Source organism: Pagrus pagrus, assembly GCF_965226575.1.
Source record: "Pagrus pagrus genome assembly, chromosome: 6".
Taxonomy (NCBI): Eukaryota; Metazoa; Chordata; class Actinopteri; order Spariformes; family Sparidae; genus Pagrus; species Pagrus pagrus.
This window is the reverse complement of record NC_140190.1, coordinates 15,343,466-15,487,644: the sequence shown is the minus strand read 5'-3', so window position 1 is coordinate 15,487,644 and position 144,179 is coordinate 15,343,466. Positions and strand designations below refer to the sequence as shown.

The window sequence follows — 144,179 nt, the reverse complement described above, 5'->3', positions numbered from 1 at the left end:
AAGAGTTTTCCCATAACAATTTGACTTTAAAGTCTCTGTACTCAACCCATTAGTCCTCCTCAGACTTTCAGATCAGACCTCCAGTGTCCGTGCACACATCCTCCTCTCACCATCATGAGATCCATTCTTATGTTCTCTCTAAGTTGACCTTTGGCTTCTTCACAGGGATGCCGTACAGGCACAAGATGTACATGACAGCCCGGACTCCCCAAGCCGGTAGGTTCACATTGTGTTCGCAGTCATGTGTTCTCACAGTCAGGAACAATTAGCAGAGTCACAAAGGAAACAAACCCTGTGCTGCTCAGAGTAACAATAACAAATGTAATAGCAGTGTGATGATAGTTGCTCTTGCGTCTCTTTCCCAGGTTGTCGGTCATAAACAGTCCAGAATTGGATCCTATCATCAAAGACTTCAGGTGAGTGTCTGTAAACTGACACATATTTAAGTCAATGAAACACTAATTCAGACAGAAGCATATTCTGGTTCAAAATGTTACCCTACTGTGAGTTAATCACTTATACTTTCCCAAGATCTGCCCTGATATCAGACCAATTTCCCACATATTTCCCCAAAACTCTTACATTCATTTCAAGAGAGGTCCTCATAGACGTAAGTAGCCTGGGAGTGTCTGCGTGTATCGGTGTCTGCACTTCTATGGCTGTCACGATCAAGTTCCCCAAACAAAAGCTTGCCTTTCAGCTGGTTTCAGTCCCTTGAGATTTCTTTCTTTTCTCTGAACAGCCTCAATTTTGTTCCTCTGTTTCAGGTTACAGCTACCTGGAGACAAAGATGGTCTGGAATCAACAAATCCGTCAAACGGGTAAGACCGCGCAGTGAACTCATCACAAAGAAAAACTCTGAGGAACCCACTGGTGTCCCTTAATATGCAAGAATGATTCTTGTTTTTCACTTTCCTATATGACAGTGAGCCGCTGTGAATAGATTACGTAAAGGACATGACATATTAGCGACATATTCAGATAAAGGTCATCAGAAAGTCACTGGCATTAAGGCAGCTCCTCCCTGCTGTTCAACATATCAATAATTCAGACGGAGTGAACCCGAGCGTCATTTCTCTTCTCTATCTGTCAAGTTATGACCTGATGAGTGTGAACATGAACCAGCTGCTCATTGAAGAGTTTTAATCCTGCCATCTCTGTCTTGGCATGTGAAGGATTTAACAGGAGCCTGAGGAGGAGGAGGAGGAGGAGGAGGAGGAGGAGGATAGCTGAGGGAGGGAACTAAAGGGAAAGAGCATGAAGGATCAGAAAAGTTAATTATACTTTGAACAAAAGTTAAAGGTGCTAAAACTAGCACATTTTCACTAAGCCCTTTTCACACTGAATGAAAAACCCAAACATCTTTTGTCTTCAGTGGAAAAGGAACAATAGAGCATGTTCACATGGCGGCCATTTTCCTCTGATAAGTGGGTGAAGCTCAGATGTTGTACTGCCGTGTTCTGGGCTACATGTCCTATAAACGTAGGCAATCTGACGAATTGCTATCATTTCACTGTTTTCGCATTGATGAGCAACTGAAAAGACCACGGAGAGTTTAATCTGGAGGGACATCAGGCCATATTTCCCGATAAAACCACAGGTTTGATGCCTAAAGGCAGCTGAACCGTGTTTGATTCAGTACGATTAGGAAAGGTGTCAATTAATTCAGAAACATCAGCACACATCTTGTAGACATTTGTCTAAACCCGGAAGTGATGTAATCAAACAGTAATGTTAGCTAGGAAGATGCTGAATGCTAACATCAGCTAACGTGTTATCAAATGTGTTGTTTTACCTTGAAATATGCACAGATGTGCCCTCAGATGCTCACTCTCCATCATCTTTTCAGTTGCTGATCAATCAGGAAGCTGTAAGATGATTTGTCAGATCACCTGCGTTTATACGATAGCAACCTGTAAAACAGCAGCATTACATCAGCCCAGCATTCAAGTTTCCCCACCCTGTGCTTGACGTTGGAGTAAAATGGCCGCCGTATGAATATGGTCCTTTGGCATTAATTTCCACATTAATACCATTGTTCAGTTAGTGTTGAGTTTGAAAGACTAAAGTAAAAGATTATTTTTTTTTTGAGTAACCATCGTAACATTGTCGCTGATGTTCGTGACGTCAACACACCTTAAAAAAACACAAAGGCAATCATTTTTAGCAGGTTTGCTCGTGTTTAAAATCTGACTTTAAGCGCTAATTTTGGTGTAAAAACATACTGCACTTAAAGCAATAGTTTGCCTTCTTAGGAAATACTCTTATTTGCTGTTGTGCTGAGAGTTAGATGAGAAGAGCGATACCACTTTCATATCTGTATGCTGAATATGAAGCTAAAGCTAGAAGACAGTTAGCTTAGCCTAGCTTAGCTTTAAGACTGGAAACAAGGGGAATCAGCGAGCCTGAGGGTGGTCCTTGTTTTTGTGCCATTAAACAAAAACATCAAATCCTTTTCAACTGAGGGTTGTTTAAGTAAACATCCACCCTCAGTGTTTATATGAATGTTTAGGTTGATTTACTTTTGTGTGATGCATAAAGTAAAGCAGTAGATTTGCGAATTATTATATGAAGCTAAAAGCCTACAGAGTTTGAAATGACAGCAATCCTTGTTTTTCTTGTTGCCACAAATCCAATTGTCCACCATGAGGACAGCTTCGGATCAAATCAAATTATCTCCACCTTAAACCCATGACTCTGTGCTCCTCACTGCACACGTGAGAGATGGATCTTTTTTTTTTTATTATAGTCTATGAAGATAAATGGATTTTCCTCTCATGTTTTTGTGTTGACCAAAGTGCTTTGCGCTTGTGTTTGTGTTGTTCTGGGGAAGAAAAATATGTCAAATATGATGAGCACTTAGTCACAGTCACATGAGTGAGATCTTTATGCTTTCCTCTTGATGTTAGCAGTGTTACTAATAGACTGTGTATGATTGTGGCCGTGTATGTATGTGTGCTATAGAGTCATGCTACTGTACAGTTAATATTTTCCTCTGTCGTGATGGAGTGAAATATTTTCTATAAAGGATTTCTAGTTATTGTTTTGCAAGTGACTTCACTTTTAAGTGTCTGCCTAGATAACCCAAACACACCAGAGCTGAAAGAACTCATTAATTAATAAGTCACCTGACAAAAAATTAGACAGAAATACAATTTTATGTATTGGTTAACCATTAAAGTCATCTTTCAGGCAAAAATACAAAACATTTCCTTGTCTCAGCTTCTCAGATGAGATGATTTTCTGCTTTTCTTTGTCGTATCTGATAGTAAACCTTAATATCCTTGGGTTTTGAACTAGACAAAAAGTCATCTTGAATCATCACCTTGGGCTTTTTCTGACATTTTGAAGACCTAACAATTGATTGAGTCATGATAAGTTGAGAAAATAGACATTAGTTGGGGCGCTAATGCAGTTACAAACATTCTTTTGAGAAGAGTAAACGCTATTTAACTACTCCAAAAGTTTAAATGCCTTCAGCAGAGACTCAATTAAAAGATATAATTGACAAATTTGGCCCTAAAGGTGCAATGCGTAAGAATTTAAGTTAAAACATTAAAAAATTTACATTTCAAGAACGTGAAGAAGTACCAGTTTTGACGTTATGTCAAGTTGGCATGCTAACCAGCTGATCCTGGCCTGTCTTGTAAATCCTCTTTGCACATTAGTAGTCCTGATAGTAAAGCTCAGGGTCTGGAAGTGAGCTGCACAGCAAACGGAGCTAACTAAAGGCAACTACAGTTACCAGCAGTTAGCTGTTACACTGATGATATGCTGTCCCCTACTTGTTTGGAGTATGAACTCAACAGGTGGTTAATTCTTACATATTGCACCTTTAATATCGACACATGCTATGGCAGTAAAAGTACTTTTCTGACCTTTTTCCACAGCAGACATTTTGATCATTTAAAGCAGGAATGTGTCAGTCATATCTTTAACAATGGCTCCGTTCCATTTCCTTTGTCATTGAACTAGCATGCAAAGTGGCAAAGCCCTGATACTAGTTAAGCTAAATGGAGTGTAACCCCTACTGATATTATTAATCAACACCTCTGCGGTTTACACCTTATTTCTGTGTTAAAAAGGGGCCTATTTGCGAAATATAGAACATCTTTAATTACCGATCTGGATCTGATTGACTCTCCTCTGCTTTCAAGTGCACACACACGCACACACAGACTTATATGCACTGAATGGTAGAGTGGCAGCTGCAGGTTATAGTGATCAAACACCATTACTCCTGGCTCTGTGCCTGTTTTCATTCACGATTTCACATCGAGTCTCTGCTCTACTGCGATCTATGTCTTCTATTTCTGGACCCTGATCGCTGCAGTGGCAGAGACTGAACACTGCAGCAGACTGGACCGGCTGAGAGTCTCATCACTACGCACTAGCACTTTCTTGCTCCTTTTTTTTTTTTTTTTTTTTTCACTCTTTCAAGCCTCATTTTCTCTCTTTCACATAAAGCAGCAGAAAGTTTTGTCGGGTATGAATGAAGGAGTTGTAACTTATTTCTTCTCAGCTGTCACTCTGTCCTTACTCTTTGTAAACAATTTTTTTTTGTTTCTTATCATTTATTAAAATCTTCCGTGACCATGAGTCTTGGGTATTTTAAGCCCGCCCCTGACTTTGCGTTAACCAATCGGAGCAGAGACTGCAGTTTGTAGCATGAGGTTGATGGTCTGAAGAGGCGGGACGAGCGTTTTGCATGTCAGTGTGTGTGTTTGTGTGTCCGAGGCAGCACAGTGAGGCTGTGTTTTCTCCCCTCATGTGTAATAGTCATCCCAATCTTATTAACGTCTGCTGTTGCTGCTGTGTCCTTCCTCCTTCTCCTCCTCCTCTTTTCCTCCCTCCCTCCCTCATTCATTCTTCCCCCTCTCTCTCTCTCTTTCTCTTTCACCCGCCTGCCCTTCTGCTGCTGCTTCTGCTCTTGTTGCTGCTGCTGCCGCTGCTGAGACACACACCATTACACTGCACCGCTGGAAAAGGCCCCAGGCTCACATTCACTTCTGCAATTTTTTTCTTGAGCTCTGTCCTCTTTCTCTTTTCTTCATCTCTTTCACACACTGAGCCAGATGAAAATGTCAGCAGAGGAAGAGACTCTGTCAAACGGGTAAGGTACTCGCTGAACGTTTGGATGGTGTTTGTCATTCAGCCGGCCTCTGTAAGATGCTCTGTGAGTGTGCGTGTTTCCTCGCCGCGAGACTCAGGCATGTGGACAAACTCGCTGGGTTTATTATAAGGAGCAGCTCGGTTCTTTTGTGTCAAGGCTGCGAGGCCTCCAAAGATTTTATACCAGCTTGAACGAACGTGGCGAAAGCTCTGGCGATAAAGTAATGCTTTGTCACTCCTGGAGGGGTGTGCATGTGTTTGTGTGTGTGTGTAGGGGTGTGTATATGATGAATAGTGATTGTGTGCTAAGTGGTTTTATCTGTATCTGTGTGTGTGTGTGTGTGTGTGTGTGTGTGCCTCACAGATAATGATCATTGTGCAAGTTGCTCCCTGGAGAAATCAAGCTAGATTTTCAGCTGACTTGAAGTCTAATTAGATTATTGGGACGATGTGTGGTATGCACATCCTCAACCTCACAGCCTCTCTTCATTGTCCTGGTCATCATGGCTTTTCTTTCTTTCATACAATTGTCAACTATTCCCTCGTTTTAAAGGACAGTGTCCTGTACTGTGTGATAATCTTTGCTCAGAGCTGCTTTCTTTCCCCACTCAGTTAGGACCAGTTGAGTTAGTTTCCAGCTATGAGGGAATGATAAAGCCACTGATTGTTTGCTATCAGTGTAACTCAGATTAGTTAGCTGATTAGATTTTTTGCCCCTGCATAGTACTAAACAATTTGAACAGTGGGAAGTTGATTTGTCAGATAAAGAAGTAAACAAGCTCTCCAAGGCAGCGTGGTCCCTTGACAATTATTGTATCATTGAATCTAACAGGTGATTAAACTCCAGCCAAGTAATTAACTTTTTAAGAGGAATTGGCATGTATTTTTCATAGTAAAAGGTTAAAGGATACGTTCACCATTTTATTGTCTTTTGTTTGTCTATTTTTCTACGTTTCCAAACAAGTCCCCATCTACTTCAGTTGTTTACGAGAATGCTGTTTTACTGTGAAGCTCCAGAAACCTCCAGATACAAAACTTCACCTGACCTTCCACTGGCATGAGGGTGAGAAGACAATGAGGGAATTATCATTTTTGAAATTGTCCATATAGGTGAAGCTCCAGGGAATGGATGCTTAGTCAGCACAAGAGCAGTGAGACTCAGTTTGGTTTTGGTGTCCGAAACAAAAGTGGTGCTCTAAATGGCAGTGTCAGACAGGGACAGACATTCATCTGACTGCTTCTAGTTTCTCTGTACACGTGCTGTTTTAGTAAAAGTGACTGCACCTCTTCTCATACAGAGAGAAAACGGTTTCAACACAGTAGAGAAAGCTCTGATTGTTTTCAGTCAGTGGTAACTATGAGTAGACATGGGACTCTGCAGCATTACCCTTGAAATCAATGACATAAACACAGACGCAGTACACTACCTTGCTTGAATATCCTCCTGGCGCTATTAATGTCTGTATTATTGACCGTCCTGTGTTTCATGGTTTTATTGTTGGTAGGCAATAACACAAGGCATCTTCAGCTGTATTATCCGATAGAGGAATCCCCACACAAACTAAAGTTCTCTAGATAAATGCATACTAAAGGATTTATTAACCTTTGGATGTAGTAGCTGCAAAAAGCATAGTTAACTGTTAATAAACGCATACAAAGTATGTATTAATCTTAATAAAACAACAAAAAAGCTCAGTAAAAGTTTAACAATGACATAACACTGTGGGTAAGGTTGTTAACACACTTATAATAAGTGTGTTTGTAATGTTATTATAAACAATTATAAGACAGAGGTTTGTGGCTCCAGAGGAAGCTGCATGTAATCTAGTAAATTACCTCCAGCCATGTCATTCAGTGGTGAAGTTGCATTGTGGGTAATGTAGGCCTTCACGTTTTAAAAGAATGTAGAGTTTATAAACACTGTTCACTGTTTAGGATGCTGTTATTAACACTTCCTTAGTCTTATTAACACATAATAATGTTTAAAAAAGGCTGTTTTCCCTATTAACAAGCATTTGAAAAACATAAAAACTTTCACTCCAGTGCCAGAATTATTTTCAAGACAGCAGTCATCATTGTGTGTCTCCCTCTGTTATCAGGAGGCTCAGCTTGCTGCTGGTCATATGGTGAACACAGCAGTCACCCGCATGTCATTAGCCAGAGCTGCACCAGCGTGTGTGCTCCTTTATGGTGGTGTGTGATGAGTTCCTCTGTGTTTCTAATGGCCAGGAATGTAAAGTCAATGCTGTCTATTAGTCACTGCTGTTATACATATTGGTCGTAGTTGTTATGGCTCAGTTTCTGCTCTCCTATTCTTCTACATCTGTCTAATGTTTGCTGCCGACATCTGAACTCTGAGGTAAAAGGGCGACTGACTGACTGACTGACTCACTAACCCTGACTACAGCTGTTTCATGTGAATGGGGAACGATGTCACACTCGTGATCAATACAGCCTGAAAGTTTAGAGAACTATCATACGCTTTCAAGATGAAACGAAATAGAAATCAAGTTCCTCTTTCACAAAAAACACATCAATAACACAACAAACAAAAGAGAATCATTCTCAAAACAAACAGGCCATAATCTAAATGGCAGAAATGAATCATCTTAATGTTGAGTGACATTAGTGTTTCATGTTTGCTATCAGCTTAATAGACACGGCTCATTGTGCTCAGTGTTACTGTGTCTCTCACATGCTGTGAGCTGTTGGGGAAGAAATGAAACACACATTAAACAGATCCATTATCAGCACAGTGAGTGAAATGAAAGAGGAGGGAGCCTTGTGAGTGCTGTGCGATTCATGACTTGTGCCCAGTTTGGCCACACTGTGCACTCGTCATGCGAGGGTCATGTGCACCGTGTAATGAAAACATAATCGGCCATCAAAAAGAGTCGTTCATCACTTTCGCAAACACAGCTCGCAAACAGTGAGTTGTATTTACAAGTGGAAACATGAATAATCGTATTCAAACTGGTCGCTGAGCTTGTTTCGATGGCTGTACGTGTTCTCTGATTGAAGCTAATGTGCAGTGTAATGCAAACAGCAAAGCTCTGTCTCTCTCTTTCGAGCCAGTTTGCTTGTCCGGCTCACTCTTCCTGTGTGTCTGTTTCTCTTGTGGAAGCGTTAGAGGAATACAGTGTGTTGAAAAAAGGAGGAATATGTAACTGAGACGATCTCAAGATCTCAATCTCTATTATAGGTCAGTGTTTGGAAACCGCCTTTGTTGCTGTGATGAGAACAGGGTCACTGCAGTAGTGAGAGAGACGGAGATAATGGTGGCGCGGTGTCGTAGATCTAATTCGGGTCTTTAAATATGAATCAGCTTAGAGCTTCTTTTAAAGGAACATTATATAACTGTGTTAACTTAAAATAACCTTCAACATCAGCCTGATGGTACAGTGACTTGTAAAAGGGAGAATGGTCCCTGAATGCCTGTTCTTGCTCTATATCACACTCCGCCATCTATAGGTCTCGAGCTATCTTTCAGAAGAAGCCAGCTCAGTGTAACGTGAGGGTTCAGTGTGTGGTCATTGGATCGCTCTTGATGAAAAGAGACAGCAGCATGGAGATGGATAACTTTCTTATGCAGCACTTATTTTACTTCTCTCCACAGTAGATCAGGCTCACAACAACAACACTTCCTTGTTCTGACTCACATGTGACCGAACTAACCAATCAGACAACTAGCAGGACTTAGACTGAGGTAAAGGTGAGAGAATCAGTGAGGCAGATTCAACAGATAATCACATATTTACCTCAACATAAATATGTAAATGTAAATATATTTTTAGCAAATCAGCTGAAAGGTATCAGTTCATCAGAGCAAACTAATGCAGGGTTACAAGCTGTTTATACTGCCACGACATTATCTGTGAGGTGTCTCACGGCTCACGGGAAAACGACAACCCATCAGCAGCATAAAAATCCCAGCCAATGTATTCATGAATGACCTTATCGTGTCGTTCTTGTCACATGGAGTTTTGTAGCGTTTCCAGAAAGTCCAAAAGTCATCTAACCTCAGGCTGGTATGCAAATAAATGAGTTCCTCTTATGCCAAAATGTTTGGTGGGTCAACTTGGCTCAGCTAGCTTGTAATAAATCACACTGTGTTACATATTAGGTGCAACTTAGCCTATATCATGCCACCAACAACATTTTATTGAATTAACCACAAAGTCCACATTCAAACACTCAGCAAACAATGTATATAGGAAGAAATGCTGGCAGTATTTCAGCAAATCTAAAACTTTTTGTCTATCTTTTTTATTTGTGGTTTTCTTATGTTAGTGTTTATCTCCAATGTCACGGTAAATTTAAGTATGCAGAGTCATATTTATGCAGAATCCCTTAATATTAATGTACCCAGTCAGTTGACACGGTTCTGTGGCTTCGGGTCAGTAGGTGGTGAAACAGTGGTGTGAAAGTAAATTGCTTTTCCAAAACGTTCACAAAAAATGCAAATTCATTAATGTTTGTATTCCCAGACCCTGACTACAGAAACATATAACTACAGTATAATATCATTTCAATGAAGCTGATATTTCAAATGTAAAACACTGTTCTACTTGAATTCTGCTCAGTATTGATATTTTAAGAGACCAGAACTGCTCAAACCTGACTGCTTATTTATTAGACGATTATGTATTGTCAGGTCTCTTTTTCTTTTCTAATGCAGATTCTGTTTATTTTTGTTCTGCAGGTGCTCGCGGTCAGACCTGTCGCTGGCTCTGGAGGACTGCATGGCTGCCCTGGATCTGTTCCTCAAGAACCACTTTGAGGAGGCGCAGACCCGGCTCCGATGCAGGTAGGAGAACAATTTAGCACGCACTACCCACTACCCTAATCCCTGAGCTCCATGTCTGAACTGCTATCTGCAAGGCTAACTGAGCTAACTAGCTTTGAGCAGGTACAGTTAGCAGCAGTGAGCGGTGACTTGATGTGATATAGCTGCCTTCTATTTTTGATTTTGACAGGTGGCCAATTCCGACATATTGCACCATTCACATTTCCTGATGAGTCTGCCTCCATAAAAGATCAATTTCTTTGCTCTGCAAAAATGCCTGTTCTTGTTCTGCGATGGTGGTTTGATGATCTGACGCTGCTTTGTGTCACAATCACAATCACAAACTCCCTCTCTGGCCTCACACCCTGCCTCTCGTTTTTGTATTCCAACTCTGTCATCAAGTTACTTCATTCTTCCCCGCTCATCCTCTCCTCTATTATCACAGCCTTCATCACACTGCTGTTATTATCTACCATCCTTTATTTCCTCTCCGGGGCTGTGGGCCACTCCTTAGCCCCAATTTCTTCTTTTCAGTGCTGACACCGAGACCGAGGAACAGCTTTTTTTCAGCCTGTGCTTTCTTGTAGTAATGTTGTGCTACCATTGTCAGTTTGGTGTATTTGGTGGTATTGTTTGGAGCCATTTTGGTGTGTTTAACACCATTAGTGTCAATAGAGTGATGTCATTTGTTTGGTTTCTCAGACCAAACCATATTATGAAGACAACATTACATTAATACGTGTAATACACCAAGTGACTGCCCTGTAGCCGTAATCATAATATGCTTTGGTATTTAAATCTGGATTTTCTGCCACCTGAGGTTTCGCTATCTCAGCTCAGCGGGCGCCATCTTTTCTGTCTCAGTATTCTTCACACAGCTCTGTGTGTGCTGTCTCTGCCTCTTCCAGTCACTAGAGTGCCCCTGAACAAACAGGAGTTTCAAATATGTATGTGACTGTAGCAGTTTTTAGCCGCGACAGGTGGATTTGACACATCCGCTAGAACAGTGAGTGCAGACTGAAACTTAGGAAATAAGACAGGTCTATCCTTTAATAATGGTGATCTGGACAGGTGTTAGTGCGGTGGCTTTTCCTTCCCTCGCACCTCGGCGTAGTTGTAACAGGATAGCTCAGCTGACAGTGAGGGTGCAGTCAGATTAAAGTGTTGTTTTACATTTGAATGCAGCACATAAATCCAATTGAAATAGGGCTTTATTTTGTTTGGTTTGTACAAAACCTAATCACACCCACAAACTTTTTCCTATTTGCTGCTCTGAAAAGGATTTTCTTGAGGAAGCCTATAGCTTGAGGCATGAGACTTATGTAATATTGTGTAAGGTGCGATGACATTTGCTGCATTGTGAGAATGAGATGCTGAAAGACTTCGGGAACAAGCAGCCCTGAGGACATGAACAACGAGAAGTTTTCCTCGTTGTCCTCAGTGTCGGTCTTCTCTTTTATTCCATGTGTGTTTCCAGTTCTTTACTTCTCTCGATCTGTGTCTCCTCTCCCCGTCCTGCAGCTGTGTGCTGACGCAGTCAGGTGGGACACGGGTGTATCTCTGCAGCACACACACACACACGCAGTGAAACTAAAATACCATACGTCCTCTACTTTTACCCGTACATTCCTGTTTATGGTCAATGGCAGCTGAAGCTCATCCCAGCATGCTTTGGGAGGAAGTTTAGTGTATTAATCCACTCATACTCATACCTATGTGCAGTTTAGAGTCTCAAATCCACCTGGCTGTCACAGTCGTGAAGGTGACTGTGGATGTAAACTGGGACATGCACCATGTGAATTTCTCATTACCCAATAGAGGACTAGGAATCAAACGTTGTTATGTAGTCGTATATAATGCAAGGTGTGAATTAGATATTTCAGAATATTGAGAGATGTAGAATCTTTTTGATCGTCTTAGTCTTAAAGATATTAAAATATGTAATATTCCTGCGCTAAGTTGTTTACTTAAAATATCCCACATTTTTCCTTGTTCAAACCCCGAGAAATCCCTGATTTTATTCAGGATAACGATGCGTTTCCGTTTTTACTTCCAGGAGAGAGTCTGAGAGCAAGCAGGGAAGTCGGCAAACGTGACAAAATGTAACATGAATACATTTTTGAAGCGTTATCTAAACATTTCTGCCTCAGTCATGTAGATTTTAATAGGCAGCTGCTTTGTGTCATTCATTTAAGGCACAGTTGGTAGTTAGATGCATGCAGAAGTGTTGTTGAGCAGGAGACTGGTGTATGTACTGTATATGTGGAGATCAGTACCTTTTGGACTTGATGACATTGATGGATTGACAGAAGCTGAGGTCTTTTGAACTGTTTCATTCAACTATTGACCAAACAAAACAGTCGAACAGAAGTTCGCTGGGGTGACTATACATTTTTGAGTTCTGCGTTGTGGATTAAAATGTTCTTTTTTTTTTAATCAGCTGTTCCTATTTACTGTGGTTATTTTCAGCCGTCCAGGAAGTCCGCTTGCTTTTATATGTCTGAGGTTGTGAAGTCTGAGCTGTATCAGTATCCCCACCAGTGAGGATACTCATACTGCATTTAATAAGTCTGGTGCTGCTATCACTTTAAATTGCTACTCTCTACAGGGTTCGGATATTTGAGGCCTGTTAAGCATAGTCAACCGCAGGCTCATCTACAACACTGTAGAAACACGCCTGCGAAGGGTTTTCTTTTTCTTAATCAGCCTTCAAATCTCAGAGTTATCCAACAGCAGGCTCGGTTGTATTTGCCAGCTCTCTGTTAAAACATGCCAGCAGACAAAACACACAACATCTTACTGTCCTGCCCCATTCCTCAGGGCTGTAGCAGGGAGTGGGTGCAGGAGGCTGTGAGGTAGAAGTTGTGACGTTCTTGATATGTTTTGCTTGTGTCACAGTTTCATTTCATTATTTAAACTGCTTCTTATCTAATTGTGAACCGCGCAGCTCAATTCTGTTACTTGCACACTGATAAGAGTCATGCATTTTGACACAAATAAAAGGTTTTGCATGCAGGGACGCTCTAGCCACTTCCTGATTGTTACCAACACGTGCAGAACTGAATACAAGGCCTGCTTGCACACGTGCCATTATCGAGAAAGTACAACACAACTCTTCCCTCGCATCGCGGACACATTGTGGTGAAAATATGCGGGAGACCCGGCTTCATCGCTGTCAGGAGGGTGTAGATGTTGGTATCCCTGATTGGGAAATATCCGAGTGCTCCTGTGAAATACTTGGCATTCCCAGCCCCTTCCAGCGGCGCTGCAAGTTATTCAATTTACATCACAGCTCCGTCTTTTAAGGCTTTGTTAGCTTGAGTTTGGGCTGTCGGCTTACATAAGCCTGACGCAATGGAAATGTCAGCCAGGTAATTCTCTCTGCTTCTCTTCGCCTTCTCTGAATCTCTGCTGTTGCTTCCTGGTTGTGACTACTGTAAGTTGAGTCACTTCACCGATTAGAGTGATAATAATCTTTTAGATTCCTTTGAGAGTTTAAGATCAGAAAACTCAATTTTATGTCCCCGGCTGGCTTAAATTCACATGAATGTTACCGCTTTCATCCCTGTCTGCTTTTCCTTCTCTGCAATGTATCTATTAGTCTTCTCTTCATAGAATATATCAAGGTAAACAACATTAGTCTTTGTGCTCCATGGGTTGACAAATGCAAATTCAGCCTCCAGTATCCATAAAAGATCTCAGGCGGGTCACGTGAGTCAGTCAGAGCAGGTGAAATGTCAGTAATGCAGGCTGACAGCATTCTTCTTTACACACCTCTGTCTTTTATATTAACATACAATACACAGGCCCCGATTATTTAAAGCCTTTTAAATGATGTCTTTCTACTGGAACAACAAGTAAATCTACTGGAAAAATGTGTTTGTGTGACGTGAGACTGAAACTCCTCCTTCATCACATCAAACCCTGCAGGGACTCTTGTTAAACACAGCGTGTGATATGACACACCAACAACCGCAGGTATAAATAGACGCTGTTTTTTTAACTTTTCTTTGTATTGTTTGTGTTTGAGTCTTCCAAGTATTCAGTCACTTCCTCCTGTAGTCAGCAGAAATGGATTATCTGACTACAGCTCCTCAAGTCATGTTCTCACGCTGAGTGCATCTCTTACTTGTTGTGACTGATTAAGTGACTTCTGTGTGAATCTTCCCTTTTCAAACAAAAGATTTGGTAACAATTCATATCAGAGAACTCATATTAATCATTAACTAGATGCTTTTTAGCATGTATATTACAGTATAGCATATGTAGTATAGCATAGTAGTAGAACATTTATAAGTCATTATAAAGCTCTTATCAACCCTCAAAGACCTAGAACAATTATTGGGGTGCCTGGCTTTCTTGTATTTATTTATTTTTTTTACCCTATTCTTGCATCAAGTGCCAAAAATAATTTGATTCAAGAGAAAATTTCAGTTTGGCTCATTTATAGTCCCAATTTCACATGTAGCTTGTCTGAGACCAGATTAACTTATCAGGATTTTGCTGAAGTACCAGTGAAAATTGTTTTGTTTTTTTTACTATGAACTTAAACAGAACCTCACAAAGTGTGTTTGTTTTATTTAAAAAGATGTACTCTAATGTTTTAGTCTTCCATATGAATTTTTGTCCACATTGGACCTTTACTAAACAAGCTCCAGCCATTTATTATAATATTTCCCTTGATATATTTCCAGTGAAAAAAACAGGTGTAATCCTATATTTCATTTACTGACCATGTAGATGTGTCCGAAACAGAGAGTACAATTGTAAGTTTATTAAATCATATCAGATGACATTCAGACAAAAGTGACACTTAAAAAATATTTTATCCATTCAACACGAACTACAAAAGTAGCTTGGCTCCAACCATTTCCTGTTGGCCCAGTGGACGAAACTACACTGGTTTCCTTGATGAATCAATGCTACTGAGTGTGATGGCGTTCACCACAGAGCCCCTGAAGGCCCAGACAAGACAGCGGATACTGCTTATTGACATTTCAGAACAATAGCTATTGTGACCAGTTTCTACAAGTTTTTATTATGACCAGTTTCTACAACTACTCAGCCATTAACTATATGTTTTACCTGACTGACCTCCTAATGAGTACCTTAATTAATTATATATAATAATAATTGATAGTAAGTAAGGAAGTTATTGTTTATAATTTACTATCTTAATATGCTTTGTTCATTATGGCCGCTAGTACCACAAGATAAGTCATTCTCCATTAATTACACCTCATAAATTTGGTTACAAAATGCTAAATGTGTGTGAATAGTTTAATAATAACTCTCAATGAAGTCTTTCTAACTCACACACAAACACAAAACTAATTCACTAGTAGAACCTGTGTGTGTCAATAAGTGTCAAACCACCAGTGAATTAGTTATGAGCAACACCTCACTTTAGAGCGGGAACATAGTCTGAGTTAGACTAAATTTAGAGTTAATAAAAAACTATTAACACTTGTAGTTTGATATTTTAAAGGTGCAATATGTCAGAATTTTAGTTGGAAACATTCAAAAAGTAATTTTGATGGTATGAAATCTATGTATTGTGTTGCAGAGCTATCTCCTGGAGTTAGCATGCTAAGCTAGCCCTGGCCCATGTAAACACCCACAGTCCTCTGGTCCCCAAGCTCCAGGTCCACACCGCTAGCTGCATGGCTAACTGAGCTAACTAGCTAATGGCAGCTACAGTTAGCAGCATTTAGCAGTTACTCCAGTAAAATGCTGCCCCCAGTTGGAGTATGAATTCAACAGGTGGCCAATTCTTACCTTATTTATCAAGTGTTATTGAGGGAGACTAATTTATGCCATGTCCTAATATAAAGCATGACAAAAGGTTTTTCCCACCTCATCATCACAACAGAAACAGCCTGTGATCTATCAGAATCAATATGTCGTTTGATATCTGTAACCCCCTCCCCTCCAAGGCTACAGCAATATACCGGAAAACAACAGTCTTGTGTCGTCTTTTATTACAGAACCAAAGACAGCATGTATCACGCTCTGACCTACGCCACCATCCTGGAGATGCAGGCCATGATGACGTTTGATCCCCATCACATCCTGGCTGCAGGGAACACCATGAAAGAGGCCCAGGCCATCTGTCAGCGGTGAGACAACACAACACCAGGGTGAAAAAGCACCCCGATGACCAGTTGATAAACTGTGACGGGATATATATTTTTTTGTAGTTCCTCTCTTGTCAGCTGCAGAAGTGAATTTTTTTTGTTGCTGGGGGTTTTCTTTTTACATATTATTTCATAGAAGGGACATTAGGTATATAACACATACAGTCACAATGCAGCTAGCCACTACAGCCAACGACAGCTACAGCAAAGAGAAAACTGAGCAGCAGGCTGCTGCTCACAAATTCCACCTTTAATCTTAGGAAAGTATTATAAATCAGTCAGAATAAGATAAAAAGGGCCTCCTTGTCATGCCTCTATTGAAGATGATGACAAAGGGTGTGCAAAGGAATCAGAAGTGATGTATCTCTTAAAAGCCAGACAGTCTACATTTAGACAAATTAAACTCTAGTTTTTGGACACTGGTTCCCATTAGCAACATCTAACCAAAACCACAGAACATCATGAGATCATCCAGACGCACTGGCTGGGAGGAATGTCTCAGCTGTCTGTCAAAATGAGTCCTGGAGCCACTGTGAGAATCTATCATGACTGGACTAACAGCAGATCTCATTAGCCCACCCAGATATAAACAAACACTCTCCAGAATTGAGGTCAGAGCTGCGGTTTTCTTTTTCAGTGTCTGTCTGCGAGGTGGGCCGTAAAATGCACGGTCAGCACCTTGTGGTAACTTCAGCTCAGCATCCTGTCTTCACTGGAAAGAGGCTGAGTCACTGATTTGCGTAGAAACAAGATAAGCAGAGAAATGCGGGACAGTGCAGCGCTGATGAAAAACAATCCGGTAGATTTTCAGACCGGTGGTGACTGATGATGGTTTTGTGTTTTGTGCTCTCTCGATCAGGCACCGCAAGAAGTCAAGCTTCTCCAAAAGCTCCACAGAAGGTCAGTGAAGGTCACTGCGTTGACAGGTTGAGTAAAACGTATCAGCATGGTAACGTGTGGTTGAGCCTGAGTCTGACCTTACACATCAGATTTGTCCCCTCTGCCGAGTCGTTCAAAGCTCAGCTCAAGACCCACTTTTCTTTTTGCTACTGCTAAATGGGCTTCCATAATGGTTATTTCACTAGTGTTTACATTGCTCAGGGGTTTTTATCTTGAACTCTGTGTAATTACATGATCTTTATTTTCTTTCGCCTTCAATTGTAAGGCACTTTGGTCAACTTGTGTTGTTTTATGTGCTTTAGAAATAAATTTGACTTGATTCGAGTGAGTAAAGTGAGTTAAAAGTAGCACTAGTTTGAATTGTTGCTTCGCTTGTGTGTTTGCATTTTCAGAGGAGCTCCACGCCGAAGTCTGCTACGCCGAGTGTCTCCTGCAGAGGGCAGCGCTCACCTTCCTTCAGGTCAGGGCCTGATACCCAGATAATCAGTGAATCTGCTACGAGTGTCCTTAAAACTCATCCTCTGTTTCTTTTCCTTCTCTTACCTCTGCTGCTCGCTCGCTCGCTCGCTCTCTGTGTAGGATGAAAACATGATCAGTTTCATCAAAGGGGGAATCAAAGTGAGGAACAGCTACCAGACGTACAAGTGAGCATCCTAAAGCCCAGAATATCCTTGTTCTCATCTCAAAATGCTCGTGTTGTTTCAAGTTTTCTCAAACGCGACCTGCTTCTTTCAACTTTACCTCACAGAGAGCTTCACACAGTCCTCCAGTCCCCTGGATACACTCATGGAGACAACCACGGCCATTTTGAGGGTGGTGTTAAACTGGGAATAGGAGCCTTTAATCTTGTAAGTAGAAGGCTGGATGTAATCAAACATGGTTCAAAAAATTGTTGTTCACATCATGACTTTTAGGGAACAGGACTTCCAGAAAATATAAAACCTGAACCAGTATAAGAATAAAAGACTGATACCTGCTTTACATTACTTAAGATGCTTAAAGGGGCAGTTCTCTGCAAAATCAAAAATACGTATTTTCCTCTTACCTCTAGTTCTATTTATTCGTCTAAATTGTTTTGGTATGTGTCTTTGAGTTTTGGAGATATTGGAGCTGTAAAGATGTCTGCCTTCTCTTACATCTACTGGAACTAGATGACACTCGGCTATTGGTCTTTAAAAATGCATTTGAAAAACTAAACAGCAATATCTTTCTATAAATCCTGACCTGGTATCCGGGTTGTCTGGAAAAAGACATTGCTGCTGAGTTCAAATTCCTTTTTTTTTTGGCGCTTCGAGCACCGTAAGCTGAGTGTCATACCTCACACCAAAACAATCTAGATGGACAAAGAGCTCTACAGGTAAGAGGAAAGATATGTATTAGGGATTTTGGGGTGAACTGTCCCTTTAAACTCATAATTAAACAGAGGCACATTAGAGAGGCTACACATGCAGACAAGCCGTGTGTTTTGATCTTAGTGCTCGTCATGCAGCAGTTATTGATCACTGTCAGATTATAGCCAATCACATGTTGGTTGCATGTCTTCTTTTTATTCATGAGCATCTAAAACATTGCAGTCCAATCTTATTCTCTTTCAAAATAATTGTTGCAAAAGAATAAAAATATTGCAAACTCATTTTCGTACTTCAAAGTTCAAAGTTTACAGTAAGATAAGAATATGTATTATATTAAATAAGTACTTTGGGCTACTAGACTGTACATGTTCCTGTTAATGCTCACCCGTTTCATTCACTCTCAGTGTAAACTTTACACTTGTACAGTATTTTTATGAGTCAAGATAATTTCCTTGGAAACCCCTGGTATTGTATTCATAATGAAAGGTTGCTGTGATTCTGCTGCTAGCGCTTCATTCCACCGCTTGTCTACTTCCTGCAGATGATTTCCATGTTGCCCACGCGGACGCTCAAGCTGCTGGAGTTTGTCGGATTCTCTGGTAATAAGGTGAGCTCTGCTGGCAAGTGAGAGCCGGTCATGGCTGACAGGACTGAGGGCGTGATGTTAGAGATGTTATGGATGTTCTGTGCTATGTGTGAAGTACTGTGTCTCTGCTGTTATCAATGAGAAATACATATGGATAACTTGTGAACTGTATCTGTGACCACAGTTTCACTGGTTCGTTGATTCACAGTGAATCGTGCCTGTGATTTGTGGTGAAACTGATGACTACTTCTGAGTTGACACGTTTTAGCCAAAGCAGGAGACGAGACTCATACGACTCTACAACTTGATGGATGAATGACTCAGAAATTGCTTTGATCATGAAAACTAATGACTGTACTTTCTTCGTATTTGTCGTGATTAGAGAATTTGATTCTTTCTTTTTTCATTCATTCAAATTTTAAACTTCTCAACTTCTCATAAAGTAAACAACGATGCGTTCTAAAGCCATCACCTGTTATAAACCTAAGAGTGTATTGATGGACTGCATGGTGCACTTAGAGGTTTGAAGCAGGACATTGCACATAAATTAAATCAGCAGCAAGGGTTGACTGAACAGTCTTCTTTCTACAGTTTTGACTCATGCATGCCTTATTTCTGTAAAAACAAAATTGCCGGTTTTGCCATGAATGTGTTTCTGAAACACAGCTTGTCATCTAACCAGAAACCAAGGTATTTATATGAGGATACTCTTTCAATGTGTGTCCCATAAGGAGTAGTAATATTAATTTCAGTGGAATCGGTTGTTCAGTTTTCTAGAACAGCGTGTATTTTGTTTTATCTGAGTTTTACATACATTTAAGATTAATTTAGTTTGCTGTTGATTTATTTTAATTGCAGCATAAAATGTCTCCCACATTAAGACATAAAAAGTACAATTGAGGATAAAAACACAAGAAAGTCCAGGACCTATTTCCATTGTGGTCCTCTGCTGTATGAATGTATGTAGCCACTATACAGACATAATGTGAAAAGTGTTTTTACATCATCATCAAACGACCTCTTATCTAGACATCTGGAGTCCCAAGAGTAATGCAGACATGATCTCAACTCAGTGAACATGCATATCCTGTGTATCTTGCACTATGTGCTTGCATATTTTGCACACAAACCTATCTGTGACCTATCTCTGTTCTGATTGGATGCCTTAAAGTACTCTGGTAGACAAACAGACACTGCTCCATCAGCACAAACTGAATTTAAAAAGTATATTATGTATTTCCGGCCTCTGTGGTTTCCCTGTACACAATATTTTTCTCCAAAATACATTAGTGTGTTCTGAGCTCGTGTGTGTGTCTGTGTGTGTGTGTTCATGCAGGAGTTTGGCCTTCAGCAGCTTCAGGAGGGCTCTGCAGAAAGCACTTTCAGGTCTTTCCTATGTAACATGTTGCTGCTCTGTTATCACACCTTCATGAGTTTCATACTGGGTAAGCAAAAACACACACACACGTGCAGCTCCAACCAACCTCAAAGACAGACAAAGTCAGCTGGTTTTGCTGCGTTTTGTTTTCCCAGGCACCGGAGAGGGGGACGTCGCAGATGCAGAGAAACTGCTGCAGCCATATCTCAAAAAATATCCTAAGGTTTGCCAGAATTCAGCTCAGTGTTTTTCAGAAATCGTCTGCATAATTAGAAGTGTTCTTAAACATCCTTTGTGTTGTGTTTCTTCCAGGGATCCATCTTCTTGTTCTTCGCTGGTCGAATAGAGGAGATCAAAGGCAACTTGGATGCTGTGAGTGCCCATCGTTTCTCTACACCTGACAACAAAATAAGACAAAAACACAAAATTACAAATTTCTTATGTTTCTGTCAGCCTCTACTTCAAGTTGAGAGTCTGTTCAAAGATACGGCCATCTTTCTATTGAGAGCTCTTGACACTTTCAGTTGTTAATATATGACTGGGTGACTACTAATGTATTTTGATCTGTGTTGGTTGGGATGATTGTTATCAAATGCTTATTAAATGGCACATATTACAAGGACCTTACTATAAAGCATTACCAAACTGTGTCGATGCCTAAACATATTTAAGATAGGATCAAATGTTTTTATTCTGCTAAACAAACAACAATTGTAATTGATGTGAAAATTCATCTGTGTTGCCAAGATCTAGACACATAATAAACAACAACAGATTTGAATTCTTTAAGTGGTTAGAGAGGAATAATGCAACAACCAAACTGAAAAGAAACACCTCCCACATACTGTTACTGTATTGCTCACATTATTTCTAAAATATGGCAGTACACCGTAAATTACAAAAATAAATGTAACTTTAAAAAAGTCAGGAAACCGATTATGTCAGAATTAAGTAGACTGTGAGACTTAAAATTATTAGTCTACTTTACTTGGACATGTCATGACAGGTCAGGTCTCTTCTTCCAATTTGAATGCCCATAGATCAGGTTTATCCTCACTTATTGATTAAGTATAAAAAAGGTTTTGAATTGAGCCTTCCTCTACACATAATGCTTAACTCTCATTAATCATAATTAAAGTATACAAACCACAAAACGAAAACTCTGCCTTCATCTTTACAGTCTCCATGAATCGTTGACCCATTCAAACATCCTTTGTGTTGCACTGCTCGCTGCGTACTGTATTAACATTCACACCGAGTATGTTTAAGAAGGTGAGATCCTCTGTGGTTTGTGTGTTCTCCAGGCTATCACCCGTTTCGAGGAGTGCTGTGAGGCTCAGCAGCAGTGGAAGCAGTTCCACCACATGTGTTACTGGGAGCTGATGTGGTGCTTCACATACAAGAGGCACTGGAAGATGGCCTACTTCTACGCTGACCTGCTCAGCAAGGAGAACTCCTGGTCCAAGGTGGGCCACCGTAGTGCAGGATTTATTCATGTTCGGGCTAGGAAAATAATAAGGATGACAAAAAGACGGGCAGAAGAAATGGGTTGAAGTACTTTAGCCCCCTCATTTTAAACAAGCGGAAATTCCTTTGAAAGCAAAGATGATTAAAGACCAAAGCAACTTCTGTTGTGCGGTAGCAAAAAAAGAAAATGACATTTTATGCTATTTAGGGAGACAGAAAGCTTACCCAGCAGCTTGTCTTGAAACCAAGCTGAAGACTAAAAATGGACGCGAGGTCTGCAGCCCTTCTCTGACTCTCTCCACTCCACACAGTTGTAGTTTTTTCTCTCCTCATCTCATTTAAAAAGGAAAGATGGGATTTCAGCAGTAACCACTTTTTCCTTCCCTCAGGCTACCTATGCGTATATGAAAGGAGCCTACCTCAGCATGCTGACTGCAGATGATTGCCTAACCTTCGGGGAAACTGCGTTCACTCTGTTCAGGTAAGAACTGTGAGCTCAGGCTCCAATGAATCTACTCGCAGCACCCACAGTGAAACAGAGATGAGTCACTGTGACAGTTACACATGATGTCATAATCTCTTCCGAGAAGAGATTGTCTTTGGGAGGGAATATGAATGAAAATGAAGTCACGCTATTACTATCAGAGAGCTAATATAGCTAGCATTGGCTCTGCGTTACTCAAATCTACTGCATGTGTTATATTTTTTCTCCATACTACCGATGTGTATGCTTTATCATATTTCAGGCAGGTCCCAGGACTGAAGCAGAAGATAGCAGGAAAATCCTTACCAACAGAGAAGTTTGCTATCAGGAAAGCCCGCCGCTACCTTTCAGAAAGCCCCATTCCTCTTCCTGCTCCTCCACTGGTCAGTACTATTAGCCATGTCGCACTGCTTTACTTGCAGTATGACAGGATTTTTACTGCAGTGTTGCATTGTTACTTTGGCCTTTAACAAGCTCTGTTGGCCTCCCCATTAAGCGCACAGATATTTGCATGTACTGTGCGACCAGTCAGGATGGACCTGCCAAATCCTCCTGGTTCAGGCTGTTATAAATAGCTCCTGTATTATGTCCTGCTATAGATAAAAGCAGCAGGGTGGTGAGTTAAAGAGGTAACTCACTGCTGCTCACTGAAGTATATGATTTCCTCTTTTTCAAGGAGATTTTGGAGTTAAAAGTTGACAGAAAACTATGCTGAAATTAAAAGTGCTCTGGGGACCTCATTTTCCTGTGAGAACAGCTTGTTTATTCAGTTACAGAAAAAAGATAAATATTTCTATTTCTATTTCTGAATATTTGTATTATTACCTGAATATTACAGTAAATATTAAAATTCTGACTTTGAATTTCTTCTCCAAAACGACATAAACTACATTCCCCTTTACGACATTATTACAAGCATTCTCACACACACAGGGCTTGGTTCGTCTGTCTTGATTGGCTGAACCAGTCAGGCTTAATAGCAGCACTATTTGTGCTTTTAGAAATAGTGTTATAAGAATAACCATTTTTTTAAAGGTGTCCTATGGAGGTTTTTGTAAATACACAAAAGTTGCGTATATCCTTAAGGTCATACAAACATGTTGAACACATTTCCTGCATTAAAAAACTGTTGAAAAATCATTTTAAAAAGATTTTTAATGAGCTATTGTTTGTTTGCTGGGAGTCTTCTTCTTCACTTCCTTTGTTGGCTCCTTGCTCAATTTGTATGATTTTTACTGCCACTGATTGTTGATCAGTGGAATAGCATCAGATGTATTTATGATGACCTGTAAGAATTAAATGTTGCTGTTCTTGTTTTACAATCTGTGTATTTTTTGGTGTCTAGGAGATGATGTACATCTGGAACGGCTACACGGTCATTGGCAAACACAAAGACCTGACTGAAGGCATGCTGAAAACACTGGATGAGGCTCAGGCTAAACTCGATAGCAGCCCAAGTATGCACAATTATTTACAAGAGCCAAGAGGATCATTTTAATGGATTTAAATTCTCATTTTAATATATTTAGATAACTCCTAACTGTCCTGTTGTGTGTTTTTTCAGGGACTGAGTTCTCCATAGATGATCAGTGTCTGCTGAGCCTCATGAAGGGACTGTGTCTCAAACACCTGGGGCATCAAGAGGAGGCCGAACACTACTTTACCCTCGTCCTCTGCAAGTAAGCCTCGCTCCCTAATGCGCAAAGACATGCACTACCCAGAAAACCAGATATGCTCTAGTTTCTTGCAGTGTGTCATCAGTAATTAGCCTGATCATATCCATTGTGCAGTTCTGTTTTGAAGCACAAACAGCACAACAGTTGAAAGAAATCTTTGTTCATACTGACTTCCTCTCCACACATACTGTAACCGCTGTGTTTTGACACTTTCTGCAGTGAGACGCAGATCAAGTATGACCACTACCTGGTTCCTAATGCCCTGCTGGAGCACGGCCTGTTGTGTTTGGAACAAGGCAGACATGATGAAGCTATCAAACTCCTAGAAACAGCAAAGTAAGTCTTTGAACCAGATTATTAAAATCCATATTAAAAGCAAAAAGTCATTTGTTCTTATAGCGATTTTTTTTTTTACCAAAGATGCTGTACATGCTTGCAGCAGTTTAATTAACAAGCAACAATGTTTGCTTTGACTTGATTGTGAATCATCATAATTTACAGATTCATTACAATGGGTGAAAAAGCATTTAGGTTTGAGATTTATTGTAAATGAGAGTTTTTATTCTGTTTCAGGCAAAATTACAAGAACTACTCGATGGAATCACGGACACACTTCCGTATTCAGGCTGCTCTGCACAAGGCCAAGGGCATAGGGGAGAATGGCACCCATGTTCCCTCCAGCCCATAACAGACAGAGGAGGGCACAGTAGAGCTGAGACAGCTATGTCTCTCTGCAATCCCACAATCCAACACTCAGCCCCGCCCAGCCCCACCTATTCGGGTGGATGATGTGTTTTTTTTTTTTCAACAGGAGGGTAGAGGAAGATGGATGCCTATTTTTCCTCATTTGTGCCTCCCTGCCGGGCAACTGCAGCTCTATGTGGCCCTCACTGTCTTAGACAGGTTTTCTGCTCCCTCTTCAAGAGTTATACTATAACGAACTTTACCTCCTTGTGTGATTTGAAATAGAGACAAGTTGAGAAATGTGCCTATATTTATGAAACATTGCTTCTAGCAGGCTTGTTTGTCTAGCACTGTGGCCACCCATAAGGGGCGCACTAGGGTAGAAAACAAGGTCACATTTATGTAGTATATACATATGCAGCTTACCTCCACTACGACCCCAGAATGAAAATGTGCCCAGTTCAGGGTAGTAGGGCTGGATCTGATGGAGCCAGAGTGCCAAACAGCCCCCATTAATTCCTGACACTCACCCCACCCGGCCAGCAGCACCATGTGACCTGGTTACTACAAAGCTCCCCCACTTGTTTTAATAAAATGTAAATGTAACATTATTGATAAAAAATGTCTTGAGTAGATGGGGGGTGACACATATTTATGTGTTGACATAGTTTGACATCAGGTATATATCACACAATTCAACACTTGGTCCATGAGCACTATGAGACTGTTTTGTTCTGTGTCATTTGATATACTGTATATCAGGTTTAACCTTTGTTTAGCTTTCTGTTCAAAACCAATATGACCTAATCAGAGATCAATTCTTTGTGATTGGATTCAATTTTACACTACATAATATTTGGTTAATTGTGTTTTCAGAGTGAGTGAACGTTTTACTGTTTATTTTAATTTTTGTTCCTTTCCTTGAAACTTACTGAAACATTTAAAGACACGAATTTATACATGTGGATTTCTTTTTTCTGTCACATTCTGAAGAAATGATCATTGATGTTTATAGTTACATGTTATGGCTTTTGCACAGAGCTACTGTATTTAAATCAGCCAGCCATGCAGACTCTCCAGAGTCAAGAAAATGAGAGTTGCTGTGAGAGTTGTTCTTTAGATTATATAATGTAAATGGCACCTTTTTACACATATTGTCCCGTTTTAAGGGGACAGATGAATGTGTCTTTTAGAAAGGCAGACTCCCTTCTTTTCTCCTCCTGGTGTGTGGGACAGGCTCCAACAGTACTTGAGCTTGAACAAACAGGCCATTCACCCCGGGCAGCGAAGGACTGCGTGCTTGTCCGCCTGTTGCATCTTTAGTGAGTGAGGAAGCTCTGAACGGGAACCACCGCAGTCTACTTGCTCCTTGCATATCAGCCATGCTTGACTAGAACCACCTATAGAAGGACTTGAACATCATAACCACGATCCTGTGTCAAAAAAGAATCTGTATATGAACAAATGCTTGCAATGACTTTAAATGATAAGGCAGGACAGGTCCACCTCTAACTATATTTGTGGTGAGGTTATTTGAAGGGCTGTGTCCCAGCAACAGTGTCCAAAACCTAGAAACTCAGATGGTGTCTCAAGTGTTGGAATTGAGCACTGCTGATTTATTCATGATTAGAGTAAGGTTTGGGATTCAAGATGATGACTAGGGGTCAGTTTCAATGTTTTTTAATGGTGGAGGAAATGTACTTTCAATATTAGTTAGTTTAACAGAAGTCGCTCCCTGGAATATTCCAGTAACAAATCATATTTTATTTTCTAACAATTAATTAAGCTTATTTTGCTTTTTTTCCCCTTTGTTTTTTTCCTCTCCAATATATCTGACAGAAACTCTAACCAAATATAGTGGCATTGTGATGTTTACAATCAGCATATTTCACCGGCACGGCTACCACTCAGAAGAATGACATTCCTGTACGTACTGAATGTTTCTATTGTAATTTAAGTTGAAATGATACGAAACTAAAAAGCACATCCAATTTTGTGTTGTCTTTTTTTTTTTTTTTTTGTCATTTGTGCATCACTAAAGGACTCATAAAATGTAGTGTTGACAGTACAAAGTGGCAGTATTTACAGAACAAGGAGACAATGCATGCATGCAGATGTTTGCACCTGTAGTCATACGTGTGATCTAATCCACTAGACAGTCATCTCATCTTGTTGACATGCAAAGCAATGGCAGCCACGGGTAGGAAGACAAGAGGTGTTGGAGTAGTATTCATCATATTCAGTTGAAAATATAGGGAGCGAGGCTTAAAATGAAAAGTAATGAGCCATGAACGAGTGGGTGATCATTATATATTTTTAGGACAATACTGGTCTGAGCAAAGCTGCCGTAAAATTTCAAAAACAAATACTAATTTCTCGATTTCAACTCTGTGTTTACGTTTTTAGCGAAGGGAACGTGATCACGAATTTGATTGGCTGTGGGTAAGCGCTTCCTGGATGTGGGTGGCAGCTCATTGGTCCAATTTTATGACGGGGCGGTGCTTCGTGTTGCTACATTACCAGCTTTTGTCGCTATTCGGCAGCTGCACACTGGAAAGTCCCTGACAGCCAGGGAGGTTTCAGTCAGTCAACTGCGGTTAGCTTTGTCATTTTAAATGAGGGATATTAATATTTTCTTCGCTCGATTGTGCCTGCGAACATAAAACTCTGCAAGGTTGTTTCATTCGTGAATTTCCAGCCAACCGAGTAGATGCTCCCCTGCGAGTGCTAGCTGGTGTTAGCAAGGCTTGCTCTTTGTGTGGCTAGCTGCTAGCTGAGATGTTTTGTTGTTGTTGAGCTGAGCAGCCCTCCCGTCGTCTGGGAGAGGAGATTCATCAGCTGTGTATGGAAAAACGCCCTCTCGCCACCTTCTCATCCGCTGACATTTTTGTGTGAAAGTGGCCCGTGAACTCTGACAGTTTAACGTTTGTAAAGCGACGCCGAGACAGGGGGAGAGTTTGACCGAAGAGGAAGGAGATGGGAAACTGTCTGAAATCTCCGACCTCGGATGATATCTCTCTGCTACATGAGTCTCAGTCGGACCGGGCCAGCTACGGCGACGGCGCTGACCCCGACCAGGAGCCACCGCCCCCCTATCAGGTAACTTTGACCAGGTTGTATGAACCAAACCGTGAATACGTGCCATTGTGTTTTTGTCATGTAAGGTTAACCACATTCATTAAACACCTGAAGTTTAAATGTCATGGCGATGTGTGGCAGGTCTGGCCCAGTTTGCTAATTTTTCTGACAGGAGAAGACATTAAGAAACTGGTGTTAGATTAAAAAATATGTGAGGCTAGATCAGCTGTTTGCAGGTCCACAACATCACCCTTGGCCAGCAGCACACCCCACTGACCCCGTCCCTCCGTGGCTTTGGCACTAATCCGCTTTGTTATCCGAAGGTCTCCTGTGTCTGTCTCTGTCTACCATTTCCCTGAAGTCACTTTATGATTCATCCTTCACGGATATGATATATCTTGCGATCTTCTTGATCAAACACACTCAACCATGTACTATTGGCTCATATGAAGTGGGGATAAAGTAAGACACACATATGTCTATAATTTCCTGTAGCCCACTTTAACAGCATAAACTGTAAATTAATGGACTTGAAGGCAACCCCAGTTCTCCATTAAAGGGCAACTCTCATAACTTTCTCAGCTTCGTCTTTCACTGACCTCCTCCAGGGCAGCAACTTTGTTTGTCTGCTGTCCTTATTTCCTGAATTAGATCATCTACAAACAGACCAGGTCATGCTGTAGCTGTAAATATGATTCATGGTGTAACCCTTCTCTTGTGTGTTTCTCTATGTTGAGAGGCAGCTGGTATGCGTTATGTAAGGCATTGGCAGAGAGTTTGCCTGTTACTGGGTTAAGCTCAGCCTTATCTGTAGATTTAAGATAAGTGTTTTTTAAAGCATGGGAAACTGAAGGCGATCTCAGGTCAGAATGGCATGAGAGCGCTTATTGTAGGAGGTTACTTAATTCTATATTTTAGATTAAATGTTCTGTAACCAAGTGCACAGTCTTCTTATTAACCATTTACAGCAGAGTTACAGTCTTTGTCTATTGTTGTCTGTCATTCGAAAAGCAATATTTGACATTGATTATCTTTAAACTTAATGCTAGATTTTATTAAATATATGAAAATAGGTGTAAAAAATGAATGTTGAACAACACAAAAATAATAATTGGTTTCCCCTTTCAAGATCCAAGACACATTCACGCCATATAAAGGAAATGACCCAGAAATCGAAAATACTTTTACTAACCGTTGGGCACGTTGTTGACAAGTTATTTGTTGGCACCATGGTATTTTTTGGTTATTTATAGACCACTCATCACCATTATTAGGTGAAGTCAGTGTGGTGCTTATTTTTTGTGTAATCATCAATATGTCAAACTATTAAGAAATCAAACATGTTGGATAGTATCAGGGCGGCCCTGATGAGCCTGTAAACGGACACTGCACTAGTTTCTTTATAAGACCAAAAACCAACAATGAATATCTGCTACTAACAATTTTAAAATATATAGCAGAGTTATGTTGTTGCCATTGGGTGACATATTCCCTCACAACAAGTGTGGGTAGCCTAATAATATTGAAAGCATTGTTGATCCTTGGAAAGTACAGTAATTATGTGTTGGGTCGGTTTCACTGCACATGCTCCGAGAGACTGGTAAGAGCTGCACGGTAATATTGGTACGTGACCGGTATCAGCCCATAGAGGCATAGACATTTCTGTTGATAAGAAAGGCCAATAAGATAATGCTTGATGGGAATGATGCAAAAATACAATAGTGTGAAAAAAATAATGGCCCTGCACATGTCCAATTACTAGTCTGTCAGTATGTTAAATCTTTCAATTTGTATTATTTGTGGCGCACCTGGGCATCATATACTAGTTTGCTATGTCCTTCCGGTTGAACACTCACAGTTTGGACCATCAGAGAAGGGTCAGTTCTCTCCCCAGTTTGTCCCTCTCATGTATTAGCAGACATCAGGCTCACAGGGGTTTCTCTAAAAGATAATTAACCAGCGATGTTTGAACAAAACAGAGGGTTGTTTTAAACACGTCCTGAAAGACTCCTCTAACCATCTGGATGAAAAAATATTCCAATCATCCGCTCCATTAAAAAAATGTTTTCACCCAAATGTATTCTTATACACGAGAGGCACAAACCGGGCTAGGTCTGTTCATGCAAACATGAAACTTCCTGGTTGCACCACAGAGACGAGACAGTTACAAATTTTGATTCATAATCTCTGTCATGTATTATCAGTGGAATGTCAGTCACACGCGGCCTGCATCGGAGTCAGTCACAGATAACATCTGAATAGGGCTGGGTGTCCTTGTTATGCATCCTTGTCCAGGTTGCTACAAGTATGTCATGTCTGGCATACAACAGTGTGTAATTAGGCCAAAGCAGCCGGCTCTGGTATGATAGAGGAGCTTTAGTGAAAAAAATGACACACACATTGCGCAGTTTCCATGGAAGTGGTCTGACTAATCTTTCAGTTGTGTTGAGAAAGTCTCCACGTAGTTTGTTTGTACCGACAGAGTTTCACAAGAGGGTTAACTAACTAGTTAAAACCTACTTATAAAGGGCTCTTTCAGACCTGCCAGCTCTTTTCTCCCTGGTGACCACAGTAATCAGCACCTTCACCATCTGAACCCTCGCTGAGAACACAGCACACATTTTTGTGCGCTTTCAGTTCAGCTTAACACACTTTGGAAGTGCTGTGTGTGTTAGAAGAGGGACTGAAGGCTCTGCTATACTCAATTTGAAATTGAATTTGGCATTTTCTTAAAGTCTGCAAAGTACGGGCCTGAGTGCAAATGCAAGTTTACTCACTGCGCTGGAGGTCTGAGAAGCGTGATGCCGGAAATCCCAACATTGAAATCCAAAACAAAGATAACATTAGCTTCGGCTGGGCTTAAATTGCAGAAAATGAATTCAGAAGAAAGACAAAGATGGATGGAAGCCAGTATTGTTTATACAGCCCAAAAAAACAAGACGGAAAGGGAGTTGGGATGGGTACATCATTTTTGTCTTGTGACAAACGAAAGGGGATTTTTCTTTTGAAATCCCCCTTTCATTTCATTTGAAATACCATAAATTCGTAGAAGAATTAACTTGATGTAATTTATTTAATTGAACATGGTAAGGATTTTTCGTGAAAATTAAAACTTTTGTGTATTTTATATGTAGGCTATGATTCAGGCCTGAACATATTATAATGGCTGGTTTCTGTTGTAATCTGAACTGAAGCTGTCAACTGAAAGAGACAACACTAAGGTAGCTCCCAGGGCATTTGGGGAACGGGTATAGAGGATTTCTGTCCAAGTTGCCTCGACTCACTTTGCCGTAACAATCATTCCTGGGTGGAATTATATCAACGTCAGGTGTAAAGCATTGAACTAATTACATTGTTGAACAATCGTTGGAGACAGTGCGTTACATAATATTGAATGTCACTGAGCATTTCTGTTGACTGGAGGCTTGCACACACTGATGCCATGTTCTTCTTGCACATGGAAAGTTTAGCCGCATGCCAATCTTCAGATGCTCGCCCTGAGGTTTGTCGACGTCTGCCAAACTTAAGTTCTCTGTCACATTGACACCAATCAGACTGTGTTTCTTGGGGATCCACAGTCAGCGATGAATCAGAGTAGGGTGAATTCCAGCATCTGGAGTCTGTCCACCACCCAGCCAGAGGCTGCTTCGGTGCTATTTGAGTAATTTCCTGGCCGAAAAGAGGCAATGCCGAGAATGGCATCTGCCGGGCTGAAGGCCAACTTAAGTCATGGGTCGAACAAATCAAGGGCTACTATTCACATAAATGTTAATAGACATTTTACATAGACTGCCACAATCTGGATGTTGACCTTACTCTTAGTTAGACATTTTTTATGATTTACACACCTTTTTTTTTAATGCTATTCTTTTTGTCACTTCCATGGTGTTTGAATCATACATGAGAGTCAGTAGGGAAGGGGAAAATACTTGTTATGCCATCACAATAACTGTCTATTGCATTTAGTGGCTATAGGCACAAAGGAAGGCACCTTTTACTGTTTGCACTCTTTCTACGTAGCATAGCTCCTCCATTAAAGCAGGCGTAAAAAGAAATGTTATACTGTCACACTGTGTCATTGGCCAAGATTTAATATGTAATGTGGTGTGTTGCAGCTACGTAAAATGTATCTAACTGACTGTAAGGCTGTCTTTTTTTCTTCATTAGTGTGTTAGCCACTGTCTGAAACGTGGACGGTATAAAATACGAACAGAGCTACCAGATCTGAAAAGGGAAGCCAATGCAGAAGGGCTTTAAACCTGCATTCTTTCTAACGGCGAGTGGGGGGCTGCTCCAGTGGTTACAAAAAGAAGTCAGATTGTATGTAAGCTTATGAGAAATTACCCGATTTCTCACATGATCTATCGCCTCAGTGAACAATTTCTTAATGAGTTTATGCTCTCAATCGCTAGTTTCAAGTCTTCTTCAATGCAGCACCATTATTTTGTGTTTAGTGGTCCTATGTAGAGTTAAATAGACTGCCTTGTGATTGACAAGTCGCTACCACGGTATGTCCTTGGTTTCTCAGTCAGCCGTGACCTAGCTTGAGTTAATTTGAGCAGAAATAATAGTGATATGGACTTCTGACACTGTTGATTCAGCAGTCTTAATTAGATTATTATCAGAATATTGCAGTCCATATTAATATGGTCCGCGTAGACATAGGATAAATGGACGGGTGGATGTTGAAAGCTAAGTGGATGAGATCAGCCCTCTGAGCCAACCACTTAGGCTAGCGGGCCATTAAATGTCTTGTCATAATGTTTTCAAAGTGACTGAGTGTGTGTGTGAGTTATGCTCATGTTTGTTTCGTATCAATTGTGGAGGCTAAAAGGCAGAGGGAGGTGCAGTAATGTTTTAGGCTCTGTGTGTGTGTGTGTTGCATCTAACACGCTGTGTGTTGAGTGTGGTGATTTGGAAAGCAGCTGGTGAGACGAGTGCTGACTCATTGCTGTGGGACTGGGCAACCAGAGATAAGGCACCCCTGTGTGTTTGCCTTTGAGAGAGAGTGTGTGTGTGCGCGTGTGTGCAGGCATTTCAACTCCTGGTATGGCTTGTAATGCCCCTGTTTCCCTTGAAAGCCTCAGAGATGGGAGCAGTTGTACAGAAGTTTTTCATGATCATGTTCAGCTTTCACAAAGGCCTTTATGCTGCTGTCAGCTAGCTTTATAGTCAGACCCTCTTGGCTGGGACACCTAGCCCACTTAAAAGAAATGGTTCACTGTTTTTTGTGTGTTTGCATGAAGCTGAACTTAATAATACGCTTCAGTTTTCAGCCTGTTTCTTTCACTTTTGTGTGAACATGAGGCCCAGAGGGTGAAAAAGGATCTAAAACATGTCAAACAAGCGCCTGCAGCTCTGCTCATGGGCCAAGTCTCCTTTCAGATGGTTCAGTAGAGTAGGGGGTAAACACCCTTGACTGTAGTAGATAAACTTACAATTGAAGAGCACAGAGTCTGTCAAGCCACTGTAATGCTGTCAGGATGAGAGGGCTTGCAGTCAGCAGTTTGCTTTTGGCTCAACTAGCTTGGTCAGAGGAAGAAACAGGGAGAAAAAGTTTACTTTAGAGTTGGTTTGTAATTAGCTGTCAAATCTGGAGTGGAGAGGAGGGAGAGCGGAGGAGATTTGAGGGAACCGCCTGAAAAGGAGGCTCTGAGTCTGCGTCTGAGCATCAACTCAAAAGTTCATCTACTATTAAATCTGTCTTATGGCTGTGACAGAAGCGATAAGCATTCGGTATAAGCTAAACATTCTGTGTATTTCAATTATTTGGTAACCATGGTAACACCTATGGGCATCAGCATGTAGCATATAACATAGTGACCACAGAGTATGTAAATTACTCTCAACATTACGGTAAAATATGCCTCTTTTTCTTGTTTTTAACTGTTAGTTTCCTTATACTGAGGATGACATGAAGTTACCTTGCCAGGCAGTCGGACTTGTGAGATCATGCAAGAATCTTATCTTGTCTAATCTTTCAGATTATAGGTTGTGTCTGAACCACAGCGGTACAATTTATGAGCTTCCTATGAGTAACTACTGGCAGCTACAGTGGTAGTTTAGGTGTTGAGAGCAAGAACGGTCTGCGTCGATGCTGCTATTGGTCTGTTTTAGCAGAGTCCTTATTGAAAGAACAGCAAAGGACATCAATGAAGGCTTTTCTCTATGGAAAAGATGTTTTCGCTCTTGTGGCTTCAGCAAGAGTTTGATTTACCATGTGACACAGCTGGTGACAGCGCACACCCTACTGTTGATGCTTGAAGTTAGTTGACGATAGATGTTGATAGACAGGTGGTCCAGTCACCTGCCAGGTATTTTTCTGCCCTTTTCCAAACAGTTTCCAAGGATCACTTCTCTGTGTAACAAACCATCTGATGTGTTAGATTAGGTGTGTGCAGTATCAGTTGATATATTGCTGAGTTATTTAGCCATAAGGATGAATAATACTTAATAATTCAATTACATTTTTGACCGTCACCGGCATTTGATTTTCCTATGTTGTTCCATGAGGTGCCAGAGCTGAACCAGAACTTAAAGTGAATTACAAGTGTGAAGTGCTTTCACTAGGTTATTAAGAGCATGTCTGTGAGGGACAAGAAATTTTACTTCTCATTAAAAAAAAAAAAAATTTCATGAAAGAAATGCGTGGTGGGCAAGTTTTTCAATTCAGTCTGAGAAGGCAGGAAAAGAGTGGGACTTCCTCAAGTGTTCAGATCAGTAACATGTCGGGGAGATATGTGAATCTGACTTCACCACAGGTTAAAGCAGACGTGGTGTTGATTTTTAGCCTTCTAAGGCAGCCCCTTGTGACGGATTACCATGCGTCTAGTCCTAATATGGTAGCAGAAGCATTATGGAGGCAGTGCTGACAAACAAGCCATTGTGCTGCAGGTCAGTGACACAGTCTGTGGGCTTTGCCAGACACACAGTCGCATAGAGGTTGCTGTTCCTTAGTACTCTGCACAAGGACCAGGACTCGATTAACTCTTTTGTCTCTCCATGACCCCTCACAGAGACAGTTGGCAGCACTAGCTCATACAATCAGTGGGGTCCCAGTGGTTTTGGTCATTATGTTATTATTTACTCATGCCTAAGTGATAGGCTAAGGGCTTATATAAAGTGTTACAGGCTGTCATAACTTATGGCTGTTGTTTAGATTGTAAATAAATCAAATATTTTAACTTTACTAAACTTTTATTTAACTACAGTTAATACTTCAACGCCCCAACTTCCTGCTTTACCAGGCTGATGAAGTAATGCGATAAACACATACTATTATCAACACACGATCAGCCTGCCCTGTTATCGCATCAACAAACGCATCCTGTGATGCTTATGTCCATCCTTCTCCCATTGTTGCATGTGCATGTTGGAGTGATCAGCTGAGTGCATGCTGGCCTGTATTGTTTGCAGGTGTCCGCAGGTCTTGTTCAAAGATATTGTTACTTTGCCATCCCCAGGCAAAGGGCTAAGATTTCAGAGCCTGCTAACGCTTCATGTTTCTGGTGTGTATTCCTCTAAAGTGCACATGACGCTGCTTAGGTTTCACAAAAGATAACATGACGTTTGGCAAGTAGAAATTTCCTGTTCTGGATAAAATTGAGATTTGGAAGATTTGCAGACCCAACGGACCATATAAAGGGAACCATGACAATACAAATGCATTTTTTGAATTGCTGTATTTGAAGCATGTGTTCAAAACAGGAATTTTGCCCAGTCATCATGCTGCCTGTCTGAAGCCCCTTTCCCACATTCACAAAAGCTCTGGCTGCTCTGGTATGTCGGCATTATGTGGGCACAGCCGGCAGCGATGGTTTGAAATTGTTTTCTGACAGTGGCAGTCTGCCAGCTCAGGACCAATTTTGTAAATGTTACATCATGACTTGAGTGGGAATAAAGCAGTAATATTCCCAGAATACAAAAACATGCAAGAGGTTGCATCTTGCAGTTTTTATTACAGTTCAAAGTGACCCTATCTCTGGAAAGCACATAAGGAAAGCTGTTGGTTCAAAGCACTGTATTTACCCTGTGAAAGCATACTTGTGAAGCATTTCGTGATATTCTACCCAAAATATTTTCCTTTTAGCCTCATATGCTTACAATCTGCAGGCTTTAAAAGTGGCTGTTAACTGTTTAGTCATTCACAGAGAACAGAGGCTGTGGTCAGCTTGAATTTTGACAGCATCAAGTTCCTAAACCATCAAGATGACGAAAGGAATTACAAAATTACAAACAGTGGGGCAGACACAGACGGTTGTTTAACTGTCAAGAAAGATTCAGTTAGGCAGCCATGCGTATATTCGGCACTGTGCAGCTGTTGTGTTATTTTCCAACATGTTATCGTTCTCCAGCGAGTAGAAAAAGTTGCCAAATCTGACTGGATCAATCATTTAATGTGGTGACATTGTTAATTATATCAATACAGGAAATCAGTCTTTGTGAATTCCAAAAAACAGAACCTTGCCTGGATAGTGGATTTAACTGGTGATGTTTCAAGTGAAAGGGGCTTGCGTGGTTCAACTCAAACTATCTGTATCGTGTGTGTTACCTCCTCTCCCCTCTCTACCTTCTTTTGCTTTAACTCTGTGCGTCTGCCATACCTGCCAACTATCCTGATTTTCGTGAGAGTCTTCCCTTCTCCCACTTTTTTCCTGATTGGTAAATTCTCCCATTAATCTTACAATTTTATAGTGATAAAAGTGTGCGTGTGTCGTTGCACCTGGCGACCCAACTCGGAAGCAGAAATGAGCGTGCGTGCGGAGTCCATCCCTGCGGTCGCTCAAGCCCTCAGCCTCACTCAGTTTGCTGCTGTTAATGGACGAAACATGTCCGAAATTTCACTCAACTCGGCATGAGACTTTCCTCCTCATTGACATTCACCTCCTGCCTCACTTGTTTGTTCTCTTTCTTCCAATCTGCAGACTGGAGTCATTTTATCCTTCCTCTTCTTATTGAAGGTCTACCTGGCAATGATGGCTCCTCAACACACACACTCTCTCACAGTGTTTGCAATTAAAGATAACTTTCATGATGTAAAATGTAGATGCTGACTTTTAAATGCTTGAAAAACATATGAATTTAATATATTTATATATCTACAGTATATATTAATATCAATCTATAAAATTATGGTATAGGGTTATATGGTGGACTATTCACAGCCTAAAGTTGGCAGGTATGGCGTCTGCTCTCATTTGTCCTGCATTCTACACCTTCCTTCCCGCTCACCATTAGCAGTCTGGACCTGGCAGGCGGACAGTTTCGGCAGCCTGCAGCGTGCTTGGCAGAGCAAACCAGGCTCTGCACTTTGCTACCTCCCCCCCAGTCCCTCGTTCACCTCGCCTACTCCCTCTGTCTCCCTCTCCATCTCTATGACCGTTGTCCTTCTGGTCAACCTGAGGTCACACAATGAACAGTTGTCACAGCCCAGCTGACACGCTATGTATGAAGGAAGGGCAAGGCATATGACAACAATTACACTGCTGACCACTGCACAGTTAAACACTCACACAGAGCACAGCTGCTGCCCCCCTGTGAGGCCCTGTCCATAGCTTTTATTCCTGCTGCTGTCTGTTTTTGAGATGAGCGAAAGGAGAGGCTGTCAGAGGAGCAGCAGACAGCCTCATCTACTGAAGTTTTGCTGACTCATAGCTTAAAATGCTGTGTTGCTGAGAGGCTGACTGCTACGTAGCACAGACATCTTTCTGTTTTTCTTTTCAAGAATTAAAATGGGAATATGTTTTAAGTTTTTAAAAGTGTTTTGTGCCCATCATGCTTGCTAAAGTTACAATAATGTGTTGTTATGTAGAGCTGTGCGATATGTTGCAGTATTTTGAAATCTCCTCAAAAGCACTTCTTAATCTTAATCACATATTCCAGTATTTGTTACCTAATGCCTCGATAGTGATATTGAGACAATATTTTAGGGATGAAATATTACAAAATATTAACACAATAAGACTTTTGATAAATAATCATCAATAATGTGGATATGATGACTACAACTATTGCCCTTGGCCATTTTGCAAGTTTTGTTAACATTTGGATTAATTGTGCAGCCCTAATTGCAAGCTAATCAATAGAAATAGTCTGTGCTCATTACAAAGTAATTCACCAGGAGTGTGCACTGTATTTGACTGGCCAGGTTGTGGGATAAGTTGCAGGAAAGTTGTTCCAGGGTAAACTTAATTACCAGACGACCCTGACCCAGACTCTTTGTTCAAAACAATGGCAGGGATCTGCTTTTGGTCGGCAATTCAGTCGCATATTCCCTGAATAGCTGGGACAGAATACGAGAGACAGAATGATCCAAATTGAAGCAGCAGATGCAGAGATATCTCGACTCTTCGACCCTAGAATGGGACAAGCTCCAAATACACTGGATCATCCATTTCCTGCAATGCAACCTGCATCTCAATAGTGTCTTTTATTAGACATATCATGTCTGGTTGTTGACTTCATCAGGGTTCTTTTTCAGGCTTTCGAAAGCTTCCTCAGTGTCACAGAAGATGACATACAACAGAGGTGCTTCTCATGATAAGTAATTGAGTGCCCACGACTCAAATTTAACTTTTAAATAAAATTAAATTTCCTCTACGGAGGCTGCTAAAAACACACAACATGGAGAGGTCCTCAATAGAGCCAGTGTTTGGTTTGTGGCAACATGGCAGACCCTCTCCCTCTGTAGAATAGCAGTTTTGTTCAGGTGATGACCCACTTATGAAAAAGATAATTATGAAAATTATATAGCCTTATTCCTACACGCTAGACCTGCCTACTACTGTTCAGCTATAAAGAGAGACAGAAAATGGAGGGTGACTTGAGAATTGTGCCTACCTCACGACAACATCAAGCTGTAGTCATTATTTTAGCCCCATTTTTGTGCAGGTACATCAATAATGGCGGTTAGTAAACATAGTGTTTATTAGAGGGTACAGATGTGTTGCTATACTGCTATGGCCTGTCTGATCTCCAGCAGCAGTCTTTCAAGTGCCTGGTGCTTTGTGTCAAAAGGTTATCTCTGGAGTGTGGATATACAGGTGGTTAATGAAGGAGCTCACTTAATGGCATTAGAGTGGACTTAGCCTAATCCATGACCTGGCTGTTGGATCCTACCAGTTGCCTGACATGAAGGACAGGCTTGTATAGGAGGAAATGGGCTGAAAAGTATGTGCTCAGTGAGGGAGAGGAGGAACTGGTAGTCACACCACAAGAGATCGTAATTGGTGCGAGAATGCACCAGGACAGAGGGAGGAAGTCTTAGACCGCAAAGTGAGAGAGTAAAGTGAATAGAAAGTTTAAGATACTTAGGTGGTATTACACAAGACAGAGAAGAGAAATGGATGCATACTCATTGTCCTCCAAATGTATGAAATCTACTTGCTATTGTATGTCAACAGATGATCAGAACAGACAACAGTAAGTCCATCGATCTGTCTTATCACAGCCATTTCTAGGAAAACTTCATCATCCTGTTCTTGCAGGAAATGAAAGCACGTTGGCTCTGCTTTGATGCTCTTGCTGTTCATCATTTTCTTGATCTCCACCTAAATGTTTCAGCTCTGTTTTTATTATATCAGTTTTCTTTTTATGTTTGTTATATTTCAGTTTTTCTGTTTGTGCAATTGTTTAAGAATGGTAAAGTTTTAGGCATACACATGGCTAATGAGTCATTGTTTTAGAGAAAATATCTCAGGGTAAATACTTCTAGTGTAATATACAGTATGGATTTGAGCCGTGGTAATATTATTACTCTTTCTGTTCATTCTCAGTATGATCTAATATGGAAACCTACATACTTTCACTACAGTCTAACTTCGACTTATGTGGTTTTGTGCACCAATATGTAAACATCACTTACAGACATAATGGAGATCCCCGACATGCCACTTTACATAGCCAGTTTCAGTTGGTTCATTCCTGTCGAACAAAGTGTAGAGACACAGAGGTTTTTGCTGCTTCAAAGTCTGCTGCAGGAGACCATCAACTTTCCATGTGGAGTTATGGCTGGACCATTTAAATTGAAGAGGAAAGTTGAAAGACTGCTTGTTTCCTGCTATGAGTCTGTAGTGACTTCATAGTTACAGTAGTTGATGGTTCACTCCCAAGAGCCCGGCTCTCTCTGAATGTTTTCAACAAAATTCTTTCATTACTTGAATCAAAGTCAAGTGAAATAATTTAATTAATCCCGTTTCATAAATCAGGCCTGTATGACACCAACAATGAAAGTACAGCAGCTCTCTGCTGCAGCGGCTGTTTGGACAAGACTTAGGGAAACACTACCACCTACTGACTGTGATCATAATCCCACAACATTGCACATAGAAGTACTGTTGGCTTGAAATGAATCATTGATTACATCAGTTATTGACAATAGTTAGTGTGAGTGTTTCAGTCCTCTGGGTCTTCTGTATGAGAGGGATGATAACATTAAAACAAAGAATGTGTGCGAAATTATGAGTGCTTTCATTATGTAGTGAGAGAATTACATACTAATGCTTACCAGTATTATATTGACGGGTGCTGATTAATCCATCACAGTGTTCAAATAAATGCTTAAGACCCACTTCATTCAACATGTTTGGGCCCTCGTCAAATTAATGATTCATAAGCTACTAGACCCAGCTTCACTTCCACTGAAAGTGATAACAATAACAATAACTTCTGCTTTTGTCAACATATCTCACAATGGTAGAATTTAGATTGGAGAGGGATTCACTAAGCCGGTCTCAGGCAACAAGAATACTAGTCTGCAGTGTATCTTCAAAGTCCTCTTGCCCTTTTAGCCACAAACCAGACATCCAACCTCCAGCCAGCTCTTTTTTATAAGTCTGCGTCGGCCATAGCCATGGTCGGATTGTTCTTCCATCCCATTCGTGTGAATGCAATATCTCAGGAATGCCCTGAAGGAATTTCTTCTAATTTGATAGAAATGTCGAACTGATTAGATTTTGGTGCTCAAAGGTCAAGGTTTAAGTCAGTCGCTTGTTTCTTTTATGTGAAAATGTTTATGCTGCTGTCTTGGCACGGTCTCCCTTGTAAAAGTGATTCTCAAGCTCAATGGGAATTTTCCTGGTAAAATAAAGGTTAAATGAAAATAAAATAAAAAGGTCAGTAGCTTAGGAACGGAAGGGGAGATAGTGACTATGTTTCACAATTGTTCGAATTGGTCACGCTAATCTTGGGGGCCAACCTATGTATGCTGTAACTAAGCTGCTGCGTGGAGGCATATAACCACAAGGCGGTAATTGTAAGTTAGGAGTATTTCTGTGTAAACACCTACATACTAATTTTATGTTACAGGCTAAATTCACAAGACATTCTTTTTTATGTCGTCTCCTCTGTGTCCTTCAGGAGCAGATCCATGTGCCTGTCTACCACCCGACACCCAGCCAAGCCCGACTGGCCACTCAGCTGACAGAGGAGGAGCAGATCCGCATTGCCCAGCGCATCGGACTCATCCAGCACCTCCCGAAGGGCGTGTACGACCCAGGGCGGGATGGCTCTGAGAAGAAGATCAGAGAGTGAGTAGAAACTCTGGGTGGTCAGACCCTGCAGTGAAGGTTAATCTTTTTTTAGAGCAGTATTCTGGATATAAGTAAGTTGTTCATAGTAAAAATACTTTAACTAGAATTCTCTAAATACACTGTCTGAAAGCAGGATGAAAATGTAATCAATGACATAGTTTCTGAGCTCGCCAGCTGAAGTTAGCAGCAGTTAGTAGTTAATTTAGCAACAAGTAAGGCTATCTGTCCGACAGGAAACTCAGTAAATCACTGACAGTTGAGGCAGAGCAGCTGGAGGATACTAGACCAATAACTAGAAAACAGTTTCTTCATGAAATCTAATCCAGTTTCACCAACATAGTCGGTAGAGTGTGACGTTGTGCTTCAAAGCATTACTCACCTCTTGTGGGAGATTGTACCCGCTTACACAAGTTACATAGTGCACTCACAGGTGTTCAGGGCACAGAGTGGACAAAGGCACCATTCACCCTTTTCAGTTCTCTTAAGGATAAAAAAAAGGGGGTTTCCACTGGCGCCTTTTGGCCAGGGCCCTGCCCAGGAGGGACCTTCTTTGGAGTAGGGTCAATTTATAGGAAATTAAACGTGTGGTTCCCGAATTAATCGAGCTTTGTTAGCGTCTGTTTTTTGATAGTTATGTGGGGAGGAAGAGTATTTACAACTGCTCCTTTGACAGCTACACAAGACAAGGACATCACTTGTCAAAGACACACCTTCAAGCAGGTAGCCCTGTTGTAGTGGAAATGTAAATCCCTGCCACGCTGGGCTGACGTGCTAACTGAGCCAAGTCGAACCAGCACACGAGTATGGAAAAGCACCAATAGTTACATAATTCTGCTTTAAGTCTATGTAAACACTAGAAAATCATGTCTGTACCTTAAATGTAACGTCCAACATTTTCTGCCTTTTCAGGCTGTCTATATCCATTCTAAGAACAAAGTTTGGTATTAAGTTGATGGAGATAGTGAGTGTCTGTGTTCACCTTCACAGGTGTGTCATCTGTATGATGGACTTTGTGTACGGCGACCCGATCCGGTTCCTGCCCTGCATGCACATCTACCACATGGACTGTATAGACGACTGGCTGATGAGATCCTTCACCTGCCCCTCCTGCATGGAGCCTGTGGACGCCGCGCTGCTTTCCTCCTACGAGACCAACTGACATACAAACACACATGCCCACAGACACCTGTGGACCAGACTGAACACACACACACACTCACACAAACACACACAATATGCACACAACTTCCATCTTTCTAACCTGTAACCTGGAGTAGTAAAGGGGTGATACAAAGCCGTGACGATGTAACTCTGTGTGTGTGTGTGTGTGTGTGTGTGTGTGTGTGTGAGTGTGAGTGAGCTTATATGTGTGTATGTGCGTGCTACACAAGTTCCTCATTTGGCCTGCTGGACAGGATTGGAGGAATGAACACAGTGTTGGTGTTAAGGACGAGCAGGAAGGAGCCGCATTGAGGAAAGGAGGATACAGATGAGAGGATACAAGCGTAAAGGGAAGTCAAGGGGAATGGATGACGGTTAACTGGTATGATTAAGAAACCTTTCCAAGATCCGCTTTTATACACGCTTATACACACACTTTGTTTATTTAATCGCTGTCACTGAAATGAACGGCAACAGAATGCAGAAGGATGGACACGTGACCACCGTCATTAGGCTGCAGACTGTGTTTGTTGGACTGCTGAAGCCTAATTACTATAATGTCATACTGCAAGACAAAGGGAAAGAAACGCCCTTCAGATGGTGTGTCTGCTGCTTTGATGTGTCTCCACACAGACAGTCACATCTGCTGCAAAAACCACCACACGTGCAGATGATGTGATCTAAAGACTGCTAAAGATGGACATCGGACTCATGACTGCGAACATCAGATGTATTCTGCAGACACACCACAGGCCTGCACTTGGCCTCCAGCTGTCTGTCTGTACAGATCTTTTAGGAGAAAAAATTAGTTTGGTCGGTGGATCGATTGATTGTCCAGTGGCTTCGTGAAATCTGTTCTGTGTTTATTTTGTCAGTCAGTACAAGGGCTCGGTCCAACCAGTGTTAACCAATAACACAAATGTGGCAAATGGAAATACAGTGAGTGCTTTAGTCACTAATGTGATGGATTGCTGGTAGACTGTTGCTGTCAAGCCTCATGACAGTGAGGTCTAGGATTATTGGCTCAAGCACAAGATCAGTTGACAAACCATTGATACAAATCAGAGACATTTGCACTTATTAATCAGACTTGTGACAAGAGTTGACCATATGCATTCAGTAATAGTATGTGATCTGCGTTATCTACATTCTCATTACCATTGCAGTGATGTGTAATGAAAGCCGCTGTCTCTGTGGAACAGGAGTGGAATATAATTTATTACCGGTGACATTAACCAAACTACTGAATTAATCTCAAGTTTGGTGTCCCTGTTATTGTCCAAGTCAAGGACCGAAACAAAAACAACATGCACAAAGCTTGGCTCATTAATGTTTTTGCATTATAAAGTGATACTTTACATATTTATGCACTTGCAACAGTCACTTCATTCAGCATCCTGTTTTGTTGCAAAACCGGATCTTAAGCAAATATCGCAGTTAAAAGCTGTTAACATTGGCAGGTGCCAGCATCAAGAGGACACTGGAGGTGGAGAATGAATCTGTTTATGAATTGTCTGGAAGTGATTATGACTAAGGACACTTATCTGATGTAGTCAGAATCAGCTGTTTCTGACTTACGTGTCCTCAGATTAGAAAGCCTATCTTTCTATCCATTTTTATTAGAGGCCGACCGATACTGAATTTTTGGGGCTGATACCGATATTGGGGAGTAAAAAGATTCTGATATTGATATATTGGCTGAAATTCTTTTTTACACAGAATATATACAGGAACACATGTTTTGCAATGATCCCTCAAATGTGTTTATCAAACACTTGTGACAAAGATACGTACGTAATGTAGTATGGATATTTAATAGTTTAACAACAAACTTTATTGTCCAAAATGAGAGTTATGAGACAGTAAACTTTGATGGGAATTTAAGGATTATAAATTACCCAGAGCATCTTTTCTTGTGTTATGTTCTGTAAAAATAAAGAAAAAGTTTTTACATATACACAATATTGATATATCTGTGATCGGCCAATAATAGCAGCCAAGCATTATATCAGTCGGCCTTTTTATTTTCCTGACAACAAGTTGAGGCCACAATCCAAACAATCTCCTCACCACAATCACCCACGTAACCCTGTTTACTATTAAAGCACAAAGAAATACAACTGTTCAGTTATCTTTTCCACCTCTCTGCTAACTTTGGCCTGTAGGTGAGTCGGTAACACTTTGAATTATGCAGGAAATTATAAATCATTTGAGCTCCCCCTGCATATAAAGCGGGCATGATACATGCCTTTTATTGATCTGTGTGTATACCTGTATGTGTGTTTGTATTAGGCTTTATAGCCTTTTCTGTGTGTGTGTGTGTGTGTGTGTGTGTGTGTGTGTGTGTGTGTGTGTGTGTGTGTGTTTGAGAAAGGTTGGGGGGGTGGGGAGGGTGTCAGCACCTTAGTCTTTGCACAGTGCTTTAATCGCCGTAACTCTTTATGTTGTACATTGTCCTCCATCAGCAAGGTGGAGCCTCATGGCCTTAGGTTACACATGAGCGAGGGTTGGTATCAGCTGCTAAAAATATGAAGCAGAGTCCAGTCGATGACAAGTAACAAGAAGACGGGTTGATTATACGCAGACAGTGCTGCTGCCGAGCCGTCATTGTACATGTCATGCCATCAAGAATACAAAAGGTTTGTCAAGAGCATTATCACAAAGCTAATAAATGAATTATTAGTTCAGTGTGGTGTTTGGATTTCACTCACATCACCTGGCTCTCTTCCCAAGAAGTCCTGGACGACTGCACAGCCACTCTCCCACCGCTAAAATCAGCACTCTCCAGCAGGGGGGCAGGTTTGGACACAAAGGCATTTTTTGCAGAGTTTTGATCTCAGTCTGGAGCCAATTAAGGTCGGGTGGGGACTGGTTAAAAAATGTTAAACCAACCGTTGTGTATGTGTGTTTGTGTCTGCCAAGATTCCTCAGAAGAGTTTAGTTATAAAGAATGGAATCCACAAAGCTATGTAAACATTGATCAGTGTGGCAGTTTGTGGGCGGCTAACATTGTGCTGACACTTCTGGTTTTAAATGTGCTCACATCCCAGGAAAATGACTCATGGGTGTCACGGCTGATGGTCTGACATTCACTAACAATGAAACAGCTGCACAAACCCTTACTTCATCACAGGCCAGATAGAGCTCTCTCTGGGTCTCTCTTTGAATCCTGGCAGAGACTTATTTATTGAAAATGTTCGGACTCACAGGAGTGAGGAAGTGAATGCTGCTTTGGGGTGGGCTTTCTGCTTTCAGTTCAGGATTGAACATCAAGGTTTGCTCATATGTGAATGGGGTATGTGTGTTGTATGTATGTGTCTGGATGCTTGTTAGACCTTTCCTTGTTTGTAAGTATAAATATGCATATGCTATGTACTATGGGCAAATAATAAATAGACATTGCAACAGAACTTAACTGCCAGTGGGTGTGATTTATTTCCTGTGTGCACACTAGAAAGGGAAGGATGTAGTTTTGGGCTTTCTTATTTCGGAAATAGACATGGCTTACAACCGACAGGACTTCAGCACTCTGAAAATACATCATGTAGATGTTAATGTAATCTTAGATATTACATCCAAATCAGATTAATTACATATAATAAATATCCATGACCATTTTCCTTCTGCTCTTCCTTAAATGTGCCCAAGAGCTTGTAATGTGTATGAGCTCTGGGTTTTTCACAGGTTGCATATTTATAGAAGCTCCATAACAATAGCCTAAAGGCATTTTTTAACAACAAAACGCATTTATGTCTGGTTTGACATATTTCGAAATTGCAAAAAACTCCTTATAAAAATAAGATAACATGGTGAAGTTAGTTTTCAGTTGGATATTCGACACAGATATAGATATACATACGTATATTCTGATTTTATCTATAATTTGACACGGAGGCCTTTAATATCTTTGATTGGACAGGATCAGGAGGACGTTGAGCGCCTCCCTGTCCTCGCTTCCTATTAATTGCAGAGGGATGGAATGTAACTAAGTACATTTACTCAAGTACTGCACTTAAATACAATTTTGAGGTACTTTATTGGAGTATTTCCATGTTGTGCCACTAGTTACTTTGCAGAGCGCATGCTGCATCAGAGCCAAAGTAGCACATTTATAAATTATGATTTTTTTCTTCGCATTGACGATCAGATTAAAAGAAATCAGTCGACCTAAAGAAACCTTCACAACATATATGTAAATATTTGCATATGTAGCCTACGTTTAATATCAGATACTTTAAGAATTTTACTCAAGTACTATTTGTATGGGTGACTTTTACCAAAGTAATATTTTAATACGATATCTGAACTTTTACTCAAGTGTGACTTTTAGGTACTTTTTGCAACACTGCTTAGGGCGCATCAGTAAATGACACGATAATTTATTTTACATATATTTTTAAAAAGCTTCCATGTGACCCAATGACTCCAAATCCATAGTCAGCCAAATATTATTTGACTACTACCCTGATCAAATCTTTATGTTGGATTTTTTTTTTTTTTTTTTTTTTTTTTAGTGATTCTTCTATTTTATGTTTATAACAAATTCTTGATTTATTTCTAATGGTGACTCCATCACAACCAACATGTATTTCCAAGAGGTGTGTCCTGTTTTTCCAATGTAACAATAGGTTTCGGTATTGATTTTGTGTCACGGGGTCCATTACAATAAAGCAATTGAAGAAACTGACATAATTTTCTAGTTCCGCCTTTTCAGTGACTCAATAAAAAATATGTGTTATCCCATATGCCTACTCGCCCAAAGTAGCGAGAACTTTTCATAAAAAAATTCAGCTCAAATGTTTTCATGTATCAGGATCGCTAATGTGTAATTCGTTTATTTGACATACATATCTTAATGGAAAATAGTGGAAGTAATAGCGTCCATCTCACGTGACCCACTGGCCAAATATGACACACATATATAATATTTTTATAGCACTGTTAGATGTTATTTTAAAAGCTTCCATGTCAGTACTAAATGTATGACTACTGGAGATTAAAAAATAGAAAGACTCACTCAAATCCAATGTGAAGAGATGTGTCTATTTGGCCAGTGTGGTGATATATTAAGTAGGCCTGTTCATTTGGAGTCAGTGGGTCAAGTTGCTTGGAGGTTAAGGCAAAGGTCACTCTCCAGTTCCACATTTTGCCATGATGACACAGACTCACAAGGGAGACAACACAATCAGGTGGTGGCTGTAATTAGATGGCACTGCAAAGTCATGATGACTGACAAAATGTTGTCAAGCTATTCATTTGGACTCACTGGGTCAGTGTGCAAGTTACGTTCAAAATGCAATGTATTACATATTATTAGTTACCTTCAAGTAATAACTTACGTTACAATATTACTGTCTGCGTAGTAATGTAGCCTATTACTTATTACACTACGTTTTAGTTACTCTCAACAAAATAACATATAGGTTAAATAGCCTATCTTTTGAAATAAATGAATGGCCCTGGACGCAGGGATGAGCAGGCAGACAAAGCATCAAAGTCTAATATATTATGAGATGGGAATAAATGTTTAATTGTAGGCTTAGTCATATGAAACACAATAGACCTATACCTTCTATAATGTAGCTTATAATGTAATGATAAGACAAAAATCTCTTTTTCTATGCCTTTTTATTATATAATAACACAGAACAAGGAATGCACGGGCATGTGTGATTCAAGAGTACATTGTGCGCTCGGAGGATTAGGCTTCATCATCAGGCCTACGAAATACACAGAGACTTAAAGAAGTGACAGGCTCGGTTGTATTAAACACACACACACCCATATTAATATGGTCATGTTGGTGTGGATGGGTTCTTAAAAAAACAACAACAATAAACGCTTCACGTGGGCCGGATTGTAACGCGTTACATGACAGCACTGTAGTAATGCATTACTGAAATATTATTAGTAACGTCTTATTTTACTCCGTTACCGCTAAAAGAATTATATTACCCGTCACGTTGCATGGAGGCTATTGAAAGAAACCTCGTTGTGGCTTCAAATCTGTGAGGTAAAATAGGGTCAATGAATTATTCATCATCAAAGTAAGTGCACGTTTGTTCAATCGAAATGTCCACGTGTGTGATTCAGCATGAAATAAACTTCAGTAGTGTGGCATTCAAGGAATCAGCTACATCCCAAGGACAGACCGCAGCGTCGGTGAGCTCCTCCCTGTCGTCGCTTCCTGCAGACCGCAGTGTCTGACTTATGAGGAATCAAAGACATGACATACTGTGTGGGCCTGCAGCTTCCTGTGTGACACACACACACGTTTTGTGTTTTTTCAAAGAAAAAACGGAAGTGATGACCTGGACCTCACCTCTCTCTCTCTCTCTCTCTCTCTCTCTCACACACACACACACACACACACACACACACACACACACACACACAATGATAAACATGTGAACAAGCATGGATTTTAAATGCTGCCTTTTATTATGTCACATGATCTATATAGGACTGCTGATGCTTTGGCAATATTATATTATGCTTTCATTTTTACCTTTACATTAATGAGAGACAGAGAGAGGGGAGAGAGGGATGTATATAGCATCATACTGCCATTAAAAACTTCCTGTATTTGATACCACAATCTGCTCTCCAGACGCTCTGCCAGCTTGGTCTGTCTATGCTCACAAACAAACAAACAAACCAAACATTAACACATCGAGGGGTGAAAATGCTGCAACATTTCGGAAATGAGTAACGAAAGCTCGTGATGAGCTGTTCCTGTCAGCACTGCACACAAAAACCCAACACTAAACACTCAAATAAGTTAATAAAAAAAAAGTAAATATGAGTTTAACATTATTCATAAATGTCACAAAACAACATATTGTCATCCAGATGTTTATAAAGTTAATATGTAAGACTGAATTTAATAAACAAAGTCAGGACAAAGTATGATCACTTATTGTTTTGGCTCTCCTATAAAGTCAAATGTCACTTCCACCTCTCTCCCCCCTCCATATGTCAATCAATATTACTGTATTTATTGTATTCTGGTATCCCATAATGCAACTTATAAACATGAAGCATTCACAGTATGTCTAACTGCAGCTGACTTATTAAGCAATTTTTTTTTTTTTCACAAAAGACAGGCAGAAAGGCGGAAGCATAAGAGGGCTCCATCTTCACCCGCCTCCTCTTCTAGTCTGTAAAAGAGAGATAAAAACAGATGGGTTGATCTGAAACGTATCCTCATGCTAACACAGACACTAATGATGCCATAATAAATAAGTGCAAGAATATATGCAGACAACATGAGAAATATGCAATATATTATTTTAGTGTGTGTATTTATATGGCACATAGCTCTATGCAACTAAAATAAGAAATACACCTAATATGATTTCACTTAGCATAAATTAAGACCAACATGTGATTTTAAAAATAAAATCAGTTTTTCTTAAAATAACTCTCCCACAAGCTTTAATAGTATTGCTTACAGTACCATATTACTGTTACTTTGCTGTTTTTGTTCTACTAATTAAACCACTGCTTTCTCTTTGCTTGAGATGGTATTGCAATATTAGTTCAAGTGCAACACTAGTTGTTATGCTGTGTGTGCTATTGTCTGTAATTATGTGTTCTTTTTTGGTCTCATCTGGAATAGTTTCTTTTTATTCTATTCTTATTTGATATCCATTTAATTAGTATTCTCTTTAAGTTTCCCTCTTTTCTCTTGTTTTCCTGCTGCAACACCTGAATTTCCCCTCTGGTGCATCAATAAATAATTATTTTATAATAAGCCATGCAAAGCCACACCTCTGCTATCAAACAGAGAGTAGAAAGTCTGTAATTTTCTCATGGATTACAGGTCTGACCAGCTTCAGACGCAGACGGGCTCGTTGCTACATGTCCCTGAAGGTCAGCCTCCTCCTCACTCCTTCCAGCCAATCCAAACTCTATACAGCTGAGTCGTCGTCATTTGACGCACGCACAAAAGCCCTTATATGGTTAACTCCGCCTCCTCCGTTTTTATTTTTTGTCGTGTTCAACTGTATCCCACAGCCTTGCGCACAGGCCTTCGTGGCATGGCTTCACACACGACAACCCACACAAGGAACTTTTACATTTTTTCAAACATGGCTTCAGCTCTTAAAAAAGAGGCCTCCACAGTCTGAGGTCACCTGGCCACACCTGCGCAAAGCCTACAAGAAGATTGTAGATGACAGGGACTTGATGATAGGGACACGAGAATAAGCCAAAGCGTCTGTGAAATTTTAATTAATCGTTACTTAACGTGTCATTACATTAAAACCAATCAGCATCAATCAATCATCAGAACGAAAAAAATGTTAAGACGCTCGTGGAAACATTTGAGGACAGACCTGAAAACGAAATCGCGGGACTTTAACCAGCTCAAACGGCACAAAGCGCACACTGTCAGTCTGCAGTGTATACACTTGCATTCATGTCACACATTAACAGTGTGCGGCCGTTGAGGCCGTTGGACCGTTTCAATACACACACGCTCCTGGAGCGGACAGGTTACAGACACCACACTGAAACAGATACTATCATCACCATCTGCTGTTCCTGTGTCTTTGCACTGTATAGTTTTATAGCCGTCAAACACTGAATCCTAACGGCTTACAACGGGCCAGGAGCTGGGCAACATGGCTGAGACTGTGTCGTTTTGGGGATGACATTATAATCAGAAGAATAAACTTAATAAACAAACTGACCGTAAAAGGACAACACAGTTTCATACCGTTTAGCTTCAAGCAGTGTTCTGGGGACCTTATTTTCCTCTGAGAACAGTTTCTTTATTCACTTATGGAAAAAATAAATATTTCTGAGTTTGTGTTATCACCTCATTAATATCGCAAATATTACAATTCTGAGTTGGAATTTTCTTCTCCAAAACTTCATAGTGCCCCTTTAGACCATGGTGTGAGCACCGGCCCTGACCTTTGTCAAAAAGTTCCCGTGAGTACTCAGCAGCCATTACTACATTTGTAGGCCGACAGGCAAGCTGCTTATAGTTCCCACTAACAGGTCACTCTCCAGTTCCACATTTTGCCATGATGACACAGACTCACAAGGGGAAAACATAATCGGGTGGTTGCTGTAGTTGTATGGCACTGCAAAGTCATCATGACTGACAAAATGTTGTCAATTGTAGCTACATGAGCTCACTGATGATTCTGCTTCCTATTACAACAACAAACAACACTACATGGATTAGGCCTATATTTTCATAAACCATATGATTTAGTAGCAATGCAGAAGGACATTGCTTTACCACAGTTTCCTGAGGTTTTGCTTTAAGTCCCGGGCGGACCACGATCTGACTGTAAAAAGAAGTCCCCGTTTACTACACGCACACACACGCACACGCACACACACACACACACACACACTGACAGAGACAACAAAGCCACAGAAAGAGCAGAGGAGCAGCGTCAGGAAGAGTGGCTTTCACTTTCGATATCATTAATGGCGAGCTGATGTGCAGCCTGCACAACACTGTTTTAGACAGTGCAGGTCTTGTCGTGCACGCTGAAGTCGGAGTATATTGTAAGACTAGGCTTCATCTGAGTGTTGTGACAGCAGGACTACTCATATCGCAAACCTTATTTAACAGAAACGAAAGCATGAAAGCACAGCCAGGGCCAAACTTTCAAATGGAAAAGATTCAAATCATTATTACTCCTCCATCATGACACCGCAACCTGTGCTGTTATTACAGGGTATTTGAGTCCAAATTAGTCAACAGGGCGTCAAAAAGCTCCTGTGAACGTTAGTTTGAGTCAAAACAAAAGAAATGTGTGGTTATGTGGCTACTGGCTGTCGAATACCATCTTTAAGTTTGCCGGAGATGGTGAATTATAGGGTTCACATATGCAGACTGTCGTCAGAGGATATAGAAATTGTGAAAAATCAACTTTGTGTTAACCAACATCAACTGAATCTTTATCATCAAGCCTGCAAGTAAAATGAACGGGCAGCACACAGTGCTCACTATCAGCTCTCTGCACAGCAACCCTCATTTCACAGCACCTTTCAGGTCCCATCACACACACGCACATGCAAACGCAGACGCGCGCGCGCACGCACACACACACACACACACACACACACACACACACACACACACACACACACTAAAAAGTCAGCTCCCATTAAATAATAAACAAGCGATAAAGGAATGAGCGCTGTAACACCCGCACATGTTTGCGCTTTGCGGCCAAACAGCTCTGAACTGTGTGGAGGCAGATGGTTAAATTAATTTCTTTTAACGCTATGTAAACACGCAGTGGTCACTTTATTAGGTTTATTTTATAAAGCTTACTTTTATGATGCCCAACCGTTCATATTTTTGGACACTATCATATAGGTAGGCTGTTAGTTCAGTTAGGATTGAAGTCATAGTTAGTGGCGCTATACTGGCTGCTGCGACCTACAATAATAATCTATATACATCTATTATAAACATAAAGGCTAATTACATCTGTAATTAACATAGGCCGAGGCTAATTAGATTTATACATTTCCGACAATGCGGACAAAAACGAAGCAATATAATTGTCGTAAAGGTATGCAGTATGCAGTAGTACATGTGTACCTAATAAAGCGGCCACTAAATGTATTCCTGCTGTGAATACTCTGTGCACCTTCTTCAGCGGCGCCAAAGGCGAGTTTCCTTCGTTTTGCGACGCACAATAACATTTTTCTGACTTCGATTCGTTTCATTTCATCCCGGTGCGTAGATAGTTTTATATCTGCTCTGCAGCTTCAGGCTTAAAATCAAAAGCAGCATAAAGGCCTAATGGAGCTAGCTCAGTTCACACGCCCTTATTATCTGTTACACTCAAATGTGCTGTTTTCTTCCCCTGATTTAAACGTACATGCTGCTCTTAATAGCACACTACTAATAGACCTGATGCAATGGCCAACCTGGCTACCAACACAGAGTGACAAAAATGTCAATAAAATCTCGGCCACTAGTCTCTTCGTTTTCAATTACATTGAGCAACAAACTAATTAATTATTTATTCTATATTTCAATGGTTTTCTCATTTTAAGGCAAATTATATCACTGGTACAGACAATATAATATAAAAACTAGAGCCTGACTGATATTTCAGTTAGCTGATATTATGAGCTGATATTAGCCTTTCACATATATCGGCTTATATGTTGTCCGATATGAAACCGTAATTTAAAAAAAAGATTATACCGCAGAAATAGATGCTTGTGGTAATTTATGATTATTAAATTCACATTGACGTTTGTTGTTTCCCTGCACTGATGTCATTTTAGAAAATACTGTCTATTGTTAAAACCGTAAAATACACTGCTTGATAACCACATTTGATGGATAACTGCAAAAAATGTGTGAAGCCGATCTATTGATGTATCGCCATCGGCCCCAAAAATTGAGTATCGGTCTGTTCTATGGTAAAAACTTTTCAGCAGCCTAAAATGTTTTTCTTTTTATTTATTTATTTTAATTTCCATAACCATGGCAACCTCTGGATAAACGATCCTCTTGGGGGTCCTGACTCAGGTTGAGAATAAATGCTCTGTGCAGCCAACAGAGGCTAATATCGGCAGCTCTACGGGTCTTTAACCCTTATCACATTGGTTTATTAACTCTCTTACAGAGACAATGTGTTTTGTTCTAACTGAGTAAGATAAATATTATTTATTCGTATAATGTCCACAAAAAGGTCAATAGGCCTACTACAGCAATTTTGCTAGGTTTAAAGATGCCAGGTGAATTTTCTTGTATGTGGAGATAGAAGTACTCACGTGAGCTCAAATACTCGTCCATGTATTGGACAACGTCCATCTTCCCGTGTTGGAGCGCGAGCTGCCTGGCGGTGTCTCCCGCACCGTTGTATGTTTGGGGGTCATCGGTGTGTTCAGTCAGCAGCCGGACCACCTCCAGGTGACCCTCCCTGGCAGCCAGGTGCAGCGGCAGGTTTCCTTTCACATCCACGAGGTTCACATTTGCCCCGTGTTCCACCAGCACGCGCACAGAATATATGAATCCATCGCGTGCGGCGTCGTGCGTCACGGTGAGACCGCAGGCCGGGTCAGGTTTGTCGGGGTCTGCTCCCGCCGCGAGAAGAGCTCCGACCAGAGCGCTGTGCCCCAACATCACCACCTGCTCCCGGACAGGAGGAGGGCGGAGACAGACACATGAGTGAGAATGGCGACACGCAGGTGTGACAGGCAGACACATGCAGCCTAACTATACTAAGGCTATTAGCCTTGATATCATGCTTCTACAGACAATTACCACTTATTGATTGTAATATAGGCTAATAATGGCTATTTAACAATCTGGCTTAAAGAGAGCAGGGAGTGGTGTAGGTTTATTCCAACACTGAAACAAAATGAGAGCTGCATATGAAATGCAATTAGACTAAGATGATTCTGCAGTGGCCATTTTAAGAAAGTATTATTATTGTCATTAAAAATATGATTAATAGTAGTAATAATGGGTTAATGTTAACCATACTAACTTAGTATTATTGACTTTTGCCTGTATTTATTGTGCAATCTGTAGAAAAAAGAAAGAAAGAATAATCTAGCCGTGTATAAAGCAAGCAGGAACAGGTTGTGTAACTAACACAGGCTCTCACCCGCCATGTCCTCATGATGAGGACCTCACAACCGACATTTTGTGAGGCACACTCCACTAGATCAAATTACCCTTATATGGCTATAGTAGCTTTTCAGGCTAGCATATATCATGCATCACCAGACAAACAAAGAATGCTGATAAACTAGTGCTAATAATGCCCAGTTAACAATCTGTCTTAAAGAGACCGGTCTGTGCATCTTTTTTAACATTAAAACAAAATGAGAGCTGCATATGCAATATGGTTAGACTAGAATGACTCTGCAGTTTTAAGCAATTATTATAATTGTCATTAAAATTATGATTAGTAGGAGTACTAATGGGTTAGTGTTAATCATACTAACTTAGTATTATTTACTTTTGCCTAAATAGATGTAAACTGTAGGAAAAGAGAGAAAACATAATTTTGGCCTACATACAGCAAGCAGGAACAAGCCCTCATCCACCATTTCCTTAAGATAGAGGCCTCATGTCAACTCTTTTGTTCCTCCTCTAGTAACCCTCAAAATTAACTTTGCTTTGTTGCATGCCTCTATTTTTTTCCAATAAAACTAAAAAGAGACGATTCCTGGGTATATATCTCAATAACTTCTTTCTCAGGATCAAAAAGCTACAAAATCTTAGCTGGAGCTACTTTGATGGATAAAAGATAGTCTTATTGCTCCATCAAACAAGGCACATTATTCACATTAATCTATATATGAATGGTAATCTGACTTGAAATAATTAACAGCAAAAATATGAATTTCAGATTGATTTGGATTAGCTTTGCAGCTAATGTAGTGTGTAGTGTATCTGTATCAGACATTTTGTCCAAACTCCCCTCTGCCATCTTTCCACAGATACACACACAGTGATACATTTGAAAACAATGTACATCTATTTTCACTGTTTTATTTAATATAATCATGAACAAAATCGACTGGATATTTCAAGATGAAATATGATTATCTATCCTTTACAGCAGCACAGTCAAATGAGGAAGTCAAACATGTGGCTCCTCAAACTAAATTCTGTTAAAAATAAAAAAAATTACAACCCACGAAAAGATTAACTAATAAGTTCACTCGACAGTACTACTTTTAAGCTACTTTAAAAGTGGTTTCTACTAACCTGCAGTGCAGTTCTGTTGTATTTATTTAATCCATTAACATCTGCTCCATCTTGCAGCAAAAGCAAAACCTCAGATAGATTTCCCTTGGCAGATGCCTTGCAGAGCCTGTCAACTAACTCATCAGGCATTCTGGTAAAAAAAAAAAAAAAGGATGTATGAACAAACAGAAGTAAAGTTTTTTGACGGTCCGCGTAGGGATATAAAAATCCAGTAGACAGTACCACCCAAGTATATAGTCACCATCCCCCCTTCCCTACATCACACATGGGCTGGACTTACCAAAACCAAAAAAATAAAGGAATGTGTACAGCCACATCTCACCAGACCTGCTAGCAATGTTTTATATTTTCAAGAATATACAACAAAGGTTTTAAGAAGTAAAACAGATTTCCTTTGATTTATTTTTTTGCAGTATCTGGATGTTTAGATGAACTAAGTGTTTTTGATTACCTGTAAATTATATAAATGGTCCTGTTTCACTTCATTTCAACTATTTATGTTATAATGGTTAATAAGGAACTAGTAACTACTTTATAGCCTATGTATAGCCTGATATATGCTATTATGGATTACTTTTACTTTACCATGCTCTGTCCAAGAATTTGCAGATATGCATATTACACATTGATGACAATAATAGGCAATGTTGTTTTACTTTCACAGCTTATATTCTACTCTCTCTACACACACACACACACATATATATACATTACATTTTACTGCTATTTATATATTTTGTGCTCAGTCAGTATTCAAACGAGCAATAAATCCCACTAGCTTTATGATCTGCACAGTTATTCCCAAATTCAGTCCCCAAACTCAAATTTAAACTACTTGCTGCACCTGGGTGACTGTCACACGCATTTTTTATTCTGTCTGTGGCGATTTTAGGTCACAATCATATGGAAACAATGTAAAAAACTATTATTTGTCCATGTGTTGTTGAAGCACGAACTGTCTTGTGACCAGAGGTTTGGCGATTGATCTGGGGCAGATGCATGTAATGTAATCGATTGCAATAACAGCTATATGCGACTATGTGTGCACAGTAGGAGCAGCACGTGTTTACAACAAGCTTACACATTTTTGCACCCACATGATATAAACTACGCGAGGCTATAATAAGTGTTATTATGAGTAATAATATTTAGCGATCGAAGCTTAAATTTACAGGAGTGATAATCGAGTGAAAAACAAACTTACTTTCAATGTGATTAAAACCATAACACGAGCCTTCCGTCGTGTAACCCGTCATTGGATGCCATCCCACCGAGCCGAGCGCTGAAAAAGCAACAGGAAAATAACACCACGACATCAAAAGCAATGAATTAACATAAACTGCTGACATCTACTCATGTAAACATAAGGTGTGATGTCATTAACAGTCACTTCCCGCTCATTTTCAAATGATTTTGTCCAAATATATATATTTAAATATATATTTATATAAATATAAAAAAGTGTGTTTCGGTATTCTTCTCATTATAGCCTGGTGCCAGCATGCACGGGGCGCTGAGTGATAAGAGAAGAGAGCCGAGCTGCCCACGGATCGCACGAGTCACACGAGATTCACTTCGTTTTTCAAATATAAACACACCGATGATCCTCCATGAGCCGCACTGTCACAGCGATGTCCAATCGGATTCACTTTCAAACGTTGGCACAGACTCCACCGCGAGGCTCCTGATAAAAGATCGCCAGTGACATAACAAAATTATGGTTAAACTGAAGCGTAGATTATCTGTTGGAAGGAGGGATGTTTGCCCTTACAGCTTAACTGAGTAAACAGTTTTTTAAGATTCAAAATTCTTACCCAAAGCGATGTGATGGCGTGATTGGATAAACGCTAAATGATAGGCGGGACACGGAGCACTGGAGGAGAAAGCATGATGCTGTGCAACGGTGACAGAGATGCCCGCGTTCACTGCTGCGATAGAGAGACTGTGTTCAGGAGACACACTGGCACATTGTAACACGCTGGTATAGTCAGTGTGTCATTCTTCATCGTTGTTATACTTCCCAGTGGAAGAGCAAGACAGGCTTTTATTATTATTATGTTTTTTGTGTGTTGGGCTCGGCGACATCTTTCACTTTCCTTTCATCATGCCGCCCTCTAGTGATGGGACTCCATCAAGCTCCAACGCCTGCTTCTGTTTGGTCCAGAGCACAGCTGAGGTCAGGTATGTAGTTATTCATAACCAATTCTCTCCCTCCACCCCCCTGTCCAATACTGACCCTCTCTTTCCTATCTGGGTAGATTGTTTATATGTTTATTTTTTTGCAACTACTGAGTGGCACAGCCTCTGTGGATCAAGTAGAGCTTCAATGATAGGTTGATTCATTGATAGTAAATTAATTCAAGTCATTTTTCAAGCAAATATGTCAAAAATCTCAGCTCGACACTATATTGCCAATAGAGCAAGGCATTAGCAAACAAACATTTTTGTATTAATGACCTTATCAGTGAACTACATCTGTCTTTTTCTTACCATGACTCGGAAATAAGTGGGGGCAAGGACACAATATACAGAGAGATACTGTAGGTCAGGAATGTGGACTCTGGACTTTGAATATAATACAACTTTCAGAAATTCTCCGCCCTGCTTCCTTGCAGTGACTGTATATAGAACTCTTGTAACGGGCCGTGTTAGGACCCAATTGCAGCACGCAGGATACCAGGAGTAGTTGGTAATGATATTTAATGACTACTCAGCAGGAACAGAACAAAATGAGTCATAATACAGGAAAGTCTCTGATGGACTAGCTGATATGGCAGGCTGAATCATGCTGGGAGTGAGCAGTGAAATAGCCCAAACACACAGTTCAGTACAACTTCAGGATAATGTACCAGTCAGGACTAGGCTGGCAATGTGGTCTTGAAGGTGGAGGGTCAGAAAGCCAGCAGATGGATATTCACACGGTGCACACATGATAGCAAATGTGGCAACACAGTGAGAGTCTCTGAGCCACAGGGAAGCTGACTGGAAAACTCACGCTGTAGCGTTGTGGTGGAAAGGTCACGCCAGGCAGCAGCAGGCAAAAGAGTAACCAAGGATGCAGCAGATAATCTCAAAGCTGGGGACAGAAGGCAGGTGTGTTTACTGGGAATCAGGCGAAACGAGTTGGTCAGAGGCAGGCAGTGTTGGCATCAGAACAGTCCAAAGAAAACTGCTGGAGAGTTTTGCATGAATGACAAAGAACAATCTGGCAAAGAGCGTCTGTGAGGCTGGGGTAGATATACTGGGTTGATTGGTGATGAGGAGCAGCTGTGAGAACAGGTGAGCGGAGTTGACTGATGTTGTGGAAATTTGAGTTACTTGTGAGATATCTGAAATAAACTTGTAAGAAACACCAGTTGTCTTTTGAGGATTTTTTTCTTTATAAAGAAGGTTCAACAATCATACAGAGTGGCATGCAGTCTGCAGAAAGAAGAGCAATGAGAGATAGCTGAGAGCCCTTTTTGATAGGAAGAAAGGAATGCCCTGTGTCCTTCTCACGTCTGTGACAGGCTCCGTTATCTGTGGCTGGACAACAAGAAGGCCAGAGACGAGAGTCTTCAGTGAGCAACCTTCTTGCATTCCGTACATAATAATAACAGTCTGTCATTGTGCAGATAGTACAAATACAACATTCAAGGATGTGGGAAGAACATATGAAGAGTAATCATCCAAGAGTCATTTCTCATACAAGAGTCTAGTAATATAATTTTCCATTACACTGATTAGGTGAGAATGGCTGGTGACAGGGCAGGCAGAAATGAGCAGGTGACCAGTGATGCCAAACTGTGACGATGCCTAAATTATCTGTCCCCTCTTCTACTATCGGTCATTCACACAAGGTATAATAGCTGTGTTGTAATTGGTGATTAACACGTTGATCATCTCAAACATACCAGTGCAAAAAAAAAAAAGGTTTTACAGCGTTGTAATGTTTAACTTTTTAACAGCATGTTGATACACTGATCCACAACCATGGTCACACCCTGGATTTGGATATTTGTATGTAGGAAGAAATCTGGCAGAGAAATGAAATGTTGTTTATTTTGACCAAAATACACCTCCAACTGTTTGGATTGCCCTTTAAGCTACCTCACTAATTGTGTGCATGACTTCGATGACTCACTCATGGTACAAAAATGTCCTTTATGACAACAATAATTGTAATCTATAAAACATGTTGTAGAATTTGAGTGATAAACAGCAACACTAATTACTGCATAACAGGTAACATTTGTGATGATTTTTATGACACTTAAACACAGTTTGGGTAGCTCGGGTAGTCTAGTAATTGCAAGGTCGCTGGTCGAAGTGTCCATTTACCATTTTCAGTTTACTTTGGCTTATGGCCTTAAACACATTGTCTCAAAGCATACTGCGAAACTTTTCCCACCTAATCCCAACACTCTACACAGCCCTTTTATACCAACAGTCTACATCGGGTAAATCAGACTCAGCCTCCATCTAGCTGGTTAGCTGTCCCCAGCTTCCCATATGTATATAACAAAGTCCTTGCAGTGTTGGTGGAGCTGATGCTGAGGTTTTTGGAAGTAGGGTGTAGCAATGGGGCTGGTTCTTGGCCCCTGACTCGACCTCAGATGGAACACAAAGAGTGTTCGTGATGATATTCTCATCTTCTACCCGGATCTTGACACCCAATAAACAGCACGTCCGTCAACTTTTTGTTAAGGTTGAGAAATATGACTTCCATGCTTCCACTGTCTTTCTTGGGATGAGTCATCGGCTCACCAAAGTGAAAGCCATAACTGAGTGGCCAGCACCCACCAGTCTGATGCAGCTACAGCTGTTATTGGGGTTTGCCAATTTCTACCAACATTTTATCCATAACTACAGACACATGGCAGCTCCTCTCACCGCCCTCACATCCAACTCCACTCCATTCCATTGGAGCCCTGCGGCTGAAACTGCATTTCAAGAACTCAAGCCACTTTGCCTTTTCTCATCCAAGTGGATCCAGACCTTCAGGCCATTGTGGAGGTTGACGCCTCTGACACCGGCGTAGGTGCCATTCTCTCACAACTATATCCTACTGACCAAAATCTCCACCCATGTGCTTTCTTTTCTCACAAGCTTTCTCCAGAAGAGAGCAACTACAATACTGACAACCCTGAACTTACGGCAGTTAAACTGGCCCTTGAGGAATGGCTTCATTTGCTGGAAGGTAACACCCCTTTGTTGTAAGGACAGACCTGGCCTACATCCAACAGTGAGGTTAGTTGAATTCTCATCAAGCCAGGTGGGCCTTATTCTTTGGTTTAGCTTTAACTTAACTTATTGTCCTGGCTCCAGGAATGTCAAGCCAGACGCCCTCTCCTGTCTTTTTTCAGCCAAGGCCACTTCTGAGCCTGATCCCATCCTGCCTCTGTCCTGCATCATTGCCCCAGTTACCTGGGAGGTCAAGTCCAGCGTTTGCCAGGCCCAGAAGAAGCAAACTGATTCAGTTAGGGCCCCTCTAACTCTCTGTTTGTTCCAAACTCAGTCTGCACAGATGTCCTCCATCGCGCCCACTCAACCAGGCTGAGCGGTCACCCTGGAATGAATTGAACTCCCGCCTTTCTCTGTCAGTGTTATTCGTCGCCCTCTATGGAAAGAGGGATTTTGTCACAGTCTGCTCAGTCTGTGCCCAGAAAAAGATGTCTACTAAACCCAACTGCGGTCTGCACTTCCCCCTACCAGTTCCTCGCTGTCCGTGGTCAAACATCAACCTGGATTTTGTCACTGGCCTGCCCCCTTCAAACGGTAACACAGTCATCCTCACTATTATTGACGTTTTTTCAAAATCAGTTGATTTCATTCCTCTGCCAAAAGCTTCCATCCTCCAGTGAAACTGCTGACCCCCTGGTAACCCATGAGTTTGGTTGACATGGCATTCCCTCTGATTTTGTGTCTGACTAAGGATCCCAGTTGCTCTCCAGATGTGGAAAGCTTTTGCTCTGCTCTCGGGTCCGCTGTTATGCTCTCATCTGGAGTTCATCCACTGACCAATGGCCAGACTGAGAGGACCAACCTGGAAGTGGAGACAGCACTGGGTTGTGTGGCTTCTGTAAACCCATCTCTTTGGAGTTCCCAGTTGTCATGGGTGGAGTACGCCCATAACTCCCTCTCTAATGCCTCAACAGGTTTGTCAATCTTGAATGTTGCCCTTGATATCAACCCCCCCCCCATTTTCCACCCAGAAAGAGAAAGTTGCTGTGCCCTCAGTTCGAGACCATCTGAGACATTGCCACCACATGTGGAGGAATGCAACCCTTCTACTTGTCAACACCAGAGCCTAGACTCAGGCGCACTGTCGCCATACTGCAGCTCCTGTCTACGACCCCCGGCCAACAGGTATGGCCTTCTCCTCAGGACATTCCCTGAAAAGGTGGAGTCCTGGAAACTTTTTCTGCGCTCCATTGGACAGTTTGTTATCGACTATGTTATTAACCCCTCTGCTCTCCTGCCTCCCACTGTGTCCATGCTACCTTTAAAATCAAAACTGTCCACTCTAGTGCCTTGCCGTAACAGGAACCATCTAAAAAATGCAGGTCAGGATCCCTGAGGACCAGAATTGAAGAACACTGCGCTGGACTATTGTAACACTCTCCTTTCTACCAAATATACAATAAATCAGCAACAATTAATTCAAAATTCTGCTGCACAAGTGCTGACTAAGACCAAAAGGAGAGCACTGGTTACCTTAGTTTTCGTATTGATTTCAAAATTCTTTTATTAGTTTATCAACAAACTATATCTCACACATGCTTTTGATTTATGGACCAGGAAGGCCTCTCAGATCATACAGCTCTTCTCTTTTAGCTGCTACACAATACAGAACAGGAACATTTGGTAATGCTGCTTTCAGGCGTTACCCTGCAAGCCGTTTGAACAGCCTTCCAGAGAATCTGAGAGGGGCTGGAAATATTAATATGTTTACACTTTTAAGTAGTGTTTTATAATTGTATGGTTTTAGTTGATACTTTTAATTTTTTTTATCATTACCATTTATTCTGTTTAATCAACATTTTACTGTTTATCATATAATTATTATATTATATTATTGCTTTTATTAGGATAATACATATGCATATGCAGAGTGTTTGATATCTTTTTTTTCATCATTATCTGTATTGCTTGTTTTATCTTTTATTCTTTATATTTTATTATTTTAACAATGCTTATTTTATTGCTGTCTTGGTGTGTATTGGTCTTTAGGTCTATTTCTGTTTTTGAATATCCCAAGTTTTGTTTTCATTCACATGTAAAGCACTTTGAATTGCATTGTGATTTGTTTGAAAGGTTCTATATGAATAGAGGTTGACTGATTGATTGGTTGAGTGATTTATTTCACTGTTTATAAATATGAACCAGTGGTCCTTGTGGTCCACATCAGTTGCTCAGTGGTCTGTGGTGTGGTCCTGTGGTCCCTGCTGTGGTCCCTAGAGAGATTGGATGGATGGATGGATAGCTAGCATATCCATTTAGCTAGCTAGCTAGCTGGCTTGCTAAATGGATAGATGATCGACTAGGGTCCTATAGGCCATCGATCGACTAGGGTCATAGGCCATAGTGTAGGCCGAGGTAAGTAGAGAGACATATAAGCATACATTTTTAATTCAGTTAAATTCAAATATCTTTATTGGCATGAAAAAAATACCAAAGCAGTTTAGATTTACATTCATAAATTGAATGTTTGGTAACATACAAATCATACATTATCTCACAGAGGATATATACAAATAATATTTATGAACCAAAGGAGGGCTTACAATTTCTCCATTTATTACAGTGGATATGATACTTAACCATGAGTAAAATATAAAATTAATCATGTCAGAGACAGATGAGAGTAAAAAGATGTCATATCATGAAATTTCTGCAGTGGCAGTATATCATGCAGTCCATTCTTCTTTGGTGGCCATATACTATAATTGTACCGGTTTTAAAGCTTTAGTTAATACCATACCATATCCCTAATTTCTAGGACCTTGCGAAGTGTTTCTGCGGCGTGTTTGCATGTGTTTTTGAACTGATGAAGACGTCTTCTCTTGGTTTGTGTATTTGCATGTTTTCTTAAGTTGCAGCGCGTTCGCCCCTGTCGGCCACCGTAACTTTACGTCAGCAGCCGTAAAGCAATGGACTAGATGACAATAATGATATGAGATAACTGAACACTGTAACGTTAGTTCACAGAATTGTGTCTATCTGAAGCCGTTAAATCCAGATAAAGTTTGACATTATCAATTTGCCAACCTCTCCCTCGTCGCCACGTCCAAGCAGAGTATTTTAGTAATTCTCTGTGTCCCTCTTGTGAGGCGAGAAAGCGACGAGAGCCAGTGGAAGAAGAATTGCTTTTAGCCAGTCATTGCCATGGCCTCCGAAAGCGGCGATAGCAACATGGATAGAGAAATGATTCTGGCCGACTTTCAGGTGTGTCTCGTTTGTATGTCCTAGATATTTTATTCAGTATTTAGTAATGTTATTTCCGCTGTTGAATTTCCTTGGGCTGCTGTCAACAAGAGGACACACGACCTGACTGGCTGCGTAAACAGCAGACCTGAGCTCAGCTTTGGTTTATGTGACTAGCATATCAAGCTAACAAACTGACAGCTTGCTAACTGATTCTGAGGGGAATTATTAGCTGTAAGCTCGCGAACTAAATGACGGCTGCCCAAAGCTGCCAGTCGAAATAGCGGAACGGTTTCTGTTTTGTGCTGGTTTCAAGTTGGCTCGCTTGACAGATAACGACGATGTAGTTAGCTAAAGGGAGAGCTACGCTGCTCACGTTAACTGTCAACTTGTTTACAGATTGCCAGTTGTCCTGTCAGGTTTTTGAATCCTCATCAGAAACCGTTTGTCCGTTGAAGACACCGGCCTTTTAGCCCGTTTTGCACGTAGGAAGGTATATTTTAACGGTGCGAAAATGCAGGCCATCATAAAATGCTTCCCCTGCAAACTGTCATTAATTTAGCATTCTGTTGTTTTGATTACCGAGGGTAATGACCTCAACATCAAAATAATTGACGTCCTTCCTCTAAAATGTACACATTGAAAACTAAGTATAGCCCTTTTCTTCGGTGGTGTCCTTCTCATGGCTTTGTTACAGTAATCTTGTGTTTTGAATTGTTTAATTAGGTCACCTTATCACATTTTGCCAAACCGGTTCATAGCTCAAACTCTTATCAGATTCAGCATTGATTTCTGTCTGTTTATGTTTTATTTGGATCTATTTCTGTTTCTGTTATGTTTTATTTATTTTTATTTTTTTTAATGCTACATTGAGGTAATACTTGTAACTTCCTCATCATTGAGCTAATCATTCTCTCTACCTTTGCAATGAGTGTTGCACCAGATGTGTCAGATGTGGGGTAAAATGTTGCGAGATTACTTGGGAGTCTGATTTTAGCATTGTGTCTGATTTTAGCATTGTGCATAAGACAGATGCTGTGCATACAACAAAAACAGAGAAAACAGTGTTAATAATAACAGCAGTGATGGTTAAAGTAGCATTACATGGTCTTAAAACAGGCAAAAGAGCCATTTGATATATAAAATATCCTTCTTTCTGGTCTTTACAGCTGTAATTAATATACACAAGGAAACATGCACTACATAATAGTTATATCAAAAGTATAAATGCTGATAGACACCATAAGCAATTGAGCCAAAGAAATCTAGACCAACCAACAACAATATAAAACATATATTGTAACAACAAACATGCATGTACATGCAATGCATATAGAACAAAAGGAGCATTTATCACTGTGTTTAAAAACATAATATTTGGATAATAGTAAAGGCCTTTTTTGCATGTTTCTTTTTGTTGGCAGCTGAAGCTAGCATAACTTTAAAATTAAAACTGAAACTCTTTCTTGGGTTATTTTATGTGGGCATAATGTTCCAGGGGTTTTGTGGAGCACTTGTTGCCATAAACAATTCACTCAATTTTACTGTCTACAGTTAGAATTTAAATTTAGCATTTGCATGAAATAAAGTCTAATGTTTCAGTTTTGGCATACATTTCTCAGTTTGCTATCAACACTGCTGTTTAAATATTTGCATGTGTCCACTGTATCTGTCTTTTGACCTTTATTTATGTTACATCAGAAGGCTTATATAGCACTCTGACCTAAATAAAATGGTCTGTTTAGATTTAGGTAATGGTTGTTCCACGAGTTAGTAAACTCATCCTTAATAAGTCAATAGTCATGATCCTTGCCCTGAAAGTGAATCCAGATCAACAGCGTCATCTGCATACTTTTGGATATGCCTGTGTCTCTGCTGACTTCTACTGTCATTAGTGATTACACAAAAGTGGTTATAAAACTAAACCTGAGAAAACTAGTGGAACAGGAGGAGCAAGTTTGCACAGCCACCCTGTGATCTCCCTGATAAAATATACACAACAGATAATAAAAATGATTTAAAATGCTTTTCTGTGAAAACAAAATCAGCCAGGAAGAAATTGTACAAATTAAAGCATAACTTGTTTTCCAGATGTTTTGAAACTTCTAGTTGTTTATTAATGTTGGTAAGCAGAGTAGAAGTGATATCATTTACTCCTAAACCTCCTTTTTTTTAAGTTACACTGACCAAAATATATAGAAACAACTTTTGCTCTGCGTGTCTGCCTTGTTTTACACTAAAAAAAAGAATACAAAGAAATAAGGTTAAAGCTGTTATTGGAGTAGCTGTACCTTGACCCATATTGCAGTATTGTAATAACTTTATACTATGAAGAACATATTTTTTTTGGTTCGCTTTGCAAGGGTAAGGAGTCCAAGGTATCAAACAGAAATCAGAGGTAATGTATTTGTGTCCTCCTTTTGATCAAGACATCACTGAGTGGCTCTCGTTCTTGTGAAGACTGCCACCACTTTATATTGCTGTTATGGGTTGTAGCTTAAAAGTTGAAATGGTTCTGATGATTTCATCTTTTCCATTCTGTTTTATTGTAAAATGTATTTTTTATGTGCAGGAAGATGAGAACGTTTCATCAGAAAGACTGCAGCAGAATCGAACAAAATGCATTTCCCACTTGTAATTCCCTTTTCTTTGTTTTTTCCTCTCACAGGCTTGCACTGGAATTGACAACATTGCAGAGGCAATCACTCTGTTAGAGCTTAATAACTGGGATTTAGTGGTAAGTTCATTATCTGCAGGCTTTGGGCCTTGCTCTTTGACAGACAGGCTTAGTCCATCTAGAGTGCAAGTTCAAGAGGCCATTTAACATCCAATAACAAACACACTCTCTGTTTTATTTTATGACCAAATCCTTTCTTCATTTTACCCGGTATGCTTTACGAAGCAGGTGGCCGGACTGCCACCCTCAGTGTGGTGACTGTTAGAGAGAGGGTGTCCTGTGAGGTGTGAATGTTGAATTGAGAGACTCTGTGAGAAAGAATGTGCTATGTTAAGTTTGTATGAATTCATGATAAGTATGAAAAACAAGGAGCCCTTTACTGTGCTGTTCATATTGGAAGGGGTCAGTCTATATTTAGGCTGATGCTGGTAGAAGTCCAAAGCAGGCAGCAGCAGCAGTCCAAGTAGTGGCAGAAAAGACAGTGGGGCCTGGGCTCACTGCACCTGTAAATCTGATGACTTGCACTTCCTCTGCAGTAGCTGGTAGTTTTTGTAAACATCGATGACAACAAATCTGCTTGTGTGTGTTGGTACACTGCGTTTGGCTGAGGAGTGCGGTGGTTAGAAAGCAGTGTTTCCCCCAGGATGTTGTTTAGCAGAGCAAGAATTTGTTTAATTCACCCAGATCCAGATGCACCTCATCTGGTGATCAGTTTAATTAGTAAATGACCAACATTTCAAAGGCATACATTGGGGTCAAAAAGTCTGAGACCACTAGTCAAAATATCAGCTACAGTTTGAGTGAAAAATTGAATCTTTGAAAAATGTCCATGAATTTCAGAATATCTTGGTATTTATTCGTCCCACTTTTGCTTTAATGTCGGCATGCACTCGAGCTGGCATGAACTCCACAAGTTTGTGTAAAACCTGCTGACTCGCGTTATCCCAGCATGGTTTGACAGTGTTCCACAAAGCTTTGTGTGATGTCACAGAATGGTTGGCTTTCTCAATCTTCATGTGCCCCATAAACGTTCAGTGGTGTTGAGGTGACTGTGAAGTGTAGTCAGTGACGGTCAGGACTCCTTGGTCTTCTTTTCTTTGGTCTTCAAGTAGTTCTTGCAAAGCTTTGAGGTGTGTTTGGGATCTACACAAACAAATCAGGTTTTGCACAAACTTGTATGCTGTAATCAAAGCAAAAGGGGGTACATATAAAATATTTTTAAAATCTCAAAAACATTTTCAAAAGATTCCACATTCCACTTTCCACTCAGTTGTAATGAAACAATGGTATTAGATTCAAAACAAATGCAAAACAGAAGTATTTTGACTAGTGGCCTCAGACTTTTTGACACTACTGTATGACATTTGCTCTGTGTAATAGTCTTTTCCTTTGCTTCCTTTCTTTTTACTCGCAGCATTGGACATTGATAATCCATAGGATAGAATCAAAGGACCACAGACTATGATAAAACAATGATATTCTTACCTTTATAATAAACAAAAAGCAAAAGGCTAGGCACAGCTAAATTGAAAAGCAGAGTCTTCGGTGACCTAATACTCCTGATTAGCAATGCTGTGGTGTGTGTTTAGTCATGATAACTGCCACCACAGTTTGTGGCACTTTACCAACAAAGGCTGTGTGGCTTCCTGCTAAACTGATCATGCAACCATTAGTGCTTTACATAAGATGACCATAGATGATTATTAGATGCTACATTAGAGGTCAGCCGTAAGGTGTTAAGAGTAACTGAGAGGATTGTGGTGTCCATGTCATGAATGTAATTGAAGCTAAATGGTGGTCTGTGGAGTTTTTGACCTTTAGTTGCACTATAGAGCTTTTATGAGCAACACCCCATTTTGTTGATCTCGTGTTTGTTTGTTTGTTTGATTACGGTTTCACACAAATCAACAGGTGGCAATAATGCGCCAAGATATACAGCAACACGTCAACAGAGGCAGGGATAGAAGAAGACTGCTAACATGCTAACATGTAAACATGGATGTAAACAAAGCAGGATTTAGAATGCTTACAAATGGACTATGCAAATGTTTTATGAGGCAGGAAATGCAGTCTACATGATGTTAGACCTCAAGAATGTAAAGAATGCATTTTAGTGAGAAGCACTTCATATAAACAACTTTTGTTTGTTAACAAGAAAAACCTACAGGGCTCCTTTTAATGTTTTCTGTCATACATCTCCTTCATTCAGTACAACAAGAGTAGGGGACATGGTTATACCAGCTCATAACAGCTAACTTAACTTTGCTTGTTTTGCAGTGAAGAATAGTGAGTGTTCGAGAGAAATCCAATCAATTGTGCATTCAGACAAAAGCTCCCTGCAAAGCTGACAGTGGTTACTGTCGTGTTTGTCCTCTCAGCTCTCTTTGTTCTCATCAGCCACCCTATTTGAATATTTCATCCTTCTCTGTCGCACTTTGATTCTGCCAGCAAACAAACATGATGTTACAGAATCGACTAAAATATAACTGGTAGCTGGTTTGGACTGACTTGGTTCAACCAGTCACCTTAGCAGGCAGCCTTGTTGTAGGTTCCTTCCTCCTTTTTTTATGATTGTTTGAAAATAAAGCACTATTCTTTTTGACAAAGTGTGTAACCGTTTTAGAGCATATAGTGCTCCTAGTCTTGTCATGGGGTGTTAGAAATAATTGTCTTTGAATATACGAAAGATTTTCATGACAAAATGTATTGAAAGTTTGGAAATGGACTGCCTGTCTCTTAGTCACTGTCAAATTATCTTTACATATATGCTACAGTATCTGCTAGTCTTGTTCAAACATGCCCTTTAATGTTTCGGCTATTATTCAATGTTTTGTCATGGTGTAGATTCCTTATATGTATTTTGTTTATTTTGGATAGTTTAAACTTTACGAATCCCAGAACAGTCTATCTGTTCTCATTATCAACAACACAACTATTCTCATTAGCAACAATACAATATAGTAACTAAACCAAGAAAATGGCCTTATTGTGTTGTATAATGTATTTCTGCTTTCATTACAGGCAGCCATAAATGGAGTCATACCACAGGAGAATGGAATCTTACAAAGGTAATAACCATGCTGCCACACATTTAATGTAAATGAAAGAAAATTAATTGGCTTACAGCACTAAACAAATGCTGCCTGAGATCATCATATGATGTATGACTTTTCGACACACTGTTGTTCTTTCTGCTGCCACACTAGAATGATCATGTTCACAAAGCCAAGGAAATATGAGTAGTAATATGGGAGTAATATCTCTATACTATATTAAGAAAAATAGGAAATATGGGAGTAGGGATATACGTCACTGAGGAATATTTGCCTGTAACACGAGTATATATCTCCAGTGTTGTACATGAAGCAACTTTAAAACAATGCAGGACAGAAAGCCTGATTAGCCCATAATTGAACTCCTCACTTCAATGTTGACCAGGCAATGTGAACTTACAGATTCAGTGTCTATCCTAAATTTTTCCATGAACTTGGCATTTATCATAATTATTGTTGGTATAGTTTGTACTCTGCTTGAATAGTGCAGTTAACATTTGGACTGTTTAGTGGATATATTTCCATATACATATCCAGCAAATAATGCTAACATAAATTCTTCTGAGTTGGAGATCACTGCTCCTGCTATGGTTTCTATTCTGTTTTTTAATGGAGGAATAATATAAAAGACACTGCAACTGCAAGGAAACTTTCTGCCAAGAGTGGAGTTGTACACAGTTTCTGAATAGAAAAGGTTTTCTTTAAGAGGCTTTGAGCCCTTCACTTTCCTTCAACGGTTAGTTTACACTCATGAATGCACTGAGCTGATCTGAACCCTCTCAAACGGGAGATGTTCTGTTTAACCGTTGTATTTTGTGTACACACTTGTGTGCATGTGTGCGCATGCATGCATGTACTTCAGTGTGGTTCAGGCCCTTGGGCCATGAGAATATTGCCGGTCTTTCTCAAGGGCACACATTGCTATGAATGGAGGCTGGCAGGCAGCGTGACCAGCAGCCAACACATTTACTAAGTGGCTGGCACTGGTATGAGTAGGCTGGCGTTGCCCAGTAAACAGACTCTGGTGACGTGACCTGAGCCAGAGCCAGTTGGAGGCTACGCCAACGCTTCTGTCTAAAATGCATCTCCCTTGTGTCCTCTTTAGTAAGCAGGCTGGGAATTATAAAAAGCTTGCTTTGTTGATCATTATCCACAGCTCACCAGGTCATCAGTGTGTACATTTTTTGTCCTCAGACATGATAAAAATGCTGATTCTTCTCTTGCACTCTGTCACTGATCAGACAGTTTGTCTGTGGGTGAGGGGCTCAGCAGTCCTGTCTGCTTTGGGACACCTTTTGGACTGCACATGAGAACAGTGCCATCTAAGTGTAAGGCAGCGAGGAACTACACCCAAACAGCAACAACGGACAATTTAACGACCTCTGGTGCTGGTGTGCCAAGTTTAGGAGGAAGCACTTGTTCTGAGTGCTCCCGCTATAAACTAGTATTTTCTTTCCCTCAGATGCTTTCAAGAATTGTAAGAATCCTCTTTGCAAGCTCTCTTGTGTTTATCCTTTGGTTTTTGGAGTAAAATCTGCTGCTTTATCTGTCTCATTTGTATATCCTCTAGCCACAATACATTTCTGAGATGATAGTAGATGTCAGTCTGTTTCATGTTGGTAGCACTTACATTTTATGCTGAATGTTATCTCAATAGCCCTACACAAATACTACCATGTCCATTAAATGTTCCACATCTTTAGATGCTCTTGTACTCATGCAGTGATGTTGCTAGGTATGCGTCCTGTGCTTTTTTTTGCCTCAGACTTCGTTTTAACACCTTTCTTTGTCATCTGTGATGTGAAAACAACAACAACAACAAACAAACAATAGACTTTCGCAAAAAAGTGTGCATTCTGGTCACTGTTCATTTCTAAAATCCTGGTGCACCATGAAGTGTCTCTCCTGTCGGGCTGCTGACAAGAGTCCAGGGCCAACTCTAGCCATTTGGTGAAATTTAGATTTGAAACTTGAAACTTGTTTACCAACCACTTTACCTCATGTTTAGGAGTTTAATTCTACAACTTGTCAGAAATTACAAATTTTATGGGGGACCCACTTAGATGACCAACTGTGGGTCCCACAGACTCACTAAATGGAAAATGTATCAACATCACTGCTCATGGCATGACTTACTTAAGTGGGATTGTTTTTGTCTTTTCACATCCATTAACTTGTATGCAGAGTTTAAAACAAGTTAATGTTTGTGTGACCAACCTCTTGGGAAACAGTCAATTTTTTGTGAAATGATCTCAGTATGTAGTAGAGGTTGACCGATTAATCGGTGTGGCCGATAGGACCTTTTATTGACTAAAATATAAAACTAGTGTTATCGGCTGAACTGGCTCCGATAGTTGCCGATGGCTGCGCAGTCTTCACCTACCACGCGGGGGAGTATGTCACCATTTTGCAAGGAGGTTCGATGAGTCAACATCTCTTAAGTTACTCTATCTTACTAACATTACAAAGCCCGAGTTTTTAATATCGACCGATTCATTGGCTATCTGCTTTTTCCTTCTCCCAACTATCGTTATTTTATCGGCCTTTAAAATCCACTATCGGTCAGCCTCTAGTATGTAGTTGATAAATATAAGCATATTTTTTCCTTGGTCACAGTAACTATTCTACTGGTCCAATTATGATTTTTAGGAATCGTTTGAATCTTTAAATAACTGTTTTGTTACTAGGTTTGTTTTGTAACTGAAGTGGTGGGTGAAGGAGACAGTTGCAACGTGATACCATTCTGTTGGGTTAATCTCCCACCCTATTGGTCCAGCCTGTTTGTGGAGGTTTTGCGGCTGTTGACCGCTAAACCTACGCCTCAGGACAGTGGCCTCTTTAATGTGGCGGGCCAAATAAAATACAGCTTTTGTTAGAAAGCCTTAAGTCTGGCACTGTGTTCCTGCAAGACAGTTGCTGCTTACACTTCAAGTAACAAAGAGGACACTCTGTTCATGAGCTGGAGAAAAAAAACATTATTTACTGTGTTGTGTGAAACATGGGTCACACACTGAGCAAGCAGCAAAGAGAAAAGCATGTAGGACAATAAGCCATTTGTTGTTGTTGTTGGTGTATTTTTCTGTCTTGCAGTAACCTCTATTTACAGATATTTGTTTCTTATAGCACCTGTTACACCCTGAGATTTTTAAGATTCTATATCAAGACTGAGCGATCAGTCTCCCACACCATCAGTAACCTTGTCACCTCTGTACAGTAACTTTTCCAGCGAGGCGAGCCAGTCCAGCATGTACGGACCTCCAAGCCAATCAGAAGCAGCCGATGCAGCAGCGGGAGGTGCAGTTCCCCCCACCTCCTCTTCCTCTTCGTCCTCCTCTCCTCCGTCATCCTCGACTTCGGCATTTTGCCCAAGCATCTCCTCCTCCCGACACATTGTAGAACGTCAGCCTCGCATGCTCGACTTCAGGGTGGAGTACCGACAGCGCACTGTAGAGCTGGTAGTGGAGGAAGGCAGCACAGTCGGTGAGCACCACACACACTGATATACATACAATGATACATACAATGCTCAACATATCACAATATCTTTTCGTGCAGAATGTAAGACTTTCATATGCATTGATCTGTATAAATCTAATTTACAGGAGAAATCAAACAAATCCTTGAGACAGAGCTTGCTGTTCCAGTGTCCAAAATGCAGCTGAAGGGATGGAAGAGTGGAGATGTGTCTGACAGTGTGAGTTGATAGACCTTGAAATAAGTGTTTGTCACAAACATGTATGTGTAAAAACAGAATGGAGCAACAAGAAAAGAAAAAAAACTAAAATTGTAGTATTTTATATTCTGTTTCTCTTGTGTTTTTACTTCAGTTTGACTGTCTGCTCTGTGTCTTAACCTGAATGTGATCATTTTAAATGTAACATTTTAGCTGCATGTATCCTAATATTTACATTGTTCAGTGTGTATTAATTTTCTGCCTGTGTATGGTTAGGTGATTTATTTTATTCATTTATTTTTACATTTTGTTTGTAATCTTTCAATCTTATTGTTTTTGTAATACTCATTTTGGCCACAAGAGGCTGAAGTACACCACAACCCCATGTTATAAATAGGAAATTTCCAAGAATTGATGTCTTTCAAGTTTTAGTTTTCTGCATGCTCTTAACAAATATAAATATATATTGTGTTAGCAAGCTTTTTAGCTTTACTGTCATGCCTTGTTTTAAGAGTGCTTGATCCTGGCAAAACTTTTATGTCACCTGTTTACACATTCAAAATGAATCACAATATTTATTTTTCTTATTCGCAAAGATTAATCTGTAAATTCCTGGCAACTATTTTGATGACCGATTTATCGGTTTACGTCATTTTTTTAAGAAAAACATTTTAAATTCTCAGATTACAACTTCTTAAATGTGAATATTTTGTTTACTTTGTTTGTTTACTCCTCTATGACAGTAAACAGACTATCTTTGGGTTGTGGACAAAACAAGATATTTGAGGACTTCATTTGGCATTTTGGGGAACAATGATTGCCATTTTTCACCATGTTCTGACATTTTATAAACAAACAACTAATCAATTAATCAAGGCAATACTTGACAGATTAATTGAAAGTGAAAATGATTGTTAAAATTCAAATTCAGTCCTTGTTTATTCTCTTACCTCCCGTTTGTGTGTGTTAAACCAGACGGTGCTCAGAAGTTTACACCTGCCCAAAAACAACAGCCTGTATGTCCTGACCCCAGACATCGCCCCTACTGCCAGCACCAGCAAAAACAGGTATTCAGCCCTGCGTCCAGCACACACTCCCTCTTCTTTCTGTATGTGATCTCACAATCAATCCACCCTTCTACTTCCCATCCTGGTACACATGCACTATAAAATATTATACGTGGTATGAGTGTAGTATCTAATAGCAAACACCAGGTGGCGGTGTATGTCCAGTTATGGAGAAGATGTTCCAGAATCCAGCAGCAAATACCATTTTCATTGGTATATTAAGAGACATTTGACCTGCCAGTGCACATTCATTTTCTCACGTGCATTGTGACATTTTGAGCGGAACATCCATCACCGCAATCTCTGTATGTTGTGTAAATAATAATTTTCTCTCCCGCCTTCGTTTTAAGCCTGACATTGTTGCTTGCTGAACGCTGTTTTGCATCTTGCTCGTCAAAGACTGTGTATATCTGATATCCACACTCCATATCTATCATTTATTCCTTTTTCGATTTTTTTTTTTTTATAAAAACACACCAGTCTATCACAATCGTGACAGTACCCAGGGACAATGGAGATTTGTTCAGAAAGCTTCATTAAGCCAGTGTTCTCCATCCAGAGCGTGTTCTGTTCATTTCCGTGGATCCGTGGCAGTATTAGCAACCTTTGCTTTTGAAATGTCAGGCTGCTCAGATGTGAAGTCAAAGCAGTAATACAATCACCGGTGGCAGCTGAGTGTGTGATTGTCCTTTCATCAGCGTCAGGTAAACATTGTCCAAAGAAGTCATATTTCTCCCTTCATTTCATCTGTGTAGTAAAGAGTGACCAAGACCCTTTTTATTTTTAATTTGGGCGTAAGAGGACTGGTATAAATGGATATATGAGAGGGTACATTCATGTCTATGTGTAAGCTATTGTGTGCGTGGACATGTTTTTGATTGAATTTGCCTTGCGTTTGCATGTGTGTTTGCTTGATGCCGTTGTCCCTGTGTTGTATGTGTGGATGGCAGACAATTCTAGGCCAAGTGAGGGAGGTGAGGACATGCACTGTTGTTCCTGTGATTATTAAAAGGATTGCTCGTATTTTTAGAAGCCTGTGTTACTCATCATTAATCAGCCTCACTGTGTTCATTAGTCAGAGTGATGGACTAAAGATCTGAGTGAGGACTACATATCACAGTGTCTAGGAGCACCAGAAAATCAAATTAACAGCAAATTAAACCTAGTTTTTCATTCAAAAGCAAATGTTGAACAGTTGACTTATGAACGCGCAATATTGTGAAATTAATGATTTTTTTGAGGGATGTTGTTATTGCTATTTTCCCAAACAAGTAATTACCATCATCACCAACCCTTAACATTTAAACATCAGAGGGAAGTCTTTTAAAGAGGGCTTACCAAACTATTTTTGTAAGAGGTACCCCGACATCCCAGTCTGATGAGTTCAGGTACTCTTTCATCAACACCACTATTTAAGTTCCAAATGTGTTAATTTGAATAAATTTAACTGATAGTTATTTAATAGAGGTGAACAATATTGGAACATTTTTATTGTACACTATTTATCGGTATCAGTGAAACTATAGTGGATAAATTCAGATGTTAATACAAAGTCAAATTGCTTTCATGGGCTTAACAACCACGACATCTACACACTCTGATACAATAGGTAGCGGTATGCAACATTACAGTTTTGGTTGCAATATGCCAATTAACACAGAGAAGGACAAGAAGAACAAGCACAGCACGTGTACACATCCATGCTGTAGGAAAAAGTTTTTATTTTAAAACAACAACTCTTATTCAAGCTATGGAATATTAAACCACCCATCTGTGCTGCCTACAGCTTAATCTTTCAGACCCTCAGGTGTGCATAAAGTACTGGTTGTGAACTCATTTTTTAAAATCCAAAAATGTGAAATTGTTGGTTATCTTATCAGAGCGACTGTGAGCATCGTTATCGGTATCAGCTGAAAAAAACAAACATATTTTGCATCCCCATTATTATCCAAGTATTAATAATTTATAAATGGATATAAAATTCAATGTTAATATATATATATATATATATATATATATATATATGTATATATTTACATAATTTGACTTTCAGTGTTAGTGCGGTCTGTTTTCATTCATACTACAACCACGTAGAGTGGCAAAAGCTGTATGCTCCAGTTCTCTAGCTAACTGCTTCAACACTATGTCATCTCCTCTTCTTGCTAGCTAGCTAGTTTTCATGCACTCTTAATTGTAATAGCACCTAATTTATTTGTCAAAGGTGACTCAATATGTTGATGTATTTTTTGTCCAATCATTAATGTTTTTAAATAAATTGGGCTACTCTACAAGCTCTCCATGTTACCCCCCTGGCAACAGCAGAAGTATACGTACCCCTGGTTGGGAATCAGTGTTTTCAAGCATCTCTGGGGTCCCCTTACTATACTAGTAGCATGTTGTTTTTAATATGTTGTTTGTTAAAAAGACAGCTGTCAATTTAAATGATGAATTAAAACATTTTTAAATTCTACTCCTGATTCGGAGAGTTGTGAAAGGGCGCGAGGACACCCTGGGACACTGTTTTGTACAACAGTCTTACTGTATCTGTCTGAATTGTTAACATTTAATGAAATTGGCCTTGTTATCAAAATGATGCCTGTGTTGGCCAGAGTTGTTTATAGCCTCTCACATAACGGCCCGAGTTTGTTTGTTGACAGTGGATTCAAAATTAAAATTGTACTGTAACTCTCCCCACACTTCCTCATGTTAGCAGCCAAGCAAGCATCCACATGTCACCAGAACACTTGTAAAAGAAGTCATTTGGCAGTTTGCCGCATTGCCTGCTAGTTAGGCTAAGTGGTAGCTATATTGTGTTGGCAGCTAATGGCCCTCATCTCCCCAGTCTTCCCTCCCTCGCTCTCGTCTCTGCCTCTCCTCGTCTTCTCACTCCCCCACCAACTGCTGTGTCTTTTTAGCAGCACCGTTGCCATTTCTCCAAGTGTTATCGATATCATTTTGGGTGTCAGGAGCTCATTATTCTGTGTCAGCTATTTTGGTGGAGGACATATGGGGCTGAATTGAATGGGTGGTCTCCTGTGTGTATGCACATGCATTTGTGTTTAAATGTGTGTGTGTGTGTGTGTGTGTGTGTGTGTCTGCGTGTGTGTGTGCGCACGGTGACCCTGTTGTCATACTGGGAGAGGATAGGTGACAGATCACAGAGTAGTGGGGGGAGCAGTCCCCTGTAGCGGGACCAGACAAGCTGTTAGTTTGCAGTAAAATTAGTGTGGTCACACTGTAAATCCGCAGTTTGTGCAATTTGTGTGTAGTTTGTGTAGATTGTTGCAGTAGACAGAGCTCAGTGCCAGTAAAGGCCTTAACCTGATGTTTGTAGGAATGGAAGCACACATTTTCACCACCATATCATATCAAAGTACTAATGTGTCTTGATAAAGTGAACTTGTCTGATCTGGTACCACACTATCAGAAATAATCTTTGCTCTAATTATTAATCACAGATGTGTGTCTCTTCAAAACAATTACTTTGTTGTACTTTAACATATTATAATTACAGTAGCCTATTTTAAGTTTTCCCTCTCTCACTATTGGTCTAAGTGGAGTATATTACAAACATTGTTTCTATAGTCTCATTATTAATTTAAGAAACAAAATCAATAATTGCTTTTCTGTTGTTGTGGTGGAACTGCTCCTAATATATGAAAAACTGCAAAAACAAAACACTACTATACAATTGAAGTCATAGCTATAGTGCCCATAACAATGAAACAGATTAAACTGGATCAGTCCAATTTATAAAATAGCTGTAGATACTTTCTTTATCCATGGTATAAAATTTGTTTTCACTTTAATGAAAACACACTGCAGCACCGCAAAGGCTAACATGAGGTCAAGGACTGTACCTTTGTCCCTGTTTTACTCAGCCTTCCTTCAAGTTTCATGCCTCATCCAATTAAACCTGCCTCCTCACTTGACCCCACAGTAGGTGATTATCATCACCTTATTAACAAAGATGAATCAAAAACTCTAAATAAATAAATAAATAGAAGACGTAACATATTTCATTTTAAAGTGGCTCTGTAGAACTTCTTTGTTGTGCTGGAAGCTGGTCATTAGGTGATGTTGGCGGACTCCATTTCTAAACTAACGTTAGCTACTGTTGCTTTCTGTTAGCAGAGCAGAAAGAAGCACTGAGACTGTGAATGTGCATAAAGTCACATCCTTTGGACCTGACATTAGTCCTTCACAAAGAAATCCACAGTCCAGCAACCGGGAGACACAGAGGTCTAATTTTTTCATGTCACCTTGCAATCCATTCACATATGGCCCTTAAAAAAATGATTAATACTTGTAAATTGCTACACATATTACAGAGAGCCCCTTTGAGTGGTCTGTTTTTGCTTTCACAGCTGCTGTTTTTGAAAATAGTGACACCAAAGAAGAAGAACATTTAATTGTCACACAGGTTTCCATAATTATGTCTGGGCAGTCATTTCATTTTCTGGAGGGTGGCACAAGACTGACCAAATTACAGCCAGCCTGCCTGAGAAATTCACTCACTTTCAGAAAGCTTCATTATGAGGAGCTATAAAGAGCTGTTTTTTTTTTTTAACATAGTAATTGCACTAAAATAAACATTATACCAGGTTTGTTTTGCTTGTTTGGGTTTGTGCATTTCCAATATTGGTCATTCTTAGTCAAGTTTTCTAGAAGAAACTGGAAGATACAGAAATATCATGACTATGACTCACAGAGATATATAGTTGCTATATGACAGTTTCTGATTAATTGTGCACGTTCTTCTTCCTAGTGCACAGGTTATAAAGAACCACATTTGCCTACCGTGGTTTAGCAGTGAAATGCAGATGTATGTAATTCTGTGTTATGTTTTGGAACCAGGATAAATATCACAAAGCATTTGAAAACATGTATCCACTCTTATTCCTCTCAGTATCAGTGGCCATTGAATCACTTCTATTGTCCCAGAACTTGACCAAAACCCTCAGTTAAAATGGTTATCTTTAGTTATGTGTTTTCAGTAGGGTCAATGAAACTGCCACCGTCACCTAAGCTATACTTGTTTGTATTTGTAGTCTGAAAAGACAGTTATCCACCCGAATTTAATTTCACAATGTTTATTTGCTTCAAATTGTTGCTGAGTAAAAAATGCAAATGTCCCATAAATGGTAATATCCCTGGCAATTACTTTGTAGAGCTTGGCTCATGCAGCACACACACCTAAACCAATCGGACTGATTAAATAGTGCAGCACTGTCATTATGATCCTGCTGAGTAAACTCCTCTTAGTTGTCTTGTTTGATTAGAAATAAATCTTGAGGCTTTGGGAGATTTTCCTTTGAGCACCAATCCATCTCAGGTAGTTATTTAGTTAGTGATGTGACGTGCAGTGAGTACTGCAGTGTTAAACCTGGTCTGAAGAAGGTTTTTCTCTGTGGCCATGTTGATGACTGCCTGTGAATACAAGAGGGTGTTGAGGAGGAGCTAATCTCTTGCATAAATGATGAAGGCCTGATGAATATTTCAATGGAGCCTGTTTCCTTCCTCGTCGATTCTCCGCTCTGCTCTCAGGAAGCGTATTTGCCAAGGAAAGGTTATTTTAATTTGAACCCTTGGAGAAATTTGAAATTGCAAAAAATGATTCATTAGGTTTTGTGTGGTTTTTTTTTACTGCGGATTCCTGCCCCCCCTCCTCCCACCTTTCTCCCTTTCTGTGTCAGCTATCCAGCAGCAGATTCACGGCTTGCTTTAGGTAGATAGCTAGCCAGTTAGCTAAAGCAGCTCTTATTGGAAGTATCTAACAGTTAGCATGCTGATTAACTTTGCGACAAGATGGCAGACCAAAACAGAGCAGAGCCCCAACGGTTTCGCATCCTTCTGCTTTGTTGTGGATGCAAATTGTGGAGGAGGTAAGAAGACCTTGTGTGTACTTCATGACCTCCTCTGTACGTGTTGGAGGCAAAATGGTCAGTCGGCATGTACTATCCTGGTCAGCGCATTATTACGTGTTTGTGTGTCTCTAAGCAGTTGAAACACACGCATGATGGTTATGAATGTGTGTGTGTGTATGGGTATTTGTGTTTTGCAGGCACATGCCACATTGTGTGTGCGTGTGTGTGTCTGGCAGTGCTAGTTTAATAAGGTCTAGAGTCTGCTCTGTGCCGCAGGGACTCACAGCTTAGGCGATGGGCTTACCTCAGAATGAAACCAATCTGTTTAGCCTGCTCTCCTCCCCTGCAAAACGCTCCATTTTCTCTGTCCATAAAGTTAAATGACATTTTCCTCCCGGCACCCTTATGCCATGTCAAGTACCTCCAGAGATGTTGCAGGCCGACCTGGATGTCACGAGTGTGTGTGTGTTGAGTGAGAAAGAGACCTCTGAAGGTAGAAGCAAACAGTGGGACATCCACATTTCAACCCCGCTCTGCTTGAGGGGCCTGCTTCTGTGAGGAGACAGCTGCTTTGAAAACGTCAGTGGTGAAAGCCAAAGGGATATTAGACTTGAAACATGGGTGTTTTGTTTATATATGAACCAGCAGGCCTCTTCAGACAGATGGGAAATGACAAGGAAATTACTCATTATGAATAGCAGTTTTTTTCTCCCTCTGAATGATATTTTGAGTTGCTATATTTGTACTGTGCAGCACAATGAGTGATCTGATTTTTCAAAGTAAATCTTGAACAGAACTCCACCCACACACTCACCAAATGGCTCGTCGGCCTGCCATAAATGACTGATAAGATGTTCCTTCTTTGCTTGGAAGGACAGAGTAACACTTCCACTCAGTTTACCCTCTATCTCTGTCTATTTAGGAGTCTAGCTGCCTGCCAGCAGAAGCTCGGGACTGTGTCCAAACATAATCATGATATTAGCTAGATCCTTATTTATGTGTCCCTACCCCTTCCATTTCTCCTCTTCTCCTCTTTCTCTCTCTCTCTTTCTTTCTCTCGCTCTTTCTCACTCACTCATTCTCTCTCACACACACATCTCTCTCTCTCTCATCCTTCTGCTCAGCCCTATTACGTATGCATCCATCCTTCCCACTCCACACATTTCCAATCTTCCCCAGTTAGCTACAACAAACATTACATTTACATATTGATTTCGTAGTTTTAGTCAATGTAAATATGCTGTCATTACAGTAAATTTGAGCTTCTGTTAACATAAGCTCGTCCAGATCTGCGCAGATTAAGGGTGTGATTGCATAATTAATGTGTGCGCTACATATTAATTCCCCCATCCCTCTCTTTCTCTCAACTCTTCCTCCTCTCCTTGGGTTCTGAGCCCTGATTAAGTGCCTGCTTCGGCCCTTAAGCCTCCCATTGATATTCAGCCTCACAGACCCAGCGTTTGCTCAAAACGCTACTTAACCTCGCAGCTTATTGTAAATGAAGCTTCCAAAAGTTGATTCCCCCACCTCCTCCTCACTACGTGAAGCACACAAAGTGTCTGCGTTTGCACCGTTCACAGCGTCTCTGTCACAGCCGTAAGCCTTTACTATATGGTGCCAGTCCAGAAAAGTCTGACCCTTCAAGGCCTCTCGGACAGGCCCCCGTCTGCACTGCCAGGTCTCCGCTTGCTTATAATCAGTACATGACGTCCACTGTGAGAGTGTGAACATCTCAGAGCAATTGTTAATTGTAAATAGCTTGTATCTGTCCGTCTGTGAGGATTCTTTTTAATTTAGATTATTTGAATTGTGAGATATAGAGGCATATCACATCAGCTTTATTGGTTTTACTATACTCCTGAGTTTCTATTCTAGAATATATATTTTGTTTAATTATCAGAGTTTCTCATTGTTGTCATTTTTGTCATTTTACATCCATGTTGTAATACTATGAATTTCAATTGCAATTGAAGAATGTTTCACCCTGTTATAACCAATGCAGATAGAAATACTAGCATAGTTTAGGAGCATTAAATTCAGTACATATACAGTCATCAATCATAGATTCATCTTCTGGTCTCTGGCACAGCTTACAGTAGCCTATTATTGATATGAATGGTAATTGGTATGGCTTTAATCTCTATACAGGCATGTTTCAGTAAATAGATAGAGACTTAAGTAGTCAAATACAGCAGTAATCCAGCAGCAACTGCTGAAGAGGTAGTGTAATGCACAATAATGGCTCTTTTATCATTCACTTTTTTGGCCTGAGAACGACATTAGCTGCAGTGCTGGTTCCTTATGGCAGCATTGTTCAAAATGTTTTCTGGGTTCCTGCAGGTCACAGAAATCCTAGAATGTTTGTGAATTTGAGGGAAGAAAATCAAGGCCGTGATTGTTTTTGAAAATAGACATGGGTCATTGAAAGTGCTTGAATTTATTTAGATATTTTATGCAAGAATCAAAATTGATTTTCTTTTATTTTAACTTCAATAGGCTGCGTTCTGCTGTCTTTTTTATATTGTTGTCTTTGAGTTTCTGTAAAGCGTACTACTTTTCATTATAAAAATTCTCAATGTTGTCACAGTAATTAACCTTGACATGTGAACCGTGTCGGGTTCCTGAATTGAATTTGGAATTGTGGCTGGAAAGTCCTTTTAAAAGTTTTTTAAATTTTTGAGTTGTTGCTGTTGGTCAAACACCTTTCCAAACCCTGCAGATATAGTAGTGCAGTTTGTGTGATTGCAAGTTACAGTAAAATCCTGCTTTTAAGCCATCTTTAGGCTTTGCAATTAAGAAGATGCTTAAGGCTCTCCTGGGTTTATTTCATAATAGCTGCCAGGTTTGTTAGCAATAAGGTAGATTGATAGGCTCCATGCTGCTTCTGTGCAGGTGGTCATAGCTGTGGTAGCCCGCTGTGCTGTGCGCAGCTCCGGCCAGGCTTGTTAAGACACAACCAGTGAAGTGGGCGACTAGCCCCCAGAGGAGGTGCCCTCCCTGTGGGCCAGCAGGCTACCACTAGTTGACAAGTTTCAGCTTGCCCTTCACTTGACTGAGCTACTCTTAGTGATAATGTTTGTTTTGCTGTGCCCCCTTCTTTTATTCCTCTTGAGTCATTATTCTGCCTCTTTTACATGTTCCTTTTCTGCATCAGTTTCTTTTTTTTTTTTAATTTCCTTTACTGTGTTTATCTGTATGTCTTACTTTTTGAATCCTTTCCCTCCTCTTTTAGTGCTCTCCAAGAGTCGATAAACCAGAACTTCCTGCTGATCATCAGCCACCGCGAGGCCCAGAGGGACTACAATCTCAACTTCCCCGGCACCAGAACCATACAGGAGGTATGACGCAGACCATTCAGGACATCAGAAAGTCACTTTTATATGCCCAGACATACACAAAAAGCTCTCGGTAACTCACCCACAGCCTCACATACATAATATTATTGTACCTGATTCTAGTTTCCCATAACACAGCTTTCATTCCATTGGCCAAACATTGCTAGTCTATCTCAGCCATCGATTCATTATTCATCACAAATGATCACATTTCCGAGCACATAATTACTCTCACAGCTGCGGTCTGGTACAACCCCCTCTTTTTCTCCCCACTCCCCCTTCGCTGCGTCTTTCTCCGTCTCCCTCTCTTTCTCTGTCAGCAGTCTCGGAGGCGGTTTAAATACTGAACATTGTTTGATCTAGGCATACGGGAGTGATGGAAAGAGACAGAGTCCATTCATTTTCTTCATCTGAAACTAAACAGTAGATTTGGCAGCCTATGAAATATTTAAAGCAATTCATACTGGACCCAGTGTGAAGGCAGTACAACGCTCTGTCCATCGGTTATTACTATCACAGCTGCAAATGGATTAAAAGGAAGAGCATGAGAATATATGTGTGTGCCTGTGTGCCCATGTAGATTTGTATGTGTGCGAGTGTGTCAATGTTTGGGCCCCATTAGCTCAGACACACACTCACACACACACACTCACACACCCATACATACATACATATTACTGCCATGTACTGTCCTACTCTAACCCCCTATGCAAAGCGAGACCTGAGCAGGCTTCATTTGTTATTCACAGTTGATAACCTGCAGTCACAGGTGAGGAGAAATAAGCTCCAGACTGGTCAGGTAGGACAGAAAAGTCCCACTATTGATCTTACCTGCCATGTTACTGTTTGTGAAGTAATTAGTTAAGTCATTTTTTGGACTAAATATATTTGAAATATCAGTCTAGTTTGAAGCTTCATTCATAACATTGACATTCAAATACTTTGGTGTGGACTGAGCCACCGACCCAAAGCGTCTCTCTCCAGAATTGCTTACCTTTAACAGGCAGTCTACTGGCACCATTATTACATTCATATAACCATAACAAAAAATCCATTTCGGCTGGAACACAATTATACTAAATCACTTAAGTCGTTACCAAAAAAAGATCATATTATGAATCTGCATTCACTTGGCGCGCCATTGGATCCGATGAATCACTTCATTCAAATTCAGGTTTAGAAGACCTAAATAGAAGCTGTAAAAAAAAAAAAAAAAAGTGAAATTCAGTACAGCGCAGTTTTTCTTTCATGTGGTAGCTTTACATAGCACTGACTTCCTGTTCTTCAGTTTTCTCTTTATGGTCTCCATGTTTTCCATCCAGCTAGTAATTCACTCTTGAGTAACAGTGAAAGGTGTTCCTCATAAGTTCTTTGCTCACTGCAGCTAAGGCTGGCTGTACAGTGCGGGTCAAGATTACACTAATAATAATCAGTCTGCTAGCAGGGCTTGTAATGGTGCTAATGGAACAGATTAGTACAACCAACATCTCAACTGGAGGAGGCAGCTCGCCTCCCTGGTTCTCTCCCTCTCCTCCCTCGCTCCTTCTTTTTTCTCCTCCCTCCGTCATCCCTCTCCTTTCTCTCTCACCCTCTTCTTAGGCAGATGGTTTTGATGAGCACCCACTGTGAACCTTAAGTGTTTCTGCTGGGATTACAAACACTGGGGAGGGGTCCCTGTGGCGTGGGAGGGGGGAACCATGGACACAGAAAGGAGGCAAAGGACTGTTGGCTTGGTGGGGGTGCTGTAAGAGGCCATAGGGGAAAGAGAAGGGACAATGTGGGCTTAAACAGGCCTCCATGTCGCGGTCTTTTCCTTACGCATGCTTGTCTTTAGGCATCTCAAGGCCCCCTGCAGTGAAAATGAGGCCCAGAACGTTAACCTGCATAGATCTGGACTGTGTTTGCCCCATGTTGACCATGCTCTTTATATATTTACTCTTGAGCCAGGGAACAGGCGTCTTTCCCTTACTAATTTATTACTGTAATGCTATGTAGGGGATGATTCAAAAGGTTTAGTAGCTGAGAGCTACAGGTGCAGCTACAGACGGTCAGATAGTAGTTGTGAATGACCTCAGCTAAGTTGCTTTAGAGTAATATGTGATGCTCATGGTAAAAATAAGGAGTTAGGTTGTGAGATTTTTAATTAAAACAGTAATAGAAGACAAAGTTTTTTTCTGTCATCGTAAGAAGAATTGAGAATGCAACAAAGAAGTAACACCATATTCAGCCTGCCTGACTCCCCCTTCTGCTCATACTGTGTCCACTCACAGACACATATGGACTCCACCACAGAGCACCTTTCTCTCTCCACTCTCTCTTTTGTCTTAGCTGAAGACTAGCCGATGGTCCCTGCTTGTGCATATCAATAGGGATAGAGTCCTATCTTCTTGTTTGTCTTTGCCAAAGGCTCTGGCTTTGCCTTGTGGCTCTCAGGGAACTGCCCTTGCCCCTCCCTTTCTATCCCTTCATTCTCCATCTCTCTCCCCCAGTGTCCCTTCTCTACCTTCTTTCTTCTCCATCTCTAGAGCGCAGGGCTGTGTAGACTCTGATTGGCATTACCAGACAAGAGTGTGGGGGTAAGTTGCTGGCTAGCTTCTGAGCTAAGCTGGTGAGCAAATGTTTGCCAGGGACGTAGAGGGTAGAATAGGGATGGCTGCTGGTTTCGGGGTGTCCGTGACCAGACCAGTTGTCCTGGGGATTTCCCTCCTCCGCTGCCCCCCGGGGCTGTGCCTGGGCCCCATCCCGACTCCGCAGCTGGGAGACATATAGGAATCAAATGCAGTCAGGGCTACAGAGCTGAGAAAAGGAAGGTTGGATCGAAAAAGGAATGAAAGAAAGGCATCTGGTGCCTAGGGGAGACGAAGAAAGAGAGCGAGAGAGAGAGAGCTTGTGACTGTTTAACGGAAACCTTTCCTTCTCTTTGATTCGCTTCCAGCCAGGGATTACAGGCAATTGGCATTTACAATGATTGGATCATTAATTTTGCCATATTGCCGCAGCAGCTCAGCACTGCAGCCAGTTTAACTAGTGTAGTGTGGCTCGTACAAACGTCCCGCATCTGAACATGAACAACACACAAATTAGTAGCACTGTATTTATTATTAAGGCTTTAATTTAATTCAAGTTGAGCTCTGTTTAAGACATATCCTTTACATTTTATTGTCTTTATGTACAAGTCAGGTTGATGGATACCTTTCATGAGACGCTGGGGTCTCACACAGCCTGGTGTTGTATAAAGACTTTCTAAGAATACTCGATCATTGTAGGTAAAAGTACGTTTTAGCTGCTGATTATAAGTAAAATTGACTGCTTAAAATTAATTACTCAGAGTCACATAAATATAAGTGTTTTAATTTGTTGCAGTCTAACTTATCAGTGAGGTGGCAGACAGGGGGCAGCATTAGACAGTATTGCTCCCTGTATGATGGCTGCTGTGGGCGACACATGCAATGCTCTGTAACTGAGGGCTGCAGCAAAAACTTCAATTACCTGGAGAAGCTACGGGCAGCCGCTATAATTTCTAAATTACTTTGACTTTGATGTGGTTGCATTAGATTCTCATAATAGCGCGGTACTTTTCTTATGGTCAGAGAAAGCCTGTGTGAATGGCTGCCTTCACATTCTGGTGGTGTGGTTTCAGGTGGGCAGGCCTGGTGTGTAGCTGTGTTTTCTCTCTGTGGTGAGATTAGGTTGTCCTCTGCCAGGTGCCTTTCACTGTCTGTCTCCACTCTCCTCCACCACCACCTCTCACCTTCATTCTCTCTGTGGTGGGCGTTAGTTTGTTGTTTCTCTGATGCTGCTTTAACCTCTGACTGCAGCCTCTTCATTACTAGTGTTTATGCCTCTCCTTTCCTCCCTTTTCCCCCCTATTCATCGGCTGGCCAGCCGGTCAGTCAAATCCCTGTAGTCCGGCTGGTCAAACATAGATATTACACTCTGTAATAACACTGGCCACCCGCTCTGACCCCAGCCCGCTATCCTGGCCATTGCTTCTCTTCATAAGGATAGGCGCCGAGCAGTGTGGTGTGGGATTTACGATAGAAAGACAAAGGATGGACTGTGCCACTCATTTATTATTGTTCTTTTATTTTTTTCTCAACTTGTTTGTACTGTGAATTGCTTTGCTCTGCCAGGCCCAGCACAAATAAAATCTAATTTCTTTGAGAGACTGATGACTTAGATAGAATTTTTATTGTTGCCTTCATAGAAAGATAAATTCAGCTTTAAACATAATCACTTCTGCAAGCAGCCCTTTGTGTGTTTTGCTCTCAGAGACCCACACAAATACATACACAGATGCAAAGTGTAGTGATATGGGAGTATTAAGGTGAAAGTGAGCAGGCAAAGTCTTCCCCCGCTTTTTTCTTAGTCCAGTGTTTTGCAGCTGCTTTCCTGCTTCGCTTGACGTTGGCTTTGACTTTGTGTTTGTAGCGTTCTTTAAGTTTCCACCTCCATGACCAGCATCCCTGCATATGCCCAAGGATCCATCTCTCTTCAGTGCTCTTTACAAAGACAGGATTTGACCCGTGTGCGGAGGGATCTTTGCTCTACAATTGACAGTTTTCTCAGCATCAGTGTCCAGCCCTGTGGGCCCGAAGGGCAGGATTCTGTTGAACAAATGCACCAGAATCCACGGCCGCCAGCGCTCAGACGCCGACGGGGCTTTGATCAGCTTCGGCTGGCGCACATCAGGCTGGCGTTAGGGCTTTAAACCAACAACCCACTGGACGGTGTAACACAGCACTCGGTGGGACAGGCGCTGCTGGCTGCTAACTGTTTAAAAGCACGGAATGTTATTAAGTGATGCAGATACAGCGTCCGCGCATGAATGGGAAAAGAGAAATACTGTTCATTTCAGAGCGTGGGGCTGTTGTTGCTGGGCATTAGCTGTGGCATCTGAAGAATGCTGATAACACTGGCTGTCTTTTTTATTTTTTTTTCCTAACTCCTATTGACTCATCTCCACCTTAATTCTCTGCCTCCATCCTATTTTTTCTTCATGCTGCTGAATGGAGGATACTTTGATGTAGCCCTCTCATGATTTATTACACTGTATTTACTATTAAATTATTCACAGACATTTTCCACTTTTTCCACTTTTAATATTACTTAATAATGACTGGATGGTAAAGAGAAATATAAACATTCTTAATGAATATTTACAGTTAAGCTTTCTGTAATAGTTTTTCAATTTTACCTTTCGGTATCACCAGTGTTGAGCGGGTCTGATTTTTGTGCATTGAGCTATTCATTTTATCTTCCCTTTATGTTTGCAGGTGAAGAGGAACATTTCAGACTTGACAAACATCCCAGTCCGGCATCAACAGTGGGAAGGATGGCCTGCGTCAGCTTCTGATGACTCTGTAAGAGACACAGGCACACAAAAACACAATAAAACATCAAACACTTGGTACTATAACAGTTCTACAGGACAGATCTGTGTCCACTTTTCTCTGTGCTGTCCATGTATACGTTGCGCTCAAAGATTCTTGGATCCGAGACATTCGTTTTAAAGATAATTAAAAGCCAAGCACAAATTGATTGATTTACATTATCTGACTACTTGCAATTTGCAGTAGAAACTGTTCCACGCTCTGTAATCCAACCCCAAAACCATCTGTCAGAGGCATGAGAGTAAGATGTTGAAGCTAATTAAGATGTCAAAGACTGTTCCCATCCCGTGTCCTCTATCTGTGGACATTAAATCTCACATCATTGAGTCCCGCTGACCTCTCCCGTCCCAGGGTCGCTCTTCCCAGCCATTCACTCTGCACACAGTCAAGCTGATCAGAAGCGGCCCTCATACAGAACCTTGAGGAACCTCTGACCCCTTTTGTCTCACCCCTTCTTTGACAGCATACGTGTTCCCATGCTAATTGTATGGGATGGTTTATCATGCTACATTGAGGAGCTGTTGTGCACACATTCTTGTGTTAACCCCAAGCTAACGTTTTCCTTTTGGATCTTTGTGATTGTTGTTTGGTTTGGAGTATTGGTATTGACTTTGTTTCATTTCTTTTCCAAGTGTTATTGAATCTGCCCCTATGCCAGGACTGACTCTACTGTAGCAACTAACAGATTTCTATTTATTTTTTAAATATTAGTGCCCATTTATGATAAGTAAGGACAATTTGTTTTCCATATGCAGTGTTTTCTAGGATACAGTCTCTTCTATGTCACTCATTGTTCATGTTTCAAATGACCAATAACTGCACCTGTTTTTATGTAAGATTAACAGAGAAACGAATACATTGCACTATTAATGTGCCTAAAAGGGAAAAGGACAAAAGGTTATGCATCCTTTCACTCCAGAAGATTGTTTGCTTTATTTTGTTCCATAACAGCTCAGAGCAGGCAATTGTAAAGCCGGTAACCACCAAGCAAACCATACTGCTATGATACAGATTTGTCATTGTTTGCATTATCTTTGTAGACATCCAGTATGTGATCAGTTAACCACCCTGGATTGCAACAGAAATACAAATCTTAGTTCTAATCTGAAAGCACATTGTGGGCATGTTGTGCCATGACCGACCTCAGTATTGTGCTCATGTATCATGGCACCAAATGATTTACTTTTACAGTTTGCAACCACAACATTCAGATTTATGACTGTTCGCATTAACAGAGGAAGAGCGATAACCACAGACATATTTTAAAACTGTGTTCAGGATGTTGATGTGTCCAGATGCAGTAGACTTAACAAGGAATATGTGAGTCTTCTGTGAAAATAGAACAAGAATGGGAACAAGTCTTAGTTAGTTTTTGTGAATTTTGACCTGAATACCATTTGACTTTTTTAATCATTTAGTCATTTTCTTTGCCCACTGATCACTGAAAACATTATTACATCACAATTAAATATAAAATATTTCATTCAGCTTTCAATTATTTTTATTTAATTAATATTTCAAAAATCTTTGATATATAAAAGAATTGCTTAATCTTAAATAAATTCACTAGCAGTGTCTCTGGGAATCAGTCATTTCAAAAGACATTTTGCATATTTTACCCCTTTAAAAAAAAGTGGTTTAAGTGTTATTAGACCATTTTAATGCATGTAATTTGCACAAATATGCGACCTAACGAGCACTAGCATCACTCTAGTTTGTGAACTTTTTTATTAAAAGCGAGCCCAGCCAATCTCAATGTAATGTTTAGATAAGTAAGGATAAATTAAAATAAGTCCATTTTTGTCCTTATATTTTTATGTCCTGTATCTGTGAACCTCAGCTCAGCTGCCTACCCCCTAGGTAGCTGTGAATATGATGGCTAGGGATCATGAAGAGATTGCAGCTCATTGTGGCATCATGGGCCCCGTTGGCACCTGGCTAACACACATCTGCAGCGTCTGTGTTTCCTGCATGAGGAGATATTAAAAAGCACAGAGACAGAAGTGTAATAATGGCCTCTACTCTCGCCGCAGCCCTCTTATTGAAACGTCTGAAGGTATTAACAGAGAAAGCCCAGGGCTTGGCGGGCCTAGCGGGCGGGTAGGAAGCCAGTGTTAGTGTCTAGCTCATTAGCCCAGTCTCATCTCCCGGGGTTTGGGCCAATAAACATGGCAGCCAGAGGCCCCAGATTACTTTTAGCTCTGCAAACTAGCCCGCTTGCAGTGGAATCGATTACTACTTAACTCTGCTTTGCCTTTAAGTGTTTGATATAACTGTTTTTGCATTTACGTTTGTGTGTGTTGTGTGTGCGTGTTTGCATTTGTGTGTTTGCAAATGTGCCTGTCTTATTGTACACACTGTGTTTAGGGCTGGATATTGAACCTTAAGTCTTATTGAGTACCACTTGAGCTGTGTCTGGAGCACCAAATTTTGTCCCATTCAAAATAGTCATTGAATTCTTGGTCAAATTGTTTGTCTTGTTTACTTATTTTTTTTTTTAGGTATTTCCTGATTTTTATATTTTCTTTAAGTTCACAACATTAAACACTGACATAGCTGATGTTAGATTTAAATAGAAAGAAAATTGTTTTTTGTGGAAAAACTTGTTTTTCAAAGTAAAAGTGTCATTTTGGTATTGCTGTGGAAACTGCGATATGGTGTTGGCAACAGTAATGAAACATTTTTTTAAATAATGCCCAACACTAACTGTGACAGCACCAGTTTAGTTCCCAATAGCATGGATGCTGTAGTAGTTGAGTTGGTAGTTCCCATAGAGACTCTGTTCTCAGTCAGATCGGTTGCTGCAGTTGCTGCACTGTACAGTCATAAATTAAGTTTGAGACCCACAATGTATATATATATTTTTAAACTTTAAACTTGTTCATCTAATTGATCAAACTGTTCAGAGTATCAGTTTCAGCTGTCTGTTGTTCTTGTCCTCTGAGAAAGATATTTGAGTGGTTGCATTGTTTGTTTATGTATTGTTGGAGCGTAGGAAATCACTTTTGTTAGAAAGAAATTCTCACCTTTCAGGGGAAAACCAGTAGTTATGTGTTGCGTCACCCTCCCGGATACTGTCCACTCAACGTGTTTCATTGTTTATTGTCCTCTGAATTATTCAAAGCCTTATGGAGAGTTGAAATTGGATCACAATGGATAATGCTCATGTAGCACTGAACAACAGATCAGTATATTCATTGCGCTTGTGTTATTGTATTTGGTGTTAGACCAAGGAAGGTGAATGTAAAAGGAAGTGGCACTAAATGTAGTTAAAGCAGTAGCAATGTGAGGTGATGTTCATTTTTAGCAGACAGATTGTTTTGACCTGAATCAAGAACTGGTCTGAAATATTTCTCAGTCATTTCGGTCTTCCTCATAGATTAATTAGAAGTCAGTGTGTAGTATGTTCCACAGTAGCCCAGTAGAGGATCATGTGGTGAAGCACACTGTCAGTCTTTTTTGTGTGTGTTTTGTTCTAGCATTTCTTTAATTTGTCTTTGCGTCCAGTGCATGACAGCAATCTTGATAGAACTGGAAACGTCCTCTGTCAGGAAAAAAGTACACTTGTTGGACTTTGCTATAGTTAAAACTTGAAGGAATTCAGTTTATTCCAAACAGATTAAAACAAATACTCCAGCATTATTTTTCAAATACCATGATCTAGCTCTGCCTTCAAATTCCTACTGATACTTTCGGCTTTGACAAAGCTGTTCTGAACAGTGCTGAGGATGATGACAGAGGTCTTGGCAACAGTTGACTGATTTCCTATGCTGTTTGAAATACGCTGCTTGAGCCTCTTCCCCTGCTTCCTCCATCTCTCCTCTATTCCTTCGCCTGAGCAATCCAGCATGGAGAGTTTCCAGACAGGCCTCATCTCACTGGAGCTGTTTTGACTGGCAGTCTTTCCTCAACACCTGTTGGAGTGATTGACAGCCAGTGGGACATCCTTATTACATCCCCTCATCTCTTCAGCCCCCACCACCACCCAGCCTTCCTCCTAGCCAGTAATTGCTGACATTTATGCAGTGTTTCATGCTGTTTGCTAATGTATTAATGCCGTGGAGCCTTGGAGGTGCCTTGCCTTCTAGGCCAGCACTACCCTGCATTTCCCAGCTGGCATTAATGGAATCCTCCTCTACCTGATAGGCGCCTATGAAACCAAGGTTTTATGTAGAGGGGGGGTGGTGGTTTCCATAGCAACAGGGCTCAGCCATAAGCTCAGGCCGAGTCCCCCCTCCCTTGTGAGATTGGCTGCGTTCAGGTGACATTTGGCATCAAGTTAGTCTGTCTCATTTTCTATCTCTTCTTACTGTTTTTATGTGTTCTGTTAAGCTCACATTTAACGGAAACGATGATCTCTTCATTTTTGCAGGGGAAGTTCCTTCTTATTAGCTTGGACACCTTCAGCAGTCGGAAATTGCTAAACGTAAATTAACTTAGATGCTATTTGGCTTAACACAAAGTAAACTAGCCTTGTTATATTTATCTTTTAATGGAAATCAGAAATGTTATGCCCTCAATGTTGTAGCAGTTTTTCCATGTGGTATCAAAAATCAGTATTTTTTTCAAGGTATGGTTTCGTAGTTAGAAATTCCGTTATTGTGACAACACTATTGGCCGATAATAAAATTATAGCTGATAAATAGAGCCAATAATATGAAGTCAAATTGCTTTCATTTCAAGTGCAGCAACTACACACTATGCACCAATAAAGTTGGCCAATAAACTCAAAAACTGCTTTTCTACAGTGTTTGAGGAACACAATTTACAATTTACAGTTCATGTTCCAAAAGGGTTCAGAGAGGAGGGAAAAATCTACGCAATTTACCACAAGAAAGACTTAGAAGAGCTGTGAATTGTTAAATCATCCATCATTACTCACTACATCTTAGCCATTCTCAACTGTATCAGCTGAAAAATCCATATTGCACATCTCCAAGTATGAGATTCTCTAGTTCTGTATTTGTATGTCTGTGTATGCACATCGTACACACTGTGCAGACACTAATCAAGGGAGGCTCAAAGGAGCCTGAAACAAGGAAACCAACAGGTGTTATGGGTGGGGCTCACTTGGTTTGTCTGTCTTTTTCTGCTGTCCTTCTCCCTGTCAAATATCACTTTTTTCTCCTGATGGCACTGTTTCTCACCTGTTCGTTTCTCTATCCATCTCCTTTCTCTTCACTGTTTCCGTACTCCACTTCTGACACTGTTTTAAAAACAGTATAAAATGTACAGTAAATTGAAGAGAAGCCCAGTATTAAAATGATCCCAGGGCAGAGGACTGTTAGCTTTTAGGTCAGTTGTTTTCCCCCTGCTGAAATCGGCCAGTGTTTTCAACAACTGTGTCACAGGTGATCATTGATTGTTCATTGATGTAATGGATCTTGTTTTCCAGATGTGACTATCAATGACACACGTTGCCAGCCAGAACAGTGGTCTAAGTCTGTGAGAGTGTCTTTGAAAAGACCGTGCATGACTGATTTTTTATTTGATTGGATGTTCAAACACACACTGACCAGTTCTTTCCTCGCTCCATCAAAGAGAAAGTGGTGTAAGGTGGTACTGTGGTTGCTGTCAGTGCAGCTGTCAGTAGTAATTATCTCACACTCACAGCCAGACACCTAATCCAAACACTGCCTACACTAGAAAAGAAAAACTGAAACACAGGAAGAATGAAGGGAGAGAAAGGAAGAGAAAGAAGGATAGAGAAGGGAAGAAAGAGTTGAAGAGGGGAGGGAAAGGAGGGAGGGGGCTGAGGGAGAGAGAAAATTCTTTCCCTGTATCGGCCCCTGAATGCTTCGAGCCTCAATGCAAGTGTTAATTAAAAGAATCCAAAAAAGAGGAGCCAGTTCCTTTGTGCAGAGATGTGGGAGAGGGTCATTTGGGGGGGTTAACCTCACCCCCCCAGCCCCCGTGCCCTGCGGCGCTTCAGCCTTGTTTCCACATTTACCACTGAGCTGCCTAGCTGCACTTGTGTACCTCAACATCAGGAGAAGCCATCGGGTCAAAGCGAGGAAGAGGATTGAGAGGCACTCAACTCGGTTTTTTTTTTTTCCCCTTTTCACCTCCCCTCCTTGCATCCATGTCAGCCCAAACCCTCCAGGCTGTCTTTGACAGGGGAAGTGATCAACTTTATTTATACACTTATTAGGCCCTCAGACGAAAGCCTCTCATTGTGAGTAGCGGGGGTAAAGGGTTTATGGGGATCCTCTCGGCAGCCGCTGTTAAAGATTCTCACGTTTGATTGCCACTCGATTGGGGAATAGACAGAATAGACTTGGGGCCACGCCATCACATCCTTAAGGCTCAGACCCTGTATGTCTTTGTCTGATTCAATACCTACAACTCTCTCTCGGTGCTAATTCAACTCTCAGGCCTCGCACCCATCATGTCTCAAATGGCTTTTCTTTAAGTCACTGTTGGTGTTTTTTTCTTTCGTTTAACAAAAAGTATCGCTAACTTCCTTTACTTCTACTGTCGGGGATTTTTGTACCATTCCTTTGTTAAGTTCTCTGGAAAAAATATGAATAACAGAAAGATCTAATAAACAGGACCAGAGTACTAAATCAGTTAGAGTTAAGTTACGCGAGCAAAGACGAGGCAATTCGGTTAAGTGTTCTTCGTAGGTGTTCCAGGGATACTCAGCTGTCCTTGCTGTGACATTACACACTTGTTATTGTCAAGAGTATGCTCGCTACTAATTGGTAATAGACAAGAAATACAATCTGCATGTACTCCTCTGTTACTGTGTCAGGGGTGACTGACTGTCTGAGGCCTCATAGCAAAGGTTTTAATTCATTGAGAAGTCGTGGTTTTCATATATATATTTGTCATATGTTTCACTGTTGGCTTTAGCGGTGATGTCATTCTTGGTTTGTGTAGTTTCAGCATTGCATGGCAGTCTAGTCGCTGTTTCTTTTGAGCAGTTTTCTTTGCTTAAGACAACACAGAGAAGGAATACTCATCAGGATATTATTCATTCTCGAACTCTCAGGGGAGATATTGCGTTTTTCATATCTTCTCTTTGGTTACTGAGCTGGTGGGAATTTAAGACACAGCGGTCAGTATTATAATCAGTATTTCCAGAGTCAACTTTATTTTCAGGCTGCAATAAATTGTAAAACGGTTGTTCCTCTCCGGGGGACCAGTGAGATGGAGTTCATTATCTAAGGTTAGGACAAAAACTGTATGTACAGACTTATACTTTAAATATGAAGTATATGTAGGAACAACCACATCAAAGGAAGAAAGAGTATGGTTGCACCCAGGGATTAATAAAATCCTCCATCATGGTACATGTAATTTTATATCACAACAATGATAGACATCATGATACTGTATGTTAACTGGAAAATCAATTAAGAATTACGAATTAACCACCTGACAAATAAAGGTCATAAAGAAATGTAAATATTATCGTAAAGCACTCCTGCTCATTGATTTATACCATCACTGGAAATGGTCTAAAGCTGCATTTCCAGTGCAGGAACTTTTCCCCAGAAACTAGGAACCTTTGGACCTTTGTGTTACCACTGCTGGGACAAGGGTCTAGTTCACATTAGGCATTATTTTACCCCCCAAATAGTCCCTGCTCGAGGGATAGTACAGCCCTGAACATTTTTAAATGGTCGAGGACTTGCAGCATTTTATTTCAGACATGATTTTTCAAAATGTGCAGCGGTAACCAGTTTGTTTTCAGTTAATTGTGCTTTGATAGATTAGCATGGCGTTACAGAAGAAAGCATACGACTGATAGCCCAACGAGGAAGTGGTATAGTCGCAAGCAAAAAAAGTATGTGTGAAAAAAGCTCTTGCTTTTTCATACGTCAGCTGAGTAATAAGGCTAATCTTTGCGGGTATTTAGATTGGTGTAAGAAACGTAGACAACAACAGGCTGAAGGAAAATTTTCGTTGTTTGAAAATTAGTTCCTGCGACTAAAAGTTCTGGGTGGGTGGCTAGATAGACCCAAATGTGATAATACATTAAGACTGAATGCAACTTTCGCATGTTTCTCTCTTTAGAGCCTAATTCATTAATGAACTTTAGAGCAAAGGCAATCATTTCCAATTGAAGCCAAAGTCTTAAGCTCATTAATGTTTTTTCATTTCAAGTTTCTATTCGCTCTTGAATCTGAGAAATAAAAGATTTTAGTGAACGTTGACAATTCTGTCAAGTTTTTCAGAAAACCACAGGTTTTAGGTGGAGTTTTCAAACAACGCCTTTGGGTTTTAGAATGGATTTTTAATGTACCCCCTAGGTTGTAATGGGTTAAGGGTATATATGTATATGTGTATATATATATATATATGTATGTATGTATGTATGTATGTATGTATGTATGTACAGTATGTAACTTAAAATTTTAAAATCTCTAACCGTAGAGAAAATGTATGTCACCATGGTATGTATCATCATATAGCCGTAGGTGCACCTAGTCATGCATGTAGCTCAGCCACAACTGTCCAAATGAGTTTTGTGCAAACATGTTGGTCTTTGGTCCAGCAGACTCACTTTCTCACATTGAAAAAGATAAGGTACTGTGAAAAGACGGAAAATAATAGCCACCAGACACTTTAGTTCTTATCAGTGCTAGGTACACAGCAGTACTCACTCGTAAGTCCATGTTGCTGACAAGGTCTAGTGGTTACACTGTTCTCTCCTGCTATAGAAGCTGAGGCCAGCATGAGGAACCTCTCTACTTTAAAAGAAACACAGCGAGAGAAACTCCCTGCGGTCTGTGTCGCCCCTTTTCAGACTCAATTGGCGTAGCATGTAATCGTCTCCTGATTCAACCATGTCCAGCTGCTCTTTGTGTTTCTTAGCACCTGACAATGGAGCAGATCACAGGACCTCTGCAGGGGACGAGCAGCTTCTCTGCCTCTTATCACACCCAGCCTGCCTCAGACCTGTTGTTTAGAAGTTCACTCTCCCAGAAAAGTTTCTGCATGAGTTTTCTGCTTTGCTCTCAACAATTAGTTTCTCGGTGAATATAATGTTGCATTATTGTGACAAGCGGCAGTACATTCAGGCTGGGAGTCAGGGTTTGATTGTTTGATTGCGCACCACTTTTTATAAGCTAGGTGTCTTCAGTTTCACACTACATCCTGCAACTGCCTTGCCTGTATTGTTGATGTCCCTCTGGGTCTAAGCCAGGAGACACCAGCTGTAATGAGTCCCTGCTGAACGCTGACATTTTCAGTCCTGGCTTTGGATTTGGCAGCTCATTAGTCAGGTGTTCTCTTACTGTAAACCACCATCACATTATCGGCTACTACAGGTGTACAGAAACCTCATCAAGGTTTTTTCCCTGATAGGTGAGATGAGCAGGGCTGTGTTTGAAAAGTGAAGACGTATGTCAATCTCGTATTCCAATAAAGGAAATTCTATATAAGATATCAGCTTTTGTGGCTCTCATTCATAGACTCTCAGTGCTGTTTCACATGATTTTTGCATCGGTGACAAAAGAAGTTAGTGGTGTATGAGTCAGTTGTGGAGACCTTGTAATATGCAGTTTAAGATGCGATTCTTTTTGGGTCCCTGTCAGACTTTTTGTCCCAAAGTCGGTGCAACACAAGTAGCCCCTCATGTAGTTACGAGCTCTTCGTGTTGAGCTTGATTGGTCGGAGTCCTTCTCCTGTTTGGAATGACCCCTTTCTCTATCACATTCATTCTTCTGCATTTTGTGTTGCATTCATGCAAGTTCCTGCCTGCATGAAGAAGAATGTGCAGAAGAATGCAAAACGTCGTCCAAGTAACAAAAATATTGCTGTAAAAAGTGTTATTTGTGTCACACGAGCCCAATATGACATAATGGATGTTATGCTATCATCACAGAAACTGTGAAAAACATTTATTTAAAATCAACTTAAATGGCTGAAAGACAATCAAGTTACATAGTATGTGACCATACCATACCATACTGTTTGATGTACAGTATTGCTGTTCCTGTTTTAACGTTTCTTATGTGTTTAGTGTTACTTTTAGTACACCTGTCCGACTGCAGTTGAAAATGAACCAGGATGACTAAACTGGCACATTTATAGAGATGTAACTAATATGCAGTGTCCCTGTAACTTTAGACTGTATAAATAAAATAAATAAAAACATTATATATATATATTGTCTTACCGTACAGCCCCAGTACAGGCCAGAGTCCTAAATTTGAGAAGGTGCTATGAAGAGAGAGTCTGTTTGTAAAGTTTAGAGCTAGTCAAAGGAGTAGTATTGAATGACATTTCCCACCATTCGCTTCCCTTGATTTTTAACTTGAAGGTAACTTTATGTGGACTAAGACTGGGCAAGTAATCAAATATAGTAGTAGATCTCACACAACTGGTTGGGCTTGCTCATTACACCTGACGTAATCACTCTTTCATTATATTTTGTGTTTTTTAGATGACGCTAGCTGTCTCTGGGATCACCTATCCTTGCCATCGCCTAAGTGTTTGTCGAAGGTCTTCACCAGCCAATTCCCAGGAGCCCACAGAAGAGGTACACATGCACACACACACACACACACACACACACACACACGCACACATGCACAGGCACACACACTTTCTCTAAGGATCTGTGTGGTAGATTAATTCCTCCCCGGATGTTGAGTATGCATGCCAACTCATAAAGCATGGTAACAAAAATGATTCTTTTAATTCCATCTGTCGAAATAAGTCCAGCAATTAATGCAGCATTTATGTTTACAGTGTGCAGATGTCCATATGGTCAGCGACAGCGAGGGGGATGATTTTGAGGATGCGTCAGAGTTCGGTGTGGACGATTCAGAGATGTTTGGAATGGGTGCCTCTACCTGTCGGAAAGCACCTATGAGTATGTACAGTGGAACATCTTAATAATGTCGGATAAGGGTTGTAGCTCCAGGTACTGTATTAGTGATACGCCTCCAAATCTTCACATTAAAATTACTTTTATCCCTTTACAGTGCCAGAGAATAGTGACAATGAAGCTGATGCCTTACTGCACTTTACTGCCGAATTTTCTTCAAGGTGAGCTAAGTGTCAAGTGCCTCGAACTGATTCACACTTTGGAATCAAAGAAGGCTGGTGTGTAACAGTGTGCTCTGTTTGTCCTGTAGGTATGGGGAGACCCACCCGATGTTCTACATTGGGTCTTTGGAGGCAGCGTCTCAAGAAGCCTTCTATGGCAAAGCCAGAGATGTAAGTAAGATGATCGACTGCTTGGGGCCTCAGTGGAAGGTTTTTTTTTTTTTAATTTACTGAGATACTGTAACGGGTAACAAAATCCTTTTTTTTTTTTTTACTTTTAATTTTGACTATGTGTAAGCTTTGAGTTACTGATGTTAACAGTGTTGGCTTGTCCTTTAGAACTGATGTCATTTCTGATTGGTGTAGTCTAGTTTTTTAGCAATTTTCTTAGCTTAAGACAACACGGAGGAGGAACACAGACTGAGCAGGATTCATTTTTTATCTGTCAAGGGAGATACTGTGTTTCTCATATCTTCTTCTGCATTCCTGAGCTGGTGGGAATTTAAGTCTCAGTGGTCAGTATTATAATCAGTTTATGCCTTTATGCCTCTACTCTTTTTAGCGGCTCTAATTAATAGTAGAATGGATGAGGACCTGTGCAACAGAGTTCATCATGTAACAGTAGTTTAGCAAAATCTACATGTAAACGCATACAAAAAAGATGGAATATAATAGAGAGTGGAGTTAGGGATTTTGGTTATCAGTACTCACTAGTCAGTCTTTATGATTCCCTCCCACTATAGAAGGTGAGACCACATTTCTACTGAGATTTTACAGGTTAAACTTTGCCTCCAAACATCACTTTTATTTATTTATTTTTGCTGGAAGCCTTACCATTGGCACCCCTGCTGTCCCACAAGATGCTGCTAGAAGCTGTCATTAGGGCGACACGGATGATGGCTTCTATCTGAAGCGTGTTTGTTTTTTAAATGAATAAGAAGACTAGTTATCGGTGAGAGCCGATATATTGTTCAAGTTTTGGAGCATTATGTGCTGTTGTTTTTCACTGTGTTTTTTTTTTTTTTTTGACACAGAGCTTTGGTTGGTCTGAACTCAGTGAACTCATGTCGCAAAGCCAGAGATGCATGAACATTAAGTGTAAACAACTCTGCAGAAACTTCATAATGATTATAAACACTACCTAAAATGCAGGACATATTAGCATATTAGCAGTATTTATAACCACTAAAAGGAAAACTCTGAAAATTCATAACAACACACACTGAACTGACAAAGAGTAACACATTAATTTAGATAATAGTCAAAGTTGATGTCCTTGTTCATACAATATTCTGTCTTTTGTCTGCTCCCTGTGTCATTTTTGTGGAGAAGGCTTTATAGCCACATTGATATCATTTCATCAAAACCCTCATCAAATTTTCACCCTGACAGCTGAAGCTTTATTTTTAGCTGTCCACTTTCCCCCCTTGTTTTCTGGCTTTTGTCCTTTTAAGGATGCTTGTATCAACTGACAGCTTGTGTGGATTACAGCCTTATTAGACTGTGAGGACACAGCAAGATGTTAGGGGGGTTCAGATCACCAGGCACGGAGAGGGAGGGAGGGTGGAATAAATGATGGTAGGGGCACAAAATGGAGAATGTGGTCTGAAAGGAGAGAAGGGTGCAAAAAGTGAAAGTCAGAAGAAGAGACCGAGATAGAGGAAAGAAGGAATAAAAGCACAAGAGGTTGCAGGGTAAGTTTAAGGGATGGAAGGAGTGTGAAATAAACAGAGATGGAAAAAACCTAAAGAGAAGCTTGGCGTCTCGCCTGCTTCCCAGCTGATCTCCTCTCCTAAGCCAGCACAATATGGCCGATGTCTCCCTGGTGTTCACACGCTCCGTGCTGTACCATTGTGCTCTACACAGCGCAGGGGCGAAATAGTATTCATTTTCACTGTATTATGTTTTATTCTGGGTGAGCTTGATTTAGTCTGCCAACTGTGCCGTGGTTAGAATGGCTTTAAGGGAAGCTGGGTGTGTGCGAAGAATTCTGCATGAAAACAGAAGCTATTTGATCTGTTGCGTGTTTGTCCTGTTTTGTCACAAGCGTCCTAGACGACAGGCCAAAACATGCTGCTTTTGACGGTTTCATTACACAGTAGCATATGTGCAAGATTACACCGTCCCTTCTCCCATCCATCCAGCCATCCTTTGCTCTTTGCTTCCATTCGGAAAGGAATCTAGTTTTTGTGTCTTCGGTGTAGAAAAAGCCTACTTCATTAAGGGGATATTGGAAAAGGGCAGATTTGACTGAAGGGGGACAACTCAGTGGGTTTATAAACAGAGGAATCAGTCTCACTCTCTGAAAGCCTGGGAGAGGCTAATCACTAAGCAAAACACTACATTTGATGAAGTGTTTCTGAAGGTGTGTGTTGGGGGAGTGTTGAGATAGACTCAATCCATCCTTAATGAAAATGCTTTGGGCTGCAGAGCTGAGCTGAGCTGAGCTGAACCCTCTTGGGGATCAGTGGTTAGTCAGAGCGTACAGAGAGATAGGCCACCCATCACTAGCCACGATCCTCGCTAAATCCCCATCAACGCAGTGGTTAATCACTCTAACCCCGCTCTCCGCTCCTCTCTCCTGTCCGCCACACACAAAGACACATCAAAATTCATAGCCTCGCTGGAGAGGAGAGTTCAGGGATTTATCACTGCCAAGTATCCGCTTTAAAGCCCGGCAATAGCCCCGCCGAGTCAAGAGGAAAGAGCAGTGCTGAAGCAGAATGGCATATGGCATATAGATGTATGTATATCTGTCAGATCTACAGCTGGAAATCCGAGGCGACACTCAGTCATGGCTTATTGACTACACCTGAAACTCTCATGCATAAATACATGGATTAAGAGTTAAATCAATGTAGAGTGCGAGTGAAAATGCAGGGAACTAAGCTATGAATATACCCATATGTGAATATATATTTAATCTACCAGGGCTCTACACTAACTTTTCAAAGTAGATGCCAGGCTGGCAACCAGGCAGCTTTTGGTCGCCAAAACACTTTCTTGTATTTTGAGTAAATAAGATACTACGCAGTTTCACTTTGCTAAATTCAAGAAGTGTTACATTAAAGAGTATTTAAAAGCTTTATTACAGTAACTAACAGATTTCTTTGTACCTTGTCTAGCCATATGGCCCTGTAGGGTGTGTGCTACCTTGAACTTGGTGTATGTTGGCGTTGTACATACTTTGCAGTATAGTTTTCTGTCCAGATGCCGGGAAACTAAGCCTGCCAAGACTTTGTTCAGGTTCAGGTTCTTCTGGATCTTAGGTAGGTAGTTAGTTAGTTAGTTGAATCAAAGTTTAAATTGCAAATTTGTTTGTCAAACAACTTAATTTGCTATGCCTTTGTCTCTGCCTGTAAATAGAGGCAGCATTGTGATATGCAGTGTTGTCTGGCTCCGGTTCGGACTGTGACGGCAATATTTAAAAATTGCTAATGCAACAAATATTAGAAAAGTATTTATTTTGGAGTGCACATCTTGATGTTGGCTGCCTTTATTTTTATCGATATTAAAGTGGTTACCATTGATCACAACCAAAGGTCAAGAATTGTTTGCCAACTTCTCAAAATGGTTGCCAAAGGCAGTCCTGCAACCGTTTCTATTGAGCCCTGTCTATATTTTATCCACCTAACCACAAGTAAATGATCAGGGGCTTGCATAGCATAAAGTCTGCTTAGCTTTGAGCTTTAAATTCAAATCTGGCAATTAATCTGATTAGTTCAGTCACACTTAGGAAAGAGTGTAAAATGTGATGCTGTTTCTGTTATAAAGAGGTATTTCGGCAGAGTGCGGAGAGCTTCCTGTGTGGTTGGTCATCGATCTGAGTGTGTTTTCCCACTGTGTGTTCATGGTCATTAGATCAGTCATTTGAGCTCTTCATTTTGAAGTGTTTGCTTTTCCAGACTGAGCCTGCCATCTGTACAGCAATCACTATCTGCACTTCTCTGTCCTTCTTTCCGCTGAAGCTTTCTGTGCAGGGCTGTATCTCATTCACTGGCCAGGTTAAACATCACGTATCTGTGATTAAAAGCCTCTTCTCAATGTGATACAAATATCACTCTGAGAGAAAACTGGCCAATGATTAAACCGTTAGCTGTCTGTCAGGAAAAACATGCCACTTAAGCCTTGGAGTTCCCCTTTGAGTTCTCACAAAGAAGCTTCAAATTAAAGAGTTATTCCAGACTGCTTGAGAATGCCACATATTTTCATGTTTATCCGTTTGTGGCAACGCTTTAAATGCCTGCTGGGTGAGAGTGACAAGAAAAATGAATGAAAGATGAGGTGCAACACAGTATACTGAGACAAGATAGGATTTTGGAATGTGAAAACATTATAGAAAGATAAATATATTTTTCCTTCATGACCATGTCAAATACTTCATCATTACTGGTTGAACATTGCTGAAAGCTTATTTTAACTCTCGAAATCTGATTATTGTAGGAATAATTGCTAATAATGAGTAACTTTAAATAACTACATTAACTGTTCAACTACAATTAAGTTTTATATACGAAAGTTCTTCCTCTGCTCATATTGTACATTGATATTTAGTGAAAGTGTAATACTTCACTCTCAGCAGCACAGTTGAAATGTAGCCTCTCTGTCCTGCTGTATCTTTCAGGCTCGTTATGGATTATCCTTTGAAATATATCTAGTATTGTAAAATTGTGTGTGTTTTATCTGTTAATGTTAATGTTTCAATTCATACTTGAAGTGTTCTGAACTGTTAGCAGGAAACTCTACCATGGTAATTTGAGAAAATGCGACATGTCTCCTCTGGAGAGAAATTGAAATGAAATTGTTGTGAAAATTACTATTGTTATTAATGTTTTGTTTAATTCAAATAATGCATGCCGTGCCATTGCTATTGATTATTAAGTAACAATCACTAAGATTTTTTTTTTTTTTTTTACATTTGATCAATAATGGGAGTAAGACATTGAAGTGCTGCGATGCCTAAAGAATAGGAATACACACACACACACACACACACACACACACACACACACACACACACAGCAAGCTTGGATTTAGGTGAACAGGTGTGTGGAGGGGACTATGGGGTCACTATCTAGCTCAGGTTGGACCTAGTAATTTAGCTGAACTGAGGGATTTGCTCCTCCCTGCTAAGACAGGCAATACAAAAGATCTGACTTGAAAGCAGAGAGGGAACAGAGGGGTACGGACAGTTTAACTGAGATGAAGGAGTTCAGTGTGCCAAAATGCCCACTTTGATTAGTCTTTACACTTGCTCTAATTGAGCGTGCATGTGTGTGAGTCCTTCACTAGCGAGGTACCACACAGTTAAGTTTGTGCGTCTGCGCATGTGTGTCGGGACGTCAGCGTTTGAGCGTGTATCAGGTTGTTTTTTCTTTTTTTTCTTCTCCACGTTGTAAAACTCTCCCTCCCCTCACACTCATTCCTCTCTCAAGACTGAATTTGCTTGTCTTCTCAGCATGAGTGTTTAATCTTTTCAGGCCGTTGAATCGGCCCAATGAATGAGTCCCCAGCTCCATCTCTCTAGGAGCCCTGGAGATTATTCTAAAGCACTAATCGTTGAGCAAACACAGCAGTGCTCTCCCATTCCCATTCTACACAGGCCACAGTATAGCACAACTTCTTCTTTCACTTCCCCTCACGTTTTACGCCCTGTGTAGATTTTTTGCTTTCTGGCGTGCGTAGCCTAGATTACTGCTCCTGAGAAACAGACCTCTTAACTCCCCCCTCACAGCCATGGTTAAAAATGCACTAAGCGGAGGCCGAGAGAGTTTTTCTTATTTGTTCTTTTATAGCAAGAGAAGTGACATGTAATTTAGAGAGCATTATTTCCAACATTGTCCCCTGGAACCTTTTATGTTTGTGGGTGTGTTTGTTTTTTAATTAGATTGTCAGTAGGGAGAATCTGCCGGGCTTATATGATGGTGTCAATATCCTTGGATTTGGAGCTTCGTCAATATTGTCTGGCCCTGCCGCTACTAACCTGAACAGGCTGCTGGCATTTGGTGTAAAATAAATAGAGTGATTTGTCTGTTTTGTTTTCTCCATATCTGCGTCGCCTCCAAGAGAAGTTTTATTTACACCGCTCTCCATTTTATTTTGCGTGGTATTTGCTTTTTTGCCAGTTGTGCCTCGCTGTGGTCTGCAGAAGTCATGCTGGCTCTGCACCCAGTGGTCTCTTATGTCATTTTATGGTCGTGTAATGTGGAAATGTCTCTCCAGTGATGAGACACCGACATGATTAAATTTCATTTTTATCATTTGAAGGACTTCTCAGTTCATTCTTTTCTGAGGTGTTTTTGTTCTAGTTAGTCATCAGACTTGTAATCTGTTATGTCCCTTTTCCTCAAACGTACGAAAAGCTGTGCATCCACCTATTAACAGGCAACTAAACTCTTTTTCTGCTCCTCTCCACAGAGAAAGCTGCTGGCCATCTACCTCCACAACGATGACAGTGTCCTCAGCAACGTCTTCTGCTCCCAAATGATGTGTGCTGACTCCATTGTCTCCTACCTGAGCCAGAACTTCATTACATGGGCCTGGGATGTCACTAAAGAAGCTAACAAAGCCAGGTACCAGAGTTTGATTATTTTCAGGTGACTCGCTGGTCCGTAAAGCTGCTGCTGGGTTTATCAGTTATATCATGTATTTTGTTCCCTGATCTCTGTACGTCGTGCTGCCTTTTATTGCTGTTGTGGTATGATTAAAGATTTAGTTCAATGCGTCCTAATGTTTACCCACTGTACGGTACGACTCTTGAAAATTCATAATTGTGAAGCACCATTTTCAAAATGAGAAAAACACAAAATCTGGCGGAGCTGTGCTTCAAAACAATAATGAATTAATAATTAAGAAAGGAAACCATTAATAATAATAATATTAATAATAATAATACTCACGTCGAATCACGTCATCTACACATAAAATTAAAGGTTACACAGTCATCCCATAATCAATCATTGTTCCCCCTAAACATGTAGGACTGATTCAATAGTCATAATGCATGGAATATCCATTTTATTTTGTGCATCTGTATTGGTGGATACAATTAAAGGAACATCTATATAAAATACTTAAAGACAGAAGACATTATAATCCCTAGCATTTCCAATTGAGTTTATTCAATCATTTAGTCTTCAATTGAAATGGATCGCCAGTTAACCTCCCTTTTCACAGTTGACCAGGTGCCCAGGAGCAGACAAAATTGTCTCGTGATAGTGAGGTTTATAGGGAACCAATGTAAATGCAGATGGTTTCATCGTTCTATATCCATTACATCGTGCAATCAACATTTACCTCATAATGATACTTAAAATACTGCTTTTGTGACACTTCTAAGGTTGAATTTTTGTTGAGAGTGTGTCAGGCAGTTATGGATTCAACTTAAGTCATATTTTACAGTTGTAATCTGTGCTGCTGTAGTATTAGATCGTTCTATCAAGTTTTTTATTGTGTTATAAATGTTATCCATAAAACACTGCTGCAGAGATCAGTATCGTTTTAATGTGAACGCAAAGGTGAATATTTAAATGACCACACATATCTTAAATCACAATTACACGTGGATTTTTTGTAAAGGTAAGTCTCGTGGTATTTCAAGGGCTCATAATGAAGCTGAAAGCTTGATAATTAATCAGAATGAGGCCCAAAACTAGGTTGTTTAAAAAAATTAATTGCCCTTTAAATACTCAATGAATTCCCTGGAATATTTCACAATCGCACTGTTTATTTATTGCATTTTGCCAACTGTAAAGTTAAGCAGAGCAATAACTGAACCTCTAAGCCCTGACTGCATGCTTAATCCTTATGTTTTATTTATATGTGACTTACTGTCTGGAGGAGTGGACTGTTTGCATAGTGAGTTGTATCTAATAAAGAGCATATTGAATGTATTTCAGTAGGCGAGCAGCTTGATTGTGTGCAGAGGGCTCTGCAAACTGCCAGAATACCCTGTTAGGAAGCTGTTACTACTATCCTGTTCTCCTATCATTGTTTTTTGATGGAGGTTAATGTAGTTTTAATTGGTGATCTGCTCCATCAGGTTGCTTGAATTTGAAGCCTGCGACAGCTGAAGATAAGATCTTTTTTGTCATTTCTGTGCAGACAGAGTGCTTTGAGAAAATGATCTAAAATGTAAGTGTGGACGGAAGCTCATTTGACACAAACAGCGTTTTCAAATCTATTCGTGTTAGTGTGGACAGGTCCTTAATTGCTGGCATTCAACTCTCGCTCCATTGCTCACACCCTGTATCTCTGTCCTCTCATTCTCTCTTCTACTTCATTCTCTTTTTGAAGCTTGGAGGTTGCATGCTTACAAAAGGCGTTGTGTTTGCATGGTGAGGCCCCTGATTGGGCAATCTTGACTAAGCTGTCTGAATGGAGGGTCAGTGGGAGACGAGGACTCCCTTGGAGTCCAAACATCTCTATCTCCCCATTTACGCTCAAAGTGCTGGTGCAGCTCCAGCAGTCTGTTTTGGTAACTGGCAGGTCTGTGCGACTCCTGTTTATTACAAAGCTCCTGCTACGAGGATGGATATTTATATCTGAGAGCACATTTTGTAGGAAGATATTGGAAAAGAATGTAAAATTAAATCAGGTCTGCAATGTGAGATAGTTGATCAGATCCCCTTTAGTTTTGAGTGTGAGCTGTGGAGGTGAACCTGCTGAGGGCTTGATTGGGTTTTCTCATTACTATTGTGCCCAGGGCAAGCCTAATTTCCCTCCTACTTCCCCTCATCTTTCTGTTACATCTTTTCCTTCTCCTCTCGTCTCCTTCCTGATCCTTCCATCTTTCTTTATTTCCCGTCTCTTTATCCTACTACCTCGACTCTCTCCCTCTCCCTCCAGAGTTAAGCCTGCCCTCTGGTAGCAGCCATTTAAGAAAGACTCGCACCCTGACCTCACCCCTCCATTATTTCTTTTAAGGAAATTCCCTCCTTCCTTCATTCCACTCGCCTTTCTCTCCCATTGGCCTCCTTTGCTTTTTGCCCCAGCTGAGCCTTTTTATTGCACATTAAAAGGCAGGCAACATCTGGAGCTTTTCATCACACACAGCTAGTCACAGCTTTGCCGCTAACGCATGCATGCACATGTGCACACTCGCTCGCTCACACATAGGCAGCTTCTCTGAATTCTCACGCTCTCTGGTTGATCCAAAGTGACTGGTGATTGGCACCAATCATACAGGCTGTTAGAAAGGTATCCTTGTGGGTGTGTGTGTACGTGTGTGTGTTTGTGTGTGTGTGACGAACCTGCTGATATTGGAATGTGCCTGTTGCTTTGCTCTGTATTCTCACAGGCCTACCAGTTAAATGATTAATTATGTATAAATGCAGTTCTGCTGATTGGATGCCAGTGTAATTGTCACCCATGGGAAATGAATCTGATGTATATCGTACAGATGCTGTACTGTCATTGCACATGACAAATATTGAATATCAGTAGATAAACACACTGATGCGAACCTATCTGTACTTACAAAAAAAAGTAAACTAAAGTGACTTTATTGCAAATTCTTTTAGAGAGATTTGGACCTTCAACTATGTACAAGGGCCTGACACAATAATATGAACACCTCCCCAATTTAATGCAATCGGTAGAGCTGAAATGATTAGTTGATTTTTAGATTATACTGTTTTTACTATGAATATAAATTTGTTCAGTCATTTTTCAAGCAGAAATGTCAAACATTTGTTAATTCTAGCTTTTTAAATGTTGAGATATGCTGCTTTTTTTGCAGAATGAATGATTAATCGTGAAAATAATCAGCAGATTGAAGCAACAGTTCACGCAAAAAAGTCATTATCTACTCACCCCCACGCAGATGGAAAGCCATTTAACGTTTTTTGGGGCGTTTTTTTAAAGTCCCCATCTACTTCGGTTGTTAAGAAAAATGCTGCAACGCTGTTTTGTGGACTACGAAACTTCATCAGACTTTCCATCGGCATGGGGTGACGAGATGATGAATTTAAATTATTGGGTGAACTGAACTGAAAAAAAATTTTTAAAAACTAGTTGCAGTCCCGTACCAGGCCCCAGCACTACAGGTGTTCATATTATTGTTAATGACCTTTGAGTGGAAGATGGTATCTTTACACTTAGAGCAGAAACAAACCAACATGCAAACCTGTTCTGCACACTTGACTTCTCCTCTTGACATCCTCCTGTGTGAAAACATAACTGCTTGAGAGGGAGAACAAAATGTCATTTTCAAATCAAAACATGTCCATGTTTGCTCTGAAACAAAGTGTGTATGACACAGTGAGCTATCAGAGCATCCGGTTCCCAGACATACTCCCGTACAGGTGGCTGACAAAAACATTCCCTGCAGTGCTACTGTACTGATCTGACTCATCAGCTGCTCGCCGAAGCAAATGTCAGGCCTAACCAGTCACCTCGCATCTTCACGCAACACTTTGATGTGAAGAAATGTGATGCGACAGACCGGGGAAACATTAACTTTTTTCAGCCGTCTGGATGTGCAGTGAGAGATGGAGATGGGATGGGTGACAAATTAGAAGCTATCAGTCACATTAACCATCGGAGCAGACGCTCAAACTCAAGTATGCAGGTGTTTCCTCTACATTTAGTTACCCCTGAAGGATTTTAAAGGTACGGATTGAGCTACATTCTTTACCATGTTATGTTATGGGTGGATGAGACTATGCTGAACTGTTCACCTCAGTCCCTGCAGTCGCTTGACTTCCCCCTGCCCTCTGTGTTGTGTCCATACTTGTTCTATCGGTGCACTCATAAGTCTTTCATGTCCTGGTTACAGAATTTCTGTCATTGTTAGATACAGTGATACATGATTGTAGGTGCAGGCAATTTGATGATTTTAGATCACAGTGATGTAATGTAACCAAGTAAATGTAGAACTGTTTTTAAGTACATGAGGCCTTTGTACTGGAGTATTTCTCTTTTCTGCTACTTTATTCTTTTAACTCCACTATATGTATTTGAAATTCAGAAAAATCCTAAATATTGGATCTGATAACTGGCTGGGCCAATAATCAGTCGACCCACAGTGTACAGTACATATATATACATGTAAATATGTATAATTTGCTTGTCCTCTACTAGTGCTATTGATACTTAAAGCTGCTCTAAGTGTTGTCGTCGTTTTAGCTAACTTCCTGTCTATGTTGCAGTTAGGAATCCCCCTCCCTTACTTCACATGGCTCTTCCTAGGGTGACGATTTGTAAACAATTTTATGTTATAGCTCGCAACATTGTGGATGAGGAGCTTGTGCCAAAAAAGAATAATCTTTGATGATCTTTTTGAAATCTAGCTATAATCTACAGGGCATGTAGATCGTGATTGCCATTAAAGAGATTGTGATTTTTATTTTTTTTATTTTTTTCCATGTTACTGTCCAGATCAACTGCCCCTACATGTAGGTTTAGGTTGTGTTTATGTACAGATTTTATGCTGTGATGATGATTTTTACCGTGGTGGCCTGACTTCCTTAGTTTTGAGATAGAAACCAAAGCAGGTTGGCTTGTGTTTGATGGGAGATTTAAGATTGGGTTACCCTTCAAGTTAGTGTCCATTGTTCCCTGGCCTTTCATTACAGGTTAGAGTTTCCCTGTGGGCTATTGTCATGGTCTGCCTTGGTCGAGGTCTGAACGGGGACAAATGTCAGGGACAAAATGATCAGTAGGATTTAGGGTACCCAACTTCTTCACTGCAAGACTTGGGTCACTCAAAGTTCAACATTTTTGAAAAGTTTAGTTTGAGTCATAGTCCTAAAATCTGAAGTTCATTTCTGCTTTGAGCTCAGGGGCTGTAGTTTTCCCATTTTTAACTGATCTTACATCCATATTTTCAGCATGTACTGCTTTGATAATTACTTTAAAAAAGTACCACAATGAGCTCAAGTACTCAATTCACAGTTGAGAAGTCTGCAAGTAGCTCCCTCAGCTTTGGCTTCATGTTTTAATGAGTTACACCCCCTCTCAGGCAGCATACCTTCCACCTATCTTCTTCCCCTGACCCGCTGTCCCTCCATCCATTCCATTACTTCTCTATTTTACCAGCCAGTTATTAAAGTAGATCTTATTAAAAGGCAGGAGAAAAAGCTAATCTATATTTGCATTCAGTCTATAGCAATTCATTAATATTATGACATTTACAGGGAGTTTGGCGGGGCCCCGGCTGCCTGCTACCCTTTTCCGTCTCTGAAATGTTAATTTAAAAAGTTCTGTCTTTGTAATGGAATAAGAAATCCTCTCTTGCCCTATCAATTCTGGGTGTCTGGTGAGGAATACTAATTCATCTACGGCTCCAATTGAGATAGCATGTCACTCTGATGGAATAAGTAAATGCAGAATTGGTTTTAAAGTCCTTAATGCCACGAGTTGTGTGTATTTCTCTTTTCTGCTGCAGTTGGAAAAGCTGAAGTGAATGACCCCTTTTCCATATCTTGTAAAAATGTTTGTGCTTGTATACATGCATTGTCTGTATGTGCTGCTGTGTGGTCTATGTATTTTTATTTTATTACCAGCTCTGAAATATATGTTTTAGTTTTCAGAAAAAAAACATCAAGTGAATTAAATAGAATAAAAAATAAATTAGGATTGGATTATTTCTTTGTCTTGCAGACTACTCACCATGTGTACGAGGCACTTTGGCAGCGTGGTGACACAGACTATACGGACATACAAGACAGACCAGTTCCCCCTGCTTCTTATAGTCATGGGCAAACGCACATCCAACGAAGTTCTAAATGTTATTCAAGGTAAGTGTGACTTTATTAGTTGTATATTTGTCTGTAATTAATGTAAAAACACAAAGATTTATTATACATTGTAGATTGTGATTTGTTTTGGATTTCTTTCATTTTCAGGCAATACGACAGTGGACGAGCTGATGATGAGGTTAATGGGAGCAATGGAGATCTTCACAGCACAACAACAAGAGGACATCAAAGATGAGGTAAGGTTTGCAAATGTCAAACTCTGATTCTTAAACATGTACAAATGCTTTGGACTATTTTGAAAAGAAACTACGGATGAGTATTTCAAGAACCGGAGGCAATCCAGGCACTCTAAACAAGTATCAAAACAAGGAAGGAAATATTAAAAAGCCTTTATTAGGTGGCTTAATCATTTTAAGGCCAGTCATGAAAGAAGCCAACATGTTTTGACCTTTGGGTCATCAAGACTCCAAACAAACTATGTGGCCCCACCTATATTATAGACACAGCCAAAAGGAGGCCCAGATAGTGACATACCAGGTGAGACAAACAGAAAATAATGAAACAATGAAATAAGCTTGACTTGACTACCTGTGACTTGTTCATGCATGATGAAACTTCTTTCTGTCAACGCCTCTCCAGTTAGTTAGAACTGAAGAAGCCTCTTGGATGAGAGGTGAAACATCCTCAAGAAACAGAAACAAGTCCTCAGGTTGGAATAGGTTTTGTTTTGGGCCTCTGAAGACCACCTGTAACAATTCAAACTGTCTTTACCTTAATTTCCTTGATTTAGTCTGTGACTATAGCCACATTCAATGGCTGAATGGGGACAGCAGAGCCTTTTAGAGAGATAAATGGCAACATGCTGGGACAGATCAGACACCATTGTTACACAGCGGCATACATGTAATGACAAGCAGAGAATACTTATGATACCATCTCTCTTCATTCCCCTTCAGTTCAAGTTTAATGTGCCCACTACAGGTTTAGGTAGGTACAGTGCTCAGACCTGTCTCCCATTCACTGCAGTGTGTGGGTACCACTGTGTCTGTAGACTCCCTCTTTTACTCCAATAGAAAGTGGACAAACACCTTTGAGGGATACTCACCATACGAGAAAGTGAGTCTTTCATGTCACAGACAGGAATCTGAGACAGTATGACAGGGAGGTCCTCTCCCTGTCAAAGAGTTTCACCTGACCCTCTTAACCACTCAGTGATATGTTTACTCAGTGACATCAAACAAGAGAATGAGCGACGGACACACTGGGTTTTTGTACCAGACAGGCTTTCAGACAGGGAGTAATCCTCCCAAGCTTTCTTCTTCTCTTTCATGGTAATAACTTACTGTCAGAGATTTAGGAATTAGCAACAGTATGGACTGTGAGTTTGTTTTAAATTATTTTTTATTGAAAAACTGTTAACATAAGATAGGATTCCTGTAGAATAAGAATAAGATCCTGTTCTTCCTACATAACACACGGACGTTTTAGTTTGTGCGTCAGCCGTGAAATCCTGTCATAGTCTGTTATTCCCACACTTTTCTCTCTTACATTGTCGTGCCTCTTTTTGCATACTGTATCTATAAATGACAGATGTCACACCGTATTAGAGTCAGTCAGCCAAACGGCCTCTCTAACAATGCTAATGTGACTAGTCACGACACATCCAGTTGTGGGAACCGTGGTTAAGGAATGAATCTTGTCACACACACACCCTGAGGGTTAGACTTCCTCAGGTGAGTCAATGAGTTTTGACTGACAGCTGTTCCCTTTGTGTTGTTTTTATTGCTACAATGCTCTGGCTTCTTTTTGAATTTGTCACTCTTGTCACACATCAAAAAATCATTAATGACAAGAAGTGACAAGAGATATGTACATGTGCTGGATCAGGCTGTGAGTCGTCAAGTGTATTGTTGGTTCACACTTAGGGCTGCATATCATTTGAAATCTTTCAGTATTAGTGACAACCAAAAGGATACTTTTCTCAATGGTCCATATAGTCTCAATCTCTTTGATAAATGTTTTCTACTCTTTGATAAATGTTTTCTACAAAACATTCAAAAATTAACTCACCTCTGTCCTGAGTCCTGGTTGAAGGTGCTGCAAATCACCTGAATGCTGTATTCCCTGTTGTCAAATATAGCCTCCACTGGCCTCAGAGGCTGTGTGCAGTCCTGGTCAGGCGGTGTTCATGGATAGACTATTGGTTCTGTTGCCCACTTACCCGGCTCCAGTCCTGGTGCCCATTCCAGCACTGCACCCTGCCAGCATTCCCCATTGGGCCCCCTTGCCCCCTTTCTGAAAACTTCCTCCTACTGGTGGTTCAAAGCTCCTGTGCTCGTTGTGGAAACACCAACTTTCGTCTGGTGCTCCGGGCTTGCAGTCTAGAATTGCCAGCTGCATGGCTAACTGAGCTAACTAGCTAGCATCAGTTAGAGTAATCAGCATTTAGCGCTTATTCTCGTGATAAGCTGCCCCCTATTTGTTTGAAGTATGAATTCGACAGGTGGTCTAATATTTACCATATTAATGAGGTAATAATACAAACTCAGAAATATTTATTTTTTCCATAACTGAATGGAGGACAACAAACAGGAAAAAAAGAGCAAATCCTGAGGGACACACCAAAGCTGCCATCAAAAGTACTATTTAACATGAAAAGTGCAACAAACTGGTAATATTCTTTTGTGTGTCAGAAGTAAATAAAAATGTCGGCCCTGATCTTTGAAAACTTTTTGAAATTGTTTTGTGTCCATAATTTGCACAAGTGTCAACGCATATTGGCTTAAAATTATATGTTTTCTTTCTTTCTTTTTTAAACTATCCTAGCTATAATTGTATTTACTGCGTTATTATAACTTCTTTTAAAATCATTGCAACAGCGGGCTTGAGATCTGTCAGAGAAATAAGAAATCAGATTTTTATCATAAGAGTGCAGTAAAGCTGCTCTGAAATGATATTAAAGTGTGATAATTACCCAGGCGTGGCCTGCCAGGAGGAAATGGCTTGTGAAAATGTCACAAGAAGACAGCATAGAGAGTATAAGTGATGTTGAAAGCATAATGTTCCAGTGTGATTAATCATGATCAGTACCAATTACCACAGGGTTTTAGTATATCCTGTATCTGACAGCACCTATCCCATCTCCAAGGTGCAGTCAACCTTGACACTGGACTCATTCCATTTTCACTGTTGCAGTGCTCAGGCGTTGGTGAATTTGCCTTTCTCCCTAGCTCCCTTCCCTCTTTCTTCTTTCCATCCTTTTCCTTTTTTCCGCCTCACCTTTCTAAAGACAAACTCAGACACGAGCACAGACACCCACCCAAACCAGACATTCCTCCTTGACAGTGACTTTTGTGTCTGTCTGGAAATGGAGCAGCTGGACAGCCACAATGTGCCTTTAACCAACCTTACTGACTCGCCAGTCATTCCTATGGTTGTCTGTGTTTTAGCTTAGTAGTTAGTAACTGACGGATAATTCGCTGCAGGTTTTTTGTGGTCTGCATCGTGGGCAATTTTTAGATGGGGTCATTTAACATGCATTTCACGTGTAGAGCAGCCAAAACTAACTAATGTTGAGTTCTCAATCTTTCGGTATTAGAGGAAACATAACCCGACATCAGAGACGCATGCGATATTTAATTCTTGACCTCCTTGCTGTGATTTATGAAGTTAGCCACAGAGAAGAAACAAATAGAGCAACAAATAGAGCCAACTTAATAAGTAGCGATGATATAGATGTTGAAAATCTGTTCCTTTTTTCTCTAAAGATAAGGTCTTTAAACTCACATTGTGTTTGAGCAGCTACATGGCAGATTCAAAGCAGCTGATGCATTTCAAAACGTATTACAACAGCATAAAATGTAGATAAAACACAAGATGCTGCGCAACTTGTTTGCGTGACTCAGGGCTAATCTATTGAAGGTAGCCACTTTTGATGCTTTTGTCCCTCTCTGCCATTCTTCTACAGTTTCCTTTCAATGTTCATCTATTATGTGGGCCAAAAGCACAAATGTATCCTTTGCATTTTCTGATTGAATACAACAATGCACACTGTGCTGCACAGTAGCCCTCTGATCATCACAATAAGCTTACTTTGCCATATCCGGGCTGGCACACAGCGTGGGCCTTCAGAAAATAGAAAACTAATGGCTGTGCACTGTTAACACAATGGACACTCGTATGTAGTCCCAGTCTTTATAAAACACTTTGTAGCCACAGCAGGTATAAAGAGAAGGGCCGCCTGTCCCCTTCCCTCTGTACAAACAGGAAGAGAGAGGCAGAGTGAATGAAAGAGAAAGGGACGGTGAAACTGAGATGAGGAAACATAAAAGAGGCTCAGGGTCTGGTAAATGACAGCCCTGTCACAATGAATTCCCCTCTGGTGCTACTCTTTCATACCTGGTGTTTGTACGTAACCACACATGACATTCTGCGATTTTCTTTTGCTTGGCCCTTTCTGGCTCCCACAACCGGCACCTCAGCTTAGATGTTTTGTCCTTGTGTGTCTTTTATTATGTTGTAAGTTAATGGGCCCCACTTTCTTTCTCCCTCTCTCTACCCAGGACGAACGTGAGGCGAGAGAGACAGTGAAGAGAGAACAGGACGAGGCCTACCGCCTGTCTTTAGAGGCTGACCGTAAAAAGGTATTTTTTTAAATAAAACACATTTTCGACTTGGATCCGTGCCCTCTGAGTTTATTGTGGTATACTAGACAGAACATCTACATGATGTTATTTTTGGGTTTGACCCATAAAGAATAAATACAACTTCTATAATTTTATGTTCCTTCCAGTTTGTTTTTGCATAATTTTAACTAAATTGTGTTGCAAATAAAGAAGTTACTTACACTTTGCTTCTGTTGTTTTCAGGATTTAATGCTATTGAGCACAAAAAAACGTTACTTAAGCACAATGACCCTATGGCCAAAACAATAACTTCTGGAAATTATTAATTAGTTTAGCCAATTGACAGAAAATTATTCAGCTATCTTGATGATTAATCAATGATGTCCTATATCGAGGAAAAAAATAACTTGTTCCTGCTTTTCAAATGGGGAGATTTGCTATTTTTCATTCTAGTTTGTATTAAACACTTGACACTTGAGTGTCAAAGTTATTGGGACCTCTTGTTAAATATCAGTAAAAATGCTCAACAAAGTTTCTGCAGGTCCTTAAATGGGAATTCCAGTATTTATTTTAGTAACTTGGGACCTATAATTTTGGTTTGAAAATGATTAATACTCACCAAATTTTTGGAATCAGTCCAGTAGATTGCCCTAGCTGGCAGCGCGACATGGTTGCACCACGATCCTCTTGGGCAACTCTGACAGTCAAATAACCTCCATTAAAAATTACCGGCTGAGGTTGTTATTCTTAGTGTGTGACAACATTCAGTACACAATTCCTGCTAAGACATACCTTTTTGTTAAATAATAAGATCTATTTTGTTACCAGAAACACAAGTCTCATTCAAGGTGAGATTTTGCTCTGAAATCTCAAAAGAATAGCACATTTAGTGCTTGGTTGAAGCTTGTTGAAAATAACGAATTTGATGACTAAGAAGAACATTGGATATAAAGGCATCAGAGTCGCAGATAAACATAAAGCCACCGTAGAAAAACCACTAGCAAAATGCCTGCCATCACCCAATATCGTTCTCTGTTTACATCAGAAGAAAAAAATAATTTACTTGGCAAGTAACTTTGGGACTTGGAAAGGTCTTAAAACGGTCTTTGAAAGTCTTGTATTTAGAAAACCTGTTCAAAGGAAAATCAACAACCTGTGGAAAACATAGCAACAGTCTTCAGAGTTGCATGTCACTTGATATTTTGATTTTGACCCTGCTGTTGCTTTTCTTTCTTTTTCAGAGAGAAGCCCAAGAGAGAGAAGAGGCCGAGCAGGTTCGCCTGGAACAGATGAGAAAGGAGCAGGAGGAGGAGAAGGAGGTGAGAAGAGCAGCTGAAAACAAGCCATACTCACATTATGCAAATTACCTAAATTAATATTCCAACTTCATCAGTGCAAGGCTGAGCAGTGATATGTTTTGCCAGCGCACAGTGATTGTGCCATTGTGCTGTGCTGTCTTTTCTTTTTTTTATCTGTCTTGCTCTCACTTCACAATAATGAGTCAATTAGATTGTGGTTTTGGTGAAGCCTGCCAGTCAGTGAAGCGTGTGTTGTGTGTGTGGGTGAACAGCATACGGAAGAGTGAAATATCCTAATTACAGTGATGCCCATCCCTGCGAATGTCACCTGACATACACACAGTTATTGTTCTATTTAACTGCTTTAAATCGGTATAGCACACAGCCTTATATTGAAACCCGAGTGAACAAAAGACTTGAGGCAATTCATGTACACAGGCATGTGCACAAACACACACACAACCTTAGCAAACACACACATTCACTCGAAAACAATTATCGTATGTGAAGAGGGGGAAAGTGCACACAAACACACACACAGACACACTGTCACGCATGCAGGAAAAACAATACATGTCTGTGAGGATGGCACCAATGTTGTAATACAGTCTATAGTAATACAGTGTAGTCCTTGCCGATTCTTGTTTACTCAACAGCAGGGTGCCTGAGGGCTCTGAGAGGTATTGGGTGACCCGGCTCACTCAGGTGATTTGTCACTTAAGTTAAACAGACAACAACAAAAGAGTCCCGGGCTGGGCCTTCTTAATTATATCACTGTAGTCCACTAACCAAACTGTGTGTGCGCGCTTGTGTATTTTAAACAACAATAGCCGCTATGGCCCTGTGTTTCCTACTTATATCAGTTTTCTCTGTCCAAGCTCAATGGTTTCCATGGTGTCTCCTCTGCTAACATACGAGTGTTGTGTTTGTGCTACAGTCAAGATATTCATAAATATGCGAGCCAACAACAGCTGCTGGACCCGGACAAAGGCAACTTAAAGATCCAGTGATTAGGCTTCGGGGGATTTCTGGTAGAAGTAATATTCTTAGTAGTGTTTTTCATGAGTGTATAATCACCTGTAAGAATCGTGGTGTTTCTCTTCCTTTAGAATTAGCCTTTTATGTCTACAGAGTGGTGTTGTCAAAAGTATCAAAAATCGATCTTTTGCAGTATCGATACTCTAGTGCTAGTACTTAGTCGTTCTCCTCTCTTGACACATGAACTGCGATAGTGTCTACATAGTCCCACTTCCTCCAGAGGTCAATAAACATGTCTGCTGTTGTCCTCACAGAACACAAGCCTTATTATATGTATCTTTTAATAAAAATCAGAAATTTTATTCTCTCAATTTTGTGGCAATTTTTCCCCCGTGGTAACAAATATTGTATCGAATATCGATATTTTTCAAGGCATCATATCTAAGTTAGAAAATTCCAGTATTGTGACAACGCTACTAGAGAGAGTCGCACATTGCACCGCCATGTTTTTCAGGAGAGTGAGACAAGGGGAAGTAAAATGGATCTAAATAGGATAGGTAAATAGGTGTTTCTACTTGATGGTGGCGTATCTACCACAGATATTTTTGATTTATTGATTTGTTATTTTACTATAACATAATATTATCCTATCATAAATCTCCAATGTTGTAGCACTGTAACACTTAAAGCTGAGAAGAGATTTCCATGTCAGCAGTTGTCACCTTTTGAACTCAAGAGAATATTTTTTGTTTTGTTCTTTGGTAGTTACCTACTACAGCGTATGACAGAAACTGCAGACACAACAAAAACATCAGTTGCCACCAGAGAGCTGACAATGCTAGTGGGAATGGTTTCTCTGTGATTTTGGGCCTTTGTGCGAAGAAGAGTGAGATGAAAGTAGGAGCTGGTGAACTGAAGAGGGCTTGCAGTGTGTGTGTGTGTTTCATGCGCCTGTGTAGGTTGACATTACTATTTGCCTCCTTCAGGGGGTCTTAGCATACAGTTGTGTGGCTGTCAGGTGCACACCCATCATCTGTTTGCTTTCTGTGGTTAGCTGAGCAGAGCTGGAGAGGCAGATAAATGGTTGGATAGATGCTGCTGGGCCCCGAGGCTCGACCAGAAGCGTGTCCTGTGGTTTCTTTAGGGACGCTGCCCCTCACTTGTGTGGGTGTTTGTGCTTGTGTCTGTGGTTGAGTGTCTGTATGTCCACCACACACACACACACACACACACACACACACACACACACACACACACACACACACACACTTCTTTGTGTTGTGTGTGTGTGCGTGTGCATGTGTGTGTGTGTGTAGGTTTGTCCCCGTGGGCCCCTTTAACTCAGTCAGCATCAGCTCTTTTACCTGAGGGAGCTGATGGCGGAGCGGCACGCGTGCTACCCTGCCCACCCAACACCAGAAGCTGCTAATGAGCTACTGTTGTACACTCTTATGAAATATAATTGCATTATGGTGTGTAAATAAAGCCGGGGCGTGTTGTCACAGCATATGCTCCCTGGCTGGCCAAACAGGAACAACAAGCCGGGGGGAGGAGGAGGAGAGGGGCAGGAGCAGAAAGAGGAGAAAGGCTCGAGGGAGCAGCTGAAGCGCGGGTTTTGGTGTGCGGGAGAGCTGATTAGCTTTGCTGGAAGATGACAGTCGATTGTCTTTGTGTATACATTAAAATGTAGTGTTTTTAAAATACGCTGACGGCTCTTGTGAACTTTAATCTCTGGTAGATACTGAGATATTCAGACTGAGCAACAGCAAGGAAGCATGACGCACCAGGACTTGGCTGTTTTTAACATACTGAAATGCTACTTGGCAACCTCTTTAGCTACGCCATGCTGTAGGGAAGAGGGTGAGACTCAGGGCAACTAATGTAATAATATTCTCAGGTCAGGAAGATGTTTTAATTAACATCACTGCACTCAACTTCTCGGCTTGTCTTTCATACTTGTTTGGATAGTGTGTCATCATCTTCATCACTGCCAGTGTTAGTGCTGAATCTCCGGTTTAAATTTACTATAAACAGAGACACAGGGATCATTTTGTATAAACTTAATTGAATCTCTATTCCAGAGGACTTTGTATAAGCTTGCTGACTTCCTTCCTCTCCTACACTGATACATTGATCCTTGTTATTTTGTGTAGCATAGTGTTTTAAATGTGAAAATAAATAAACATCCTAGATTAGAAAATGTTTTTATTCAGGAAGACTTTTGTCTTCCTTTTCATAATTCCCCTCTCGTTTGTAGTTTTAGATCATCACTAATTTTTTTACCTAATTATTAACTTTTTTATTTTGGCTACCAGTCACGTTGTTACTTGCACTGATTCTGTTGTCAACAAACTGTAAAATGAATAAGACAAATAGAGACTTTGTTATGCTAATAGGCTTGCAGGACCAGTAATGACAGCTGTGTCGAGCCAGCACCTGTATCTCTGCCTTCGTGCAACACAGTGAATCACTACTATATCTGGAAAAGTTGTTTATCACTTTTTGAAGTTGGGAAAAACTTAACAGTGATCACAAAACATGAAATCCACCTTTGAACATCTAGTTGGTTGCCATCTGCAGCCTCACCGCTGCTAAACCCTACACACTGGGACTTTTCTCGAGTGATTATGAGGTGTATCCACAGTTATCAATGTGCCGTACTGAACAAAATACTGTATTTTCTCAAACCCCTTCTTGCAGGCAATCCGCTTGTCATTGGAGCAGGCCCTACCGCCAGAGCCCGACGAGGATGCAGGAGAGCAAATCAGCAAACTGCGAATCCGCACGCCAAGTGGAGAGTTTCTGGAAAGGCGTTTCCTGGGCAGCTGTAAGCTCCAGGTCCTCTTCGACTTTGTGGCCTCGAAGGGATACCCCTTTGAAGAGTTCAAGCTCCTCACCACCTTCCCTCGTAGAAATGTGAGTGTTGCGTCTAACTGTCTTACAAAGAAGTATGCACATGTTAACTAGTAATAGTTCTATGTTATATGTACAGCGAAAGGGCTTTAAAAGACCAACATGTCTTAAGAGAGATAGACTTTTGAATTGGGGTGTCTTTTCATAATAGTTCTCCGGCCACACAAACGAGTGCTGATTTGGAAGAGTAGCAGCAGGTTATGAAGAGTTCTCAGCCACAGCTCACATCTCCGCTGGAGAGATCAACAGCTGTAATTGGCTTTTCCGTTTGGGCCTGGGCTGAACCTCAGGCGGCGGCTGTGAGCATAAAGCAGCAGGGACAATAGTTACGACAATCTGTTGTGGATGATTAATGTTTTTTTCTTGCTCTTTATCTTTATTGTCTTCAGTGTTTGTGTGCTGCAGCAGCGCCGCCGTATCACTGCTTTTGTTTACCTGTGATTGGGCAAGTTAAGCCAATTGTTTATCCGTCCACCTGTGCGCACGTAATATTCAGTGAATATTAATTAGCATCAGCGTATTGTGAATACAGTACATTATGGCTGTGTTAGGATACAGTTGTCAGCACTAAGAGTGATATTCTCTATGGCTCTTCTGCTGACGCCCGGCAGCACTCATTCAGCTACAACCAGTCATTAGAGGGCTTGGTCGTTGCGCTCTGTGGTAGCGAGCTAATGAGCACTGTTTTAACTACCAGTTTAATTAGCCATGCTGCTGGAAACAAAAATGGGATTTCCATTAATCAAGAGTGGAGTGCATGTGGAGGGGTGGGTGGTGGTTGTATAGAGCTGTGTGTGTGTGTGTAGGCTTGCCCAGGCAGTGTGCCATCATAGTCTGTAGAGACCGCGGGGCCACAAACACCTCAAACTAACACACACATTAACGCGTAGCTCACACTCTTCATTTCGTCACAATCACACACTTCAACACATGCACAAATATTTTCAAGCAAACACATGCCCCGCTCACAACTTTGTCACTTAAAGGATTCACAGTTGTCTCTTTATAATCAAGAGTAAACATGTGTTTGAGACAGAGATAAAGATGTGTCTGCATCGCAGATGAAATTCCGGCAAAAACAGGATGGGAGGATTAGAGGGGTAGAGAAGCGAGGAGAGGATGGTGACTGCAGAACTAGTCGGAAAAGAGAACAGAGAAGAGAAAAGCCTAAACAAAGAAAAGATTTAATCAGAGAAACAGTCTGAAAGAGAGAAGGATAGAGAAGACAAGTGGAGAAGATATTAAAAAGAAGAAGACGGGAGATAATTCCAAAAAACAGAAAGGCGAGAGATTTGGGAGAAAGAGAGGAGGGAAGCAGCTCAGTGGTAGTGCCAGTATGAGGCTGTGAACACAGGCCCCTGTCTAATCCTGCAGCTCTGTGTTGTAATTAAATGAGAGGAGCATAGAAAGCCTCCATCCCGTCCAGACTCTCTCACTGTTGCTCTGCCAGGATCAGAGGATAGAGGATAGACCACTATTGCATTTGTAATACTGCACAACTGTTGAAACCTTCTTTCCCTTTTTCTACTTTTCAGCAGCTTTGTGCAGTGTCACTCTTTCTTTTGCTATTTCCCTCCTCGTCAGCCCCCTTTATTTAATTTCCATTCATTCAGCTTTAGCACGCATCGGTTTATCTCCTCAATCCATCTTGAGAAAATTAAGTGAAATTGTGTTGAACATTTTTGGCTAAAATTCCATTTTTTATGACCAGGAGAAAGGGCTGTAGTGTGAATCGGTTTGTTCCCATTTGTAAACCAGTTTGAGATAAAACATCAGATCAGATCTATTCGATTAATTCATTTACCACCTTCCTGTAGCTTTGTGGATAATTGTCTATTAGTCTCCAATTTTTGGACCGAGTCTCATCCTCAACATTTGGTATCAGTGGCTTATCTCTTCAGCACTACAGCAGGCCTTACACTGGCATCATTTGTACTAGGCTTAGCCGTGCTCAGGGAACTAACCCTTTCTCCGTTTCGATGACTGTCAGGGAGTTTGAGGAAGGAGGGGGAGACTTTTAGTGTTTCAGTTTTCAGCTGTTCATTCAAGAATTTCCTCCCTTTTTCTTTGATACTTGTTGAGCACAACCACTGCTGAAAGGCCTGAGGTCTTCTTCCTTCAGCTCGCGGTGGACATGTTTAGACTGCTGGCATAATAATCGGCAGGCAGCTCTTCCTGCCCGGCTGCTCATAGACACCCAAACACTGTCAAAGCAGCGTATTAGTTTTCTCACTGTGATACTGTACTCTATTTCACCTTCTCTTAATCCCTCTTCCAGCTCTGTCAGTGAATCGGCCCGAATAATTCTTAGACAAAACTGGAGATGCAGGAAAAATAAACAATGTCACAGAAGTAGCTGTGCGTTGTACTGAAATAGATTTTACATCTGTTATGCTGGTGTGTTTTGTTTTTCTTGTCCTGCTATCTGAATGAAGCGTATTCACAGGAAGAACTGCGGCCGTTTATTTTAAAAGAAGTTTCACTCAGTTGCTTCCTCAGGACTGTTCTTACAATCTCCACATGACATGAACCCACAGCTTCATAGAGCTGAATAGTCTCGTTTCTGAGCGTTGATGTGAAATGAGGCTCTATCCCAGGCCATGTGAACACTAGAAGAGTTTGACACTAGAACGATATTTTCACATGACTTTGCTGAAGGGGGACAGTTTGTCTGTTCTGTCTGTTAGATTTGTTTGATAACTTTAGTTGTTTTTTATTTTATTTTTATTGAACTAAAATTATCCTGGCCCTTTCTAGCTGCAACATTAATGTGATGATTCGAATTCAATACTAAAATGTGCTGCGTTCTGAAAGCATTACAAAAATACTTGTACCTTCTGTAAGTAAAGTGGCGACTTTCCCCCCCAGAGTTTCCAAGGGTGGGGTTATTGTTGGCGCCGTTGTTGCAAATGAGTTTATTCAACCATTTAGTGTATAATAGAAGTGGATCACCAGCTAACCTTCCTTTTCCCGGGTGATCGCATGCCCAATGTTAGATTAATTTGTTTAGTGATGTTGATGTTTACAGGGAGCCAATGTAAACACAAATGGTGTCATTCTTCTATAATCATTACAACGGCAATCAATATTTACTTCATAATGATATGTTGAAGCAGAAAAGCATATTTTGATGCTAATACCATCGTACTTTTACTCAAGCGACATTTTGAATGCAGGACTTTCACTCATCCTATTGCTACTTTTACCTCTTTTTTTTTACCACAACAATATTGGCATATTCATAGATTCTGGATTTTTAGGAAGAATAAAGTAGTATTTACAAAACACACAACACATCGGACACAATTTTTCATTCAAAGCAGGGTGTTTCTACATGTCTATAAAATGTCCACAGGGAGTTTTAAAAGCTGACTTTTACCCTAAGGATCCCCCCCCACCCCCCACCACCACCTTCAGCGCTCTCCTTCCTTGTCTTCCTTCCAGCTTTCCCTCCCTCTGACTCCCCTTTCCCTCCTCTTTCCTTCTCCTGCTGCCGCTCTACCTCCTTGCTCACGCAGTCCTTCTCTCTTGCACTAATACTTTTGTTTTGCTCTCCAGCCTTTGTATCCTTCTCCAATGTGTCTTCTCACATTTCCCTCAAATCAAATTTTAAACTACATTTAAAAAATACCCTTTTTAAATGTAGTTTTTAAGGCATAAACTCGTCTGCTTTAATTTTCTTTGACTTTCTTTTTTCCCTGTTCCCTGCCTTTTTTCTGTTTTTTCCCCCAGTCCAACCCCCCCGTTCAGTCTGTGCGGCGCATTTCTCCCTTTGAAGTGCCGTATTCTGGTCTGTTCTTTTCTGTTCACGCCCTGGCGCTACGTGCTGTCAACGCTCCTGGCAGCAGATAATGATCTCCCACTGCTTTTGTAATTGGCCAAATAAACACTTGACAACACTAGTTTAAAACAGACAAGTTATTTGGTTTTAATTAACATAGTAGGGCCTGTAATGGCTTCATTAAAAATGCGTTATTTCAGCTGCACGTTTGATTATGTTGGAAGCGGACATCTTGAGGGCCTGTGTTTATTTTCCCTTTCTTTTCTTTCACGGCCGAGCGTTGCTTAGTGTCGCCTCCTGTGTTATCAGTGTGTTTTATTCATTTGAATCAAGTGATTTACAAGTGTGGTATTTATTTTAAACTTCACATTAAGTGCTAATTATGTGGTTTTAACCGTTGAAATCTGCTGCTTGATAATGCCAAATACATGGGGTTGATATTAGCTGATTATTTTATGTCATACAATTTTTCATAGGGAAATAAAGACAAAATATCAAAGATTGCCGAGAAGCACCATCTGTCTTTTTAATTGGTTCCAGTTTTAAAATGAGGCTTTTTAATGCTGAGCTTCCAGATCTTTAGATTTTGCTTCAGGCAGACAGAGTTCAGTTCATTTTTTTTATTCTGTTAATTTGTGTATTTTTAATTAACAGCTGGAAAACCTTTTTTTTTCACAAATGCTATTTAGACAGAAGAAAATCTTTTTTAAATTAATTTCTGCTTTTTAAAAAAAAAAAAAAAAAAAGTCAGACAATTCTCTAATTCAGCTGATTGATTTGATCTAAATTGTCTGATGAAAATGATATTGACTCAAGGTTAAAAACAAAGCAGAGAGCTAGATTTTGTCTGTCTTATGTATGTATGCATGTATGTATGTATGTATGTATGCATGGCTGTGAAGGCGCAGGAGGAAAGAATATGGCTTAGGCGGAGCAGAGGAAAAACAACAGCTTTGTTTGTTGACAGATGCCACCATGCTTATGGTCTGTTAATTGGATAACAATGTAAACAATCACCGATGGTGCCCGTCTCCTGTGTCAGTGTGGCATCTTGTTTCCCTACTTTCTTTTTCAGAGTCAGATGCTGCTCTTCCCTCCGTTGTATCTCCCCGGTGCACCACGAGCACAAACTCTCATCCCCAATTCACTCAGAGCACACACATCCACACACGCGCTTATATGTAGTCCACACGCAGACACACGTCTAACCACACACACCTGCTCCACCCCAAAGCGTCATTTACTCCTACCTGATGCTGTGGTGTCATAACAGCCTGTCGGGTTCATTAGCATGGCAGCCATTTGCGACGCGCTGCTCCTGAGGTGGGAAAAGGAACGCAGCAGCCCTGTCGGTCGTTTTCCCCACCTTTGGGATGAAATATGTTTGCAGCAAACACACACACAGACACACACACTCATAAAGACACACAGCATTTTACCTCTCTTCATGGAGTGTCGCTCCCCCCTGTGCTATGAGGCAGCTGACTAGGTGAGGGGCATAAGGTTGATGTGGCAGCCCCTCCCTGTCCCGCGCCAGGCTCCCAGGGACCCCGCTGAAAAGTCAAGAGTCTAAATGACACGTTGAAATGAGGACAAGGAGATGAAAGACGAGGAGTCAAAGACCGCCGACGTGCACATGGTGTGACATTTCCAAACACCCATGGGAGATGGTTAGGTTGTGTGATGCTGATATGTCCTCCTCACCTTCCACTAATTTACTTGCCTTCTTTTTTTTTTATTTTCTCACCCTTTTCTCAGTGTCCTTGAACACACCTTCTAGTTTTACAGATTTTGTAGTTAACACATTGTGTAGATTGTTTTAATTATGTTGAATGTTTACTCATATCAATGCATCCTGTCTCAAATAACAGCTTTTCAGGAGCTAAAATAGACTCAGTGTTTAGTACCATTCAGTTTTGAGATTGTTTGAAGTGTAGAGTGCGGCAGCGATGTTTTATGTAAGCTAAACAAGAAGTTAGCATTGCTAACTTTCTGGTTCCCTCGACAAAAGCTAATAAGATTTTTGAATTAGATTTTGGATTATGGCAGAAAATAAGCTCTGTGGCAAACAAAGGTTTATAATACTTATAATACTTATACTTACTTATTATAATACTTATAAAACTAAAAAGCTAATGGTCAGTTATAAACTAGGGCTGCACAAAGTTAAATTATTATTTTTTTTAGAAATTATGATATTAATCAGTTTATGCCAATTGTATTCCTTATAAAATAAAAAACGCTCTTTAAATATGTAGGACCCATAATTATTAATTATTTTTCATACCTGAGCATGGCGGGCAGAGTGACACTGACAGGAAGTCAGTCAGTTAAGGGAACTTTATGTCTGAGCACCATTTTTGCATTGTAACAGTAAAATACAATAAGTGTTTGCTTTTGGCCCCTGGCCCACCATTAAGTTTTAGTTTTGTCCCTTTTGGGCATCCCTGATATAAACAAACTACATGTCAGTCACGCTATACTCCACACACTTTACTATAAGTTGAGAAATCTACAAGTTAAAAATTTTGAATTGAAGCAGTTTGCAAAAAGAATGTCTGCATGTGAAAGTGGACCAGAGGATGAGTTTCCGTATTTGGGTGATAACCAATGTCCCAGACGACCTCTATAGTCTCACGTAGCCTCTTGTTAGCAACCGCCTTTTGTAAGACATCTAGAAGCTTAAAAATTCACAAGTTGGGTATTTAAATACATATTTAATGTTGTAGAATGAAACGTGAAAAGCTTAAGCTTGTGTTTAAAAACCCCATTGACTTTGAGACGAGGGAACTGGAAGTGCAAAAACACTAAGACACTTTTGGGTTTTAGGACTTAATCTTGCAGCACTTAATAGATGATAGTAGGTTTCTTTTATTTTTTAGAAGTTAAAAACAAAAAAATTAAAGGTCCTCTTTTGATGAAAGCAATATGGTGATTAATAAGGATCTGCTTTTTAAAATACTGGGTTGCTACGTCACTAATAAGACTGATAGGACACTTGTATTCTACACAAGGTGAAGTTGTGGTTCAGTTCATGGTCAGAGTTCACATTTCATTCCCTACAATAGCCCGTCTGAGCCCTATCAATCTTCTTGTTGTGAGGTCGACCTTTACCAATGCCGGCTCGCTGTCCGACCTTCTACAGCAGGTACAGGGAGCAGCTTAATTATCCTGCTGTGCGGTTAGAATAGGAGCCCTAATCAGAGGGGCTGACGCAGCAGTCATCAGATAAGCCCTGGACACATCTCGGTGTCACACCACCTCGCCCCTCCAGCCCAGGTGTTAGATTGGCCCGATGTAACACAACCCCTCCGGTGATTAGCTCACATAAGCTAAGAGGCTCACAGAGGTGGTGGGTGTCGGAGAGAGAGTCAGATTGTCCCGTTTTAAAAAACATAGGTCAAACCCCCGTCATGTCGGCTAACTCGATCAGCTCCGTTGTGGGTGGCGCTGCATTATTCCTCTGCTTTCTAGAGAATAGCTGTTGTGCAGGAAGTTGAAAACAGATAAATGTTTCTCTCCTCTACACCGTCAGCTATGTTCCTGTTTGACCTTCATCACAGTTTAAAATGAGTCATTATTAACCATCGACAACGCACAAAGCTCTCCCTCTCTCACACACACACACACACAGCGAGGAGTTGTTATAACACATACACACACTCTCTCCTGTCCTGTAACCTTCATCAGTTTGTTCTGGATTGGAGCCTTTTTAAGAAAACAAACCTGCTGGTCCTCTTAGGGAAACAAACCTCTAGCTGCTCAGATTACTGCCCAGATTTTTTTTTTTTTTTTTTTTTTTTTAAACATGATGTTAGAATAATACACACCGTACACACTCTCTTACAAACACACACACGTTAAATGAGCCCGGCAGTAAAGCTACACTGTTCTCCAGTCTGGATCGCAGGGCATGTATGGTGAGACGATCACCAGAAGAGGTTTCAGTAGCGCAGAATGACTGAGGGCTTGTCCACACTGATATGCATAAATTTGAAAATGCAGTTAAACAGAAGATTTATTTTATTTCTTATTTACTTATGTCTTTTGTTTTGTTTTGACTGAAAGCAGAAATGACATACTGTGTATTTTAAACATAATTTCTTCTGTGGCTTTGCCCTTTGTCTAAAATTTTGTCTAGCAGTATTGTTGCTAATACTGTTCTCTATCCACTTTACTGAGCTCTTTGGTTAAGATCCCTTGCAGTTTTGGGAAAATGGCATCCCATCGTGGATGGGAGGCCAAAACAGGAGTGCTGAAACAGTTCGTCAAGTGATGGATTAGTCCATTGGCAGAAAACTGTATGCCATCAAATTTGACGATTTTTCTTTTTTTCATTCCAAACATTTTCCGGTTCCAGATTTGCTGGTCCTGTTTCTTCAAATGTGAGGATTTGCTGCTTTTCTCCATTGTGAACTATTATGTTTGGGCTTGAAGCAAACAATTAAATTGAAGATGACGGTTTCAGTTCTGAAACGTTGTGAAGAACATCTTTCACCATTTTCTGACATGTTATTTACTGAATGATTGATCGTTTAATCAGGGAAACAAAACCACGTCTGATTACTCACTAATGAAATCAATCATTAGTTGCAACCATAACATTAAAGGTGCAGTATGTAAGAATTTTAGTTGAAAAAATTCAAACATTCACTAAAATTATTAACAGAATGTGAAGATATAACAGATTTGACATTATCACTTCTGTCATGTTGCTGGGATATTTACTGACGTAAGCATGCTAACCAGCTAGCCCAGGCCCATCCCGGTCCGAAGCTCCTGCTCCACTCTAATGGTGCTCCGAGTTTCCAATCTGGACAGCAAGCTGCACGGCTAATCTGACTAACTACCTAACAGTAGCTACAGTTAGCAGCATTTCGTGATTATCCTGATGCTATGCTGCCCCCTATTTGTTTTGAGTATGATTTTGACAAGAGGCTAATTCTTACATATTGCACCTTTAAGCCATTTGATTGTCGATTCATTTAATATATTCCCTCTCCTCCCCCCTCCCCACCTTGTCTCTTCTTAGATCACCCAGTTGGATCCAGGGTCAACTCTGCTGGAGGCCAAGTTGTTTCCACAGGAGACGCTCTTCCTGGAGGCTAAAGAATAGGAGCGACTGATTGACTGACTGATGAACTGGCTGGACACACACTAGTCACCGAGCATGGGCCCACACCAGTCTGGGCCTACAATACACACACACACAAACACACACACAATACACACACACAAAAACATCCTCTCAGACGTACATGAACACACTGGCATGCACATCCAGTGACACACACACACACAAGTGCAAGTAAGCTTCTCTGCCCTCGACCTGGTCGTGGCACATGAATGCCTGGTGTACACGTGTTGCACAGAGGAGCAAAGACAGTATCACAAGCACACAGCCAAACATTCACCTGCCCCAAACTCTCTCTCTCTCTCTTTCTCTCTCTCTCACACACACTTTCTCTCTCTCTCTCTCTCTCTCTCTCTCTCTCTCTCTCTCACACACACTTTCTCTCTCTCTCTCTCTCTCTCTCGCTCTCTCTCTCAGCTCCTCTCACACACTCACAACTTCACGTTCCCAGCTGCTGTGTCATGGTTTTTCTCTCACAACACAAACACAACACAGTACCATAACAGCATTGAGAGACTGAGTAGACAAATCTGTGTCACAGGAAAAAAAAAAAAAAAAAGTCATGGACTTGTTCCCATGATTCCACACTCAACACACCAAGGCTGCTTTTTTTAGAACATGGTTTTTGTGTTTGAAATAAAAAAAATGCTTAAAAAATGAAAGGTAATAAACGGCAAAGAAGAGATGTGGCCCCGGCAGAGGTCTGGGCTGTCTCATCTCCACCTGTATTTACCCCCTGATCCTTCCCCAAACTCCACTCTCCACCCCCAACCCTCCCTACCCTCCCCTTTGCACCCCTCCGTCCGCTGACTGCCGCCGGGATGAGACGTGATGGGACACCTGCAGCATCTGCAGCGCCCTCCCGCAAGTCTCCACTCCCCCTGGTTTTAACATCCACCGCTCCACAAGCCAACGGATTGCTCAGTTTTCAGTTCTTTTTTTCCTCTTTTTTTTTTTCTCTTGATCCTTTTTAAGTTTGATGCTGTATTAGTTTTAGTTTGATATACATTATATAAAATATATGAATATGAACATCAATTTGTCTTGCTCGGAAATCTGTTGAAACGCATCATGACACACACTCACAGGTTTTTATGTGATATAAATCTTTATTTCAGGGGGTCCAGAGTAGATGGAGGATCAGCTGATTTTATATTAAATTTACAAAAAATATGAATTTCTCTATCATGACATCTTTGCAGGGTATTGGGAGATCAATGTGGGTTCATGGATTCAGCGGAAAATCCAGCAAAATGAAGCAAAATGTGTACATTTGATATTTTTGTGAGGTTTACCTATGAAATCTGTCTGTACAAACTTTGAGAGTTGTTCGATCTAAACTGGTGAGACACCAGAAACAACGTCTGAGTCAAAAGAGGTAAATCAGAGAGATCATGCTGCTCTACTGGTGTTCCACTTCTTATTAATATCTGAGCTGTGAGCGAAGAAACAAGATGTTCATACATCCCAAACTCTCAGTTTGATCATAGTCGAGGTAATCTTACCCAAGTCCACTTCCAGTTTCTACAGATACCGAAGTCTTAGATGTGCATCTTCACATCTCTGTTCTGTATACCTCTCTTAACAAATGTTTTAATATTCTCACTCACACGCCACCTGGTAATATCAGCCACACCGCAGCTAATTTCCTGCCTCCAGCGAGGAGAGATCACGCAGGCTTAGCCCTCCATCTGTAGCAGGGCTCCTCTGTCAGCTAAAGGCAAAGTTTGAGAACCCCAGCAGAGCCGGCGTCACAAACACACTGATTCAGGGGAGGAAAAAAAACTACAGAGGCAGGACAAGAAATGAGAAGAGATTGAGATGCTCTGATTTTCATGGATTATTAATGACTTTTTTTCTTTTATAGTTGATACTAACAGTAAGCACAGGGGACAGAAGGATAGACCATCAAAAGTATAGACACCTAAAACTATACAATATATTTATTCAATAGTACTGAAAATATTGAAGAGACAAAAAAAGGATCTACAATCAGATTTTCAACCTAATTCTGCACAGATATTAACATTATTACATGTGTTGGGATGTGTTCACTGACTTTTTCTGACTTTATCCTTTATGTGTGCCTAGGATTTTTTTTTGTCCTATTTGCCGTGGTATCAGAAGAGTTTTTTTTTTAAATTCTGGTATCCTGAAAACCTTACATAGTAGACCCCAAATGAGCACTTTTTACATTGAAGGAGTCTTAAAATCATTTTAAACTGGAGGAAAGTTGTACGTATATGCATTCCTTTGTTAAACACGGTCCTGACAGTCAGCGTTAGAAATCAGGCAAGTGCCTTTTAGTTGCTAATCCGTGAGATTGTGTCTTTTAGAAAAATGGTAAATATAAATTTAAGGCAATGTATTTGTTTAAACTAAAGCCACATACAGTTTTTGACTTTTTAACAGATAAACGGAGATTCTTGGATCTCTCCTGTTTTTAATTTCTAACTAAAGAGTTCGTACGCGACATTTAAACTCCAGATTTATATGACTTGATTTCATCTGGGAGGAAACAAAAGAAGTGGAAATGTTAAAGGCATTATAAATTATTTAGTTACTTTAAAGAAGACGGGTGAGCTTCAGCCAGGTTCAATGGTTATAAACTCTGATTTCTGTCAGCGGGAAGAACACTAAACTTTAGGGGAGCAGTGTAAGACCCCGTGTCGTCCCAGAGTAGTTTAAATCTTCTTTGTGAACTGGTTTAGATTAATTTAGATTAAACAAGTGGAGGAGACCAAGTCTGTTCAAGCTGTTTTCAGTTAGTTTAGTTTCAAATGGGACTTCTGCGAGCTTCAACTTAATCCTTGTGGGTGAAACAGACAATTATCTCATGAATCTCTCTGTGAGTGCTGCCATCAAATCCTGTGGAGTTTAATGCTGGAAGACAGTCGTCTAAAAGAAGTTTATAAGGTCATGAAGTTGTCGCTGATAAGTGAAGCTATAGTTGCCTGGGACAGGTTGTGTGATGCACACAGTGAGTATATCACACAAGCATCCCAGAGCGTGAGTGTTTGTTTGTCAGTTGGTCTGTGGCCGCCTTGTTTCTCACGCGAGGAATGAGTCGATCTAATGCGCTCAGCCAGCCAGACTTCCCCAGGTCTGACCAGACAAGAGATGTTGCTCAAGGCACTGACGGAGAGAGTGTGAGGAAGAAACACCGCAGGACTCATTCTCTTGACTTTCGCTCTCTTTCTCTGTTCATTAAAAGACACATGGCTGGTAATGTTTAACCTGTGTTTTCAAAACGAGGTATGAGAAAAGTCTCCTCTTTCTCAAATATCGGTATTTCTAAAATGAGGGACTAAGTTTTCTAGGACACATGGAAAAAAATCAGTGTAGCTCTTTCAACCTAAAACTTTACTTACTGATATTTAGGTTTTCCATGCTCCTAGAAAAGACCTAAACACTTGAAATCAAGGCCTTGAAAGAGTTAAACACTTGAATAAAGTAACACACCCAAGGTAACAAAATGCAGAACTTTATTTAAACAGATCGTTGGAATCGGCTCAGTCCATGAAATGCATGTATCCTGGCATCTTTGAACCCGTTTAGAGATCCCCCGTGGATAGCTGTAGACGTGGCCCTGACTGAATGGCTGTCTGTGGGAATGGTAGTGGGGATGAAGCAGCATTCACAGGACGACATAACAGGTACCCCACCTGGCTGAAAACAGTGGGTAACCCAGTAAATTCATTCCTGATCTCATGAGGACATTACACTTACCCTCCTGCCTGGACGTAGGATAAATGCTTCACATGATTGGTGAAGTAAGGACTGATTAACCCCTTTAAAATAAATAAAATAATTGAGCTTGTAACAGAAAGGCAAGGCATGTGTGTATGAATGTTTCTCTTTCCCAGCTTGACTGCAGGAAAACCCTGTGATGCAAATGTGTTATACCTGTGCTGTCTGAGTTTAAAGGTGATTTGTCCGTGATGTCTTGACTTGACAAATGTTAAAAACTGGTCTGTCCCCAAAGCCTTGGCAATGTAGAGTCCTACAATTCTACCAAAAAACAGACCTTGAAAGTCTTCCTGGAGTGCTTGAACTTGACCGGTGAGAGCGACCCAGCCGCCAGAAAAAATGTGGACATTGTACGTTTCTGCAAACCATGGATGTGTTGAAACTCCTGAAGCGTTTCTTTACATTTCGACTAAATTTAAGTGTGGTTAAGTTTAGGCCTTATAAGCAATTGGTTAGGGTTAGGAAAAGATCATGTTTTGGAATTAAATACCCGGTTCTGTCTTTACGAACCTGGCTAGAAAAAATCTTGTCTCATCTGGTTGTCATACCTCCACCATCACCTTCAGGTAAGAAATACATCTTCAACACATGTAATCTGAACATGATCTGATACATACTGTAGAAATGTTGACATGAACATTTTTATTCTGGCTGTTGGATCCCAGTTTAGTTCAAGGGGATCCTCCGAGGGTAAACTCTCTGGTTGACATGTGTATGGATGGATGGTGGATGGTGGATGGAGCTCGAGCTGGCTGCAGCAGTTGGCTGCAGAGTCGTGTGTGAGTCTGTCGTGCAGACACGTGCAGCTCGGGGCGAGGGCGAGGTCACAGCGGGCCGAGGAGCTCAGTGAGCGTGAAGCCGGCTGCGTTTATGCAAGAGAGCAGACAGGTGCACCTCTGCTCGCCTGTCAGAGTGCGTCCTGCTCGGGGGGGAACAGCGCGCATAGTGCAGCTCCTCTCAAGTGTGAGATTACAGTTTCTATCACGCAGCCTGCTTGGATGTAATGTGCACAGGCATGTTCCTCTGTGCTGCTGCAGCTGATGATGCTGATGGGGTCGGGAACGCCGATGAGACATAATGATGTTCCTCCTGACCAAACTTGTCATCAGTTGTTTTTTGTTTCACAGGGAACAAAGTCATCAGGTTTTTAACCGTGTGTGGGAAAGAAACAATATTTATATTTCCTTTAACACAACAATAACCCCTTTTTCATTCTGATTTTCTTTAATAAAGGAGAAGTTATCAGTGTTTGGACTGTGTCCTCGTTGACATATTGGTCCAACTTTGCCTGGATGTCTTAATCAGTGCCTCCTCCTCCTCAGCAGCAGCAGCAGCAGCAGCCCTTCAATCTGACACAGGGGGATGAGAAAGTGTCTGTGTGGTAATGAGCTTACTCTGCCGGCTTCCCTGCCACAGATTCAGTGGTGGCAACATCAGGTTGCTGTCTTGATTCTGTGGCGACAAAAGGAGGAAAGCGGTCCACGATGTTTAACCAGCTCCGCCGGGGTCAAGAATGCAGCCCACTGGCGAGGGAACAAAATTCCTGACACAAGTGATCTCTCCTCCCTCCTTTTGAAGTGGGACCCGCGGAGATCTGCGAGCACGGCGGCTCCCCGGAATCACAGGATCCCCCCGCTCGTATCCCAGACTGGCCTAACCTGGAGGGTCACCCCCGAGTTTACTTTCTCAGACGCGCCGGCCCTGCCCAAAGAAACAGAATCTATGCAGCTTAAACTGTTGGCTGGCCACAAAAGGGAGGGGGGGTCGTCTCTTCCCCTCTCTGTCTCTCTCTGTGTTCACAGTGCTGTTTGTTAATGGCACAATAGACATGGAAGGACTTTGTGTTTTATCTTGGAAATAACATTAAAAATAAAATCTGTCTCTAAATTCTTAAAAGGCTCAAAACATGGACGCTTATTTCAAGGGACACCAGATTTAATTCTGTGTACTCCACAGTGCTGATCACTCAGACGGGCCTCATTTCATCAATATATCAACAAATCATTTTTTAATTCAAATACACTGCAACAAGTAGCTGTTACAACTGTCCCTGGTCTCCCCTGGGTAAAAGCATGCTTTGATTGAATTATATTCTGTTTAATGGCAGCGCCTCACAGCACCATGTGTCTCTGACGGGCTCCACAGGTCAGTGCACAATATCTTTTAATAAGAGACTGTAATGAAATACTCTGTGATGGAATGTAACTAAGTACATTTACTCAAGTACTGTAATTAGGTATAATTTTGAGGATCTTCTACTTTATTTGAGTATTTCCATCATCTGAAACTTTTATATTTGCACTGTTTTACAATTTGGAGGTAAATATTGTACTTTTTTTTTTTTTTTAAACTCTACTATAGTTACTAGTTACTTTGAGAATTTGCATGCTGCAGCAGAGCCAAAGCACATTTCTACAGTGATGTATTTAATCGGCAATTGGATTTAATAAATAAATAAATAAATAAATAAAAGATTCCAGTAATCAGAGAAATGTTGCCTATCCAATAATCGGTCAACCCACAGTTTATGGGGATATGTTGGATTTACTTTTGATACTTAAGTACATTTAACTGAAAAACACGCATATGGAGACTTCAAGATTATCATGATGCATTGAGAATATTACCTAAGAGACCGAGAAGGAAGAGCCAAGTGAAGTGTTTGTTGCTGCAGGAGTCTGGACTTTGCACATTTATATTTCGGTTTTTATTACAGATTTTGTCTTTTTTCTGGACTGTGATTCTGCAATAAAGTTTTGAATTGAACTGAATTAATATCAGATACCCAAAGATTGTTGCTCAAGTATTATTTGTATGGGTGTCAGTTAATGTTTTAACTCGATATCTTTATTTATCTGTCATTTTGTACAGTGTACTCTGTGGATTCTCCCTCGTGCTGTCTGTTGTCAGGGTTGTTGTGCTCCTTCAAAAACAAACAAACAGATGAAAAACATATAAAACAAATGAATAAACAAAGTGTCGACCAGAGAACTTGTGCAGACACTCTCCTGTTTTCGTGGAGCCGCTGAATGTATTTGTTTTTAAACGGACATCACGTGTTGTTGATATAAACATGACTGTCCTGGTGAATTTGTATTTTCCAACAAATTCATATAAAAACGCTGCCATTCTTACTCATTTGTGTTTAAGGTATTCTTAAATTGTTAAGCTGGAGTTTATTTATGTTTTTACTGTAAAAAAAACAACAAAAAAACCCAACAACATACAAACCTGAGTGAATCCTTTGCATGTTGGCCAATAGACCAAAAACAGTGACGATTTATGAGTAAGAATCTGTAATTGATTTTATATTCAGCACCACCTGGCAGTCAATTTTAATCCAACTCACTTTAAAGTGGCTTTGATGGCATGGAAACAAACACTGACAAAGAAAGTTTAAACAAGAACAGAAATGAAAATAATCAGAAGAAATTTGCCTTGAAATAAAAAAATATCGGCCATTAATGTAACTTAAACTAAGAAATCAATCAGCGCTGTTGGTGTGATGCTGGAGGAAACATTCCTCAGGTGGAAAGTGTGTTGATGTTATTCACTTGTGTCTACAAACACGTTTAATTTCTTTATTTTTTAATTATTTCTTCCCCCAAATAACGAAACCCATGCTCCCTCTTCACACCAGTGCAACCATCCCCTCCCTGCCTGCTGGTTGCACTGGTGCTGCCTGTACCAGGGGGCGCTGATGGAGAGACACTACATCTGTGCTGCGACACCTGGTCTCATTAAACACTTGTTTAAACGTGGCTCCTGCACTCGAGCTGTAAAAATAAAGTTCGGATGAACAATGAAAAAAAAAAACACAACAAAATCATAAAAATCTGAAAGCTGCTTCAAAATATCCTCAAATCTGTCACACGACAAAACAATCATCTAAATGTGAAATCTGGAAAACAGCGAATCCAAACATAATCAGGCCTAGATGTCATTTAATATGAGCGACTGTATTAATAAAGGCGCGTACGCTTTAATGAATCATTAAACTGCAATTATCTTTAAAGTCCCCTCACATCTGTCACCATGTAGGCTTTTTATTATAATATTAACGCTCAGAAAGTCAAACACGGTCTAACAAACTGGCTCCTAATTCATCCCTGCGCTCGCTCCTCCGTCCTGCATGTGCAGCCTCCTTCGGCTCGCTCGGCTCATTTATAGTAATGTAGTTCCTGCGTGGAGGCCTTATGAAAACCTGAGGTATTCGGATTATCAGCCGCATGGGATAAAGCAATAAATGGGCCAGTGGGGTCCTGAATGGGTGCAGTGGCGTGAAGGGGAGTAATTACAGCTTCATATTAATTGTGTTGTTTTTTTCTCTCTCTCTCTCTCTCTTTCTGAACGCACACACACACACACACAAACACTGGAGCGAGGCGGTGGTGACATCTAGGAGGGCCAAGTCTTTGTGCGGAACACTTCAAGTTTCAAAAACAAGGCCAATTGAAGCGGCGGAGCTCAAAGCCGGCACCATTGTAGGCGAACACATTGAGTTTTGATTGGGGACAATGGTGTTTCTCAAATTTCTTGCAAAAAGAAAGCCATACTCCATCTGTGATCTCAATGAGCGCCTATTCATGAGCTTCCTTCTTTTCTGCGCCATTCGTCGGTGGAGAAAAGGAGGCAGATGTGGAGGGATAGAGCAGGGGAGAGTGCATTTTAATTGGCTGCAGTGTGTAGGTCTGTCTGTGTCTGTCGCACACACACACACACACACACACACACACACACGCTCACACTGGAGTTATATGGCACTATAGGGCTTGCAGAAGGGGAGAGCGAGAGAGCCCAATAATCTCGCCGTGTTGATGAACACTTGTAGCCCATTCATTAAACAAAGATAATCCCTGCCAACCTACCTCGGGGGCACACAAACGGTATTTTTTTTCTGTGTGTGTGTGTGTGTGTGTGTGTGTGTGAGAGAGAGAGAGAGAGAGAGAGAGAGAGAGAGAGAGAGAGCCAACAGCCTTGGCAGAGATGGACCCTTCAGATCTTTGAAATATTCATACGCCATGGCAGGGTTATCCCCCATTTACAAATAAGTGTTATTCTAGCGGGTGAGGAGTGATGCTTGAGAGACCTCTCTCAGTCTCTCTCTGCCTCTTCAGCTCAAGTGTTTGCTGCCTCTTGGCCTCAAGCAGCCAATCCTGCTCAAATCTAGCCTGTGTGGCTGTTTGTCTTTGTGACCTCTGCGGAGCTGGACTGCAGGCTGAATGCAAACCAGCCAGTCATATGAGTTTGTTCTCCAGATGTACTCGAGTTACTTTACTTTACTTTAGTATTTACATTTTATGATCCTTTTTTCACTTCACAGGTGCAGTTGTTTGCTGATTTTTTATATAGTATTATGAAACATGATCGATTTTTACTGACTGAAGCAGCAGTAGTGTGTAAAAGTAGTTAAAAAACTACACTGTATTATATTAACTACTACTACAATATTAAAAAGTATAACTAGCCTATATTATTCTTTATTTTAGAATTGTGATCCTGTTATAATCCCCCTTTGTTTTACTGAATGTTTGTGTAATCTAATTACATCTTTTTATCTGTAACTTCACCGGAATACAGTGACCTTAAGGTTCCTAATGACGTAATCTCGTTACATGTATGCCGTTACTCCCTAAACGTGCAATCCAGTATTATAATATATAATAACATACTCGAAAAATAAGTATGTATTAGTACATACTGTTAGTGTGTACTAATACATACTTATTTAACATGTTTCAGGGACATTTTGATGATAACTCTTTGGTAATCTTACTTAAATTTTGAGTACAGGATATATAAGTATTTTCAGTGATATAATGTAACTAAGTACGTTTACTGAGTACTGTACTTAAGTATAATTTTGAGGTACTTGTTTTATTTGAGCATTTCCATTTTCTGCGACTTTATAGCCTACTTTCTAAATTCTGGACGCAAATATTGTACTTTTACTCGACTACATTTACTTGATTACTTTACACATTTCATGCTGCATCAGTAGCTTGAATTATGTTTTTTATTCGGCACCAAAGAAAATGCCGAATATTGGAGCCGATTATCAGTCGACCCAGAACATACAGGCCTCTGTATAATTTACTTTTACACGTACTTTTGATACAAGTACATTTAATATCAGATACTTTGAGGCTTGTACTCAAGTACTATTCATATGAGTGACTTTCACTTTTACCAAAGTCAGATTTTAACACAATATTTCAATATTACTTTTTTTTTTACATAGCTTGTAATCTTACTCAAATTTAATTTCAGTATTTTCAGTGAAGAATGTAACTAAGTACATTTAATCGAGTACTGTACATTAGTAGATTAGTAGTACATTAGTAGATTAGTTGAGCTATTTGTAATTTGTACTACTTTGTAGCCTTCTTCCTGAATTTTAGAGGCAAATGTTGTACTTTACTACTTTTCTATTTGATAACTTTAGTTACCAGTTACTTTACCGATCACATGTGGCATGAGCATGTGATCTATAAATCCATTGTTTTCATTTTTATGCCGATTATTCGAGCCGATCATCTGATCCTGTGTGTAGTTTACTTTTACATGCACTTTTGATATTTAAATACATTTCTACTGCCAGAAAATTACTTTCGAGATGTTGCTTCAGTACATTTAATATCCAACATGTTGATGGAAAACTTGGAAATGAAATATCCAACTTTAAGACTTTGACTCAAGTATGACTTTTGTGCACTTGAGTGTTTTTACTTTCTCCTATTACTCAAGATTACTTCATTAAAAGATCCTGAATGCATCTTCCATCCGTCACTGCCATACACTCATATTAGTGTAATTGCTAATAATGACTAATTACAGCTCTCACGTGTCATTAATAGACAACAGCGAGCACATTACGACCCCTGTATCCCCGATGTGATTAAAAATCAACCCTATGTTCCTGTAAAGCTTTGTGTGACTGTTGTGTGTCAGTATATATAAACAGCAGGTTATAAACGACCCTAACAATGTGTTTTCTGTGTCCCCAGCCTCCGCTGCTCCCCTGACTCTGCCCTTAAAGGAATGCATTTAGTCTGATCCGTGTCCCGGCCGCAGTGGAGCTGGTGTGAAGTGGCAGGTTAACAGCCTCTTGTCTGTAAGCCCGGGCCTGCTCGGTGTGCCCGTCAAGCGTGTAAATACTTGTGTGAAGAAAAAAAAAAAAAAAGAAAAGAAAGAAAAAAAAGAAAAACCCCGTGCGTTTCTTTTCTCGGCGGCCTCTTGTCTAACTGCTACTCTAACCTCTGCCTCTGTGTGACGGAGCCGGCTGCTGCAGCGGGAGAGCACGGGAGGGGACCCGGGCCCAGCCGGGCTGCAGGCGGGGCAGCGGCAGTGGGAGAGGCCGCTAGAAAGCCGCACCGGGGTGCAGGGGCAGCGGAAACATGCTGCTACATATGTTGGGTCAAGCATGGCCTTTGTTGTGATCTTAAAAGGGTGTTAAAAACCCACTCGTCTGTGGCCTTCCTGAAAGAAATGAAAAGCATCGCGCAGTTTTTTTGATGCATAGGCCTAATGAAGTGCTTCAAAGACTGTTGGATTTTCTAAGTGCTCACAGTCACTTTTAATTGCGCGGGGGGCATTTTTTAATTGGCCCGGGAGGAATAATGGAGAACATAATCCTCTATCATAATGCATATTTCTCTCTCAGATAAAACGAGAGAAGTTTCGCGCGCCCGCAAATCGGAGTTAATTTAAGCGGAAACCCCTTCAGAATAAAACTCACGTGTACAGATCCTCTCTATATCTCAACAAACACGTGTCAAGTCCAAGTAATTGCCACTTAAAAATCAATCTCATCATCAGTGGAGGTTGGTGATATATCAGCTCAAGTCTTCAACTGTTCCCTTTTCGCTTTTTCCCTGGCCGAGCAGCCGCACTTTAATGAGACACGCAGGCTGTATTTTTTTAATTTTATTTTCCAATCACTCCTCCCGAGGTGAGAGTGTTCGCCTGTAATCTCCCCGCAGAGCCGGGGCCCTTCCCCGCACTTCGCTACTATCACTTCACCATGCGGGGACGCGCCGGGTTCCGCATCCGAGCGGAGCCCCGTCGCCCATGCAGATAATTACTTTGAATGTCAAAAAGATGTAGTTTTAATATCGTCTCTATTAGCCTGTTGGCTAGGTAATTAAGGTGCAGATGACAGCGGCGAGGGAAACAGATGGCATTTGCTTACAGTGATTCAGAAAGTAAACAATGAGCCCGGGAGGAGGGGGGAGAGAGGGGGGGAGAGGAGAGGAGAGGGGGGAGAAAGAGAGGCAGGGCTGCACAACCCAGCAGCAGCCATTTCCACTCCTCATCAGCTTCTTCACTAAGACTGTTGTTGTTGTTGTTGTTGTTATCGTCCTCCAAGGGACTGACAATTGTTGATTTCCCCCACAAATAAATGAAAAAAAAAACATCTATAACTTTTTAATCTGAATTCAAATAGCCGCGCGAGTTATCTCCCCGAGCGAACA

General features: G+C 40.6%; 4 protein-coding genes across 7 annotated transcripts in view; 3 read left to right on the top strand and 1 right to left on the bottom strand.

Moving 5' to 3' along the window:
• The window catches only part of ttc39a (tetratricopeptide repeat domain 39A), a 27,617-nt gene extending 1,064 nt beyond the window's left edge, over positions 1-26,553 (top strand). The window contains exons 2-21 of one of the 2 annotated variants that reach the window (XM_084354614.1): positions 166-216; positions 366-416; positions 768-821; positions 9,815-9,919; positions 15,886-16,017; positions 16,895-16,935; positions 17,328-17,395; positions 17,515-17,579; positions 17,684-17,783; positions 18,829-18,894; positions 20,210-20,318; positions 20,407-20,474; positions 20,564-20,623; positions 21,556-21,717; positions 22,108-22,199; positions 22,465-22,585; positions 23,548-23,659; positions 23,767-23,881; positions 24,098-24,214; positions 24,452-26,553. In XM_084354614.1, coding sequence (XP_084210740.1) covers positions 166-216; positions 366-416; positions 768-821; positions 9,815-9,919; positions 15,886-16,017; positions 16,895-16,935; positions 17,328-17,395; positions 17,515-17,579; positions 17,684-17,783; positions 18,829-18,894; positions 20,210-20,318; positions 20,407-20,474; positions 20,564-20,623; positions 21,556-21,717; positions 22,108-22,199; positions 22,465-22,585; positions 23,548-23,659; positions 23,767-23,881; positions 24,098-24,214; positions 24,452-24,566 — 1,804 coding nt within the window. In that variant the 3' untranslated portion in view covers positions 24,567-26,553. Of the gene's footprint in view, positions 1-165; positions 217-365; positions 417-767; positions 822-4,729; positions 5,114-9,814; positions 9,920-15,885; positions 16,018-16,894; positions 16,936-17,327; positions 17,396-17,514; positions 17,580-17,683; positions 17,784-18,828; positions 18,895-20,209; positions 20,319-20,406; positions 20,475-20,563; positions 20,624-21,555; positions 21,718-22,107; positions 22,200-22,464; positions 22,586-23,547; positions 23,660-23,766; positions 23,882-24,097; positions 24,215-24,451 lie in introns of those variants that run through there. The other variant, XM_084354615.1, reaches the window with a different exon arrangement.
• A 526-nt stretch (positions 26,554-27,079) lies between these two features.
• Positions 27,080-42,467, top strand: rnf11b (ring finger protein 11b). The gene is made up of 3 exons (XM_084354371.1): positions 27,080-27,661; positions 40,997-41,166; positions 42,157-42,467. Exons 1-3 carry the CDS (start codon positions 27,539-27,541, stop codon positions 42,326-42,328), a joined length of 465 nt encoding a protein of 154 aa, XP_084210497.1. The 5' UTR covers positions 27,080-27,538; the 3' UTR covers positions 42,329-42,467.
• A 6,283-nt stretch (positions 42,468-48,750) lies between these two features.
• Positions 48,751-58,221, bottom strand: cdkn2c (cyclin-dependent kinase inhibitor 2C (p18, inhibits CDK4)). Of its 3 annotated transcripts, XM_084354342.1 has the most exons (6): positions 57,865-58,221; positions 57,649-57,734; positions 57,255-57,332; positions 56,051-56,180; positions 54,100-54,457; positions 48,751-49,490 (listed from the first exon to the last, which is right to left on the bottom strand). In XM_084354342.1, exons 4-6 carry the CDS (start codon positions 56,177-56,179, stop codon positions 49,486-49,488), a joined length of 492 nt encoding a protein of 163 aa, XP_084210468.1. In that variant the 5' UTR covers position 56,180; positions 57,255-57,332; positions 57,649-57,734; positions 57,865-58,221; the 3' UTR covers positions 48,751-49,485. The 3 variants fall into 3 exon arrangements, with proteins under 3 accessions (XP_084210468.1, XP_084210469.1, XP_084210467.1); XM_084354343.1 differs by lacking the exon at positions 57,649-57,734; XM_084354341.1 differs by lacking the exon at positions 57,865-58,221 and having other exon boundaries at positions 57,649-57,840.
• A 5,960-nt stretch (positions 58,222-64,181) lies between these two features.
• Positions 64,182-132,993, top strand: faf1 (Fas (TNFRSF6) associated factor 1). The gene is made up of 19 exons (XM_084355418.1): positions 64,182-64,477; positions 67,125-67,193; positions 70,155-70,201; positions 73,401-73,666; positions 73,789-73,880; positions 74,835-74,926; positions 84,026-84,131; positions 89,405-89,491; positions 99,918-100,013; positions 100,226-100,349; positions 100,462-100,525; positions 100,615-100,696; positions 106,943-107,097; positions 113,129-113,265; positions 113,374-113,462; positions 117,789-117,869; positions 119,093-119,170; positions 122,828-123,043; positions 131,854-132,993. Exons 1-19 carry the CDS (start codon positions 64,418-64,420, stop codon positions 131,935-131,937), a joined length of 2,025 nt encoding a protein of 674 aa, XP_084211544.1. The 5' UTR covers positions 64,182-64,417; the 3' UTR covers positions 131,938-132,993.
• The last annotated feature ends 11,186 nt before the right edge of the window (positions 132,994-144,179 follow it).

Coding starts and splice junctions, on each gene's coding strand:
- rnf11b (XM_084354371.1), top strand. CDS start 27,539: ATGGGAAACTGTCTGAAATCTCCGACCTCGGATGATATCTCTCTGCTA. Junction 27,662..40,996: donor AGCCACCGCCCCCCTATCAG/GTAACTTTGACC, acceptor TGTGTCCTTCAG/GAGCAGATCCATGTGCCTGT. Junction 41,167..42,156: donor TCTGAGAAGAAGATCAGAGA/GTGAGTAGAAAC, acceptor TCACCTTCACAG/GTGTGTCATCTGTATGATGG.
- cdkn2c (XM_084354342.1), bottom strand. CDS start 56,179: ATGCCTGATGAGTTAGTTGACAGGCTCTGCAAGGCATCTGCCAAGGGA. Junction 54,458..56,050: donor ACAACAGAACTGCACTGCAG/GTTAGTAGAAAC, acceptor GTCCGGGAGCAG/GTGGTGATGTTGGGGCACAG.
- faf1 (XM_084355418.1), top strand. CDS start 64,418: ATGGCCTCCGAAAGCGGCGATAGCAACATGGATAGAGAAATGATTCTG. Junction 113,266..113,373: donor AGTTCTAAATGTTATTCAAG/GTAAGTGTGACT, acceptor TTTCATTTTCAG/GCAATACGACAGTGGACGAG. Junction 117,870..119,092: donor TAGAGGCTGACCGTAAAAAG/GTATTTTTTTAA, acceptor TTTCTTTTTCAG/AGAGAAGCCCAAGAGAGAGA.